General features: G+C 41.5%; 1 protein-coding gene across 3 annotated transcripts; it reads right to left on the reverse strand.

Moving 5' to 3' along the window:
* Window positions 1–52,887: 52,887 nt before the first annotated feature.
* LOC121867246 (putative zinc metalloproteinase YIL108W) lies at window positions 52,888–107,746 on the reverse strand. Of its 3 annotated transcripts, none has more exons than XM_042367101.1 (7): window positions 107,647–107,746; window positions 100,945–101,778; window positions 89,064–89,243; window positions 71,722–72,123; window positions 71,388–71,432; window positions 66,755–66,796; window positions 52,888–54,180 (listed from the first exon to the last, which is right to left on the reverse strand). In XM_042367101.1, the coding sequence occupies exons 2-7, from the start codon at window positions 101,769–101,771 to the stop codon at window positions 53,958–53,960; spliced, it is 1,719 nt and encodes a 572-aa protein (XP_042223035.1). In that variant the 5' UTR covers window positions 101,772–101,778; window positions 107,647–107,746; the 3' UTR covers window positions 52,888–53,957. The 3 variants fall into 3 exon arrangements, with proteins under 3 accessions (XP_042223035.1, XP_042223036.1, XP_042223037.1); XM_042367102.1 differs by lacking the exon at window positions 107,647–107,746 and adding an exon at window positions 101,998–102,086; XM_042367103.1 differs by lacking the exons at window positions 66,755–66,796; window positions 107,647–107,746.
* Between the last annotated feature and the right edge of the window lie 36,433 nt (window positions 107,747–144,179).

The raw sequence follows: 144,179 nt of genomic DNA on the forward strand, positions 1-144,179 counted from the left end.
ATAGCTTGTTTTCAGTGGATAAAAGACCAGTTTATCGCCAATAACCCACTCTGATACTTTTTCCTACCTGGATAATATCACTGTCTGCGGTAAGAGTAAAGAGGAGCATGACTCCTATCTCAGGAGATTTATTGAGGTTGCTGAAGAATTCAATTTAATATTCAACCCTGACAAATGTTCCTTCTCTGTGACCTCTGTGAACCTTCTCGGTTACACTATCTCAGAGGGCAAAATCAAGCCAGATTCAGAAAGACTTAAGCCACTGCGAGAACCTCCTCTTCCCCAGGATATAAATTCGCTATGCTGTGCTGCTGGTATGCTCTTGTACTACTCACAGTGGATTGAAAATTACTCATACAAGATTGCTCCTCTCACCCAAGCTAAGACATTTCCACTTCCAGGGACAGCTACTAAGGCTTTTGAATGCTTGAAAAGTGAAATAAAAATTGCAGTAGCATATTCCATTTGTTGTAGAGACTGATGCCTCAGATATTGCAATTGCTGCCACCTTAAATCAAACAGGTAGACCCGTGGCCTTCTTTTCTAGGACAATGACTGCAAGTGAATGCAAACACTGCTGTAGAAAAGAAGGTATATGCCATTGTTGAAGCACTGCACAAATGGCGACACTATCTAACTGGACGTCACTTCACCCTTATTACTGACCAAAAATCAGTGTCATTCATGCTTAACGCTAAACAGTCTGGCAAGATCAAGAATGATAAAATTCAGAGGTGGAGGATCGAACTTGCCTGTTACAATTTTGACATCCAGTACTGCCCTGGCAAAGATAATGTTCCAGCAGATACTTTTTCCAGGGCATACTGTTCTGCCATCAGTTCTGATACATTGGTCAAGTTACATAACTCTCTTTGCCACCCTGAAATCACACGAATCACACTTTGTTAGAACATGAAACCTCCCTTTCTTGGAAGACAATGTGAGGAAGGTTACTTCTTCAAGCTCCATTTGTGCTGAGTGCAAGCCAAGGTTCTATCAGCCAGAAACGTCTCATCTGGTCAAAGCTACACATCCGTTTGAGAGGCTCAGTATTGGCTTCAAAGGACTACTGCCATCATCGTCTTCTAATCGATACTTGCTGATAGTGATACATGAGATTTCTCACTTCCCTTTCGCCTTTCCTTGTACTGATATGATGGCCCAGACTGTAATCAAATGCCTCTACCAGCTGTTCACTATTTTTGGCATGCCTGCTTTATGCAGTTTCAAAATATTTGTACAGAGGTTCTGAAGATTCCATCAACCCCTCAGGATGTGAGGAGGCTGGGACAAAAGCAGGGGGATAAGCCTCGCCCCCTCAGGACCACACTAGCGAGCAGAGAAGAGAAATGGCAGGTTATTCGGCAGGCAAAAAACTTAGCAAGGAGCGAGGCATTTCGGGATGTATTCATTCACCCAGACCGCACGATAATGCAGAGGGAACAGCACAAGAAGCTCCTGCAGGACTTGAAGAAGAAGAGGGAGGAGTCAAGGAAGAACGGGGACGGGTGTAGATGGTTTATATTCAGGGGGAGGGTAGTGGAAGCAAGTGTGCCGACACAGGGCCAGGGGGCAGCAGCGCACCCTCCACCTGCTCTAACCCCGAGCCGGGAGGCGGTACCAGCTCCGCCTACCAGACAGGAGGAGGCGAGCGCCGTGTAAACAATGACATTTCTAACCACACCCTGCAAAATACAGTGTACTTCGCAAATGCTGCAACTTCTGAGAATGGGCAGGGAGCTGGGTTACTACTAAGAGCAGAGACGTTACCAGGAACAAATTCTGGCTTGAGTGTCATGTACACTAATAGTGACACGTTTCTTGATAAGAGAGAGGAGTTTGAAACACTACTGAGAGTACACCAACCAGATATTGTAGGAGTTGTAGAACTGTTGTCCTATCGTGCACAAAAATCGTGTCCACTACCCAGCCACAGTGAGGTTTCGAATAGCCTTGAGTCTGAAGTTTCGAAACAGCTGGGGTAAATGCTATGGTCGGCCACCAGATGTCGCCCACTGTAGTGTGTGTGTGTGGGGGGGGGAGGATAGAGGAGATGGGGGTTAGTCTAGTAACAGGCTGTGTGTAGGTGAAGCATAACATCGTGAATTCCACAATCACTGATAACAATAAGGATGTCATGAAGATAGTTAATATTATTAATCATGGTGAGACATGTGTAACTGGTAAATAGAAGCACTACAACGACCATATCTCTGCCGTTCATGGCTACGACAGTGAGACTGATGGGCACACCAGTAAGTAATTCTCCGTGAATACCATTACTGGTAGTCACGTAGAGAATACACAAGTTGTTACCAAGGTTGGCGCCACCCACACCAGGGAAGAGGGATCTCAAAAGTCTGGCCCACCATCGTCACCAACAGGTAAGTCACATTAATTTGCTTCAGCATAGGCCATGTCGTCCTTGTTACTATTGCAGGATGTCCCATGAGTGACAGCAGATAATTGTAGAGGTGAAAGAATATGTGATATTGAGTTGAAAATCTTCTATACACATAAGCATTTTTTCGGTTGGCAAAAGTCCTGGGAAAATGAACCAACAAGTCATAAGCTAAAAATGATCAAATCATCAGTTTATCCTTGGTCACCATCAAAACAATCCTCTCGACATCACGAAACTCTTCTGAATCGTCTAAGAATTAGGCATACGTGATTGACGAATGGCCGACTCATGTCTTCCCCGAATGGAGCCCCACCTATATGCTCCAACTGCCAAACACAAATAACAGTCCAACATATTCTCATTGAATGCCCTATTTATAATCGGTATCGAACAATGTGCTTCACTAACCCTACACTGTAAGATATTTTAGCAGACCCCAAAATTTTCCATAAGTTCAGTTTTGACCCTTTTGAAATACTGTAATCTCCTCCAAACAATATGACACTAAATTATAGAAACACAAATATATGTTAACTAATCCCTCTGGCCAGCCCTAGGAGAGACTCAAATGGGTGTCATTGGTCTGGTTAAACTAAATCTTGATGATTATGATGATGATGATTATCGGCGAATGTTCACTCAACAGTCACAGGGGTGGTGGTGGAGGTTTGGGGGGGGGGATCCACTTGCAGTTCACTATGAATACATGAAATAGGAAGGGTTTCTTGGGCAGTTGATCCTAAAAAGATTTACCAAAACGTTATGTCAGAGTAATAATACTTAAATTAGGTGTTACTAATACCATTAATTTACTTTAGTATATAAAAGCCTACATCAGTTACCACAACATAATATCACTCTGCCATTTCAGATATGCCTGTAGGACGAGCAAATTCGTCTGCAGTGATTGCTGAGCGAGGCCAAATCATCAGAATGTGGAGAGCCGGGGCAACTGTGCCGAACATTGCTCTCGAAGTGGGGAGGAGCACCAAGACGATTAGGAGGTGGATCCGCCGGTGGGAGGAAGAGGGCTCAGTGGAGACAAAACCTCGAAGCGGGAGGCAACGAATAACGTCGGCAAGGATGGACGCCATGATCGTGGCAGCTGCAACGGCATATCCAATGCGAACATCACTGGAGCATACAAGAAATCTGGGCCTCAACTGCCATCACATGACGACGAGACGCCGACTTCATGAAGCCGGGATCGACTGCCATATTCCAGCTCACAAAGGGTGGCTAACACCTACTCACAAGGAGTGTCGACTCGGCTTTGCATTGGAACACCTTCCACATAGAGAAGAATACTGGAGAACCATCATATTTACCGATGAAGCGGTGTTCAGGCCAGTGGGAACCGAAGCAAGGCAGTGCTGGCGGCCCCCCAACACACGCTACCATGAGAAACACATTCAACATCGCGCAGTGAGTGGTAGGGTATCAGTGTCTTTCTGGGGGTGGATGTGGGCACATGGGCCAGGTGAACTGCTCAAGATCAATGGCCGTTTCACTGGTGAGCAGTATGTAGACATCCTGGAGCAAGTGCTAATTCCTACAGTCCTGGCTATGGCAGTTCAAGCCCCCCACACTATCAGGCTGGTTCATGACAACAGTCCCATTCATACCAGCAACATAGTGAAGGACTACCTCCAGGATCACCCTGAAATTGAGTGTCATCGACTGGCCAACACTAGAATGTGATATTAATCCGATTGAACATATTTGGGCCATGATGAAACGTGATTGGGATATTGGGGAGCAGCGAACCTGTGTAGCAATAGAGGCCAAAGCTTACGACGTGTGGGAGAGTATACGTCGACGACCAGGGGTGTGCCTGAAGCTGGTCGACTCCATCCCTAATCGCCTTGATGAAGTCCTGAATGCAATGGGTGATTGGACTAAATACTAAGATGTGTGTATTGGTGCAGTGTTTGAATTTTAGTATTGTTTGTAAATACAATTGATATATATTAACTCACCTACAGTGTTATCTTAAATCCACGTCCTTAATGATGTCTTAAACTATATCGCATGAAAATTCATAACAAAGTAAATTTACCAGCCACAAATTATGTATCGTGTGGTATACAATGGTCTGTATGACACGTCGTGGAATGTGTTGTCTTATAACACAATATAATTATATAGTTACAATTGCTACCATCATTGAAATGCTCATGATGTTCAGCACACAATATTAAGTGTAAGCACACTCCAAAATATATGGAGCTTGCATATTGTGGTGGGGTGTTTAAACACTGGAACTTGGAAGAATTGGGACAGTCACCTAGATTAAGTCTGAATACTATTTTACAATACTGATAACTTTTTTACTCCACTCTTTTTAACATAAGTATATAATTATATAATATTGCATATTATCACAAATATTTATTAAGCAAAGGATGGATGGAATATAAATAAATATTACCATAATCTCTTTGGCGGAATAACAACAAAATTGTGACGTGGTCGCTCAGTAAAACTAGCTGACCAAGGCCCTTCACCCTGACCCTTGCATATTCACTTTTATCCTTAGTATATTCCATTCTTTTAAGTATCATTGTGACCTGAGCGGCAATAAGCACCCAGGGCACTGCACCTGTTCCATGAATTTGTAACCCTAAAGAAACAACTGTAAGACAAAATGTAGTTAAAAAGGGAGCTTGAAATTATGGTGGTATAAATAATAAATAAACCTGCCTCTCATCCAGCCCCCACCTCCTCTATCCCCCACACACACACAACAGTGGGCGACATCTGTTGGCTGGGTAGTGGACACGATTTTTGTGCACAATAGTACAAGAACAGGAGAATTGACCCAGAGGAATGTGAGTTCAGTATTGCTGGATATGACTCATTTACGAACCTTTCTCAAGAAACTTGCAACAGGGGTGTGGTTATCTATGCTAGGCAAGACCTTAGAGCCAGGCAGGCGAGCATACAGGGAGAGGATGTTTTTGAAGAGTCCAAGTGGTGTAAAAGTAAATTAAAGGGAGGGGACTTACTTATCATCGGGTGTATCTACAGATCCCCAAACTGTGGCTCACTAAATCAAAGGAACTTAAAGGCCTTAATAGACAATGCGGCGATGCTCAACCCTAGCCACCTCCTTATCATGGGGGACTTTAACTATGGCGACATCGACTGGAGAAACGAGTCCACCCCAAATGACTTGAATAACCCTGCTACTCTTTTTGTAGAAACTCTGAGAGATAATTTTCTGTTCCAACATGTTAGAGGCCCGACACATTACAGAGGGGAGCAAACACCCAAGCCACTTGACCTCATCATAACAAACGAGGAGGGTATGGTGGCCAAACTGGAACACCTTGCCCAGTTGGCACCAGTCACCATATAGTGTTGTCATTCAGATTTAACTGTTACCTAGTTCAGGATAAGGCCACGCCAAGGTGCAAATATTACAAGGGAAATTACAAAGGGGTGAGGGAAGAGATGAGAGGTAACAACTGGCCTGACTCATTAAGGTACAAGAACGCAGACACTACGCTGAATATCATTACTAGTAAAGTGACCCAATTGATCCATAAATATATCCCCATGTGACAGCGGCTTTTTCTCTCTGCTCATACTCTGCCTTATCTTTTACTCTTACTTCTCTTGTCTTAGTTCTTTAATTCAATGGTTTTTTCTAGTTACTTCAATGGTTACTGCATAACCTTAGTTCTTTTTGGTAGCATGTTGAAGGTCTAAGGCACATGGGTATTGTAATTCTGATATCAGGGTCACTTGGACTGAAATAACGGTGAACTACTGTGGGGAAAATGAATACAGTAGTACCCCGATTTACGCGGTCAATTGAGCCCACAGGGTACGGCGGAAAGTGAAAACCGCGTAAAGTGAACAACAGACCATATGGGATTAATTCCAATAGAGACTGGCCCGACCCCCAAACTCCCCATTTTCCGACACAATACCTATGTTGTAGTAAAAATAACATCTAAATTTTACGATGATATGCTCACACAATTAATATTTAAGAGAAATACAGTCGCCAGGTTAATGTCCATTCAAATAATGGACTCAAATCCCCTCCCCCCCTCTTCCCAGCTCACTGGGAAATGATTGGGTGAAAAAACTAGATTTTAACTTTTAGTAATAAATAATACCTCAGACTAAAGTTAGGATAATATAATTGACATTTCTGGATTCCTTGCAGGTCAGGGAATATTTTGAATGTAAACGTCATATATTTTGCACAAAAGATAAAATATTTGCTTTGTGTAAACCAAATTATTACATTAGATCTAAAATTTGTATGTCTAATGCAAAATCCATGATGTTTATATTCAAAATGATCATCATATTGTAAGAATTCCAGCAATGTAAATTATATTCTGGCCGGGTAATTTGTATGAATTTTATGAGCTAAAACATATATCTTCATTAAATAAACAAAGAAATATTCTTCAAGGACACTATCTGTCAATCAAAATACTCGGCCCTAGTTTATTAATATGAAATCAAAGGGAAAAAAGAGATATTATTAACATATAACTTCAAGGTGCAACTCCTCGCTTACTCAACTGCAAACTCAGTATATTCTTATTGCACACAACCTTACTGGTGTTACATTACATTACATAGCAGGACCAGTTACTTGGCCCTACTCACATTACATAGTTGCATGACAACTCCTTGCAGATTACTTTACTTCTCACACCTACTGGTGGTACGTGGTATTACAGTATAGTTACAAGACAAACTTACTTAATATACTTCACAGAGTGTTGGTAGTGCTTAGGAGATGCACTCACACACAACACATTAATACTGATACCAACAAATACATGGGTCCACTACCCAACGTGAGGTAATTATTTCCAGTTAATTATCCCCAAGCCTTTACAACAGACACTCTGGACCATATAACTCCAAAGCATGTCCCAGGGTATAACACTGGCGCCTCTAACAACTGATGACTGCTGTTGTGGTCGGTTACACTAAAACACGAGGCAGGTCTGGGGCCCTCGGCCCACGAGGTGGACCTGCCGTTTCAATCATGTCGAATCAATGACATCGTCGATATATTGCTCCCTGCTGGGAATCTACTGCCTCCGGGGCTATCGGTGAATGTCAAATAAGCCTAGCCTGGATCTGGAGACAAACGGGAGAGCATCACGGGAGTGGGAGGCATGATGACAACACAATCACAACAAATCCTTCGTCTCGCAACGTCAGACGACATTTACTTTATATTACTTCTCACCCTGGGTGAATGACAATTCCACTGTTACAACATGAACACCGATGAACACTGATAATTCATTACAATTACTGAATCAAACTGAATGGTTAGGGAACACATCTACAGTACATACCTGGGAACAAACAGGAGAGGATGTGACGGAGGACTTCTCTCTTCCCCTTACCCGTGGTATATATACCTCTGAGTTGCCAGCGATCGCTACTCACGCAATGACAGAAATTACATACAACCCAACTGTTACTCATTCAAGGATGACCCTCAGTTGACAAAGGTCTGGCGAATTACTTTAGTTGATTCACATAAACTAATCCAAGATTGAGCTTGCTAGGAGAAGTGGAATAAACGCACTGACAACTGTGTTCGAAGGCGGGACTTACTGGGAGGGATCATGAGTCTAAGCGTCGACGGGGAAAAACATGTCTTCTCAGGGATGGCTAACCCACTCATGTTTTGCGTTCGTGGAGTATAATAAAAATCATTATTGTTAAAACAGGCTAGCAGTCAACGTGACCATGACAAAGCTCCCCCTTTCCCCAAGATTCTTATTATGCGGTAACATTCGCTAAACATGTACAGTAGTTACACAGATTCTTTAAATAACTGTTACCTTCCATCACGATTTCGCACTACATTCACTCATACAACACATAAGAACTATTACAGGCATCTGGCACAAAAGATATACAAAACAAGAACACAATGGTTACATACATGGGATAAACGGTAGTTAAAAAACACAATCTATTATCATTGGCAACATTGCATAGGGAAACAAAATACAGGTAACTAAACATAAATAGGAGTAAGGTAATGTAGGTTATGTATCTATGCTACTGTGCCGAGTAGCAACCTTGTAAATAAGCTACTGTGTCGAGTAGCATTTATATATGTAATTACGTGGCAACACTGTACGTGTTATGTGGCACCGTTGCCCCAAGGCTGCCATATGGCAAGGCAGTCTCAGTCTGACTCTGTGGGTCGTGCATGGCACACGCTAGTCACCACTTGTATTTCTCCTATCCATTAATAAATGGACTTCAGTGTTACCGGTGTTTCCCTACCCATCACTGCCATCTTCAGGGAACACTTGGAACCTTCAGGTAATGATAAAGAAAAACATAAAATGGGGTTCATACATAACATAAAAAATTTTTTTACACAATACACACTCTGGAGATACAGCTTCTCATATCAAAAGTTTCACTAAGAGATTAATCAAATGCTTACTCGACACCACAGAGATTTAACTTAGACTTCTCAAGCTAGGACGTAGATGAACAGACCCCATTCAGTCGAAGGAATGAATTGAATGACTTTAAACAAAAGAGTCATTGTCCTACTCGCGAGAGGCAGCAACCTTCGAGGGATCCCAAACGAGCGGCGATAATCCCCAGAATACGATGCAAAATGAAACGGTCCTTATGGGAGCACAACCAAACCAAAAAACTATCTGTATTTATGTCATTTGCCATTAAGCGAAATCAGTGCCATACATACCATGCCCGACCCCACCTAAAAGTCACGAACACTACTCCTATACACAACAACAAGTCTGATCAGGACTTAACTCACAAAACTTGAGAACTCACAACTGGTATCTTTACTTAACTGGTAACAGATACCCATCCGATGGTTGCATAACAGCCAATCCATCTTCCAATCTCTGTGTCTGTACTGCCAATTGACAATGCCTCTCTGGAAAAAAAAATCAACAAAAAAAATTCACAAACACCTACATACTCACAAACATTCCCATTTCACCACATTCCACACTCACATGGGCAAACAACATACTCACTTTCTACAACTTACTGATATAAGGCAACAACACACTCTCTCACTTACCAATTGTACTTCTCAATTGCAACACAAATATGCAAAACATCACCCTTCACCATGCACATCAACAACCAATGCATTCGAGTCAAAGGTCTACAACCCTTTAAAGAAATCTCGGCAACACTGATGCCAGTCTCTCACATAACTAGCAGGAGAGGCATTCCTCACTCTTCTTCCCTTCTACACTTCCCTGTCCATCAGGCCACGCACCTGATGAAGCAACTGGTGGCGAGACCAGGGTGTCATTCCTGTGAATGAACTTGTCTCCACCCACATACTTCTCAACTCTACACATCAACTTACTGGACATAGGTTCTGAGCTGGCTGCCCTGAACTGTCCTCTTGTGACGGCCATCATACTTGGAGGTCACAACAACTCACTGTGCTACACAACACGGGCACAGTGCACACCTTCAAAAACAACGGATTACTTCCTAACTGACCTTCTAATACACAAAAAACTCTTGAAATACTGTTCAAAATTACTGCTCCAATACTACTCAACATATTATTCACTCCCCTAGTGATAATACTGGAATGTGAACTTTTACTTTACTGCTTCACTGATGAACACACAAGAAGAACATCACTGTACTTTTTTGTCACTTTTCAAGACTTACTTACTGTGCAAACTCAAAGGCAATTGTACTTACTGTACAATTGTCAATCTCTGTATGGTGCAACACTGTAGAAACTCTTCCAGAATTACACTTACTCTAGCATATCAAACAACTTAAAAAAGAACCAAAGGCATTTCCACTACTCAGAGTCTTGCTCACAAAAAAAGAAAGTGGTAATACTGTAATACTTTACGAGGCTGTCCCCTCGGTGCTCAACAAGTATTCACTGTCTTTTCAATTGCAATGATTTTAACACTGTTATCACTTCACAATGTGCTCTGTTGTACTCACAAACGGGGGTCCTTACATGTACTTTCAACAATCAATTTTCAAAGATTGCGTTCTTTCAGATGTCCATATCATCACAGAGTCCTTAAACCATCAATGCAATTGCTGAAATTATACATGTATTAGATCTCAAATAAACATAAAACACTCTTACTGACAATGCCTGTCAGTCTACACTGCTAGAACTAATGCCCTTGGCATTAAAATCATACTCTAATAGAAACAACCCAAAATTATCATACACTCGGAGATGTATAACACAACTCGTGTTATACAAATAAATTCACTTGTCAGAACTGATGTCAACTGAGAACTAAAACACTTCCAATTGAAATCAAAACAAATACATCCAAAATGTGTCACAATTTCAAATAACACTCAGTTACATAACCTTAGTACAATTATGGCTTTGCGGTGCCACTCTTAACACAGCAGATGTTCACTGTTCGCTCATTGTCTGTAAATATCAAAGTATTAACTCGAGTGATCACAACAATTGCTATGTTACCAGTGCAGAAAGACACCCAAAAAAAATATTACCTTGGCATACAACCAACCTCTGTTTTTCAGACACTTTTCAATACTCTGAACATTACAAGTTTCCACACTTTACTGTACAACTTACTTTAAAACAGATTTCTAATTTCCTTGAAGCAATTGTTCTAACCTAACTTCAAGTAAAGTATTTGCATTGAACTGTTTTCAACTTCTCCGTAAAACCACAAAAAAAAAAAATTTTGCACAGAATTACAAACTACACTGTACACTGGAAAAATTATGGAACAAAATTATTATTAATCTGGAATATTCACTAGTTACAGTGAAATAATTAGGTACCTGTACAGAGAAATGGTTATTACAAATCACACATAAACAAAAATTACCCACAGTATCACATTTATTCCTCCTGACCTGATACCATGTGAATTACATCCCACCGCTGCCACCAATGTAACGGCGGCTTTTTCTCTCTACTCATACTCTGCCTTATCTTTTACTCTTACCTCTCTTGTCTTAGTTCTTTAATTCAATGGTTCTTTCTACTTACTTCAATGGTTACTCCATAACCTTAGTTCTTTTTGGAAGCATGTTGAGGGTATAAGGCATATGGGTATTGTAATTCTGATATCAGGGTCACTTGGACGGAAATAACGGTGAGCTACTGTGGGGAAAATGAATACTCCAAAAATACTCTAAGAACAAGTTTATTAATATGAAATCAAAGGGAAAAAAGAGATATTATTAACATATAACTTCAAGGTGCAACTCCTCGCTTACTCAACTGCAAACTCAGTATTTTCTTATTGCACACAACCTTACTGGTGTTAGATTACATTACATAGCAGGACCAGTTCCTTGGCCCTACTCACATTACATAGTTACATAACAACTCCTTGCAGATTACTTTACTTCTCACACCTACTGGTGGTACGTGGTATTACAGTACAGTTACAAGACAAACTTACTGAAGATATTTCACAGAGTGTTGGTAGTGCATAGGAGATGCACTCACACACAACACGTTAATACTGATACCAACAAATACATGGATCCACTACGCAATATGGGGTAATTATTTCCAGTTAATTATCCCCAAGCCTTTACAACAGACACTCTGGACCATATAACTCCAAGGCATGTCCCAGGGTATTACACTGGCGCCTCTAACAACTGATGACTGCTGTTGTGGTCGGTTACACTCCGACACGAGGCGGGTCTGGGACCCTTGGCCCACAAGGTGAACCTGCCGTTTCAATCATGTCGAATCAACGACGTCGTCGATATAGTGCTCCCTGCTGGAAATCTACTGGCTCCGGGGCTATTGGTGAATATCAAATAAGCTCAGCCTGGATCTGGAGACAAATGGGAGAGCGTCACGGGAGTGGGAAGCATGATGACAACACAATCACAACAAATCCTTCGTCTCGCAACGTCAGACGACATTTACTTTATATTACGTCTCACCCTGGGTGAATGACAATTCCACTGTTGCAACATGAACACTGATGAACACTGATAATTCATTACAATGACTGAATCAAACTGAATGGTAAGGGAACACACCTGCAGTACATACCTGGGGACAAACAGGAGAGGACGTGATGGAGGACGTCTCTCTTCCCCTTACCCGTGGTATATATACCCCTGAGTTGCCAACGATCGCTACTAACACAATGACAGAAATTACATACAACCCAACTGTTACTCATTCAAGGATGACCCTCAGTTGACAAAGGTCTGGCGAATTACTTGAGTTGATTCACATAAACTAATACAAGATTGAGCTTGCTAGGAGAAGTGGAATAAACGCAATGGCAACTGTGTTTGAAGGCGGGACTTACTGGGAGGGCTCATGAGTCGAAGCGTAGACGGGGAAAAACACATCTTCTCAGGGATGGCTAACCCACTCATGTTTTGCGTTCGTGGAGTATAATAAGAATCATTATTGTTAAAACAGACTAGCAGTCAATGTGACCATGACACCCAAGACCAAACCCAGTGCTTCTCGGAATACGAGGGGATCCCTTCACATGAACCATGCGGCAGTCGACAGAATTAAGAAGAAACCCCAGAAATTCAAGACGTGGGTTGGGTCAAACGATGAGCAAGACAGGAGAATGTATGCAAAAGCCAGAAACCAAGCAAAGATAGAGTGTAGAAGGGCTGAAAAGGAGTTCCAGAGGCTGGTTGCAAGCGAGGTCAAGTTAAACCCAAAGGCGTTTTACCGTTATGCAAAGTCGAAATTGAAAACGCGAATAGGAGTATCAGACCTGAGGCTTGAAGATGGTAGTTACGCAGATTCTGACCAGGATAAAGCTGAGGCATTGAACAGCTTCTTTTCATTGGTGTTCACAAGAGATGATGCAATTAACCTTCCTGCGTTTGAGGACAGACGGTTCGACACAGCACTGACCCACATTGTGTTCACAGAAGAGGGTATTAGAAATAAACTGTCCAGGCTAAAGGTTCATAAGAGTCCCGGTCCTGACATGGTGCATCCTAGTGTCATGATCGTTGTGACGGCTAGCCTGTTAAAACCTAATGATTCATATTACGCTATACGTCCACAAAACCTTCTGAGTCTCCCAGTGGAAATGTCCTCCGTTTTCTCTGTATCTTTGACAACGTCATTCAGATGTTGCATTTTTGTTGACGAGATTCGTAAACTCTTTTGCATCTCCCGAGACCGGTAAACCCTTTTTCACCTTTGAATATCAGAGACCCTGATAATCATAGTGAAATTGTTGTAAGGATGTTAACTATGGAATTAGTTAATTTACTCGAAAGAAACCATTAGACCTGCTTCTTGGTGTTTGTAGTATAATGCTGTCATGGTGACAATGACGGCTGGTCTGTTTAAACCTGATGATTCATATTATACTTCACGTCCACAAAACATGTGGATAACTGGTGAGTTATCCAGAGGAAGAAACGCGTTTTCCCTCTCCGTATGTCCCGCCCATTTTGTACTTCAGTTGTCAACGTATATATTCCACTTTTCCTGGCAAGTTCAATCTCGAATTAGTTTATATAACTCAACTTAAGAAATTCGCCAGACCCGTTTCAACTGAGGGTCATCTTTAATTGTGTAGCAGTTGATTTGAATGTAATTTCTGGCATTGCGTGAGTAGCCACCTCTGGCAACTCACGGCGTATATTAACCCGTGCGGGAAGGAGGATCAGCCCTCCCTTTGACGCTCTGCAATTTATCTCAGGTATGTACAGTAAGCCAGTGTTCCCCGCCGATATAGTCATTCAGTCTAACTTAGTCAATTTTGTGAGTATCAGTGTTCATGTTGTAACAGTGAAATTGTCATTTACCCAGTGTAAGAATTACTATAACGTAAATGTCATCTGTTGTTGCTAGATGAGAGATTGTTTGTGACTGAGTCATCATAAGGCCTCCTTTGACGTCTCCACATTTATCTCAGATCCAGTGTGTGAGTTATTTGAACACCCCACCGGCTGCCCGGGGTCGGTGGCTACCTAACAGTTAGCTGTAGTGGACGATGTCGCTGATTCGGCAGGATTGACTGCCCCAGTCTGCCTCGTGGGGCTGGACCCCAGACTCGCCACGTGTCAGACTACAACTGACCATAACAACGGTCTTCATTTGTTGAGACGCCAGTGTTCTACCCTGGGACACTCCTTGAAGTTATTTGGTCCACAGTGTTTGTTGTATATGGTTGGGGATAATTATCTGGAAATAATTATCCCATGTTGGGTAGTGAACCCATGTAAATTGTTAATATCAGTAATAACGTGTTGTGTTGTGAGTGCATCCTCCATATGTACAGTACTGTACTAACAACAGTTCTATGAAGGTACCAGATGTACGTAAGTTTGTCTTGTGGTGTAGTCTATGTAATGTACCACCAGTAATGTTGTAAAAAGCCAGAATATCCAAGTGGAATTGTAGATGAGTAAAGCCAAGGGGACCTTGTAGTTGTATGTTAATGACATCTTTTACCTAATTTAATTTCATATTAATAAAACAGTTTTTAGAGTATCAGGGATATCATTTTCTCTCAGTATTCACCTTTATTTTTGTCCATTGCTTGATACCAAAATTACAATACCCATGTGCCTACCCTCGCCATGCTACCAAAGGTCTGAGGTGATGAAGTAACTATGAAATTAAATATTCAGACAGAATAACTGAAGGAACTATGAATATAAGAGAGAAGTATGAAATAAAATTATAAGGGAGAGAAGAAAATTCCCTCCCTTAATGGTGGCAGTGTGATCCCCGCCCTTATAACGCTACTCGCCTAGGCTCCGCCCACTGGGATTGCCATCCAGAACCTTTTGTAATCAATGAAATTCTTGCCTTTGATAGCTCCGTCAGAGCATATGTTTGTAAAGAGAATATTAGGGAATGAAACTGAGTTCGTAGTCTCAGTTTCAAACGTCAGAGTGTACAGTAACTTAATACAGTGAAATGGTTGAGTAAGTGGAATTTGTGACTTAGCGTGGGTGGAGTGTGGCGGGTGCTTTTCAAACCGTTAGTACGCTCACTGAACCTCACCCCACAGGTATGTCATTCCACTCCTCGCGTTGTAACTTGCCATTTTAAGTGATTTGACCTAATTAATAGTTTGATTGTGCAAGTGTTACAGTAACGTGGCTGATGTGCTTTGAGTGAAGTATTTTTACGTCATTAACGTCCTTTTGAAACGTTGATGTTCGTTTTCAACCGTGAGTTCGCTCACAGATCCTCACCCCACAGGTCCCTGTCAGAGGCTAGGCCGTGTTTGTAGCTTGGATGACGCATCCATTAGTCTGGGGAGATGTCTGAAGACCATTAGACTCGGTTAACTACGTGAATCCCGAGCGTCAAGAATCCACTACCACCTATAGGCCCCATAGCTGGCCAGCCTTCCCCAAACGCTCACTGCCCACGTGTTGACACACGATCATCAGGCCCCACAAACAACTGCCAGCCCCCATCTTGGTGGATGAGTCCATGACTCAGTAGGGTTATTTGGTGACTGTGTGATTCCACCGGAATTATCGGAGTTTGTTGGAAGGTGCCACGTGGTGAGGAGACTACCATGGCTGCCGCTTGACTATTACTGCTGGTGCTGTTGAGTATTATGTCTGGTACTGCTTGAGCAGGCAGGTGTGGTAACTGGCGTCATTGCCATGGGTTTTAATGGTGCTAAGATTGTAACAGCAGCGGCTTCCTCTCTACTCATACTCGGCCTTATCTTTTACTCTTAATTCTCTTGTCTTAGTTCTTTAATTCAATTTTTCTTTCTACTTACTTCAATGGTTACTGCATAACCTTAGTTCTTTTTGGTAGCATGTCGAGGGTCTAAGGCACATGGGTATTGTAATTCTAATATCCGGGTCACTTGGACGGAAATAACGGTGAATTACTGTGGGGAAAATGAATACTCCTAAAATACTCTAAGAACAGGTTTATTAATACGAAATCAAAGGGAAAAAGAGATAACATAAACATATAACCTCAAGGTGTAACTCCTCGCTTACTCAACTGCAAACTCAGATATTATACTCTTACTGCGCACAACCTTACTGGTGTTACATTACATTACATATAGTTACATGACAACTCTTGGAAGATTACTTAACTTCTCACACCTACTGGTGGTCCGTGGCATAACAGTATAGTTAAAAAGAATCAACTCCTTGAATTTACTCAGGTAGTTCCAAGGGGACAACTTCACTTCTCACACATTACTCGGTACTTCTCATTACATCCAGTTGTAAGACAAACTTCCGCTGATAATTCACAAACTGTTGATAGTGCATAGGAGATGCACTCACACATAACACGTTAATACTGAAACCAGCAAATACATGGGGCCGCTTCCCAACATGGGGTAATTATTAACAAACTCATACAGCCACACTGTGGACCATAACTCCAAGGCATGTCCCAGGGTATAACACTGGCGCCTTTAACAACTGATGACTGCTGTTGTGGTCGGTTACACTCTGACACGAGGCGGGTCTGGGGCCCTCGACCCACGAGGTGGACCTGCCGTTTCAATCATGTCGAATCAACGACATCGTCGATATATTGCTCCCTGCTGGGAATCTACTGGCTCCGGGGCTATCGATGAATGTCAAATAAGCCCAGCTTGGATCTGTAGATAAACAAAGTTGACGTGAGGAGAGAGGAAGGCAAGGGACTGGGAAGCATGATGACAACACCATGACAACAAATCTCTCGTCTGGCAACGTCAGACGACATATACTTTAGATTACTTCTTACACAGGGTGAATGACAATTCCACTGTTAAAGCATGAACACTGATAATACACTACAATGACTGAATCAAACTGAATGGCTAGGGAACACTGCTACACACCTGTAGACAAACGAAGTTGACGTGAGGAGAGAGGGAGGCTCTCTGTCCTCCTCTCACTGGTTTATATACCCCTGAGTTGCTAGCGATCGCTACTCACGCAATGACAGAAATTACAAACTACCCAACTGTTACTCATTCAAAGATGACCCTCAGTTGACAAAGGTCTGGCGAATTACTTGAGTTGATTTACACAGACTAATTCAAGATTGAGCTTGTCAGGAGAGAATGGAAAAAACGCATTGACAACTGTGTTCGAATGCGGGACTTACTGGGAGGGATCATGAGTCTAAGCGTCGAATGGGGGGGAAAACACGTCTTCTCAGGGATGGCTAACCCACTGATGTTATGCGTTCGTGGAGTATAATAAGAATCATTAGTGTTAAAACAAACTAGCAGTCAACGTGACCATGACAAGGTGCTGTGAGAGAGTGTATGTGTGTTATTGTGTATGTACACCCAGTCGTGGTGTAAGTAAATTGGGCCTGAGGGCCCTAGTACAAAGTGAGTTCCTATTTGTGCATTAATAACGTCATTTTTATAACCATTTTGTGTTTTTAATAATCCATTGTATTTGTATGTTGGGGCTATTATTCACCTGCAGTTGTTCACCGTTATTCCTTCCTATTACTTGATACCAAAATTACATGTATCCATGGGCTTAACCCTCGTGTCACGCTACCACAGGTCAGAGGTTGAAGTTAAAGTAATGTTACAAGAGTCCAAGCTCTTATACTAGATTGCTAAGAGAGTTGTGTAACAAGCTTGCCGAGCCCCTGAAGACCCTGTTTTGTAAATGCCTGGATGAACAAATGGTCCCCAGTGAATGGAAAGTGGCTTATGTGAGTCCTATCTTCAAGAAGGGCGATCGTCACTCCAAGAACAACTACAGACTGGTGAGCCTGACCAGCATAATATGTAAAGTACTTGAGAGTATTATCAGAGATGCCGCAATGGAACATCTAATATGAAACAACCTTGTAAAGGATCGCCAACACGGTTTTATGCCGGGGCGCTCCTGCTTAACACAATTGCTCAAGGTATTGGATATTTGGACCCATATTCTGGAACGGGGTGGTAATATCGACAATATTTACCTAGATTTTGCCAAGGCTTTCGACAATGTACCCCATGAAGGGCTGAAAATCAAACTGGAAGGGTACGGAATTCGGGGAAATGTCCTAGCGTGGATAGAAGACTTTCTACATGACCGCAAGCAGTGTGTGGTGATTAATGGCACGAAATCGTCATCCGTACTTGTCACAAGTAGGGTACCACAGGGCAGTGTATTGGGCCCGCTGTTGTTTGTTTGTTTCATAAATGACATGCCTGACATTGTACACTTCTCCATACAATTGTTTGCCGATGACACCAAGTTATTTCGGGAAATCAAGAACCAAGCGGACTGTGAAGAGCTGCAGAAGGACCTCTGTGGGCTCCAGGAATGGTCGAAGAAATGGCTGCTGAGATTCAATGTCACACAGTGTAAGAGGATGCACCTGGGGCGTACCAACGGTAAGGAGGCGTATCATATGTCCCAATGGGATGAAGAAACTGAACTAGTTGAGACAATGTGAGAAGGACCTAGGTGTGTATGTTGACAATGAGCTGAAGTTCTCGGGCCATTGCGAGGAGAAGGTAAACCAGGCAAATAAATTATTAGGTCTTATAAGAAGGTCGTTCAGATATCTAGACGGTCCGTCCCTCGTAACGATCTTCAAGAGTGAAGTGCTTCCCCATCTGGAGTACTGTCACCCCGTCTGGTCCCCGAGATATGCTAGGGACTGTCAGTTAGTTGAAAATGTTCAAAGGAGGGCCACCAGACTGGTGCCTGCACTTCGGCACCTCAGCTACCCTGAGAGATTGGAGCGCCTGAACTTGCTTCGCTTATACTACAGACGGGCAAGGGGTGACCTAGTTGAGGTGTATAAGCATCTCAGGGGGCACTAATCAGTCGAGTGTCCTTACTTGGAGCTGGCGGACGCTCACCCCACAAGGGGTCACAGCTCAAGACTGAAGAAGCCGCAAGTCCAGAAAACTGTGAGGGCAAACTTTTTCGGAGTGAGGGTTGTAAACTCTTGGAACAATCTACCAGAAAGTGTCGTGACGGCACCGAGTGTGAGCTCTTTCAAGACCAGACTTGACCAACACTGGAGCGGGTTCAGGTACATTCAGGAGCTGGTGCATGCCCAGTACTTGCCAACAGTGCGTGACAGAGACGTGACCGCTCGCCCAAGCGGCTAACGAGCCGATCAGTGGTGAAGAGGATATAAGTAAAAATTATAAGTATACACTCAGATAAAGGCACTTCCTTTATGTCCTCAGAAGTTCGTGACTTTTAACATAGCCGCGGGATTTCTACTCGCCGAACCACTCCCTATAATCCTCAAGGAAATGGCCAGTGGGAATGCTACAATAAGGTAATTTGGAAGGCTGTGACTCTTGCACTCAAAACTCATTGCTTACCCATCACCCACTGGGAACACGTCCTACAAGATGCATGCACTGCATTCGGTATGTACATTACTGTCAACCGCGATAAATATCACACCCCACGAATGTTATTCAACTTCCAGCATCGTTCAACTAGTGGATGCTTCATTCCGACTTGGATTTCTTCACCGGGACCTGATCTTGTACTGCAAGGCGTCGTGTCAAACAGAGTAAGTTCGATCCTGCTGTCGATGAGGCAGAGCTTCTTGAAGCAAACCCTCAGTATGCTCACGTGTGCTTTGCTGATGGCAAGGAAACAACTGTATCAGTTCAAGATTTAGCTCCGAGAGACTTGTCAGGTGTGTCTGCGGAAACTAAAGATCATGCTCTGCAGGTTCCTAACAGCTCTGAGGCACCACTTAGCCCCATGACAAGGAGGTGGCTAGGGTTCTGCACTGCTACATTGTCAGTTAAGCTCTTAAGTTTCTCTGGTTTAATACGTTACAGTTTGGGGATCTGTAGATACATCCAACAATGAGTAAATCTCTCTCCTTCAGATTAGTTTTACACCACCTTGATTCTTCTAAAACATACTCTCCCCGCACCCTCACCTGGCTGGCTCTAAGGTCTTGCCTAGCATAGATAACCACACCCCTCTTGCAAGTTTCTTGTGAAAGGTTCATAAATGAGTCATATCCATCGATATTGAACTCACATTCCTCCGGTTTGATTTTCCTGTTTTTGTATATTAGGATGTGTTCCTCAAAATAAAAATCTACTTTCCTAAAACTCAAAGATATTTATTCTCAATTGATATGAAATTATTTGATGAATATTAATCTACCACCATGTCTACTAATAATTTTAAAAATCAATGTTAAAATAGTAGAAATTTGTAAATTAATAGCTTAATTGCTTCTGTAGTAATTTATAACAAAAAACTAAACCAGTTATTTTTTATGTATACTGGAAGTGCAATAATTTGTTGACTATACAGTACTACGCTGAATATCAAAGCCAGTAAAGTGAACCATTTGATCGATAAATATATAACCAAGACCAAACCCAGTGCCTCCAGGAATACAAGGAAACCCTACACATGAACCGTGTGGCGGTCGACAAAGTAAAGAAGAAAACACAGAAATTCAAGACATGGGTTAGGACAAACGATGAGCAGGACAGGAGGATGTATGCCAGATCCAGGAACCAAGCAAAGTCAGAGTGTAGAAGGGTTAAAAATGAGTTCCAGAGGCCGATTGCAGGCAAGGTCAAGTAAAACCCAAAGGCATTTTACCGTTCCGCAAAGTCGAAATTAAAAACACGAGTAGGGGTATTGGACGTGAGGCTTGAAGATGGCAGTTAAGCAGATTTTGATCAAAACAGAGAAAAGAGGCATTTAACTGTTTCTTTTCTTTAGTGTTCCTAAGGGAGGATGCGACAATCTTCCTGCATTTGAGGACAGATGGTTCGATGCAGCGCTGACCTACATTGTGTTCTCAGAAGAGGTTATAAGAAATAAATTGTCAAAGCTAAAGGTTCATAAGAGTCCTGGCCCTGACATGGTGCATCCCAGAGTGTTAAGAGAGTTGTGCAACGAGCTTGCTGAACTCTTGAAGATCCTGTTCGGTAAATGCCTGGGTGAGCAAAAGGTCACCAGTGATTTGGAAAAGGGCTATGTGAGTCCTATTTTCAAGAAGGGCGATCGACACTCCACGAATAACTATAAACCAGTGAGCCTGCCCAGCATAGCACGTAAAGTACTTGAGAGCATTATAAGAAATGCCATGATGGAACATCTACTACGAAACAACCTTGTAAAGGATTGCCAACACGGTTTTATGCCGAGACGCTCTTGCTTAACACAATTACTCAAGGTACTGGATGTTTCGACCCGAATTCAGGGACTGGGTCTCAATATCGACAACATATACCTAGATTTTGCCAAGGCTTTCGAAAGCGTACACCATGAAAGGCTAAAAATTAAACTGAAAGAGTACGGGATTCGGGGGAGTGCCTAGCATGGATCGGAGACTTTCTCTACAGTCACAAGCAGTGTGTAGTGATTAATGGCACAAAATCATCATGTGCATCTGTGACAAGCAGGGTACAACAGTGTTGTTTGTTTGCTTCATTAATGACATGCCAGTATAAGGGCCGTGCCTCTTATAACATTTTTCTTTACTCTAATACTTATAACCATTGGTATCGTGACGAGAGGAGGCTCGTGGGTATATGTAATGATAGTATCAAGTAATAGGGAAGAAATAACGGTAGATACTGTAGGTAAATAATAGACACAATATACAAATACAAAATTTATTTAAACATTAATATGGAGGTAGGAGAAAGAATATATGTACCAACCGACGAAATCTGGTAACTATGCCCTCAGGCTCAACACACTCACACCACTACTGGGTGGACATACTCAATAACACTCACAGCACTACTGGGTGGACATACTCAATAACACAAACTCGTACAGTAACTTAACACCATTAAGACCAGGGGCAACTGCCACTACAACACTCAGTCGTCAGGAGTGATACTCAAGCACCCGCCATGGGGGCCTGCCACCATGGGGTACTTTCCAACGAACTCTGAAGATCCCATTGGAATAACCCCACCACACAAATAGCCCTATTGAGTTAGACACTCTATCTTGGTTTGCTACGTTCCGGAATTCACTAGACATTCGTTCAGAAGTTTCTTTAATTACTCTGTGAGCTTCTGTCAACCCTTCAGTACTCTCGTTTTCTATTAGTGGTAACTCAATGCCCACTTGTCTCTGCGCACGCCGGGAGAAGAACGCGAAGTGTGGCTGCACTCCAGTCGTTGTGTGAACGGAAGTGTTCAACGCATATTGGGTCGGACCCAAGAATAGTGGCCAGCGACGCGGGTTATCTTCGCACATGATTGACAAAATGTTCTTAAAAGTTCGGTGCATTCTCTCCGTGATACTGTTACCTCGGGGGTGGTAAGGCAAGGTAAAATACACCTTAATGTTAATTAATCGACAGAGCTCCCTGAACTGTGCGGCAGTAAATTCTCCTCCATTATCCGCAATCGCTACTTTAGGACTACCGAAGACATTAACAAATTTCTCAAATTCACGGGTAACTTCTTGAGTGGTCTTGGTGCACAATGGATAGAAGTTAAAAAACCTTGAATAATGATCTATAATTGTTAACACATCGGTAATCACTGATACCTGAATGCATGTCAGTCAAATCTACCGAAACTCGTTCTAGTGGTTTGGTTACTACTGGTAATTCTTGCCAACGTTGCGTAAGTCCCTTAGTTCCCTTGAACCTTTGACACATGTCGCATGATGCTACATAATCAATACAATCTTTATGGTAGTTAGGCCAATAAAACAAATTTGCTACTCGGGTGATGGTCTTCCACCGTCCTAAATGACCTGCTGTGGCATTGTCATGCGCCAACTTTAATGCGGCTTTGCGTAAATGTTGAGGGATTACTAGACAATACTGCAATGCTTTATCAAGTTGTTCTTTTACTAGATACAATACTCCATTTATTACTTCAAAACTATCAACGGTGGCCTTTGGGTACTTATGTTGCGGAAGCTTACCTCCTGCTAAATACTGTTTTAACTCTTGCCATCTTGGTTCCTTTTGTTGTTCTACACCAAATAATGAGCCGTTAGCACCTGATTAAAATACACTTTACAATTATAGCATATACATAGAAATATTAATATAAGGAACTGTAAAACACCCCAAGATATTAAGTAAATGGAATATATATCCTACCTAACACATAAACTAAAGAATATTACAAGTACAGAATTAGCATCCACTTAGCCTTTGCATATAGTGCAATGCTTCTGTTAATAACTCAGAATTAAAACACTGGGCACTCCCATGATGAAACATTTCACAACTAGTGCCACGGCCCGAACATGTACTCACTGTCTGTAAGTAATACTGAGTTAACAACGGAAAAAAAAAATTGGGCAGATTGCTACACATCAAAATTCTTCAAATATAAATGAACCTTATTCACACTCTACACTCAAGTTATCGTTGCAGGTATCATTTGCTTTAAACTAGACTTTTTTTTTCTAACCTAACTCCAAGGTATTTCTTGGAACTTATTTCACTTTCTCTGCAAACCACCACAAAAATCTGTACCTTGGAAAAATATGGAACAAAATTATTAGCAATCTGAAATACTCATTAGTTACAGTGGAATGGTTATTAAAAACCCGTACAGAGAAATGGTTATAACTCAGTTAAAAAAGTACAGTATCACAGTCATTCCTCCCAACTCGATACTATGTTCATTACATCCCACCGCTGCCACCATTTTATAAGGGCCGTGCCTCCTATAACATTTTTCTTTACTCTAATACTTATAACCATTGGTAGCGTGACGAGAGGAGGCTTGTGGGTATATGTAATGATAGTATCAAGTAATAGGGAAGAAATAACAGTAGATACTGTAGGTAAATAATAGACACAATATACAAATACAAAATTTATTTAAACATTAATATGGAGGTAGGAGAAAGAATATATGTACCAACTGACGAAATCTGGTAACTATGCCCTCAGGCTCAACATACTCACACCACTACTGGGTGGACATACTCAATAACACTCACAGCACTACTGGGTGGACATACTCAATAACACAAACTCTTACAGTAACTTAGCACCATTAAGACCAGGGGCAACTGCCACTACAACACTCAGTCGTCAGGAGTGATACTCAAGCACCTGCCATGGGGTCCTGCCACCATGGGGTACTTTCCAACGAACTCTGAAGATCCCAGTGGAATAACCCCACCACACAAATAGCCCTATTGAGTGAGACACTCATCCACCAATGATGGGGGCTGGTAGTGGTGTGTGGCTTGGTGATCCGGGGTCACCTTGCGGGCCGAGCGTTAGGGCCAGACGAGCCAGCTATGGGGCCCATAGGTAGTCTGAAGTGTCTGACGTTCGGGTCTCACGAAGGTAACTGATCCTACTGGACCTCGGACATCTCCCCAGACATAGTGGATACAACATCCACGCTACAGACACGGCCTAGGCTGCGTTAGGGACCTGTATGGGTGAAGGGGCGAGCACTTACTAACCGTGACAACGACATCATGTTTCAGGAGACGTTAAAGACGTAAACATTACTTCACTCAGAGCATATCAACTACGTTACTGTAACACTTGCACAATCAACTATTAATTGGGTCAAATCACGTAAAGAAGGGCGAATTACAACAGAGTGGAATGACCTACCTGTATGGGTGAAGGGGCGAGCACTTACTAACGGTTGAAATGCCCGTGGCACCCTCACTCAAAATAGGTCAGGGAGTCCACCTACTTCTATTTCGATGAATTAATTTACTGTACACTCTGACGTTGAAACTGAGACTATGAACTCAGTTTCATTCCCTACTATTATCTTCACTAACAATGCTCTGCCTGAGCTATCAAAAGCAAAATTAAATTGATTACAAAGGGTTGGATGGCAACAGGTCCCAACATACAGCGTCTTGCTACGAAATCCGCAGATTATATTCAAAGTTCCCCTTAGACAAAGACGGCCTATCGATGACGTCATCAAGGAAACAGAGAAAACGGGGGACGTTTCCACTGGGGGACTCAGAAGGTTTTGTGGACGTTTGAGCATAATATGAATCTTTAAGGTTTTCAGGTTAGCCGTCATCACGATCATGACACCAGAAGCTGTACATTCCTCCGTAAAATGTTTGCAGATGATGCGAAGTTATTTTGGGAAATTAAGAACCAAGCAGACTGTGAAGAGCTGCAGAAGGATCTCTGTGAGCTTCAAGAATGTTCAAAGAAATGGCTGCTAAGTTTCAATGTCACGAAGTGTAAGAGGATGCACCTGGGGCATACCAACGGTAAGGAGGCGTATCATATGTCCTAATGGGATGAAGATACTGCATTAATTGAGACTGAATGCTAAAAGGACCTGGGTGTGTATGTTGACACTGAACTGAAGTTCTTGGGGCATTGTGAGAAGAAGCTGAACCAAGTCACTAAATTATTAGTCTTATAAGAAGCTCATTGAGGTATCTTCAAAAGTGAGGTGCTTCCTCCCCTGGAGTACTGTCACCCTGTCTGGTCCCCGAGATATGCTAGGCACTGTCAATCGATTGAAAATTTCCAAAGGAGGGCCACCAGACTGGTGCCAGCACTTTGGCATCTCAGCTACCCAGAGATTAGAGCGTCTGCAATTGCCTAGCTTATACTACAGATGGGCTAGGGGAGACCTAATTGAATTGTATAAACATCGCAAAGGGCACTACTCAGTCAAGTGTTCTTACCTGGAGTCGGTGGATGCCCACCCCACAAGGAGTCACAGGTCAAGGTTGAAGAAGTATCAAGTCCAGAAAACTGTGAGGGCAAGCTTTCTAATCTCTCTGGGTAACTGAAGTTCTGTAGTGCAGACACCAGATGTCAATAACTGCCTTGTTCATTCATATACCTGTACAGTATTTAGCTTAATAATAAAATACTGTAGATGTGTTAAATCCCCCAAATAATTTAAAAACACTGTTAGACGACAAACCTTGGCACAGCCATCCAGCAGATTTTCAACAAAACTTCACTATTTGTCACCAAACCTTATGACCACCCACTAGAGGTGGCCATGCCAAGGGAAGGAGGCCAGTAGCCTCTTCTTGATAAATTTGTCAAGGGCTGCTTTAAAGCCACTGTTCATGATTCCACAGTTTGGGCTGGTAAACCTTTCCACACATCTGTCTGTGGCCAGGAAGTAAGTGTTGTTCAGTGGTTATCCCTTCCTTCTGTGTGCTAATTTTGTTGCTCTCCCTTGTACTTGGGGAAGTTAATTAGTGTTTGTTGGGGTGCACTGTGGATGCTGTCATTAGCATTTTGTTGTTGTTTCACCTGGTGCGGTTTCTTTACCCTGAGGTGATTCAGCTGGGCTGGGTGCGGAACGAGGTTCCCTCCAGTCGGATCAAATCATTTATTGGTCTCATTGAGCCACTAGGTGAGTTACATTTGGCTATTTGTGGGGTAAGTTGTGTATTTTCTTTTTTGCTGTTGGCCTTTCGGATCATTATGTATAAATTTGAGGAGTTGAAAGGTCAAGCTGTGGCCCTGGGTCTGACAGGTACTGAGGTTGGTCAGTACGTGGTCAACCAACAGAATGCCGAGAGAGAGGAACGTCAGAAAGTGAGAGAGGAACTTCAGAAAAAGAGAGAGTTGGAGGAACGTCAGAGAGAAAGAGAGTTCGAATTAGCTAAGTTGCAGATAGAAAGGGACCTAGAACTAGCTGGGATTAATGCTTCAAGTAAACCAGAATCCTCTGGCCATATACAAGACAATGTGGTAAAACCCAGCTTGCCTGTGTACTGTGAAGGAGAAGACATCGCCTCCTACCTTGTTAGGTTTGAACGGGTAGCCGAGCTGCTTGGTGTAGACCCAGACAGCTATGCTGTAAGGTTGGGTAGCCTACCGAGTGGTAAGCCGGTAGAGATTTACACGTCCCTGTCTGCCGACATCACCAGAGATTACTTCTTGTTGAAGCAAGCTCTGTTGCGAGGATTTAACAAGACTTCTGACGGTTATCGTGTTGATTTCCGCAGAACGAAGATTAGAGCAGGAGAAACGTACCAGCAGTTTTCGATTCACCTGGGTCGTTTGTTTCAACAATGGCTGGAGACATCAGGGGTTGAAGAAACCTTTGAGTCTCTCTCTAACTTCATATTATTAGATCAGTTTTTGTCTTCTCTACCTCCAGACTTGAGAATTCTCATCAAAGAACACCAGCCAGCGACGCTTGGAGAAGTTGTTCGTCTTGCCGACAACTGGGCGTCTGCTCGTAACGCCTACCCTAAGTCTTCCCCGCCTGTAGTGAAGATTGCGAAGCCTCCGTCCTCCGAGGAACTATCCCCAGGAGTACACAGGAGTAGTCCACCAGCCGCGTGGTGTCACAGCTGCGGAGAAGAAGGGCACATTCGTTCTCGCTGTCCCAGGAATCCCCTCGCCTTCAAAACTGCTGACGCTCATCAGCCCAGCAACAAGGTCGGATTCTGTTTGGAAGACAGGAGCTGCCCCCGTTATTGTGTCAGTGGAACAATAAATGGGTCTAGGGCATCTACTTTCATCAGGGACACTGGTTGCTCGTGCATTATTGTCTCTGAGGAAGCCCTGCCTGACGCTGACATCCCCAGCTGCCCGAAGGTTAGTGTCGCCGATTATTTAGGTCGTGTTGACCAGTTCCCTGTTGTTTGGTGCTACCTGCGTTGCCCCTATTTCACTGGTTGGTCTAATGTGGTAAGAGCTCCCATTAAATTTGCTAGTGTCCTCATTGGTAATGTGCCCGGTGTTCGTGACCCTAATGACCCGGATCCTTTAAAACTCTCCTCGCCACCAGCACCAGTCCCCTCACCACCAGCACCAAGCCCCACACCACCTGGTGACGACGACGACGACTCGCCTCCTGCCGACGTTGTCTCGCCACCCTCACACGCCGCCACGCCTCCAGCCAAGGTCCAAGCTGTAGAGACACGGACGGCAAAGGTGAAACGACCGCATCCCCTGATTCTTCCGAATTTGTTGCCACTGACTGTGATGCCCAAGGAGTGCGCCAAGCTTCAAGACTCGTGTGCCACTCTGAAGCTGGTAAGGGAGAAGGTGACTTCCGGGGAGGAGGATCAGGTGAGAGATGGGTCGGTTTATAAGTTTGTTTCTATTAATGGGGTGTTACACAGGTCTTGTGTGTCATCCAAGCGACCAGCCAAAGTAGGTCGGTTTTTACTTGTTGTCCCTGTTGTTTGTCGTAGTAACATTCTCTCTGTAGCTCACAAGAGCCCTCTAGTAAGTCACTGTTCTCTTAGGATAACTTATAGGAAGGTTGCTGATCAGTTTTACTGGCCAGGTATGTGGGCGGATATTAGAGCTTTTTGTAGTTGTGATCAGTGCCCACGTATGTCTGCCAAGGGTAGAGTCCGTCCTATTCCACTTGAACCCTTACCCGTCATTGCAGAACCACCTTCTCGGGTAGCCATAGATTTTGTTGGACCGTTCTCACCCCCTTCCTTTAAGACGTCTAAATTACACCAAGCTAATTTGTTAAGGCAAGATAATTGCAGGACCCACATTGCTAGTGTCCTTGACGACGTTCCCAAGCTGGAGTTCGTCGAGGCACTACCCTGCGAAAGTTCCTGTGAAGTTCGGGTGCCAGAATCTGATGATCTCTGTTGCCAGTTGCTGCTAACACCTGACAAGATAGAAGAATCCTCTATGACTGGAAATAGGCCCAAACTTAAACCTGGACTGAAGTGGACCCCACGTGCAGTTCCTTGATACGGCCTTACGTTTTGGACATCAAGTTTCCACCTATTCATTTATGTGACCCTTCTTTATTTTGATATGTGTATTTAAGCAATTGTTGTAAGATGATTATGCTTTGTGTACTCATCTTAAGTTTTGATCTACCTTACAGTAGATTTTTGTTGGGGTAGCTGTGTAAGGGCGGAAACGATCTTCCTGCTCGTTACCGCTCCTAACTCTCTAGTTTGCTGGTGCAACCAAGACTTGGGGGAGGTTGGACAGAGGTGAGAAAGGCAGCGGCTACCTGTGTCACCGGCAGATTCACCCCAGCTGCCATACAGTCACTATCTAGCTACCCAGCTGTTCGCCAAATTCTGGCTGTGATCTCATCATAGGTCCTGGACTCGTGGGCTGTTTTCCCAGACCTTCACCTATCGACTCTCAATTCTCTGGTCATCTACCACTACCGCATACCACGACCGTCAGTTCATCTCCTCTGTCTGTGCCCCGGTGTTCTCCTGCCATTTCAAGACATCTGTCGCTCGAGTGTGGAGTTGAATGGACGCTTCCCTACCCTGAGTGTGGATCACCGTGTTCCAGAACCTTCCCCCAGGGCCACTGCCGTAGGAAATATCTGTTCATTGTTTGATTCTATGGTTGTTTGATTCCATTAATTGCTGACTCCCCTTTACTGTTCGATTCTATCAATTGTTGACTCCCATTAATTGTTTGATTCCATTAATTGCTGACTCCCATTAATTGTTTGACTCCTTTAATTGTTTGCTTCCCTTAATTGTTTAACTCCATTAACTATTGACTGCATTAATTGTTTGACTCTCGTAATTATTTGATGTTTGTTGAGTGGTGTCAGAGTTTTGTGTTATATTTTTTATAGTAAAGAGATGTCAATCTCAAACGGTTGTTTGCTATTCCTCAGAAAACCATGGTCCCTGACTTTCCTTTATTAAGAACCTGATTAGTCTGGTAAGGGATTTCTATCCCTAATTCCCAGGCCTTTACAATCTTCAAATGAAACAAGCTGGGGGGCATTGTTTATGTGGTCTTTTTTCTTCTCTATTATCTGTAAGGTTTCATGGATAAAGTCAGTTCTGTTCATCAACTAAAACACACATGAGAGAATTGTTCATCTGTTGCATATAACAAATCACATCACCTAAAAATCTGTAGATAAAAATGTGTTAAGTGAAACAGCAAATTCCTGGATATCATATTAATTTTACTCATGCCATTTTCAACAATATGCATATGACAGTCAATCTGGTTATCTATACACTTGCAGCTCAATAAACCAGAATTACAAATGTAAAATACTTGCACATCACATTACCTGTCAGTCAACAGATCAGAATACATCTTGCAATACTATCGAGGCTCTGGATTCTTCATTCAGCAATACACTCATTTTTCTTACACAGAACTGAGAGACTAAAATGAAGAATGAAATATTGTCGATGTTTACATTTAGCTTACCCGGTACTTTAATATAAGTTTATGAATCCTTACTCTAAGAATTACCATTTTTAACTCCTCATCAGCACTTCTTGTCAACTAACCAGTAAATGGTAAAAAAGACAAGAAAAAAAGTCACAGTTCTGACTAAAGTATGTTAGGTTTGGTGACTTTTTCCCCTAGATTCAACCAACTAGTGCTATAAAATGGTCAAGTATGGTTTGTATTTTTGAAAAACTGACTCATTCAAAATACAGTACTAATCATAAATAAAAAATAAAAAAAATTCTTCAAAATATTGTACAATATACTATTAATGCATTTTAAGTTCTCAGAAGAGCTGCTATTCAAAGCTAATAATAACACTTTACCATAATATCAGCTAATAATACAATTAAAAAAAATAAGAATATCTGTATTTTACAGTATTTATGTATGTCGTTCTACCCAAGGCACCATGCATCTAAAAGAATTTAAAGCAAATAACAGTGTGATTACTGTGGTTACAACTATGGAGTTACCAATCATTACCAATCATTACAAATTATGGAACATCAACTTCTCATCTTCTATACAGGTATATCATTTTCTATCAATATTAATGAGATATTGATCAATAAAAAATAAAAGAAGCTTCTGAGTACTTGTGACAATCACTCTGCGTAGACTGTGAATATGTTTTGGAATATACGGTACTGTACTCATTTACAGCCAATACACACAATATCCTAACCTCTAATACTGTATGTTGCTCTTTGGTGAATTAATGAATTGATCCAATTACCCAAAGTACAGTACAGTATAACAGAAATGAAAAACATAGTGCAGTAATTTCTAACAGCTCTGATTTTATGTCACTGCACAAGCTGTAATTGGTGTTATGGATTGTAGTAATACAGTACAGTACCTAGGTTGTAATACATTACTGTAACATGAAATCAAACCTCCACATTTTATTTTACTTTCAAACATTATATCACATCATCTTTATAAAATATTAATTCAATCTGAGTCTTCAGACTGTACTGTACTGTACTTTTTGCCAGTTTAGATAATCCAAATCTTAGTTACCATAACTTGTTTAAAACAGTACAGTAATGTTAATAAAGTACTGTACTTGCTACTAATATTGTTCTTCAAAAGTTTAATGAATAATTTCTGTTTTGTATTTTTTTGTGAACATGTGTCAACAAATAATATTCACTTGAATAAAGAATAAGGATTTGCTTCATATTATTTTGGTTGTATAGAAAAACTCAGGAGCCATTTGCTCTATTTTCTAACAAATTAACATGCATATCCCTCTTAGCCTTTTAATGAATAAGACTTCTAACATCACCTTCCAGATAACATCCTATACAACACAGCATACATTGCACCAATAAAGAGTGCTTCACAAATACTGTATACTGGTACAGTACAGTACTTATTTGCAGCTCACAGTGATAAAAAACTATCTTTCTTGACACAGCTATAACACAGATGAATGCCTTACAAACTAAGCTCAAACTTTGTTTTACATCATGCAAATCTGCATCTTGCCCATTTCATAAGCAAAATGGCCCCCTAAGCTGTAAGCTTTGATGCACAGAGCATGCTTTTTAATTATATTAAGTCTTTCACATGGTGTTTAAATAATAACTTTCACAAGATGCTACATTAGTAGCCAAACAATTTCCTTATAGTATTTGTAACATATTTTGAAATTGTGAACACTGTTGTTGTTTTTTCTAAGTTTAATAAGTATCCTTCACTAAGACTTTGTTCCTGTAAGAGACAACTTTTGCCCACAATTTGGTGACTTGTGATGTGCTCACTCAGTCTATGGGGTCAAGACCTGAGGTACCCCTGATAATAATAGCGGGGCCAAATTTAGGAGTACACCCGTACTATACAGGTATATTACCTAGAAATCTTAACTCTTGGATCACCTTTAATAGTAACTAGCTTCAATACTCAAGTAACTGTCTGCCAACCATCTCTGTACAACTGGTTAAAATTCAAATCAGGCATTGGGTCAGAGTCCAAACCCCAGAACAATCAATCACCAACCTAGTGCTAGGTCAAGGTTAGAGTACAATGGTTCTCCTTCAAACTGGTGTAAGACATTCTCTGAAACCCTGTCCTAAATTCATATCTTTGACAGGCTGTTACTATGGTCATGAGAAATCATGAAGAAAGGGTACAGTACTTCTGTTCCCTCAAGACATCAACTAGTAAATTCATAATATCCTACATCCATATGCTTATATGCTTAGGAAGATGACTTACTAGCAACATAAAGAAAAAAGAGGTCTATGATCAAGTATCAAACACTTGGCTTCACTATTGTCAAAGTACTGTACTGTAGTTCACCAATAGACCACAAACATTACTAAGCATCCGAACAATCACATTCTACTTGAGCACGGTCAAAATTATGTTCAATATTATTGCAAAAACATGTGAATGAATTGAATATGCAATTCACTTACCATACTGTACAGTACAGTGTAATTTCACATTGCAGGAGAAAACTTGGAAGCGACTCATTATGGCCCACTTAAGGAAAAATGTGGCAAACATCCCCTCAGGAAGCTAAGGTGGGGTATCAGGCCTTGGAACAACTCCACAGTATGTGTCCCTCATAAGGGTGACACTAATTGGAAGGTGTATGTCAGAATGGCAGAAATTGAGTCAAGACCCAATTGCTCTTACAATACAACCTAATTCAGCATTAAACTACTTTTCAGACTCCTGAAGAGCTAGTTCTATTATGTCCCAACACGGAGAACATAAAAGTAAAAACAATACTGTATTTCAAAAAGAAATATTTTGTGCAGATCTGACCATTCTGTAGGAGAGAACCTTGTGTACCATCCACAGTAAAAAATCCTGTACAGTATTCTATTCTGGAGATCAGCAGCCTGTATCCTTACTTTAGGATGGACACCCATACCCAATAAGAAAAAACTGTCATTCAACAAGTTATACAATGCACCATGAAATTAGGTTTCTCCCGTTGACTCAGTGCTGGGTTGTTGGGTTTCACACATCAAAGAGGGCCTCTTTGATGTGTAAAGTGTGACAATATAAAACAACAAAGATAAAGAGTCTTTTTATCTGTACAAACACTTAGGAATGTGTGGTTCCAGCCATAATAGTCCAAAGCACTAATAAAGTCTAGTGAAATGGCTGTAACTTTGGGTTGATACCTGAAATTCAAGGTGGCTGACCTGTACAAGCTGAAGGCTAAGTACATAATAGTTTGTCTTACAACTTGTCAAACTCTTACTATTAATGATGACCTTTACTTTCAAATCACCATTCTCGTGTGTGATGGCTGCAACAGTTAAACTGATTGTAGGATTCAGTCCTAGACACAGGTCGTGACCCTGTAGGTTACTGAGCACATTACACACATCACCATATGAAAAGCATCAAGTCATACATTCAGAATAATCTTTATATAATTATTGGTCTGAAACATATGAATCAGAATATGTCATGGTGACTTCATGCAGACTTATACTGACAACATGATACAATACTACAGTATATATATATATATATATTAATCTAACTGTATTTTAGTATACCTGTCACATTTAAACTTATGACTTGGCATTTATCCATTACTAAGAAGTACTGTATTGTATAGTAAAAAATATATACTGTATACAATATATGGTAATTTCAGAAAACAATTTTATTGTCATTATAATGTTTGTCATGCCCCTTCTTGGCAACCCTTGGTCAAAAAAAGCCAGGAACTTTTCTACACTATACTAAATCATAATGATCTAACAAATAAAATTTTAAATACATAAATACTGTGAAGACAAATATACAAACAAATTATTGTCTGGGGCACCATATTAATATTTCAAGAAAACATCATACAGTACCTGTACTTGTATATGTACTGATGTACTGTACAGTATTTTAAATTTGGTTCTAAATATCGCACTTGTATAGATAAGTTTATAATTCACTCAAAATAAATTGATCGGAATACAGTACTAATTTTAGAATCTCTATGTTGACATGCTTTTAATGACCTTCATGAGTAAAATTTGAAGCAAGGTGTTGCCAAGTAAAGGTGAGCAGAACTTAGAGAGGAAAAACACACCATGGAAACTTGTTAAACTGGATATTCATTTATTTCATTTTGTAGATCAGGTAAAAGTGAAAGCACATCTCAGTATTTCAAGATCAGGCACTACTTGTCAAGCGTACAACTGATGACATGTCCTAAGACTTAAAAAGAAAACAGCTAAGCATATTACTTGACTGTTTTCTAGGTAATGTTTGTGGTTAATAGAGAAACATAAATTCCAACCCAATCTATATGGCCCTCAGATGGAAATGCTGAAAAATTATAGCTTTAATTTCAGAATTTTCACCTTAATGTACAGTTGAAATTAACTAGTTTTTGCTTTTTTCACTAAAAAGTTGATTACATTGTGCAAAAGATATTAAAAGTACTGTAGATTATATAAGTGAGAAGTGCAGTTTGCTTATACAATAACAGAAAGTTATACTGTAATAAAATTTAAGAAACTTTAAATTGACCACAAGAAAAATACTACGTGTAAGACAGATTTACAGCCAAAATTCGTAACATTTATATATGTACTGGGAAAATGCAATAATACTACATGTAACTTATTCAAAGGGGAAAGGAACTTGAAAGGAAGAGTGTATAATAACAGTACTGTACAATAAAGCTCATATGCAGGTGATACAATGACAATGAAATGCAGTACGACTAAGAGATACACTATGTGGTGCCGAGCATACTAGCAGGGCTTATGAGCGACTCTTCATACTGTTGATAGATAAAGACTTTCCTAAATAATGCTCAAAAGTCTAACTCTCACTAGTTATATTCATTCCCTGTATCATTATTATTTTTTTCATAGATGACAAAATGCTGCACAGAAGAAAATTAAAACATGCATAATGACTACCATGACAATTACAGTCAAAACATTGTATCAGGGAACTGGCCCTTTGTAACCGATCTAATGCAAAATATTTTCATCACAGTGAGCTAGGGATGTTTATTACACTAAACTAATTACTGTACATACTGTAATTATTGTATGGCTAGATTAACCTAAAAACCAAATTACTGCACTTTTAATTAGGACTATTGATGTATCCTTTCTTTAAGGGACAATGTTTTTCTTAAGAGGTGGATCTATGGTTTGTCCATGAGAGACCTAACATGCTTCAAACACGCATACATCTCAAGATGATTCCAAAACCCAAAATTCAATAAGTTAATTCAAGATTCATTTTTTTTTTTAAATAACAACAGTAAATATCAAAGCACACAAGTGGATGGGACTTTTACCAATTGGGTTAAGGGACTGTGGCCAGATAGGTGCTCACCCCTCTAAATTCACCAATACAGTACTGTAACCTGAAAGTACAGAATTCTCAAGTACAGTATACAAGAGATATGCATGCAGTACATAGCTTTATATGAACAATAAATTATTACTCAGACAAATCTTTATAACTGGTCTGTTAAATTTTTCCCCAAGCTAGGTTTTTGCACATATTATACTGTACTGTAACCGGAATATTGATTAAAGGATAATCAGGGAAAAATTTTAATACGTAACTCGTTTGATTATTTGTGCGATGGGTGCTCAACCAATCAACTATGCATTAACTAATTCATCCATTACTTACTGAACTCTGACAGTTCTTGGAAAGATCTCAAGTGCATATAATAATCTATAATAGCATTCATTGGTTACCGACACATCGACAGCAACTTCTACATGTAGCTCCTTATAAATAGTCGGATCATTTCAAATTGCTGTACACTGATCAGGTTAGATATTATTAGGTCTTTTCAGATTAATACTATTATTATATGTCACTTATTATACTTTACAATGTACATTAAGGAATTTGGGTATCATAATCATCCTCCTTCTTACAGGTAGTCAACAAAAGAACACCTCAATGGAAATGGCAACAAAAACTCATCCTTCATTATAATCGTTTGGCAATACAAATGGACCTCTGAAATTCAGAATTCCAAGGTTTTGGAAAGTCCTAAAGTTTGGATGACCTCCAATTCTGAGGACCTTAATACCCCAAAACTCAGAAAATCCTCCAAAATTCAAAAGCATCATTGGCCAGAAGCTTCAAAACAACCTGGTACAGTATATATCAACTCTACACTTATTTTTCATTTTGCCTATTTTATTTTTAGAAGTTTTCATTGTTTCTGCCAGTTATAGTACTGTTCTGTATAGTGTCTTTATATACTGTACTGCATTCATTATTATCTGTGTTTATTTGAAGGTAGTATATTTTCCTCTTATACTCTACTTATACATACTATACACATCATTTGTCTTAGATTATTCCTAAATTTGGGAAAAAAATCTGAAATGCAGTCCTAAAAGATCTGAATTTTAGGGTTTCCACTGTATTTACTCCTTAAATGTGAGACAAATACACAGTACAGAGAACATAACTATGTAAATATGATCCTATTTGCACTAAAATCCTGACTGTGAGTGAGGTAGCAAATTTCAACAAAGCACTTTTTTTATTATTTTTGTTTTTCATTCTAAATAATAGCTCTTATAAGGAATGTACAGTATTCATTTTGGAATGCAAATCAAGTATATAAAATCTACATTTCACTGCAAAAAAATATAGTGTGTGCAAAGTCCATACATAAATATATATTGTACTAAATAAACTATTTATTAATTTTAAAGATAATTCGGCTTAAAAGCATTTGTGTAAATGTAGAACTACTGTACTGTACTCAGAGGGCAGAGCCTCCATACAGACAGTTCCACACAATGCTGTACTAAATAACATCACAAACATGGCATCAAAATAAAGCTCTTGCAACTTGGGTTAGGTACCAGCTCTTTTCAGACAATATTCAATAGGAAAAAGTGACTATTCATAGTGCAAACACAGGTAACGGATTATTAATGCACTAAGCAGACAAAAAAAGCCTTAAAATATCACAAGTGCAGTACAGTACTCAAATATTGTAAAAGGTATAAATGGCAAGCAAAGACCAACAAGAGGACTGGTGGTTTTAAATCTTACTCTTCACCCATTATGGTAGCCAGGGGTACACACCTCAAATTTATTGAAGGGTGAGGGAGGCCACAATATGTCCATGTTTGCTTTAGATATTACGAGTTGATCAAGGAGATGGCTGGCCTCAAGATTAGGGGAACATGGAGATTATAGCAATGTTTTAAGATCAATCCCCCTTCACAAAATACTCACTCTATTTTAAGGTCACCCCTTTTTAAATTCCATTTAATCATCATTCATCCATGTACAACTCTAGCTAGTGAGTTTTACCTGTGGTCTGACCACAAAAATTCTGGTTTTTACAGTGGCAACTACTGGATGAGATTCTTTATGGAGACTAAAGTAATGAACGAAAGTATGGTACCTAAATATCTTATTTCATGTTTTTGCACATGACATTTACCACTTTATAAAGCTATATGCAAGCTACCTCACTACAATGAATGAGTTAGGTGTTGACCTTATACACTTGGAATCACAACTAAACCAATCAGTGCCTACCATTCCCTATCTCCATTCCACACATCTAAAACACAGCAGTGTATGATAATTAATATAAGTATCTCTACATCTTAATCGTCCATAATAAAAATAAATCTGCAATAGCCTAAGAATAATGGCCAAAACATGCATCAACACAGGGCTGGACCGAGTCAACATATTTAAGGAAACATTCCATATTAAGTTTTCATCACAACCCTGAACTTTTACACCACAGTATTAAGATAATATATGACACCTTTTATTCAAATTCAATGTTTTCTTTTCTATGTACGTACAGTAATTCTGTATCATTAGCATAACACTGATTTCTTCAGGTTATTATTTTCATGTGACAAAATGCATGAACTCATAGGCAGCTGAGGAAAATCCAATTACAGAATTCTGACATTGATAAATGGAATCCTGTGTAGCTTTAAGTCCCACCTCAATGATCTGCGAGAGCTACCTAGTGAGACTCAGTGTGCTATTTACCAATAGCCTATCTACTCAGTGGTACTCCATTTAAACTTTAGAGATAAGTGCCTAGCTTTAATTCAATGCAGTAAAAGAGAAAACTGCATAAGAAAAAAGCTCAAAGAACCACAAGAGGCCATAATCAGGATAATTATTTTTAAGTTCATTAAACCCCTCAGTGGATGAAACAATTAACAGGTAAATTACCGTACTGTACCTGAAGTTAAGTGTTTAATCCATCTTATATCTTCTAAAAGCTTACTAACATAATGAATAAATTAAACATGAAAAACATACAAATTAAACTTTTATCTTCAAAATAATATCTCTGTGTTGGTGGCATCATTTTACAGTACTGTACTGACTATTCTTCACTATCAATATGTTGAAATGACACTTTCTAATAATTTAATAATAGCCAAGATTTATACAGATGAAGATTTACAGTGAAGTAGATCCATAAAATCATCCATCATATTAAATAAAAAACTAAAGCCTGGATTGCCTAATATAATAGGCAGGAAGTTAGGAACATATGGTGATTATGATAATGCCAAATCATTGTACTAAAGCATTATACAGTACAAGCACAGTATTCAGATTTACCGGGTCATCTGAATACATTACACAAGCAACTCTATCAACATCTGCTATGCCAAAACTTGACACAAATCTCTTCGTATTTCCATCTTTAAATACCTAGGATTAGTTACGAATTTCACTGTCTATAAATAACAAGACAGCTTTCTTTCCCTGTTCATGTAGAATAAAAACAAAAAAATATATACTGTACTGTACTGTACTGTATGGGTATCATCAGAGATGCTACTAATTTTCAGTCACAAATCTGGTAAGTCTGTTAAATTAATCTTTATCATGTGTGAGAACATGACTTGACAACATTACCACCCCTTCCTCAACAGCTGTGAGGTGTCTTCAGCCTAACTATTTGGTTATTGGGCAAGCATGCAAATAATTACAGATCATTCAGTCGGAACTGCAAACTGTAACACAGGCACTCAATACTATGCATAAACCTCAAACATTAGGTAATATTGTACATTAATTTTGTGATGCACTGTCTTTATTCAGTGAAACCACCATATAATGGACTTCTCTCTCCATATAATCCAATAGATGGAGGGTTTCACATCTTATGGACCCTCAATATAATGGACATTCATCCCTATATACTGTAGTCCGTTAGACAGAGGTTTCCACATCTAACGGACTCTCGATATAACGGAATTTACTCTCCATATAGTCCGTTAAATAGAGGTTTCACTGTAGTTCTCTACTAATGAGATATATTCAAGCAAATATTCATGACTGAAAAACAGCGACTAGGTACAAATCACATTCAGATTACACAAAGGACCTACACGTCCCTTAACACAGGCAACTTACACATACAATTTCACACAAACAGAGTATCTTGTCAGATTGGAAAATCATTAGTACAGTAGTATAAACTGTATACATGAAGAGATAACTAAAGAACGTAAAACAAAGATCACACAAAAATGTACAATGGATGGGAAGAGTCGTGGGATGGAATCTGTCCGTTTGGCTCAGATTAAATTTTACCATTTTAAATTTTCTATGCTTTGTCATCTAAAACAGACATCTTAATGTAAATAATAGTACAAAAAAATTAAATAAATAAATAAACATGGAGATTTGGAACTGCCTTACTTATGTCTAATTTACATTTCTATATCTAATATTTATATATTTGATCCATTTTACTGTACATAACCGGGTAATTTATGGAACTTTTGTCACAGTATACTATATACTGAATAGGATGGAAGTAGTATGTGGTATTCCACTCAAGAAACTCCAACATTTTAAACATGATTTTAATAAGACAAAAATAAGATACTTTTTCAAAACTGAATACTGTACTTTATATTTTATGAAATGATAAGTCAAGGAACTTTAACCAACCTCTAATATTATGTGAAGGGAATCAAGTTGCTTTAGCTCTGACACAACACTGTGTTAAGCTGGAGCAACTTTGTCAGTGCTGTAATGCTTTTGCTAAACTTAGCAAAATTTCAGATTTATGCATTTTAAAAATAGCATCAGTCATTCTCCTTATGTTATTAAAATACTCAATGTTTATCATAAAAACACTTAGTGCAGTCATGATAATGGTTCATGATATACTGTACTGTAGATAGAGAGAGAATGGGACTTGTAGTGATCTGTTCTTGTTGTCGGTAAACCCAATCATCAACTAAACACTCACAACAGTGTATTACTACTCTGTGTGCAGTAAAAATGCCATGTAAACTAATGAAAATAGTACAGATCTGAACATTCTCCATAACTATTGAAATAATATATTGTATCAGGCACTTGGTTGAAATTGAAGAGACACATTAACATGAACAGTGTAAGGTTGAGCGCTTACAGCTGTGTGTGCGTGTGTGTGTGTGTAGGCCAGAATACTTGGAGACGTATTGTAAAGGACATCTTCCATACTACAAGCAATGAGTAACAATGAGGTAAATATATCACTGCGTAGTTCTGAGCACATCAACTACTTTTCCGTGGAACAATGATGGGCTTAAACAGCAGCTTTTAAACGCGATAAAGAAAAGATATTACTAAAAAAAATTCTTGTAAAATCAATTGAAAACTTTAAAAAAGAACATTTAATACATAATATGCTTTATAGAGATATGACTATGTAGGTTTGTTCAGAAGTTTCTGAACATATTTCCTGTAAACAACTAAAGCATTTTCATGAAACATTAAATAAGTTCAGTACTACAGTATTACAGCAGAGGGAAAAGGATGTGAACTGGTTATATTTAACTTAATGTTTCATGGTTAAAATATATGTATAGTAATTGGTTGCAATGAAAATTAAATATTGTTGTATATTATCCTTCCATTTCATCACAAAAATAATTACCAGCAATAAGAATAGTATTTCCTTGGAAATATTGTTCAAGGTAATGATTAACTTCTCTGGACTCGAGATTATTGTGGTCCTCCATGAAAGCATTCTTTGTGTCTTTTTACTTTACTTTATCTTCTGTCTCACATATCAGCATTATTTATTGCAGCTTACTCTTACTTCATAAAAAAAATTATCATGAAGGTACAGCCATAGTCATTTCTCCTCATGAGCTGTAGTATGCTTTATCTAGTAGTTCCTTGTTATGAGCTGTAGTATGCTTATCCAGTATGTTCCATCATGAACTGTAGTAAGCTGTATCTAGTATGTTCCTTGTCATGTTCCGTAGTACGCTTTATCTAGTGTGTACCCTGTCATGTTCCGTAGTGCGCTTTATCTAGTGTGTACCGTCATGTTTTGTAGTACGCTTTACCTAGTGTGTACCCTGTCATGAGCTGTGGTAAGCTTTATCAAGTGTGTACCGTCATGTTCTGTAGTATGCTTTATCTAGTGTGTACCCTGTCATGTTCTGTAGTATGCTTTATCTAGTGTGTACCCTGTCATGAGCTGCGGTAAGCTTTATCTAGTGTGTACCCTGTCATGTTCCGTAGTAAGCTTTATCTAGTGTGTACCCTGTCATGTTCTGTAGTATGCTTTGTCTAGTGTGTACCCTGTCATGAGCTGTGGTAAGCTTTATCTAGTGTGTACCCTGTCATGAGCTGTGGTAAGCTTTATCAAGTGTGTACCGTCATGTTCTGTAGTATGCTTTATCTAGTGTGTACCCTGTCATGTTCTGTAGTATGCTTTATCTAGTGTGTACCCTGTCATGAGCTGTGGTAAGCTTTATCTAGTGTGTACCCTGTCATGAGCTTTGGTAAGCTTTATCAAGTGTGTACCGTCATGTTCTGTAGTATGCTTTATCTAGTGTGTACCCTGTCATGTTCTGTAGTATGCTTTATCTAGTGTGTACCCTGTCATGAGCTGTAGTAAGCTTTATCTAGTGTGTACCCTGTCATGAGCTGTGGTAAGCTTTATCAAGTGTGTACCGTCATGTTCTGTAGTACGCTTTATCTAGTGTGTACCCTGTCATGTTCTGTAGTATGCTTTATCTAGTGTGTACCTTGTCATGAGCTGTAGTAAGCTTTATCTAGTGTGTGCCCTGTCATGAGCTGTGGTAAGCTTTATATAGTGTGTACCCTGTCATGAGCTGTAGTACGCTTTATCTAGTGTGTACCCTGTCATGAGCTGTAGTACGCTTTATCTAGTGTGTACCCTGTCATGAGCTGTAGTACGCTTTATCGAGTGTGTACCCTGTCATGAGCTGTAGTACGCTTTATCGAGTGTGTACCCTGTCATGAGCTGTAGTACGCTTTATCGAGTGTTTACCCTGTCACGAGCTGTAGTACGCTTTATCGAGTGTGTACCCTGTCACGAGCTGTAGTACGCTTTATCTAGTGTGTACCCTGTCATGAGCTGTAGTAAGCTTTATCTAGTGTGTACCCTGTCACGAGCTGTAGTACGCTTTATCTAGTGTGTACCCTGTCATGAGCTGTAGTAAGCTTTATCTAGTGTGTACCCTGTCATGAGCTGTAGTAAGCTTTATCTAGTGTGTACCCTGTCATGAGCTGTAGTAAGCTTTATCAAGTGTGTACCCTGTCATGAGCTATAGTACGTTTTATCGAGTGTGTACTGTCATCAGCTAAAGTACACTTTATCGAGTGTGTTTATTCATCATAAGCTATAGTACGCTTTATCGAATGTGTACTCTGTCATGAGCTGTGGTAAGCTTTATACTGTATAGTGTGTTCTGCCATTAGCCAAGTCAACCACAAGAAAATTACCTTTATTACTGTTTCTTGTCAGAAAATACTCTTCTTTATGCAGTACAGTATTCAATACCTAGTAATTTCCTGACTTTCTTTAATGCATAATTCCTACTTCCTTCTATGTATTTTCTGTGTTAGCATTTGGTGGGTAGCTAATGGAGTTTGAAATTTTTAGGTGCAAATCTCACTTCTATACAATAGTTCTTCTTAACTTATATGCTTTGAGCGTTGTATGAAGCCTCATGTATTTGGCATCCTCCAATTCACTGTTAAAAGAGATAGTGATACCATAATACTACAATTATTCTTCCTTCTTTCAAAGTGAAATAGTCTCTCTCAACATAATCAGAGAAAAAATTCCTTAATGCTGTCATCTCATCACTTTATATTTATAGAACATAGGATGTAAATATTGATGCAATGTAAGTGTCAGAAAGAATGTTCATTTTTTATCAACTATTGCAAAAGTTATGTTATGATCTAAAATACAGAATGATGCAAATGGAATAAGACTGATAAATAGATGAGACAGACAAACAGATAGATAAATAAAAGATGGTCAAACAGATAAACTTGTTCAACCACAGAAGCACTACCAAAGGATTGTCCGAAAGACAAATTTCAGTTTTATTTCCCTTACTGGCTTATCTTTTTCTCTGCCCACATTCACACAAGTGAGAATCTATCATATCTCTTAACCATCCATTCAAGCTACACTAAGATAAAAATGCATTTCTCATATTTGTAACTTTTCTTCAGTTTCTTCTTGCTATGATACCTATTATGTACCTGTAAACACCTGGTTCAGTATCAAATGACTATTCATATATTTCAGAAAATACGTCACAATGCTGCACATGTAAATATCTGTACATGAGTCTTCAGGATATTTTTTGAATATTGTTGAATTTAGAGATGAATCCTAACACAACATTTAAATTCAGAGTCATCATACATAAAACAGATGAATACAGCAATATTCTCCTAATTGATAAGATACTGTATACAGTACAGTATTCATATTTATTTCCATCAATGTCTAGTCTTTGGTATAGATTTTAATTTGACACCACCAGTTTAAATGTCAATACTGCATTACCTGTTTACTGTAATGCCCAATGATTTCTCTATTTAAAGTAACCTACAAGAACTCTCGTGTAGACACATTTATCATATCAGTAATAATTATTCCACGGTAAAAACAGTATTGTTCATAACTCTTACTAAATTGCAGAGTCAAATGAAGCAATTACCTTTCTGACACACTGTATTGATATTGTTTTGAAAACATCATGACAATATCTGCATAATCATAAAACATTATCCCTCTTATTTCAATCTATACCAAGAGGGAAGGCATGTGATGAGAAAACACCAAGTTCAACCAATTCCCTATGTTGACCACACATGACTTTGGCACTTCAACTAAATTTCATGCACAACAATATGCTAAAGTAACATTTGTGTATATTTTAAGGAATGAAAAGTCAACATTCTATCAGCTTCTTGTTAATTTTTCAACAAAAAAATGTACGTCATTAGAATTAACTTATAAACCCGAGGGTTTATGTCTTCAATCTAGGGTCTGATATTTACAAACAAACTTTCCAAACTTACATGTATACTTAACATCATATCTTTATTGTTCAGTGATTTTTTAAAGGGAAGAACTCCTAGTTGTAATAGCTTAACCTCATCTGGAACACCATAACCTGGACTATGTAAGGAAACCCCAACAATGGTTCTCCAAACACAAAAACTCAAATATGTTTTTTATATTTGATCTGGCTGAACACAATTGTAAAAAATAATATATAAGTATCATTTCAACAGACTCCCTCAGAGCTCATGGTGAGCTCTTTAGTCACTCAGTATTTAGTCACAAAACTAGAAACCAAATTTCTTTAAAATGACCGACAATGATACAGTACTGTATTAACAATAATGTACACATCATTTTTAACGTAACTTGCCTAATTAAGTTTCATACAAAAGCTAATCAATACATTATATAAGTGACACAAAGCTGTCCTACACAACTTCTGCTTCATTTAAATGACATCTTGGCAGGATTATTGACATATATACTAATGCCAATATTAGCAACAATATGTTGTATGTTCAAAGCCAACCTGCAATGCACTTATGGAAGACTGTTTAGCTTACCCAATAATAAAGTTACTATAAAAGTAACACATGACAAGAATCCTAAATAAAAAAAAATTGCAGAAAGTTGTTAAGCGAGTCATATGTAACGGCACAAATATAATTAATTCACTCAAGACATCAAACAATAAAAAATATATATACTGTATATATATTATACCAGTTTCCAATTTTAACTAATTCATTCTTAACTTTTTGTTAAATTTGATATTATAAAGTGGATATACTTCCCCAAGCTTATCACAGACTACCAAAGCAGCCCTAAGAGCAGAGTTGGCTAAATCAGGAAGATACAGTTACCAAGTTTGGGAAAAGCATAGACTAGTCCATCAACTATCTTTGCCAGGTAAAGGCTTCATTTCTCACTTCATGTTCAACCTTGTACAGTAAATGAATACTGGTTAGTTTTTACAGATTTTTCATGTCATCTCCATTCATATTTTAGATGGCTGAATATTTAAAAAAAATATTATAATAAATAAAATCTTGTATTGATTTTTTTTTACTTTAACAAGTCTTTGGATCTCACTTTTGGTCTCCTCGATTCATATCTGTTGTAAAGAAATACCAGAAGGCAGAGATGTGGAGTCCTCTCCCAGTGGGCTACACCAGGGACACATATATCAATTGAAAGTCACAACTGTGAATACTTTTCAGTATTAGCTACAAAAAATCTAAGTGTACTTTTCAATAATAGAGTAGCTACGAACAATGTAAGTGTACTTTTCAATAATAGAGTAGCTACGAACAATGTAAGTGTACTTTTCAATAATAGAGTAGCTACGAACAATGTAAGTGTACTTTTCAATAATAGAGTAGCTACGAACAATGTAAGTGTACTTTTCAATAATAGAGTAGCTACGAACAATGTAAGTGTACTTTTCAATAATAGAGTAGCTACGAACAATGTAAGTGTACTTTTCAATAATAGGGTAGCTACAAAAAATGTAAGTGTACTTTTCAATAACAGCAACGAGCAATGTAAAAAATCAAAACACTTGATCATATATAACTGGAAACATAGATGGCCTAGCTTGACAAGTAGACAATGACTTACTGTAGGTAGCCACTGGTCATGAGAACATGAGAGGCTGGATAAGGGTGATAAGTTCTGTAAGACTGAGAGTTGAGAGTTTATGACACGTGCACACCATCGAGGCTTTCAACGTTACAGAGTCCTATGTACCGAGTTGGCTTATTTACTTTGAGAAATGTAACTCATAATGTAATAAATGACACTTTGGTTACAGTACACTGATTTATGAAGCAAGTAAAAAAGTATTTAAGTATAAAGTCATTTGTAAATTCACAGAAAGAAACAGGTTAAGAGGAAGAGTTAAAATAAATGTGTACCATACTGTTGATAAGTCTTATAAAAATATTGCAATATTGTTCAAACATTACAGTTAAAGATCTAGTAATGTTAACACTGATTTTCCATGTTTAAAACTTAGTCATAAAACAAAACAAAAAACAATTGGTAGCCAGACAATCAAGAAAACATTTTGTTTTGTTTTTTTGTTTTTTTGTTTTTTGTTTTTTGAGGATCAAATGAAGAAAGATCCCTAGTGCACAGTTAACATGTTTGCTGGGGTTCTGGAATATTGCCAGGCATTAGACAAGTCAGATTTGAGAATTGGAAATATAAATTAATGGTGAAGATGGATCACAATTTCATTATGTACAAAATATCCAACAAAATATGTTAACCTTACGCAAAACAAAACAAAATATATATAATACCTGTATTATGTAATTTGATATTATCGCATCAAAGATCTAGATATGTAAACTTATTGATAATAAATTTCTATTTGAGCAAATGTCTACCTTACATATATATACAAATAAATTTATACAATGCTATTAACACACAATGATAGTTATCTTACAGAATTACTACCATAAGTTGCAATCTGAATAAATCGTATGACTCGCAGCCATAGAATATACTGTAATCACACAGTTTTATTTTCTAAATAAATAAATAAATTAATGTTGCATACAGCATATATGCAGTTATGAGATCAATTTTCAATAAAAATAAATATACAAAGTTAATTTTTATATAACTAAAATATAAAGCTTTGAATATCAATTGTTTTACACATAAATAGTCTGGTCATATTTCAATCAAAATGCCCACCAGCATAGAGAACTCTTGTCAAGATTCCCATCTGAAGTACCAGTATCTAATCTACAAAACTCCAATTTAACAGAGTCAAGTACTATCGTGCACAAAAGTCATGTCCACTACCCAGCCACAGTGAGAGTTCGAATAGCCTTGAGTCTGAAGTATCGAAACAGCTGGGGGAAATGCTATGGTCGGCCAACAGATGTCGCCCTGTGTTGTGTGGATGGGGATGTGGGGCATGGAGAGGGGAGGGAGCAGGAGGTAGGGGTTAGTCTAGCAACAGGCTGTGTGTCGGTGGAGCATAACATAGTGAATTCCGTAATCACTGATAACAATAAGAATGTCATGAAGATAGTTAATATTATTAAGCATGGTGAGAGATGTGTAACGGGTAAATAAAAGCACTACAACGACCATATCTCTGCTGTTCATGGTTACGACAGTGCGACTGATGGGCACACCAGTAATTAAACCAGCTATGGTAGTCACGGAGAATACACAAGTTGTTACCAAGGTTGGCGCCACCCACACCAGGGGAAGGAGGTGATGTCGAACACTGAAACATACCGAGGTCTCATTCCTACCATCGCCATCACCAACAGGTAAGTCAGATAAATTTGTCAGCATAGCCCATGTCGTCCTTATACTATTGCAGGGTGTTCCATGAGTGACAGCAGATATTTGTAGAGGTGAAAGAATATGTGATATTGAGTTGAAAATCTTCTATACACATAAGCATTTTTCGGTTTACTTCAGGCGTGAGGTGGGTTGTAAAAACTACGCAGGGCAAAAATTTTGTCATGGTATATTTTATTTTTCTTACCAATTGCAGCCATACTGTGTGCTGTTGTAATCCATATTGGTGGATTACATAAGGCCTATTAATAGCGTGAAAACCCGTTGAAGATACTGTATTGTTCCATAACTTGCATTAAACAACATCATACGTTCACAAGTTCCAACTGCACGCCTAGCCTCCCTCCCCCCCCCCATACCCCCCCGCCTCTACCCACCCAACTATTAAACCTCATAATTTGAGCATCGTGGGTTACCACACCTAAACACTAATCAACTACTTATTCTCTCCCCACACTCCCCCTCCACCATCCCCCCATTCCACTTCTCCCTTCCCCACCTCTTCCCTTCATCCCTCCCCCAAGACTAAAATCAATCGAACATTCCATCCCATCACATTACCTTCCCCTGCATTCCCCAACACACCCCCCCTCCCCCTATTCTACCCATGGCGACGAATTGGACTACTGTAATGAACACTCACAGAACCGACGACATGGCTCCCCCCCTCGTATTTAGAGTTAAAACCTTTACAACAAAGGTCAATCCCACGTAACTTGAGTCGGATTAAGATATGTGGAAAAAACAAGCAACACCCATGCCCACCCCCCTACCCCAACCAAAAATTATAGCCACCACGTCTCTATCTCCATCCGTTTCCCTCTATCTATAATAAAAAGTGTAACCCTACTCAGAAAAAATAATGAATGGGCCCTCCAAACAAATAAAAGATGAGGTGCACCCCACCCAAATAGGGATGGGCCCTCCATTTACTTTCGCCTTCTTTTCTCCACATCCTTTCCTCCCTCCCATCGCCCCAGTCACCCCAACCTACCAATACCATGCAGTGGGCAGAAGGCCACACACTTTCTCTCCTCCTGAAAGTCTGTTCCGTTTAACCCACATTCTTTCACTACTAAACCTTCTTCCCCCTTTGCTATATTTCGCTATCGCTATCGGTATCTCCCGCCTCGACTCCACCGTTTGTAATGGTTGCCTTGCGTAATTTGTAAAATCCACCTCACGGCTAAATGTAAACCGAAAAATCCATATATGTATTGAAGTTTTATACTCAGAATCACATATTCTTTCACCTCTACAAATATCTGCTGTAATTAGTGGGACACCCTATTATAATTATATGACAGTTGTTATATGAGCTCCTTAGTTAACTTCACCATAAAAATATGGTGTTTGATGTGCTATGCGTTTGGTGGTCATATTTGCCGCACGTTAACTTACTCGGTTATGTTACACCCCCAGTTGCAACCTGGCAGTTTGGGTTGGGTAATGTAGTATTTTGAGCAGAAATGGAATTCAGAACGACTCGATGAACATGAAGAAAAACGTTTTTATATAACGAACCCTAACGTAATGTAACCTATTACAGTTATATGTAATCTGGGACGAATATGTCATTGCTGAAATTTGTCAATGAAATATGTAAAGCAGTAAAAAAACCACATATTTTGATTATCAGCGAGGCTGACTACCTATAAACAATTAATATTTGACGATTGGCAAAAGTCCTGGGAAAATGAACCAACAAGTCATAAGCTAAAAATGATCAAATCATCAGTTTATCCTTGGTCACCATCAAAACAATCATCTCGACATCACGAAACTATTCTGAAACGTCTAAGAATTGGGCATACGCGATTGACGCATGGCCAACTCATGTCTTCCTCTAATGGAGCCCCACCTATATGCTCCAACTGCCGAACACAAATAACAGTCCAACATATTCTCATTGAATGCCCTATTTATAATAGGTATCGAACAATGTGCTTCACTAACCCGACAATGTAAGATATTTTAGCAGAGACCCCAAAATTTTCCCTAAGTTCAGGTTTGACCTTTTTGAAATACTGTAATCTCCTCCAAACAATATAACACTAAATTATAGAAACAGAAATATATGTTAACTAATCCCTCTGGCCAGCCCTAGGAGAGACTCAAATGGGTGTCAGTGGTCTGGTTAAACTAAATCTTGATGATGATTATCGGCGAATGTTCACCCTACAGTCGCAGGGGTGGTGGTGGAGGTTGGGGGGGTGGGGGGGGGGGGGGGGAAGGATCCACTTGCAGTTCACTATGAATACATGAAATAGGAAGGGTTTTTTGGGCAGTTGATCCTAAAAGATTTACCAAAACGTTATGTCAGAGTAATAATACTTAACCTGCCTGTAGGTGTTACTAATACCATTAATTTACTCTAGTATATAAAAGCCTGCATCAGTTACCAAAACATAATATTACTCTGCCATTTCAGATATGCCTGCAGGACGAGCAAATTCGTCGGCAGTGATTGCTGAGCGAGGCCAAATCATCGGGATGTGGAGAGCCGGGGCAACTGTGCCGGACATTGCTCTCGAAGTGGGGAGGAGCACCAAGACGATTAGGAGGTGGATCCGCCGGTGGGAGGAAGAGGGCTCAGTGGAGACGAAACCTCGAAACGGAAGGTCACGAATAACGTCGGCAAGGATGGACGCCATGATCGTGGCAGCTGCAACAGCATATCCAATGCGAACATCAGTGGAGCATACAAGAAATCTGGGCCTCAACTGCCATCACATGACGACGAGACGCTGACTTCATGAAGCCGGGATCGACTGACATATTCCAGCTCACAAAGGGTGGCTAACACCTACTCACAAGGAGTGCCGACTCGGCTTTGCATTGGAACACCTTCCACATAGAGAAGAATACTGGAGAACCATTATATTTACAGATGAAACGGTGTGCAGGTCAGTGGGAGCCGAAGCAATGCAGTGTTGGCGGCCTCCCAACACACGCTACCATGAGAAACACATTCAACATCGCACAGTGAGTGGTAGGGTGTCAAGAGTCATTCTGGGGGTGGATGTGGGCACATGGGCCAGGTGAACTGGTCAAGATCAATGGCCGTTTCACTGGTGAGCAGTATGTAAACATCCTGGAGCAAGTGCTAATTCCTACAGTCCGGGCTATGGCAGTTCCAGCCCCCCACACTATCAGGCTGGTTCATGACAACAGTCCCATTCATACCAGCAACATAGTGAAGGACTACCTCCAGGATCACCCTGAAATTGAGGTCATCGACTGGCCAACACTAGGATGTGATATTAATCCGATTGAACATATTTGGGCCATGATGAAACGTGATTGGGATATTGGGAAGCAGCGAACCTGTGCAGCAATAGAGGCCAAACCTTACGATGTGTGGGAGAGTATACGGGGTGTGCCTGAAGCTGGTCGACTCCATCCCTAATCGCCTTGATGAAGTCCTGAATGCAATGGGTGGCTGGACCAAATACTAAGATGTGTGTATTGGTGTATTGTTTGGATTTTAGTACTGTTTGTAAATACAATTAATATATATTTACTCGCCTACAGTGTTATCTTAAATCCATGTCCTCAATGATGTCTTAAACTATATCGCATGAAAATTCATAACAAAGTAACTTAACAGACACAAATTATGTATTGCGTTGTATACAATGATCTGTATGACACGTCGTGGAATGTGTTGTCTTATAACACAATATAATTATATAGTTACAATTGCTACCATCATTGAAATGCTCATGATGTTCAGCACACAATATTAACGGTAACTGAGCACACTCCAAAATATATGAAGCTTGCATATTGTGGTGGGGTGTTTAAACACTGGAGACCTAATGACGAGTTGTCTAACTCCTGGGTCTTCACTGTGGGTGTTCCAGTTATGGGTTTAGGAGAACTCATACAAGACCATGAATAATGCTGCCACGGCCACCTCACGTTCCCTTATGAGAGGAGAGGTTGGCCAAAGCCTTATTCTTCTCTATCAGCAAGAGCTGAGAATGGGATGTATAGAATGCGTGGAGGTGACGGTAACCCGAAACAAAGTTCACATGGATTCGATGTGGGTCACTGAGCGTTGCTGTAGTGGGGGTGGTGTAGTTGTGTGTGTGTTGTGAAGGGCGGCCAGTCCCCGCACCTGCCCCCCACCCACCCCCCATACACACACACAGACTTTCAAGGTCATGAGGGGCAGTGGTTGGAACTTGGAAGAATTGGAACAGTCACCTAGATTAAGTCTGAATACTATTTTACAATACTGATAACTTTTTCACTCCACTCTTTTTAACATAAGTGTATAATTATATAATATTGCATATTATCACAAATATTTATTAAGCAAAGGATGGGTGGAATATAAATAAATATTACCATAATCTCTGTCGGAATAACAACAAAATTGTGACGTGGTCGCTGAGTAAAACTAGCTGACCAAGGCCCTACACCCTGATCCTTGCATCACCCTGGTCCTTGAATATTTCACTTTTATCCTAACTATATTCCATTCTATAAAGTATCATTGTGACCTGAGCGGCAATAAGCACTCAGGGCACTGCACCTGTTCCATGAATTCGTAACCATAAAGAAACAACTGTAAGACAAAACGTAGTTAAAAAGGCAGCTTGAAATTATGGTGGTACAAATAATAAATAAACCTGCCTCTCATCAAGCCCTCACCTCCTCTATCCCCCCCCCCCTCTCCCACACACTACAGTGGGCGACATCTGTTGGCCGACCATAGCATTTCCCCCAGCTGTTTCGAAACTTCAGACTCAAGGCTATTCGAACCCTCACTGGGGCTGGGTAGTGGACACGTCTTTTGTGCACGATAGTACACGTACAGTATGTATAGTGTAGTGTACAAATACTGGAATTTAAAAGCAGTACAGCTGTTTATCTCTTTACAATTTCAAACTTTTTTGCAACTTAAAAATGTTTTTGAACAAAATTTGATGATGTTCAAGACTAAGTCAGAGCAAACTTATCTCCAAAACTTCATTGATAATGTTAGACTGTGTTCGTCATTCACAGTGTACATTCAAGAATACATGTAATGTATATGTTTATAAATAAGGTTTATAACACAGCAGGTAATGGGAATGCTGTAGCACAGGAAACACAAGTGGATGTTGGCAATTTTACTCATGACAAAATGCTTCAACCTCAGTGTTCCTCAAAAGACTACACGGTCAAAAAAAGAGCCAAGAGTAAAATTGCCAATGTCCACTTGCATTTCCTTTGCTGCCACACTCCTATCTGCTCAAATGACCTGTAAAAAATTGGCCAGAAAATAACAAGCCGGGAGTTGCAAAAGAAGTGGCTGCATCATCAATATTTGGTTTTGCTTTTCCTTCACATAAATAAATCGAAGCCTTAATTTGTGAGCTGAGAAAGTTGAGAGCATCTAGGAGTAACTGGAGATATTGCTCATGAGGAAATTTTGATTACGAGATACAGTAATTAAAGCACGAGCCAAAATAGAGAGCACATATGTCATGGCACTTCCCTTAGAAGCTGCAATACTTATTTCCATCATTAAGGTTTTACTAAGACTTATGGAATATGGAATTGTTCATTAATAACAGATGCATAATAAAAAATTCTATAGCAACTGCATTTATGGTATTTGCAGCTCAATGTAAATCTATTAATATGATACTGTATACTGTATAGCGCTCATAATGTCTATACGTCTGCACTTCAGAAGGCTTGTGTAGATAAAGTATTATAATGAATTTTACTGTTTTCAGTAATTCATTAAATTGAGAAAATAATAAGCAGGCTCTTATCCACACATACTAGCTACTCGTAAGAGGCTACAGTATATACCTGACCATCGGCTACGTATCTTAGAGTGGCCGCGGCATGAAGCAGCCCTTGAGCAGGTTGCCCTGACTATCCTCTGCCACTACTTCAATGTGTGTGTCTGATGGCCAATGAGGCACTTGGGCCCAGGGGAGGTGGAGGACTGGTGGTGGTGGCCGAGTGACAAACTCCCAGTGGTGGAAAGCCATGGTGTGAAGATCTCGTAGCTCCACAATACGGATCCCAGCGGTGCTGCACACTACTGACCTGTGGAAAACCACAAGCAGCGAGATAATAATAAGGATACAATGTATTGAAAATATTTCATTGCAAATTGATATATATATATATATATATATATATATATATATATATATATATATATATATATATATATATATATATATATATATATATATATATATATATATATATATATATATATATATATATATACATTGATCCCTCGGTTAACAAATTACCTTCCATAAGATTCTTAACTTCGGTTAACAAGCATTCCCTCGATTAACGAATTCCTTACGAGCGCCCCTCAACATGTTTTCGCTTGCACACTAGCTGTCATATTAGTCCGCCAATACAGTAATCGGTTCTAGGGCTTAAATTCCTTACTATTTTAGTAAATATCAAGAAGTTTGTACTATTCAATAATTTTAAAAGTCTTATATTAAATTTTTTTTTAGTCATTTTAACAATTAATTAACATAATTTAAGTACAGGAAACTAGTTTTTTGCATGCCAAACAGCCTGTCAACATACCATACAGGCGTCAGTCTCTGTGTCTTTTCAGTGGAGGTAACATCTTGCTTCAGACTCTCATCAACATAAATGTTTTTTTTGTTCAATGCTCTGAATGCGACGCTCAGCAATGCTACCTAGGTATGTTAATTCCTAGCCAATTCGCCAGGCCAACATACAGGCAATTAAAACATCTAATAATTACTTAAGTAATATTAGGACGACACGTCGCTACCTGGCATTTAATTGCTATTTTGAAAGTCCCTCCCTCAAACCAGCCTCCGTGTGCACTGAGAAGCTCATCTATTGCCTGGCGATTCAGCTATAAAACACACAAAGGGAAGCTCCGCGAATTTGTGTTCTAATTGCTGAAATACTCACCTCTGCAAGGATATTATATACGGTATTTGTACTTAATAGCACAGTGATGAAGTAGAGTGACTTTTATCTTATGTTTCTCAATTATTGTATTTGGGACATTTTCTTATACGACTTTGGGTCAGCATGGCGACCAAACCACATTTTCTTTGTGAGTCGTTTAGATCGTTGTGACTATTCCTTGCCTTTAAGTCACTCAGTGAATGTCGCTGCGCCCTCCCGGGCTCATCTTCACTAAAAGAGAATATGTGAATATATCTATTTATATATACTGTATACATATACATATATGTATATTGGTTACGATCTCTTTGTCCCAATTATTCACGTGCTAATATGAATACAATGACTGTCTCTCTCCCTACTCTTATGTACGTTCACAAAACCTTTGGGCTTCCGCCCTTGGGTGTCTATTTGTTCTCAGCAAAGAGGCCAGAGTTGAGTTAGTCTCTTCATAACTTTGATGTCCTCAGTAGAGGGTTCAAGCGAACTTTAGCAAGGCTGCTAGACTTAGCGTTCCTTCCGGAATGTTGACCTTCTGGTCTTACTAGCAATCTAGAGTTATGTTGAAATAAACTTTACACCTTCTATGGGTTATGAGACCAATTCAGGGTGGATTTCTCAACCCAATAAATATTGCTAGAGTAACAGAGAACTTTGCTGCCAATAGAGCGCTATGTTAGCGTCCCAGCAGTGTCAACCCTGCCGGGTGATAGTGCGCACGTAGGAATTTTCCCTTAAGTGTTTACTTGGGGGATAATGTCTGTGCCCCTGATTGGCAACAACTACAGATCTTGATGATCCCTCTCAATAAATGTTCTGAATGAAATTATTTTATAAAAACAAATTTAAATAAATAAGTTTCATTGAGCTAAGGGATACTTGATATAAGAGTCGGGAGACAGATACGAAAAAGTGAGTTATTGTTTATATTGGTCATAGGAGTGACTTGTATAACACTAACTTACGAATAATATAACATTGATGAGTCATGGGAGAAAATGCTTTCCCCCTTATTACTTATTATTATTACTTTGTGTTATAATGATATAATGTGACTCATGGTATCCTCCTAGTTCATATGAGTGATGTTCCACTGGAGGATGAAGGTCAGGACTCCGGGCCTATGGATAATGAAGGAGACTATGGAACTGTCCCTGAGGAGATACTATTGAGTGCTGAGCCACAAGGACTAGAAAGTTCAGCTCAGGCACTACATTCAAGGAATTGTCTGTCAGTAGAGAATGTGAATTCAGTAGTAGTAGTTTCACCCACGACCCAAGGGGGCCATACTACATGTAATTATAAAAAATGTACAGCCACTTGGATTACTAAGATAGGTCCTCATGTGGCTTGCATACTTTATGGCAGCTGTGTCTCAAATAACTTATTTTTAACCAATGGAGTGTGCAGTTTGTTATAATCAAATTTTTCAATTTCATCAAACTACAGGTGATAAAGATTTATTGCAATTACAAATTAAAAATAGGTGGAATAAGGCCTTGAAGAGTAAATTTTTGAATTTACAACAATGGAAAGATCCCACATTGGCAGAAAGCTTAGGTTTATTGGTGTTAGGTAAAAGACTTAATCCCCACTTAGACAAGACTGCTCCTGCTAAGAAAAATAAGTTATTGGACCCTCCAGACTGTGAGGCAGTAGGAAGTCCACAGAAACCTCTATCTACTCAATCTGACTTCAGTGGGTTCCAGGATCAGGACGATGAGCCTGGTTCTAATCATAGTATTCAGTCTCTTGAGCAGGAAGAACCTGTTGAGACTGATTTCATCCTATCCACATCTTGGCAACCACTCCCACCTGGGGCAAAAGTGTTGGTTGCTGCGAGTGGAAACAGGCTGCTGTCGACTGACACGCAGTTGCTGGATAATATTGAGTGTAAGGTTGATTCTAACAGGCCATGGATAACATTGGTAAGAGCTAAGTCTTCTTTGTTCACTAATCCATCAAGATATTTTATGAAAATGTCTCTAAGCTTCCTGATATCTAAGCAACTACAAAGAGAGAGGAAGGACATGCAACTTTGGGTCATCATTCTTTGTTTTTGGAGGGTGATACTACACTTTCTTGGCCTGATATTTGCCCAAAGATGATCTCTGAAATAGACAAAGTCTGGGCTAATTTATTGAAAGACTTAACATTCATTCCCACTGACAGGAATGCTCACAAGTTTAGTTTTTTGAAGTTCCAATTTAATGACGAAAAGAGTTCCTTATATGATCTTTCCCAATATTTGTCGGCTTCAAAATATGTTGATATAAGTAATGAAAAAAATTTGAAACCAGTTGCCCCTGCACTGCTGCTTGAAGAATTTAAAATTAGGAAATTGGCAGCAGATGTTTGGTCTGCAATTATGATGTGTCAGTTATTAACTAAGTTTGTGCTGGACTATGAAGAAAATTCAGAAGTGGGCAAATGTTTTGCTGTTGCTCTACAAGGAATCTCATATTCTCTATACAACTCATTTTTAGATCATTTGTTGAAAGCCCTAAGACTGAAAGTCCAGCTAAGGAAACAAGCAACAAATAATGCTTCAAGTGGTAGCGCTTATTTGTTGATACGTTCTTCTCCTCTTTCTCCTGCTTTGTTTGGTGAGCAATCATTGATTAATTATAGATCATCTTTGGAGAATACTATTAATATTAATGTCCCCAGGAGTCCTCAGACCTTTCGGAAACCTAGGAGAGGAAGGTTTTACAGGGGAACAGGACCAGCTGCCCAGGGCAGTTATCAACCAAGGGGAAATTTTAGAGGAGAAAATAATCAAAGAAGTAATAGAGGTGGCCGTTTATTCAGAAACGGAAAGCGACCTTATTCCACCACCTCAGCAACTTCCCCCTTCCAATGAAGCCAGACAACTGGGTCGTCTAGGGGGTTGGGAGAACAGATGGACTTCTTCCATATGGGCTTACAAAACAATCAAAGGGGGTCTCACATGGACTTGGTTGAGGCACCCTCCCCTAGCATCCCCAAAGAAGGGTAAAAAACCAACCCCATTACTTACAAAATTTTTAAGTCAACTACTGAACAGAGGTGTCATAGAACTGCTGTAGTCAGAGAAATGTTTCTTGTCTCGCCTATTCCCAGTCCCCAAGAAAGGCAGCGACAAATTAAGATGGATTTTGGATCTTTCAATCCTAAACAAATTTATTCCCAAAAGAAGTTTCAAGATGCTCACTTACGACCATCTGAGGCATCTACTTCCGCCCAATGCTTGGATCTCAAAAGTGGATCTCGAAGATGCCTATTATCACGTTCCTGTTGCTCCCAGGTACAGAAAATTTCTGGTGTTCAAAGTAGGGGAATTAAGTTATCAATTCACAGTGATGCCATTCGGTCTGACAATTGCACCAAAAGTCTTTACAAAACTGGCAAATATTCCCAGAAAGATCCTTGCAAGGGAGGGCATAAGAACCTTTGCTTATCTAGACGATTGGCTGATAATGGAAAACTCTTTCGAAGATTGTCAAAGGGCGACCCAACGTACACTAGTACTATTTCAAAACCTTGGTCTAAAGATAAACCAGGTCAAATCAAACTTAATACCATATCAAAAGTTGGATTGGTTAGGCCTCCACTGGGATACAAATCAGCAGTCAGTCAGTTTACCAGGAACAAAAGTAACAGATTTGATAAACAAAGTAGAAGCCTTTTGTGTAAAGCACAAGGTTTCTTGGCACGATTGGGAAAAACTTCTAGGTCTGTTGAATTTTGCCACAATAGTGGTTCCATTGGGAAAGTTAAGGAAAAAGCAACTATCTCATCTGGGCTCGAAGTTGCTTTGCAGAAACAGAAAAGTTGCTTCTTCTCTCCCTATTCAGATAAAGAATCATTTGTTATGGTGGAAAAACTGGGACAATCTAATCGGTCCCTCTCCCTGGGTTCCACCTCAAACAGGTTTGGTCGTTTGTACGGATGCGTCCAAAATAGGATGGGGATTCCATTCTTCAAAAGGGGAATTCAATCAAGGAAGGTGGAGCAACTTCCTTTGGGACAAACACATAAATATAAATGAATTAGCAGTGGTCCTATTCTTTTTGTCGGCAAACCCAAATTTACAAAATATGATGATCCTGTTTGCCATGGACAACAAAACGGTAGTCTTTTGTCTCAATCATCAAGGGTCAACAAGGTCTTGGCCCCTTCTACAGCTATCAGAAAAATTTTTCAGTATTTGTACAACACAAACACTTTACCTCAAAGCAACTTATATACCGGGAGTGCAAAACAATTGGGCAGATGCGCTATCCCGTCTCCGGCCAATATCGACAGAAACAGAATGGTCCCTAAAGGTATCGGAGTTCAAGAATCTAGTGAAGAAGTTTGTTAACTCCACAGATAGATCTGTTTGCCTCCCTAACAAATTACAAGATGCCAATTTATGCATCTCTGGAAAGGTCAAATCTTTTAGGAAATGCCCTCCTCTTAGATTGGAACCTTTGGAATTCAATCTATCTATTCCCACCTGTGAAAATATTGACCAAAGTGGTTCACAAGCTCAGATCCTTCCGAGGCAAAGTCCTCTTAATTGCACCATATTGGATCCTACAACCTTGGTGCCTGGATCTACTGGACTGGTGCCCAAATCCTCTACAATTGCAACAAGGATGTCTAGACAAGGTACTAAATTCTCAGTTCGAGATATCCTTGGCACTTCACGCTTGAAGTTTCTCCAAAAAAGTTGAAATAGGTTGTTGGGTAATTCCAATATAGCTAACCAAGTATTAGCAGGTCATAGACCCCAAACTTCTATTCAATATGAGAAAGCTTGGAATCTTTTTCAACAATTTATCAAGTTAACAACTCCGGATTCATTTTCGGAAACAGTTCTATAAGAATTTTTAGAATTTCTGTTCAGAGTTAAAGGCCTTCAAGGATCGACAATTGCATCTTATAAATCAGCGTTGGTTGACCCTCTGGCTTGGGGTTTTAATATTACCTTGAACCCAAGGCTTTATCAAATGCTAAAATCGTCCTTTTTCATTCAGAGACCTCCTCGACCCAAGAGAATCCCGCCTTGGTCTCTGGAAAAAGTTACTAATCTTCATATGGGGCCTAATTACAATATAAATCTGAACAGGGATAAATTACTCCTGAAGGCAGCTTTCCTTCTAGCAATAGCAACGGGTATGAGAATCAGTGAACTGATTTCAATTTCCAATAATCCATCATTATTGGTATTTTCTGACGAGGATGTTATCCTTTTTCCTACGGAGATCCTAAGAAAAAATGAAAGGGAAGGTTTCCAAGCTCAACCTATTAGGATAAAACGTCTAACGGATGAAACTAGGGTTCCTCACATATTGTGTCCAGTTAAAATCTTCAGGAATGGTTAGCCAGATTCCCTAATAGAGGCCCTTATGTTTTCTCATCAAGGGATGGTAAGAAATTATCTCCTTGTCAATTGACAAAATCCTTATCTCAATTAGTGAATTAAGCAGACCCTGGCAAGAAATTTTTGGCACATGACACTAGGAAATATGCAGGGTCTGTGGCCTTTCTGCGGCACATGAGTCTCAGTCAGATCAAGGAAATGGGCTTTTGGAGATCTTCAAAAACTTTCAAAGACAGCTATCTTCATCTATCTCTGAGAGATGCTTCAAATGTGGTGGTGCTGGGTTCCCCTCCCACATCTATTCAATCTCCACTACCAGGACCTTCTTCCTCATTAGAATAAAGTGAGTATCCTTTTTGAGTAAATTAACATTTTACCTTCCGGTAAATGTTCTTAATTTTGGAAATTTTCAAAATAATTTACAATATAATCAGGACCTAAGTCAGCGGAGCCTTGTATGCAAAGTCACCTCCCTCTCCACCTCCTACTCGGGTATTCTTGCTGAGCGTCGCATTCAGAGCATTGAACAAAAAGCCGTTTTTTTTCTAAAAACCAGTTTTTGTGATAAAGCTCGAATGCGACGTCCATAACCCACCCATCTCCACCCCTCGAGAGTTGACTTTTAATCACTGCTCTCTCTGAGGCAAGAGATGAGCTTCGCAGTGTGCATGGAGGCTGGGAGGGAGGGACTTTCAAAATAGCAATTAAATGCCAGGTAGCGACGTGTCCTCCTAATATTACTTATTAAGTAATTATTAGATGTTTTAATTACCTATATGTTGGCCTGGCGAATTGGCTAGGAATTAACATACCTAGGTAGCATTGCTGAGCATCGCATTCGAGCTATATCACAAAAACTGGTTTTTAGAAAAAACGGCTTTTTCTGTGTTTCCAGTCAAATTATTGGTCATTTTGAAATATATTTTACATATTTATAATATATAGCGCAGTGCAGTGTTGATTTAAAGAAAATAATCTTGAATTACACCAAATGAACTAAAATTTTATGGGTGAAATGGCGGCATGGGGTGACTTCTCTTCCACCCCAATGCCTTCTCCTCCACCCCCATTCTAATTCCCATCATCATCATCATCATCATCAACCAGGAGCCTTCTACATACACACCTCAAAGTAAGTGTATTTTACTGCATTTATATTTAGTTTGTATGTAATTTTCGGTGAGCTAGAACCAATTACCCAAAAACTCATTGAAACAATGGTTTCGGTTAACGAATTTTTTGGTTAACGAGCAACCATCTGGAATGAATTGTGCTCGTTAACCGAGGGACCACGGTGTATATATATACACCTAGACCCCGACTTACGACGGGGTTAGGGACCCAAATCCAGGTCGTAAGTCCGACATGGTCGTAAGTCCGACATAGATATAAAAAAAAAAAAAAAATAATGGATACAGTACAGTGAAAGTAATAAATAATAAGGAATGGATACAGTGTGACTGAGCACTTAACCTTTAATGTAGTCAGCTGAATGCACATGGGGCCCCCATAATTTTCTAATTATACATGGAGACTACATTAACTGGAAACGTTTCGGTATAGAAAATGCGTGTGTCATTTAAAAATTTATTTATTTTTTTTTTTATCTATATCTGAGGCGGTCGTAAGTCCCGACGGTCGTAAGTCCACGTAGTCCTAAGTCGGGGTCTAGGTGTATATATATACAGTAGTACCCCGCTTAACGCGGTCAATAAAACCCACAGGGTACCGTGTTAAGTGAAAACCGCGCTAAGTGAACAACAGAACATATGGGATTAATTCCAATAAAAACTGGCCCGATCCCCAAACTCCACTTTTTCACAATACCTATGTTCTAGTAAAAATAACATCTTAATTTTATGATGGTACATGCACACAATTAATACTTAAGAGAAATACAGTCGCCAAGTTAATGTCCATTCAAATAACGGACTCGACTCCCTCCCCCTCTTCTCACACTACACTGCTGGCTCTTCCCTCTCTGAGAAATTTTTGGGGGAAAACCACTAAATTTTAATAAATAATACCTCAAACTAAAGTTAGGATAATACAATTGACATTGCTGGATTCCTTGTAAGACCAGGAATATTTTGAATATAAATGTCATATATTTTTCACAAAAGATAACATATTTACTCAGATTAAACATTACATCTATAATTTGTATGTCTAATGCAAAATCTATGATGTTTATATTCAAAATGATCATCAAATTATAAGAATTCCAGCAATGTAAATTATATTCTGACCGGGTAATTTGTATGAATTTTATGAGCTAAAACAAAATATCTTCAGTTAATAAAAAAAAAAAAAAATTCTTCACACGGTAACAGATGGTCGGTCGGTCCCTCCCTCTCCCCCCACCCCCCACCAACCGTCCCTACCAGATGTGTGGGAAAATCAGAATATTTACCTTTTTAGTAATAAATAATACCTCAAACTAAAGTTAGGATAATATAATTGACATTGCTGGATTCCTTGTAAGCCCAGGAATATTTTGAATACAAATGTCATATATTTTGCACAAAAAATAACATATTTACTCAGAGTAAACATTATATCTAAAATTTGCATGTCTAATGCAAAATCTATGATGTTTATATTCAAAATGATCATCATATTGTAAGAATTCCAGCAATGTAAATTATATTCTGGCCGGGTAATTTGTATGAATTTTATGAGCTAAAACAGGCAGTCAGGCAGGGTGGCGGGTGGGGCGAATCTAAAAATAGCTCTCGAGCCGGACACTCACAGCGTATACGTGGAAAAAACCCGCGTTAAGTGAAAGTTCGGCTGTGGCGAGGCACCGCGTATACGGTAAAACGCGCTAAGCGAAACCGCGTTAAGCGGGGTAATACTATATATGTGTGTACAGTCAACCCTCAATTTACGCGGTCCCACATTCTGCGTTTCCACGTTTACGCGGTGCCCTGCCAGAACCCAGGATGCTCACATTCCGCGGTGGGTGTACCCCTTTACACGGTGAAGTATAATTTTTTTATTTAGCTCATAAAATTCATACAAATTATCCGGCCAGAATATAATTTACATTGCTGGAATTCTTACAATTTGATGATCATTTTGAATATAAACATCATAGATTTTGCATTAGACATACAAATTTTAGATATAATGTTTACTCTTGAGTAAATATGTTATCTTTTGTGCAAAATGTATGATATTTATATTCAAAATATTCCTGGTCTTACAAGGAATCCAGCAATGTCAATTATATTATCCTAACTTTAGTCTGATTTATTATTTATTACTAAAAAGGTAAACAGTCTGGTATTCCCACACATTTATCTAGTAGGGACGTTGGTGGGGGGTGGGGGGGAGGGAGGGAGGGACCGGCGACCGACCATCTGTTACCGTGTGAAGAATATTTTTTTTTTATTAACTGAAGATTTTTATTTTAGCTCATAAAATTCATACAAATTACCCGGCCAGAATATAATTTACATTGCTGGAATTCTTACAATTTGATGATCATTTTGAATATAAACATCATATAATTTGCATTAGACATAAAATTTTTAGATATAATGTTCACTCTGAGTATGTTATCTTTTGTGCAAAATATATGACGTTTATATTCAAAATATTCCTGGTCTTACAAGGAATCCAGCAATGTCAATTATATTATCCTAACTTTAATCTGAGGTATTATTTAATACAAAATGTTAAAATTTATTTTTTTCACCCACTCTTTCTCTTGAAGGGAGGATTGGTGGGGGGTGGGGGGGAGGGTTGGGACTGACCGCGCGGTTGGAAGAGGGGGGGAGGCAAGGTGGGGTACTTTGATTGACAGATAGTGTCGTAAAGAATATTTTTTTTTTATTAACTGAAGATATTTGTTTTAGCTCATAAAATTCATACAAATTACCCGGCCAGAATATAATCTACATTGCTGGAATTCTTACAATTTGATGATCATTTTGAGTATAAACATCATAGATTTTGCATTAGACATACAAATTATAGATGTAATGTTTAATCTGAGTAAATATGTTATCTTTTGTGAAAAATATATGACATTTATATTCAAAATATTCCTGGTCTTACAAGGAATCCAGCAATGTCAATTATATTATCCTAACTTTAGTTTGAGGTATTATTTATTACTATACCTGGTTTTCCCCCCAAAATTTCTCAGAGGGAAGAGCCAGCAGTGTAGTGTGAGAAGAGGGGGAGGGAGTCGTGTCCATTATTTGAATGGACATTAACTTGGCGACTGTATTTCTCTATTTCTCTTAAGTATTAATTGTGTGCATGTACCATCATAAAATTAAGATGTTATTTTTACTGCAACATAGTTATGTGTCGTCAAAAAGTGGAGTTTGGGGATCGGCCTGGACTCCATTTCAATTAATCCCATATGTTATGTTATTCACTTTACGCGTTTCTCGCTTTCCACGGTACCCTGTGGGTTACATTAACCGCGTAAAGTGAGGGTTAACTGTATATATATATATATATATATATATATATATATATATATATATGTATGTGTATGTATGTATGTATGTATGTATGTATGTGTATGTATGTATGTATGTGTATATATATATATATATATATATATATATATATATATATATATATATATATATATATATATATATATATATATATATATATATATACAGTATATACATACATACACAGTGACCCCTCCGTTAACGAACTCAATCCGTTCCAGAAGGTCGTTCGTTAACCGAAAAGTTCGTTAACCGAAACCATTGTTTCAATGGGTTTTTGGGTAATTGGTTCAAGCTCACCGAAAATTTCCTAAATTCAACAAAAATGGTAGAAAAGTTCACTTACTTTGAGGTGTGTATGTAGAAGACTCCTGGATGATGATGATGATGATGGGATTTAGAATGGGGGTGGAGGAGAAGGAAGAAGATAAGGCATTGGGGTGGAAGAGAAGTCACCCCATGGCGCCATTTCACCCATAAAATTTTAGCTCTCTTGGTGTAATTCAGGATTATTTTCTTTAAATCAACACTGCACTGCATTATATATTGTCAATGTGTAAAATATATTTCAAAATGACCAATAATTTGCTTGGAAACACCGAAAAAAAGCGTTTAGTTGAAGAGAGTCTCAAGCAAGATGTTACCTCCAGTGAAAACAGAGAGAGACTAACTCCTGTTTGCTGTGTTAAGAGGCTGGATGCCGTGCATTAAACTAGTCACTTTACCTTCAATTATGTTAAAAAATTGTTAAAATGACTAAAAAATTTAATATTAAACTTTTAAAATTATTGAATAGTATAAACTTCTTGATATTTACTAAAATAGTAAGGAATTTAAGCCCTAGAACCGGTTAATGTATTGGCGGACTGATACTAAAGCTGGTTGCCCGGTCAGTGCAAGCGAAAACATGTTGAATCGGTTCGTAAGAACTTCGTTAACGAATTTTTTTAGATTAACCGAATTGAAGATCCTTATAGGCAGTTAGTTAATCGAAATTTAAGTTAACAGGTGTTAGATTAAGAGTTCACTGTGTAAATATATATATATATATATATATATATATATATATATATATATATATATATATATATATATATATATATATATATATATATATATATATATATATATATATATATATATATATATATATATATATATATATATATATATATATATATATATATATATATATATATATATATATATATATATATATATATATATATATATATATATATATCTACAAAAAAAATTACTTTTACTTATAAAATGCTCAAAAGGTCATGAGAAATGTTTAGTATAAGTGAAAAGATTGAAAACTGCTAAAATCTTTAGCGAGAGCTTCAGAGTTTAGAGAAAGCTATGAAATTTCATGAGAAGCGCAAGCATCACTTTGTGTAAAGGCATGATCCAAGGAATAAGTCAGAGAGCATCAATACATATGACCTTCAGCAGCAGCTTCTGCAACAGAGGAGACATAGGTGGAGAATTTCATGGTTATGGATGTACACAAGTACTGCAATATGTACTGTAGTTCTATTTTGTAAACATCAATGGTGCCTTTTTTGGATAATGTTACAATTACATACACAAAAACAAAGATTTCCTTAAAAAATAAACCAACTATTTCTTCCTTAGAATTAGTAAGAAGACAAAAATAAAGTAACAGTGAAATAGGACATTAGTTTTACTTTAGGCTTTTTATGGCATTTTAAAACTTGTAATTACTGTAATTCAATTTGGGGTCTTACAAATGACAAAAGAATGAAAATGAGCCACAATTTGCTCAACATAAAAACAACACCACAAGAATCATGCATGTGTACACAACCATGAAACTGCCACAAGGAAGGTCAGCTAAGCTACTCACATAGCTGAACAACAGCCAACCTTTATGGCATGGCCAGTTACGCTAGTACAGGAGAGGAAAAATGATTACAAAGATTAGATTTGAATAGTAAAACAAATTACACATAAAATAAAATGACTATCAATGACATGGAAAAATAAAAAGAAAATTTTAGAAGTTAATAATGTTCTGAGTTAAGGGGGAATAATGTTGTGAGTTAAGGGGGAGGGAGCTCAGTGGTTTTCAAAATATTGTATCCCATTGTTTATATAAATTTATATATTAAGCCAACTTTAACTAGTTTTGGGTACTACAGTTTTGGTATAATTAATTATAAATATACATCTTTAACAACTGAGGTATTACAGACCCACAAGCAACAACACAATGGCCAGTATGCACTGTGGAAAAATGAATCAAAGACCAAGTTTTCTGATGAACTGGATATAAGGTTTTTTAGAGAACTTAAATTGGCATCTGAGGCTCCAACACCTTATGTGTACAGTATATACTGTACCAAAATATTGTACAGTCGACCCTCGTTAATTCGGACCCCTTTAATCCGGATTTCGGATAATACGGACAAAATCTGAACGAACTTTTTTTTTTTTTTTTTAAGATTTGTAGGAATATTACCTACGCGGACCTTAAGCTAAAATGCTGGTCCACCCATTGCTGGGATAAAACACCAGCGTCTTTTTGGTCAAATGTAACATCTCCACCACTAGTGTGGGGGGGGGATGCAACTTTTAGCTTCAGACATGAAAAATATTTACCATTTACTGCCAGTAAACAATGGAAATGTAAAATTTGTACCAATTAGTAATGAAAAGTTGTGCAGTTCCTTCAGCAAATGAAGCTCACCAACTTACAATAGGCTAAATTACCTTACAACGTGTTTTCAGTAGTCTATGTTGAAGTTCTTAGCACAGGCTAACTTATCATATCATATACGGTATCACAGTTCTCATTGATCTACAAAAAATACCGGTAATAAAAACCTTTTTGATATTTCACACTTAATATAATACCCGGTAATCTACTTCAACCTCCTATTGTTTACAACGACACATGACGCACCACCAGCTGTTGAGTATCAGCTACACGGTACACGTGTTTTTCGAATCATTTTCAGTTAAAAAACTGTTACATCACATGTATATTTTACCTTAACTGTGCCTGAATGAATATATTCTCGGAAATAAATAGTTGTTTTGCTGAAACGTGATGTATTTTAATGTAAAATAGGATAAAATACATGACGAAAACAAAAGACTTTACCTAACCTTCCGATGTTCTAGAGAAGTTACTCGTTTTTTTAATAGTTTTTGGTTAAAATACTGTCATATTACAATGGTATTCTATTCATACTGTGCTTGATATAATGCATTCACGGAAATGTAATATTTTTGCTGAAATGACGTAGGTATTAGTGGAAAGTGGGATAAAATCGTGACGAAAACAATGACTTTCGCTTTTTTCGTTCAAAAGATGTTACCGTAATCGCTTTTCGATTGGTTTTCAGTTAAAAAACTGTTGTATTACAATAATATTCTATCCTAATTGACTTGAATAAATACTACGATACCATATTTCTGAATAATTTCATTAAAATTCGTCCAAATCATTTTCCTTGTCAGCGTCTGCAGCACCAAACAGCTTCTCCCAGTCCTCTCCTTGAACAGGGCTAGAGGCTACGTGTTTTTCGAATCGTTTTCAGTTAAAAAACTGTTACATCACACGTATATTTTACCTAAACTGCGCCTGAATGAATATATTCTTGGAAATAAATAGTAGTTTTGTGAAACGTGATGTATTTCAATGTAAAATAGGATAAAATACATGACGAAAACAAAAGACTTTACCTAAGCTTCCGATGTTCTTGAGATGTTATTCGTTTTTTTAGTAGTTTTCGGTTAAAATACTGTTATATTACAATGGTATTCTATTCATACTGTGCTTGATATAATACATTCACGGAACTGTAATATTTTGCTGAAATTACGTACGTATTACAGTGGAAAGTGGGATAAAATCGTGACGAAAACAATGACTTTGAAATATAATGCAATATTAACCCCTAAATCGGTTAATTCGGACAATCAGCTAAAACGGACACCCTTCCCCCCTATTAGTCCGAATTAACGAGGGTCGACTGTATAGTGAAAATAAATCCAAATACCACAAGTCTTAATATGCAACTGGCATCACTGCCAAAGATAATCTTTTATTGCTACAAAAATGGAAAATAGTTTATACTCATACATAGTCAAATGTGGTGTTTCATTGAAGATGATGTTTATTATCAAAACAAAACCAATCTATAGCAAAATTAAGGAAGATTATATTAGGTTAGGTTCAACAGTTTAATAATAATACTTTCCAGTTTGATATACCTGTAGATAATCATAAAACAAACTACCTGTATAAATGAACAACATCATTACTAACCTAATTTATTTCATGTAACTATAGATTGGTTTTGTTTTGATAAAAATACTTTAAATGAAACAGCAAATTCAACCATGTAAACAAATTTCTATTACACAGACACAAACATATATTTACAGCGTAAGTCTGTTTATCCAACATTAATCTATCTAATATTTCCTCCATACTTCCCAGTTGGATGTTTTTGGTGGTATCCCACCTTGGACATTGGTTAGTGAGAGCACCAGAGGCACTTCACTTCCACCTGCATCTTACACTGTTATTGTTTTGACAGTAGCATCCCTCACTCCTCTTGGCTGGTTCTTATATTGTTTTCTACTGTAATTTTGACAACAGTATCCATCCCTCCAATGTGTCATCTAATAAATCAATTATTGCATTCACAAGAAAACTGGCAAGTAACCCCAGAAACAGGAAGGGAGTAGTGTTTTAGCATTGAGCAGGTAATAAGCATTAAAAACACACTGAGAATGGCATAAGATTAGAATCAGTTAGTCTGTGTTAAATAAAATTCAGGTAACATGATACAATAACAGTGCAGGATTGTTCTGTATGCCTAAACGCAATTTTACATCTTTTTTTGGAACGAATACACACAACATTTATAGTACAGTACACAACATTTTGATTAAATATTGGTATACAGTATATAAACATTACCAATAGAATATATCATACAATATGTCTATCATCTAGGTATCAAAATGCAATGTAAGCTGATGTCAAGTTTCTCTTTGCTTATAAGTAGGATAAGTGATCCAAAAGTCTATGTACTAATTGTTAATAGGAAGAACAATTTGTTCATGAAACTAATTGGTGTTCACATATGGATAAATGAATGCAACATTGGAATTATATTGTTCAAACAAAATTAGTGAATGAAAAGATTAGACAGTTCTTGTTTCAATAAAGTACAATAAAAGCATCAAAGCGAGGTATTTCCTATTCACGTATTGTGGAGTGTGATAGCAGACAAAGATATTGTGCTTATTATCTATAAAAATGGTGAAAGCAAACATGAATGTACTGATTGCTTAGAAGAAATGTAAATGCAGGCCTCAAGGCATTTACTGATTCCCAGGCCAGGATCTGCAAATACTGTACAGGGGGTCCTCATTATCTGCGGTTAATTGGGACCAGAAAAATGCCTCTCATAACGAATCCACTTAAAAAGGGGAATTAATCCCATAAGAAATAATGGAAATAGGTCAAATTGAGACCATGACATTGTACACGACAATCAAAAAATATTTATATCTCTTAATAATCATTTACCTTAGAAACATGTGTTAAACATTTGATAACACATTATTTTAAGAAATTATTTAACTTTATAAATTATCTAGCATCCTTAAAGCTCATTGGGGTCGGTGTGTTGACCTTGCAGAAGGGAGAGTAAAATGTTGCCCTGTGGAGGTAGAAGGTCATGTAGCAGCAAGCTACCTTGTCAGTACCTCATGAAAACTGTATGGACTCCATCTTTAATGTCAAGACAAATCTGCCATCTTGCTTCAGTTACCAGTTGACCAACCATGTATCAGAGCTAGGTGGAGGGTATCTCACCCACCTGTCTATGGTCTCAGCTAGAATATATGGCTTCAGGATCGACCTTATATTTATAGCTTGATGCCATTCCTCAGGCAGCCCATTTATTGATAGCCAGCTACAACAATGGAAAGATAAATTCACTATCAATGTGCCTGTACTCATGCATAAATCTGGACTTCCTGATGAGGAATCTGAATGTACAGTATCTAACTAAGTGACCTAGGCCTAATCTCCCTTTGGCTAGTCCATTCTTAGTCCATTCTCCTACACACACTTAGCCATGCCCTGTAAGTTTACTTTTGCGCTCTCCTTCCTTCTTCTTTATTATATACACACTTTTATGCATGACTGAACCCTTTAAACATTCCTTCCCTTTTTGTTCTTCGACCATCTTCTTAAACAATCAAGCCAAGAGACAGAATACATATATTTTTACAGTTTTAAGTGCTGTTGCTGCATCTGTCTTAGAAACATTTAACAACCAAGGTGCTTACAGATGAGCATGTACATAGACACCATCTTCTAACCTAACTACAGTACTCAAAACAGCTTACTGTATACAATGATGGAAATAACCTGATGGTTTACACAAAGAAACAGTCTATTCTGTACACCATATAAATTTTGCAACAAGCAGAGATATGTGTAGTCTTACCCTTTCAATTCAGGAGCTTCTCCATCTGTCACTACATTAAGCCATCTGCAAGGAGGGAATTGAGTTTAAGAAGAAGCAAAATGGAGACAGAATTAATATAGTAACATAAAAAAGATTCACAGGACAATAAACCAAAAGCCTTATTTTGATTTACATGCATCCTGGGACTGAAGTGACTGTAGTACAGTAGTATATCACTAGATTCACTATGAAGATAAAATACACCATCATTAATCAAACAAACTTTAATTTGCACACATAAAATGAGAACTAAATCAAGAATAGTGGACAGTGTGTTGCATTATGTGTTTTCATACACAAGCATCTAACTTACTTATGGAATGCCAGCAAAACAGCACTTGACCTTGCCCAAAATGCTCGACACTTGCTACCATCATTCTCCTGGAGTTTGTTGTTGTTGAGGATGCTGCTCGTTATATTTGGTGAAGGTGCATTGAGCAAAGTGCGGCTGCAGGCATTCTTCTGGGTTTGTGAGGATGACAACGAATCTTCTAAGGTCAAGGGTGAATTAGAATCAGAGTTAGAATTGTTAAACTTTGTCGGGTATCTTCTGGTGAGAATTGGAGGACTGTAAACGCCACTTGATGCTAAAGGTTCCTTGGGTGGCTCCACCGTCATGTTGATGTTGTCTAGTGGGATTCTTCGCACAAAATCAGTTGTGAAGGTAACTGACTCCTTAATTAATGAACTTGACATAGACTGTCTCATGACAGAGCTGGAATATAAAAAACAAAACAAACTATCATCATCTATGTTCTTTCAATTCACCCAAACTCCTGAAATAATTCTGATTTATTATAGATAAACCTTAAAAAAAATTTACTACTACTCCCTGTCAACTATTTTTTCTACAACATCCTTCTAATCTTTACTTTATGTCAATACTGTATAAAGTCCTCATATATAAGTAAACCTCGATAAATAATGTCTCGTTCAGCAATATTCTGCTTTAATGATGGTTTTGAATTAAGACCACCTTACCATATAAAGTACAATAAAAAAATTCACTTTAATGATATCCATCGAATATCCATCAATATTCCCCTCATCGAGTAGCTCCACGATTATCGTTCAGCATTGTTGACTGTACGTACATTATATATACTCTGTATCATCGGTGTTTTGTTTTCTCTTCTAGTGAGAGGACAGCACAGCACTAAGATTAGATTGAACTGTGTTATGGTGACTGTGAAGTGATATTTTCTGCTTCCTTTTTTTCTTTTTCTGACTGTAAAGTGCTTCGCCTCTGTTGTTGTGAAAATGATGTGAGTGGTGTCGGTCGCTATCATTGTTTTTATGTTATCATTGTTCGCTCTGTTTTTGTGACAAGTGCTTTTGCTCTGTTTTTGTGACTGTGAAATGAGCAGTGTAACTTTGAAAATGTCTGGGAAGGCCAGGGCATCCAAGACAACTGTGTCTCTGAGGTGAAGCTTGACACTGTGAAGTGGCGTGAGACTCCTCAGAGGCTTTGTGGGGGTCAGGGTGCTGTCTCCACTCCACCTACAAAAGTCCCCTTAGCCTCGAAGGGGATATGTGATGATGACCAGGCTTATTCTTCATGATGTGGTGAGTGTTGTTTAATTGTTTTCTATTGATTTTTATAAATGTAAGCATTCTTTTTGTCGGTGATACATGTGTGTTTGGGGGACTGCTGAGAACGTATCCCATTGAACCCCTTGTCATAATGATCCCTATCTACAATACAGTGGTCCCTCGGTTAACGAGCACCTCAGTTAACGAGATTTCGGTTAACGAGTTACCTTCCATAAGATTCTTAACTTCGGTTAAAGAGCAATCCCTCAATTAACGAGTTTCTTACGAGCCGACCTCAACATGTTTTAGCTTGCATTTGGCGGTCCACCAGCTGTAGTATTAGTCCGCCAATACAGTAATCGGTTCTAGGGCTTAAATTCCTTACCCTTTTAGTAAATATCAAGAAGTTTATACTATTCAATAATTTTAAAAGTTTAATATTAAATTTTTTTAGTCATTTTAACAATTATTGAACATAATTGAAGGTAAGGTCACTAGTTTGTGGCACGCCATCCAGCCTGCCAACACAGCATACAGGCGTCAGTCTTTGTGTCTTTTCAATGGAGGTAACATCTTGCTTGAGACTCTCTTCAACTAAATGCTTTTTTTCTGTGTTTACAAGCAAATTATTGGTCATTTTGAAATTTATTTTACATATTGACAACATATAATGCAGTGCAGTGTTGATTTAAAGAAAATAATCTTGAATTACACCAAGAGAACTAAAATTTTATGGGTGAAATGGCCCCATGGGGTGACTTCTCTTCTCTACTCCCTTCTCCTCCACCCTCATTCTAATTCTCATCATCATCATCCAGAAGCCTTCTACATACACGCCTCAAAGTAAGTGTACTTTTCTACCTTTTCTGTTGAATTTAGGCAATTTTCAGTGAGCTGGAACCAATTACCCAAAACCCATTGAAACAATGGTTTCGGTTAACGAGTTTTTCGGTTAACGAGCAACCTTCTAGAACGGATTGTGCTCGTTAACCGAGGGACCACTGTATATCACTTAGTAATAGGTTTATCAGGAACCTAACCCCATTGTTTATTAAGGTTTACCTGTACACTTTTCAAAGACAGACAACAATCCTACATCAAAAGACATTCAAGTGTTGAAACCCCAAAACACAACTAAAAAAATTGACCAATCTTTCAAAGGTTAAAAACATTTACAATACTGTACACCCGCCAATACGAAAGATGTCCCATAAGGCCAATTATTTTATGAATCCAACATAGGTACAACTGGTTCGTAGTATTAATGTACGAGAACTAGTTTGCGTGGCGTAGCGGCGAGGCGGAGCAGTGGATGGGGAGTAATGCGTCACCCAGCCACGCGCCTTGAGGGAGTGTCAGTACCGTATATCTCGGCCTATAAGGCGTCGGGGTGCATAAGACGGCCCCCCCAAATTTCCATTTAAAAAGTAGCTTTTGAGCTCTATTCGCTGTATAAGACCAGTACCCCAAATGTGACACTTACCCACTGACTCAGTAGTCCTCTACCAACCATCCTTGGTTTTTTAAAATAAGGCCAATTCACTTCAAGTAATGTCATCAAATGTTACCCGCTGGTGTAGTGTAAACACTAGTGACGTCACTGAAGCGTCTGCTATTTACCGGTAACTGGAACTAATGTCGGTGTCGAGTAAAATTTTTCCATTTACTTGAAATGGATTTACCGATTTATTTGTTTATTTATTTATTTATAATATACTGTAACATATTAAACACACTGCAAGTATTTTCTTTAATTTATATGCTTGCTTCACACGAGACGATCGGTGGTGGGAGTGTTACCTCGTCTCGGTGGTGGGACTGTGTTCCCACTGTTTACCGTACTTTTTTTTAGTAAGTTCATTTTTGTTAGATTTTTTACTAATAGTGTTATTTTATGTGGATAAAAATGTTACAATGGACTTAAAACTATAAAAAATCATCTAAGCATGCTTGAAAACATACATATCGACACCAAGATCACCCAGATTGACCAACTACATCAATTTCTATAAGAAAAATCAACTTTTGAAGGTCAATATGGCGGTCACCTTGAAAAATGGTCGCCATCTTGAATTTTTAAATGGCCAATCAGGCAGACTTGACTAGTAACCATTAGAGAATTACCATGCCAAATTTGGTGCTTGTACCACCATTTTCATGATTCTCTTGAAAAATTGCATTTAGCTGCCCCACTAATGTCACCACTCCCATCTCAACATGACACTCGTATACTGAAATATTGTATTTCATACTACATATGACTTTACAAAAAGAAATGTCCACGTCTGGTTAAATAACTCTTGTAGATATAATACCAGTTGAATAAACGAAACTAAAAAACTGGAGATTGTAATTACAGTGAAGCCTTGACAACTCCATTATGAAGTTAGGGATTAGATGACGCCAAATACAATCACCTTAATGCACTTTAAGAGAGAGGAGTCACCGTGCCAGGGCTTAATATTATCCTGGACCCTAGAGGTTGATGACGTATTCAGTGTCGGGCAGAAATACATCGATGTACACAGCACATGATCCCAATCAACTCCAGTATAGGTGTTAATAATGTAGAGGTGACCAGGTGTGTTGCACGTTGGTAGTGTTGGATGGTGATGCAGGAAAGAGGTAGTGTGTTGAGGGTGGTGTGTGGTTATGACTCACTCCCACAACCCCCCCCACACCACTCACACATCCTCACAACTGTACCACAAAGCCCCCACACTACTCATACAGCATCCTCACAACACTACCACAACCCCCCCACACCACTCACACATCCTCACAACTGTACCACAAAGCCCCCACACTACTCATACAGCAGCCTCACAACACTACCACAACCCCCCCACACCACTCACACATCCTCACAACTGTACCACAAAGCCCCCACACTACTCATACAGCATCCTCACAACACTACCACAACCCCCCCACACCACTCACACATCCTCACAACACTACCACAACCCCCCCACACCACTCACACATCCTCACAACTGTACCACAAAGCCCCCACACTACTCATACCATCACACATCCTCACAACTGCCACAAAGCCCCCACACTACTCATACCGCATCCTCCTAACACTACCACTGCACAACCCCCCCACACCACTCACACATCCTCACAACTGAACCACAAAGCCCCCACACTACTCATACCGCATCCTCCTAACACTACCACTGCACAACCCCCCCACACCACTCACACATCCTCACAACTGAACCACAAAGTCCCCACACTACTCATACCGCATCCTCCTAACACTACCACTGCACAACCCCCCCACACCACTCACACATCCTCACTACCACAACCCCCACACCACTCACACATCCTCACAACTGAACCACAAAGCCCCCACACTACTCATACAGCATCCTCATAACACTACCACAACCCCCCCTACACCACTCACACATCCTCACACTACCACAACCTCCCACACCACTTACACATCCTCACAACTGTACCACAAAGCCCCCACACTACTCTTACAGCATCCTCACAACACTACCACAACCCCCCCCACCACATACACATCCTCACAACACTACCACAACCCCCCACACCACTCACACATCCTCACAACTGTACCACAAAGCCCCCACACTACTCATACCGCATCCTCCTAACACTACCACTGCACAACCCCCCCACACCACTCACACATCCTCACAACTGAACCACAAAGCCCCCACACTACTCATACCGCATCCTCCTAACACTACCACTGCCCCCCCACACCACCCACAAATCCTCACCTACCACAACCCCCACACCACTCACATCCTCTGCTGAACCACAAAGCCCCACACTACTCATACAGCATCCTCATAACACTACCACAACCCCCCCTACACCACTCACACATCCTCACACTACCACAACCTCCCACACCACTTACACATCCTCACAACTGTACCACAAAGCCCCCACACTACTCTTACAGCATCCTCACAACACTACCACAACCCCCCACACCACATACACATCCTCACAACACTACCACAACCCCCCACACCACTCACACATCCTCACAACACTACCATAATAAAATTAATTATTTCTAGTGTGGTCGACTTCCTACACAAAGACAGGCTATAAATAGCCATCTTATCTCAACCTCCTTCCTTCCCCCTACATCCCTCTGTTCTCAGAGAGGTCTTGGTAAATAACTTTTGTTTGTTTATTTTCATTGTTTGTCTAATTTATCATGTTGTATCAAAGTAATATTACTAAAAGTTTTAGGCAGCTACCAAATGGGGAGATTCTACTGCCTGGGAAGATATTGGAAGCACAATGTACAGTATTGTCTAATGGTAGACCCTACTTCCATATGGCATCACGAAAATTGTGACCAAGTCTTAGGTTGCTGATTTATCTTTCTGTCTCATTTACACACAATTGCAGAGTTTCAATTGTTTCTCTTCCTTTGACAACACAACATACATACAATATAATGTTTCTCACCTTTGATCTTTTTTCCATTTATTTATTGTTGGTTATTTAAAATAATGCCAATTCACTTCAAGTATTGGCATCAAATTATACCGGCTGGTGTACACTAGTGACTCACTTAAGCGGCAGTTATTTAATTGGAACTAATGTTGGTGTGAGTAAAATATTTCCATTTACTTAAAATAGATTTGCCGATTTATTTGTTTATTTATTTATTTATAATATACTGTAATACATTAAACACACTGCAAGTATTTTCTTTAATTTATATACTTGTTTCGCGAAAAAGGGAGGCTAGCATTATAACTGGTAGGTGATCATTAAGGACCAAACTCCGAATCCATGACTCCATGAAGTGACTTCTGTTCATCATTTATATCCTAAATTTACCACTGTCGGTAGTTTCAAGAATTAACGCAGTCATTTACTGAATATTCTTTGTAAAAAAATTAATTTTAAATTAATTATTTATAGGAGATAAGTATTATGATCAGTAAATATACAGATATGCATTACTGACCACCTCCGAACACAAGGACGGCTAAAAATAGCCACAGGCGGTCACAGTCAAGGTCACTTTCCCTGGTAGGACTTTGTGAGTGGTTTACCATGTTTCCATCACCACTCTTGACACGCAATATTTAAGAGGTAAGAATTTTATACTTGGTGATTAAGACGACCCCCTAACTTTGGGCAGATTTTTTTAATGTTCAAATTCCGTCTTATAAGCCGAGATATCGGATGCGCCTTACCCTCACCTCAGTAACATGTGTGATCAAGTGCAAACTGTTGTTTTTCGCTTATTAACTCTATTTTCTGTCCTCATCATGGCTCCCAAATGCAAACCTGATGGAAGTGATAATAGTGCATCCAAGAAAAGGAAAAAATTGCAATGGAAGTGAAAGTTGATGTAATTATACATTCTGAAAAAGGTGAAACACCCTCAGTCATTGGTGAAGCATTGGGCTTCAGTCGGTTAACGATCACAACAATTTTGAAAGACATACACAAAATTCTTGAACATGTAAAAGGATCTACACCAATGCACTCAATTGTGATAACAAAAAAATGGATTGTTTATCGAAATGGAGAGATTGTTAGTGATATGGGTGGCAGATCAGCCAGCCCCCAGGTTTCAATGTAAGTGTTAAACTTTAATTTTGACTTTCCTTTACTATATTTTGCCATTAAATTTCTTCTTTTCTCGTAAATTAAGTGATTCAAGATGTATAAAAGGACTTAGGCTATGATATAGTGCATATAGGGTATGTGTTCCTACTTAAGAATGTCCTCAGGAATGGAACTCGTTTGCAACCCGGGGACACCCTGTACTAATATTAAACAGTACCACAATTTTGAAGAATGAATCACATATAAGTGTAATTTAATATTGACTTCCAAGTAGAGGAATTTTCTGTAATGATGAGTGTCTCACTCCCTTGAGAATTTACATACCGTACTGGTTTTGATATACCGTCCAGTATCTTAGTAGATGAGTCACCATCATATACACAGTAAAGCCTCAAATAACAACGGTAATGTGTCCTCCAATATTGCAGTGAAGGGTGAATCATCTTATCGCAAATCATTAATTACCATTCAAATAAAGCAATAATAATGAGATGCGTTCCCAAGTGTGACCTTTTCATATCTTTTGTGTGGCTTTTTACCCTCTTACCCCCCAAAACAATACAATTAATGAAAATTGCAAACTACTGGTTGAACCTTCCTAATCCAGTACTCTATTGTCCAGCACCTCCCGTCGTCCAGCAAAATTTTAGTTTGTCTTACGGCAGCTAGTGCCCACCGGCGCTAGTATCCATGGTTCGGCATACCCTTTGTTTACATCTGGACCTCGTGGAGTTTGGTATGTTCCTAGGTATTTCAAGTGTTTCTGTAATATTTCACTTGTTATTTACCCTTAATATGCCTCCTAAGCATATTAATTTTATTATTTCATTTACTGTACAGATATTTTTTTTCTTCTTTACAGGTGAACATCACCAATTTATGACAGGTACAGGTACCCTAACTATTTTGTCATATAAAGTGCAGAATGAGAATTATTGTTTATCTATTTTCGTTTCTTACAATTATAGTACACTGCACAGTAGAACGTGGATATGTTCCAAGAGAGGTTGCTTTAAATCTGTCCTTAAGAGTGACTTTAAGTTTTTCTCTTATAAAATGTCACTGAACTGACACGAGAGAATATAATTAACATTGCTGGAATTCTTATAAGATAGTGATTAATTTTAATATAAACATGCTATAGCTCACATGAGACATACAAAGAGCAAAATTTTCTATCTCTTGTGCAAAATATATGACGTTTATATTCAAATTATTCGCTGTCTTGCAAGGATTCTAGAAATGCAAATTATATTCTCCTAACTTTAGTCTGTTATATTATATAAGATAAAAACTTAAAGCCTACTGTAAAACCACCAATCCCTGGCTGGGAGGGAGGGAGGGAGGGAGGGAGGGAGGGAGGGAGGGGAGGTGACAGTGACATGTTTGACAGATGGGGCCAAAGGTCTAGTGAAGTATTTATTTGTTTATTTATGTCCTTTAGCTTGAGTTTATATTTTTTGCTTATAAAATGTCACAGAAGTGACCGGGGAGAATATAATTTACATTGCAGGAATTCTTATAAGATAATGATTAATTTGAATATAATCATGCTATAGTTTGCACTAGACAAAAATTTTAGTAATCATTTAGTACATTATTTTGAGTACATGTACAGTACAGCTTTGCCCTTAGGACAGTGTAACGTGCCCAGAGAAACATTAGGCGCCAAATTTTAAATATGATGTGCCAGATTGGCATATTCTAGAACGGGGTGGTAATATCGACAATATTTACCTAAATTTTGCCAAGGCTTTCGACAGTGTACCCCACGAAAGGCTGAAAATCAAACTGGAAGGGTACGGAATTCGGGGAAATGTCCTAGCGTGGATAGAAGACTTTCTACATGACCGCAAGCAATGTGTGGTGATTAATGGCACGAAATCGTCATCTGTACCTGTAACAAGTGGGGTACCGCAGGGTAGTGTATTGGGCCCGCTGTTGTTTGTTTGTTTCATAAATGATATGCCTGATGTTGTACACTCCTCCATACAAATGTTTGCCGATGACGCCAAGTTATTTCGGGAAATTAAGAACCAAGCGGACTGTGAAGAGCTGCAGAAGGACCTCTGTGGGCTCCAGGAATGGTCGAAGGAATGGCTGCTGAGATTCAATGTCACGAAGTGTAAGAGGATGCACCTGGGGCGTACCAACGGTAAGGAGGCGTACCATATGTCCCAACGGGATGAAGAAAATGTACTAGTTGAGACTGTGTGTGAGAAGGACCTAGGTGTGTATGTTGACAATGAGCTGAAGTTCTCGGGCCATTGTGAGAAGAAGGTAAATCAGGCAAATAAATTATTGGGTCTTATAAGAAGGTCGTTCAGATATCTAGACGGTCCGTCCCTCGTGACGATCTTCAGGAGTGAAGTGCTTCCCCATCTGGAGTACTGTCACCCCATCTGGTCCCCGAGATATGCTAGGGACTGTCAGTTGGTTGAAAATGTTCAAAGGAGGGCCACCAAACTGGTGCCTGCACTTCGGCACCTCAGCTACCCTGAGAGATTGGAGCGCCTGAACTTGCCTAGCTTATACTACAGACGGGCAAGGGGGGGACCTAGTTGAGGTTTATAAGCATCTCAGGGGGCACTACTCAGTTGAGTGTCCTTACTTGGAGCTGGCGGACGCTCGCCCCACAAGGGGTCACAGCTCAAGATTGAAGAAGCCGCAAGTCCAGAAAACCGTGAGGGCAAACTTTTTCGGAGTGAGGTTGTAAACTCTTGGAACAATCTACCAGAGAGTGTTGTGACGGCACCGAGTGTGAGCTCTTTCAAGAGAAGACTTGACCAACACTGGAGCGGGTTCAGGTACATTCAGGAGCCGGTGCATGCCCAATATTTGCCAACAGTGCGTGACAGAGACGTGACCGATCGCCCGGGCGGCTAGCGAGCCGACCTTTTGGTGAAGAATATAAAGGAAAAGAGACGTGACCGATCGCCCAAGCGGCTAACAAGCCGATCAGTGGCGAAGAGGATAAAAGTTACAAAGACCACCTGTGGTTTAGAAAATTCTATAGTCCGGCATCGCTCAGGTCCAAAGGGTGCCAGATTAGGGGGGTTCAACCTGTATATTCTTTAAATAAAGTTTCTGAATGCACCTTATACAATATAAATGAATAATAATATGGTCACACAAGAGGAGATGTGAATTGGGAAGGCATTGTTTTCATTAATGTTTACAGCCGGGAGTCTGGGACGGTAGTTTTACACGAGAAAATGAAGAAAATAAGACCCTGGTTGTAGCTGTAGTAAAATTAATGTAAAAAAATTAATATATATGTTTTAAGTAATGTTATTTAATGTTACTAAATGAAACAATAGAAGTAGCTAGCCACTAATAGTAAAGACAAAAAAGTGAGATGGATTGGGAACACCAACATATACGTGTGCATTTAAGGATACCGCGTCATTTATCTTTTTAAGAATATGTACAAAAGATTCATTATTGTTTATTACTGAATATGTATCTGATTGAATTAATCTTTATATATCGTATATACTCGTCTATAACCCCCCTCGTTTATAGGTCGACCTTGATTTTTTGACCAAGAAATCGTGAATTTACGATATTCCTCGTTTATACTTCGACCCACGTTTTTGAGGGTAATGGAACAACAAAACCTTCACTAAAAACGCTCTACGTCCTATAAACTGAGGCTCGCCGTGCATGAAACACGAGTGCCGAAGGCAAATTGTTTACCATTTATTATTACAACACTTTACACTGTAATACGTACGTAATTTCAGCAAAAATATTACATTTCCGTGAATGTATTATATCAAGCACAGTATGAATAGAATATCATTGTAATATAACAGAATTTTAACCGAAAACTATTAAAAAAACGAATAACATCTCAAGAACAGAAGCTTAGGTAAAGTCTTTTGTTTTCGTCATGTATTTTATCCTATTTTACATTGAAATACATCACGTTTCAGCAAAACTACTATTTATTTCCGAGAATGTATTCATTTAGGCGCAGTTTAGGTAAAATATACGTGTGATGTAATAGTTTTTTAACTGAAAACGATTCGAAAAACACGTTCCCTCTAGCCCTGTTCAAGGAGAGGACTGGGAGAAGCTGTTTGGTGCTGCAGACGATGACAAGGAAAATGATTTTGATGGATTTTAATGAAAATATTCAGAAATATGGTATCATAGTATTTATTCAAGTCAATTAGGATAGAATATTATTGTAATACAACAGTTTTTCAACTGAAAACCATTCGAAAAGCGATTACGGTAACATCTTTTGAACGAAAGAAAGCGAGTCATTGTTTTCGTCACGATTTTATCGCACTTTCCACTGTAATACGTACTAGGGTGTGTCATAGGAGGGAAGATCAGCTAAAACTAATGGCCCATCACTTTTTTGGTAGATTTTAGTGTATATAAACAGAAAATAATTTCAGTTTCAATATTTTGCAACCTTTTGCTAGGTAAATTTTAGCGTGAAATTTATCGAAAATCTAGCGTACAGCTGCATTAGTGCATTACAATTAAATAGTGAACATTGCTTTCTGACTTCATTCTTTAACAACCCAACTAACAATATTTTTTTCTGTTTCAGATTCTGATGCATTTATAAGTTGATAATATTTGCGATGGCTGCTTGTGTCAGGACGAGGAACCAAAAATCCAGCCATCTCAGTCACTATCTTGGGTCAGGAAGGCTCCTGAAGTCGGAGTTGCCTACATTGAGAGATGCTTTGGAATACGGTGTTTTAATCAGGCAAATCAGTGAAAAGAACCAAGAACTTACACAAACAAAGACATTGCCAGTGATATGATAAAGCTGTCTTGGCACAATGCTCTGGCTACGCTCAGTTCAAGCCTCCAGTCATAACAAGTCAGAAGAAGATTAGTGAGACTGCTAGCCAGTTGGGAAAAGGCAAGAATATCTCTCTTGGGAGAGAAAACTTGCAGTTAAGGACAGCTTTGCCAAGCAACTGGACCAGTTATTTGACATAATTACTTGCAAGTGCCCAATTGTTCTCTGTCCTGAGTTTGGATGCGATCGTGACTGTAAATCCGAGGCCCACATCTCCTGTATTTGCAAGCGTGAACTGAAGATTCCTGTGATCGAACTGGCATTTGTCAAAGCACAGAGAGAGAAGACTGGCAGTATAGGGGCTCTCATGATTTCTAGCCAAGATATTCCGGAGTCCAAGAGACAGGAGGCTGCCACAGAGAGACAGAAGAGGAGAAGAGTTGCCGAGGAAAAGAGACTTGAGAAGGCCCAGGGTGAGGTAAAAAAGGCCGATGATTGGAGTCAAGCTGATTCAGAGTTTAATGACTTCCCCATGGCTGATCCGAGTGCTGACCAGGAGAATGGTGACTTTGTCCCTAACCCAGAAAATAATGATCCCAAACCTTCCAGGCATAAGATTCGAAATAGGAAAGATATCCCGAGCATAGCTCTGGCCAGCATCGACACCACACTGGTCTCAGAGAAACTGCAGAGGTAGCAACAGCTGCCTGGATTGACGGTGGTTTGATAACACCTGATGATGTTCACCTGGTGATAGATCATAACAAAGTAAGGAGAGCTCAGGAGAAACTTGTCAGTAACCTAGAAGAGGAGTTTGATAAGGGGATAAGATAAAATGGAATCAATTGTTTGTTCTTTGATGGGAGAAGGGATAACACTAAAGTGTTCCTGAAAGTTGGAGATTCTGACAAGTTGTTCCCTGCCATGGTGAAGGAGGAACACTACTCCTGCTGCAGTGAACCAGGAGGGAAGTATTTGTGGCATTTCACTCCAGAGAAAGATGACATCAGGAAACCAGCTGAGATAGTGGCAGATAACATTGTGAACTGGCTGAGAGAGAGGAACGTAGACCAGACCCTGCAGGCCATTGGAGAGGACAGCACCAACACGAACACAGGGTGGCAAGGGGGGTTCATACAGTGGATAGAGCGGAAGATTGGGAGAAAGCTGGTCTGGATTGTTTGTGACCTCCACACCAACGAGTTGCCACTCAGACATCTGATCCAGGAGCTGGATGGCAAGACTCTTTCAAACAACAGATGGTCTGGTCCTCTTGGCAAGATGCTGGACTCTGCCACTGAGTTAGAAATAAATCCGAGCTTTGAAAAAATCACAGTTGGCCCTCCACTCGTTGAGCTTGCACATACTGTCATTGACGACCTGAGTACTGACCAGTACTATGGTTACATGATTTGCAGTGCCATCAAAACTGGGGTCATGCCTGATAGACTTGCTTACCTGCAGATAGGTCCAGTCTCACATTCTAGGTGGCTCACAACGGCTCTCAGGTTCTGCAGAATTTGGGTCAATCATCATAAACTGAAAGGGAACCAGCTTCACAACCTGAGACTTATTGTCAAATTCATCGTGAGTGTCTACTTGCCAAATTGGTTCAACACCAAGGTCAGGTCATCGTTCTCCGAAGGTCCGAGGCATGTTCTCTTCCAGCTTGAGCTCCTGAGGAGTCAGCCAAGGAAGGTTGTTCAGATTGTGGAGCAGACTGTGAGGAGATGATCTTGGTATGCTCATCCCGAGGCAGTTCTGCAGACAATGCTCTGCAGTAAGGATGAGGAGGAGAGAAGAGTGGCAGTCAAAAAGATCTTGGATATGAGACTTATGAGAGGATCTGGGCATGACGAATCAGTTGGTGCGATTCCTTCAGGGTCAGGAAGACTCCTGAAGTCAATCTAGGTGCCAAGACCCTCACTGATCTCATAGATCTGGATAACATCCAGGCTGGCAGTGAGCCCCCTCTTACCTGCAGCCTCACCAATGTTCAAGTCAGAGCTTTCCTGGACAACCCCATGCATGTCCCTGCCTGGCCCTCGCACACCCAGAGTATAGAGCGTTGTGTACAGCAAGTGAGCGAGGCCAGCAGTCACGTGTACAGCCAGGAGAGGAGGGAAGGCTACATCCGAGCTCAGGTGGTCAGCAGGGAGGTGATGAGTAGAAACAGAAGCAAGAAAGACATGTTCTCTATGGTGTGCAGCAACACCGGGTCGTAGTAGTAAAACCGGTTTTTGTATTTGATGATTTTGTTTTCTAAAGGAATATTAAATTTAATATATGTGTCAAGATCATTCGTTTCACTATTCTGGATCATTTTCATCCTAATAAATTAACCTGATACATTTACTTTACTTTAAATAAGCTATTTAGTGGTGTTGGTAAAAGGGTGGGAATACTGAATTTTCATAAGATTTCAAGTTAAATTTTACCTAGCAAAAAATGAAAACTTTTCAAATCTGAAGATATCACATGATTCTGCACATAGAACTACATCATTAATACCATGGGCCGATTTTTCAAACTCAAAAAAAAAAAATTCGCCTCCGTATGACACACCCTAATACGTACGTCATTTCAGCAAAAATATTACATTTCCGTGAATGCATTATATCAAGCACAGTATGAATAGAATACCATTGTAATGTAACAATATTTTAACCAAAAACTATTAAAAAAACGAGTAACTTCTCTTGAACATCGGAAGGTTAGGTAAAATCTTTTGTTTTCGTCATGTATTTTATCCTATTTTACATTAAAATACATCACGTTTCAGCAAAACTACTATTTATTTCCGAGAATATATTCATTCAGGCACAGTCAAGGTAAAATATACTGGTGATGTAACAGTTTTTTAACTGAAAACGATTCGAAAAACATGTGTACCGTCTAGCTGGTACAGCTGGTGGTGCGTGATGCATCATGTGTCGTTGTAAACAATAGGAGGTTGAAGTAGATTACCGGGTATTATATTAAGTGTGAAATATCGAAAAGGTTTTTAATACCGGTATTTTTTGTAGATCAATGAGAACTGTGATACCGTATATGATATGACAAGTTAGCCTGTGCAAAGAACTTCAACATAGACTACTGAAAGCACGTTGTAAGGTAATTTAGCCAATTGTAAGTCGGTGAGCTTCATTTACTGAAGGCACTGCACAACTTTTCATTACTAATTGGTACATATTTTACGTTTCCATTGTTTACTGGCAGTAAATGGTAAATATTTTTCAGGTCTGAAGCTAAAAGTTGCTCCTCGCCCTTCCCATCATGCACGGGTTCAACCTGACAAAACTATTACGCATGTATCGGACGACCCCCAATTTTTTGCCTAAAAATTTGGTCTTAAAAACTCGAACTATACACGAGTATATATGGTATATGCAAAATGAACAATACAATTCATTAATAATACGTAGAATATTAAAACACACAAGAAGATAAGAGATGGGATTGTTGTCAGTGTTTACACCCATAATGTCAGTTATCCACCTGAAACTGAAGAAAATAAGACCCTGGTTGTTGTTGTTGTAGTAAAATTAATGCAAAAAAATATGTATGTTTTAATTAATATTATTTAATGTACAGTAAAGTAACCACTGATATTAAAGAAAAAAAGTGAGACAGATAGTGGAACGCCAATGTATACGTTCACAATCAAGGAAACATAGTCATTTATCTTAAGAAAATGTACAAAAGATTCATTATTGTTTATTATTGAATATATACAGTGATCCCTCGGTTAACGAGATTTCGGTTAACGAATTACCTTCCATAAGATTCTTAACTTCAGCTAACGAGCAATCTCTCGATTAACGAGTTTTTAACGAGCGCCCCTCATGTTTTCGCTTGCATTTGGCGGTCCACTAGCTGTAGTATTAGTCCTCCAATACAGTAATCGGTTCTAGGGCTTAAATTCCTTACTACTTTAGTAAATATCAAGAAGTTTGTACTATTCAATAATTTTATAAGTTTTATATTAATTTTTTTTGTCATTTTAACAATTATTGAACATAATTGAAGTATAGGAAGCTAGTTTTTTGCGCGCCAAACAGCCTGTCAACACATCATACAGGCGTCAGTCTCTGTGTCATTTCAGTGGAGGTAACATCTTGCTTGAGACTCTCTTCAACATAAACGCTTTTTTTCTGTGTTTCCAAGCAAATTATTGGTCAATTTGAAATTGATTTTACATATTGACAATATATAATGCAGTGCAGTGTTGATGTAAAGAAAATAATCTTGAATTACACCAAGAGAACTAATATTTTATGGGTGAAATGGCGCCATGGGGTTGACTTCTCTTCCACCCCAATGCCCTTTCTTCTCCCTTCTCCTCCACCCCCATTCGAATTCCCATTATCATCATCATCCAGGAGCCTTCTACATACACACCTCAAAGTAAGTGTACTTTACTACCTTTTTTGTTGATTTTAGGCAATTTTCGGTGAGCTGGAACCAATTACCCAAAAACCCATTGAAACAATGGTTTCGGTTAATGAGTTTTTCGGTTAACAAGCAACCTTCTGGAACGAATTGCGCTCGTTAACCGAGGGACCACTGTATTTGATTGAATTAATGTTTATATATGTGAAATGAACAATGCAATTCATTAATAATATGTAGAATATTAAAACACACACAAGGAGACAAAACGGCATTGTTTTCATGAGTGACGATGGTTCTACATAAGAAACTGAAGAAAATATGACCCTGGCTGGTAAAGAAATAAAGCGAGACGATTGGGAACGCCAACGTATGTACAGTAAATGCGTAAATATGAAAATATATCGTCAATTCTCTACATATGAATATGAAACCAACACTTATTTACTGTTCATATAATACTTACGAATGTTAAACAAAAATTCTACTCACCAATACTGCAGTGGTAAAATCTAAAACATAAGGACAGCCAATGATGTTGTGCGAGTTTTTACTCAGTCATCAGGTTCAACTCTGGCTGAATCTGTAGCTTTCCACAAAGCTGTTGCTGAAACTGTTACTGAACCTGAAGTTGTTGTTGAAACTGCATATGATACTGAATTTGATGGTGTAGCTGAAGTTGATGGTTTAGGCTTTCGAATAATAAAGCTGTCGAAAGAACCTTGCACAGCTGCTTTCTTTTCTCATTATACATCTTTATGTAGAGGTCATTTGTGTTTATTTAAATTTTAATGATTTGTTCTGCTAATGGATCCACTTCAGAAAATACGTTCATTGCTTGCTCTATATAATACCCACAGGCCTCTCACCTTTTTCATATCGTTTTAATGCATCCAGTTTCTCGGCTAAGCTTATACACTTTCTCTTAGCTTTTGAAACAACACCACTTGCTCATGTTGAATAGAGATGCAAAATACTGTAAGAAACCTGATAAAGTTTTTCTCCCTTTCCTGTTCAGATGTGTGAAAACAAAGGGCCCACCAGCTGCGATTGTTTATACGAGTGATGCTGGAGTCACCACTAACAAGCCTGGCAGCCTCCGTGCGCAAGGAGTTTGTTTATATATAATATCGGGATTTAGTTATTATTTATACAAAAATGTAATATATTTTCTTAATTTTGTCGTAAATACGATGAAAATAATGACGTAATTGAATTGGGTCTTAAATTAACCAGGGTATTAGATATGAATCTTCGTTAGTTGAACCGTCGTTATCGGAGGCTTTACTGTACTTGAGAACAACAAAATACTGTACAAGGTAACCATGGAACCTGCACATGAGTGGCTGGAAACACACACACACCTGTGATGGGGAGACTGGGGTAGGTAATCCGAGGTGAGCTTGGTGGTCGTGAAGAATACATGCAGATCCTCAAAGCCTCTGGCCATGATGCCATGTGGGGTGTGGCCCAAGTCAAGGGTGTGGGCCAGCTCATGCAAAACAGAACCTAGATGTGTACCATAACTTGCTCCCCAAGTGCCTCTGAGGATGAAGAAACTTATGAAGTACAGAAACACACACTAATTAAAATCGGGAAGAAAAATACCAGGTTTATGTATATACAGTATAGTACAATGATGTAAAAATATAATCATATTTCTTTAGATATAAATAGTGTAAAAATTAGAAATAAAAGCTGTAGTACAAATAAGCTCATATAATATCACACCAGTACTATAGGCAAAAATGTTCTGCATCAATGGGCGATTCAAGTAAGTCTTGTCTGAGACCTGACTGATGAAGATTGGCAATACAGGTACAGTGTACAGTAATACAGGTATCTCCGTTAGCAGGACTCCCTCAAACCCGGAACTCTCCGATAGCTGGAATTGAAATTTTCTCGGAAAATCGTTACCAAAGCCGGAATTTTCTGGAAAATTCTGGCTTTGGGAATGATTTTCTGAGGGGCACATTTTCCGGAAATTCCCCCCAAAATTTCCCGATATCCATAAGATTCCAGGGATGGGGGAGTTTTTTCCAGGTTTGAGAGATAAAAATTAGGTGCATTTTCTGGAAATTCAGAGAAAATTTTTCCGTTACCCGGAAAATTCCGGGGATGAGGGATATTTTTCCAGGTTCGAGAGAAGATGTAGTGGGCAATCACTGGAACTTCCGAGAACATTTTGCCGTTACCCAGAAAATTTCGGGGATGAGATCAATAATATGGAAGTACAGTATAGGCAGTGGCGTATATGGGGGGGGGGGGGCACTCGGTCATGGCCCCCCCTATTCTCACCACTTCTACTACTCCAGTGTGAAATTTTTCACTCGGTCATGGCCCCCCCTATTCTCACCACTTCTACTACTCCAGTGTGAAATTTTTCACTCTGTCATGCTCAGTGCAGGAAAGATTACTGTGCTTTTCTTTAGTTCCACATATGACAGGTAATGGCTTAGCTACTACAGTTAAGCATTCTTCACAAATCACACATCAACACAGAGCTCATGGTAGAGCAAGGGTATGATGTGCTGCTGTAGTGGATTTCTCCCCTACAAAAGCTGTTTGTCGCTGAGTAGCTCCTGCCGGCGAGCATGGCGACCCACAAGCTGTCCTCCTCTGAGCACCCTCACCAACCAGCTCTCTCTCCATCACGCTTGTAACCACGCTGCCACTTCCCAGCACCAAGCTGCATTGTACATCCAATACATGTATACAGAGAGCACATTGTGAGTTTCCTTTCTCCATCCCATCCTGAGTCCGAACAAACCACCCATACCCCACACTGCTGCCATGTCAAGTGAATTCAGTGGTGTACAAAAGCATATAATGGATAGGTGTCCCAAGGCTTCATACGTACATTGTATGACTCATTGCCTTAACATTTGCTTAGAGAAAGCAGCAAATGTAAGAGAAATTTAGTTTGCACTAATTATCATGAGAGAGAGAATCACATTCTTCAGGGAACCAAACAAGCGTTCAGCTCATTTGCAAAGTAAGATAACCAAGAGTTGTCCTTCTGGTTCTCATAGTAGACTGAAAAAGCACTGCCCCACAAGATGGGTTGAGGCACAAGAGTCCACTCAAATCTTCAAAGCATTGTATCCAGCAGTTGTAAAAGCATGAGAAGACTTCTCTGCATCAAAAGGACTCAACTTTGGTGGGAAAATGTCTATCTTTCTTAAAGAGGATGACATCAGATACTTTCCTTGGAAGTATGGAGGTTCTATCAGCTACTTTAAATGTTACAAGACCTCTATCTCAGAAATTGCAAGGTGTTGAGATGGCTCTGGTACAAGCTTTTGATAGTGTGAAGAACTGCATGGATGTGTTGCAAATGTACAGAAATGATGATACATTCCAAAGATTATTTGAGAATGCAGAACATAAATGCCGGAGAAAAATTAAAGCCCCTAGCAGTGAAAGACGACAACAGACCTGGTCTTATACCCCAGCTGATGATGCATACTCCTATTACAGTGATCCCTCGGTTAATGAGCGCCTCGGTTAACGAGATTTCGGTTAACGATTTACCTTCCATAAGATTCTTAACTTCGGTTAACGAGCAATCCCTCGATTAACGAGTTTTTTACGAGTCGATTTCAACATGTTTTCGCTTGCATTTGGCGATCCACCAGCTGTAGTATTAGTCCGCCAATACAGTACGTGTAATCGGTTTTAGGGCTTAAATTCCTTACTATTTTAGTAAATATCAAGAAGTTTATACTACATGTATTCAATAATTTTAAAAGTTTAATATTAACTTTTTTAGTCATTTTAACAATTATTGAACATAATTGAAGGTAAAGAAACTAGTTTCTGGCGTGCCATCCAGCCTGTTAACACACCAGACAGGCGTTAGTCTCTCTCTGTTTTCAGTGGAGGTAACATCTTGCTTGAGACTCTCTTCAACTAAATGCTTTTTTCCTGTGTTTCCAAGCAAATTATTGGTAATTTTGAAATTTATTTTGCATATTGACAATATATAATGCAATGCAGTGTTGACTCAAAGAAAATAATCTTGAATTACACCAAGAGAACTAAAATTTTACGGGTGAAATGGTGCCATGGGGTGACTTCTCTTCCACCCCAGTGCCTTCTCTTCTCCCTTCTCCTCCACCCCCATCTAATTCCCATCATCATCATCATCATCATCATCATCCAGGAGCCTTCTACATACACACCTCAAAGTAAGTGTACTTTTTTACCTTTTTTGTTGAATTTAGGCAATTTTTGGTGAGCTGGAACCAATTACCCAAAAACCCATTGAAACAATGGTTTCGGTTAACGAGCAACCTGCTGGAACGGATTGTGCTCGTTAACCGAGGGACCACTGTATAGGCACGCTGTTTTTTGCCTTTCATTGACACAGTTATTCTGCAATTGAAAGAGCGTTTCACTTCTAAGCAAAGTTCATAGTAGAAGCTCTGCTACCTGATACCTTGATGGCAGTATGGAGGAGGTACAAGCAGAATTTGCAAGATGGCAAAAAACTTGGAAAAGACATGGAGAAAGACAGACCCAAAAAGGCTGTTGCCTTACTAAAAGTTTGAAGAGAATTTGGCACATACCAAAACATCCAAACTCTGATATATATTCTTGCAACACTTCCTATGACAACTGCTACAAGTGAATGCTCATTCAGCTGCCCATAGTCTCTCTCTCTCTCTCTCTCTCTCTCTCTCTCTCTCCATAGCCAAGTACTTAATTTTGCAACAATCCTAGAAGAGAAAAATGTGCTTTCTTTTAACATGTTTATTGTATATTTTTTGCAAGAAACTTTTATGTTCTATGAATACAATTTTCTGTACACTGTTTAATTTGTTTTATAACAGTTTACAAATATGCAACTGCAAATTAAACCTACTGTATATCTGTTTATTTTACTGTTATGCAAATAAAATATGCTTGCTAAAAAAAGTGAATGAAAAATAAAAAGGGTATCCTTTTACATAGCCTTATCTTGACTCATGAAACTTGCTCCCCCCCCCCCTTTCCGTGAACATATATACGCTACTGAGTACAGAAGAACATGTGTGGCTACCATACACTTCTGTACCCTGTGATTGAAACAAATATTCTATAAATGAGGTTACTTTCATGTTAGATATGACACATCTACTGCCCAACACTCCCTCTACACTACTCAACGGTGACATCTCTTTTTCCAATTAAGTAATGCACCTTGTTATTAATCATATGTTTATATTTTTTCTAATTCCTGAATATCTACCTATCTACTGGTGGCATACATCTGCACATTTCAAAATTCATTCCACACGATGATGTAAAAAAATTTTAAAAGGGAAACACTTGGTACTGACGGACATTCTTTGGTCACTTTAAAATCTGTGACAGCAATCTAACAGCTCATATTTTCTACAAAGCATAAAATTCCTAAAATATAAGAATCACGTGAAGATAAGGAAACCCAGACAATTTCATCTGATGATTAAACTCCAAAATGCTAACCAAACCTAACTTTGCACAACCAAAGCTTACACAACCTTGTCATAGTCACAATAGCATAGCTAGTCTATTTAACACTTAATAATTCATATTATGCCCCTCACCCACAAAACCTGCAAACCTTTTGAGTCCTCCAGTTGAAGTATTCGTTCTCTAACCGCTTCATGAGACCTGGGTTCTCCATATTCCATTACGTATTACCGCAGAGACTCGGGTATTACTCAATACTTCATAGGGTGTTCGTGAAATTTGAATTTGAGAGAGAACACTATTGTTTTGCATCAAATTAGAGATGGCTGATTACAGATTAAGTGTTTAACATCCTTTGTGAGTGACGTTGAAAGCTTCTATTGTATTTACCGTTTGTGAAATTATCAATATAAATCAGGGTAGAGTCTACTACAAGAATAAGGTATCATTAACGTCGTCCCTAGAGATGCTAGGATTTGCTAACTAATGCTGAAGTTACCTCTTTTTCACCCATGAACATCAGAGAATCTGATGTTCATGGTGAAATTGTTGTAAGGATGTTAATTAAGAAGGTAATTAATTATCCTGAAGGGAACAATCAGACCACGTATCTCTGAGAATCTAACGGGTGAAACCTAATGCTCCTTGTCTTACGCTCCGCCCACCAGGGACTGCCATCTTGAACCTTGAAATCAATTAAATTATTGTCTTCAACAGCTCAGTCATGTCTTAATTTAAAAAGTTGATCTAAGGAAATTGAAATAAGTTTGTAGCCTGCTTTTCACACATCAAAATGTAGAGTAACAACGTTTGTAGATATTATTTGTGTGAATGGAACTCAGGGGTGAGCGTGAGAGGCAAGAGGCAAGACGCTGACTCTTTCGGCCTCAGTCTAACGTCTGAAACCACTCTGCCCACAGGTACTGTCCAGTTCCGTGTTTTATCTAGCCACATTAAGTGATTTTGACTTAGTTGCTTGAATATGCAAGTGATCCAGTAACGCAACTTAGATGTGTTTTAAGTGAAGTGTTCTTACACCGTCAGTGTTTTAAAACATTGACATTAATGTCAACAGCCTGTCTATCCTCTGAAGCCACTTCACCCACAGGTTCCTCTCGGACAAGGGCCTTGTAGATTGGGACGACCTCCACACTAGTTTGGGAGGTGGATGAAAGCCAGTAAACTCGGGTAACTTCGTGAACACGAGCGTGGGAGCTAACCACCTACCCTGTGGCCCAGTCAACTGCTCAGAAGTTCCCCAGACGCATTCACTGTCCAGTCGGCTGATCTCACCGGCCACCACTCAGTAGGGCTATAGTTGGCTGTGTAACTCCTCCAAGTGTATATGTATACCACCTTCCTAGTTACATGAGTGTTGGGAATCAGCAAGAGTATGTTGACCACCAATTTGCTTTTGACAAATGTATCACACTATCATACAGAAGCTACTAATCCTATATTGTAATGTAGTTAGTTTTGGTGCTGTTGCCGAGTCCTGTACTAATGAGAACTACGGTGCTAAGGTAACTGGTAATAATGGTGCTCAAGGGTGCTATATTAGAGTATAATGCTGTGTGTTCTGGTAAATGTACACCCAGGAATGGTGTAAGCGGAGAATGTACCTAAGTTTACTGTACTGTACAAGATGAGTAAAGCCAGGGAGTTAATCTTGTAGTTGAGTGTTACTGAAAATATTCTTAAAATATAACTTCATTTTAATAAACCATTTTATTTGTATGTTAGGAGTATCATTAACTGCAGTATTTACCTTCATTCTTTTCCATAGCTTGATACCAGAATTAAAGTATACCCATGTGTCCTTACCCTCGAGCCAACGCTACCAAAGGTCAGAGGTTAAGAAATAACTATATGAGGTAACTTAACTAAGCTATAACTAATACTTATATGTAATGAAGTAAGAAAAAGAGAGAAGTAAAAAGGTTGAAGAGTTTAAAAATTAACAGCAGAGGGATAAATTAATAAGAAAATACAGTGACCCCTCGTTTAACGAACACCTCGGTTAACGTAATTTCAATTAACGAACTGCCTTCCATAAGGATCTTCAATTCGGTTAACGAAGTTCTTACGAACCGACCTCAACATGTTTTCGCTTGCACTGACCGGGCAACCAGCTTTAGTATCAGTCCGCCAATACATTAATCGGTTCTAGGGCTTAAATTCCTTACTATTTTAGTAAATATCAAGAAGTTTATACTATTCAATAATTTTAAAAGTTTAATATTCAATTTTTTAGTCATTTTAACAATTATTGAACATAATTGAAGGTAAAGTGACTAGTTTAATGCGCGGCATCCAGCCTCTTAACACAGCAAACAGGAGTTAGTCTCTCTCTGTTTTCACTGGAGGTAACATCTTGCTTGAGACTCTCTTCAACTAAATGCTTTTTTCTGTGTTTCCAAGCAAATTATTGGTCATTTTGAAATATATTTTACATATTGACAATATATAATGCAGTGCAGTGTTGATTTAAAGAAAATAATCTTGAATTACACCAGAGAGCTAAAATTTTATGGGTGAAATGGCGCCATGGGGTGACTTCTCTTCCACCCCAATGCCTTCTCTTCTTCCTTCTCCTCCACCCCCATTCTAAATCCCATCATCATCATCATCATCCAGGAGCCTTCTACATACACACCTCAAAGTAAGTGAACTTTTCTACCATTTTTGTTGAATTTAGGAAATTTTCGGTGAGCTGGAACCAATTACCCAAAAACCCATTGAAACAATGGTTTCGGTTAACGAACTTTTCGGTTAACGAACGACCTTCTGGAACGGATTGAGTTCGTTAACGGAGGGGTCACTGTACATCTAAGAAATCTCTCTCTTATAACTTAATCTTTCATAACCAAACCTAACCTAGCCTACCTTAACCTAACCTAACCCATCTACTGTATTTAGCATTGAGACATTTAATCCCCAGGCTTCAGATCCCGTCACACGACATACAGTAAAGCACTGTATTATACCTTTGCGGTACCGTTTGAATCGCCAAGTGGACCTGGTTAGATTACATTGCCAAGTAGGTATTTATCTTTCGCTCTGTCACACACATGCACTTCCCAGCCTCCCTCAGTGTTTGTGATGGAAGGATCTCAACACGTGTTTCTACTCCCAAGTGTGAGTGTAGTAGGAACCTTGTCCATCAGCACATTAGTGATCAATTACTGGAGGCAGTAATAATAACTGTAAATAGTAATAACACATTACAAGTGTCTTGTGCCTCATAATGCCTACAAATCAGTGCTCTCTCTCTCTCTACTACGCCCGCAGGGTCGTGGACATTCATTGCACATGTGGAGGGCTGCATCTAGTGCGGGAGGGGCGGTGGCATTGTCTTTCCGGCATTGGCGCTTGTCTGCCTCGGTTTGCTGTCAGGCTGAATCGAAAGTATTGACACCTTCTCGTGTGGTGTTCCTCCAAGCGTTACGAGAAGGAGTAATCGTCTCCCAGGTGAGGGGGTCGATTTGGCACTTTTTCAGGTTTGTCTTAAGACTATCCTTATACCTTTTCAATTGTCCGCCGGTGTTATGTTTACTGTTAGTTAGGTGACTGTAAAGTAGCTGCTTTGGCAGTCTACTGTCATCCATGCGGGTAACATGGCCAGTCCAGTGTAGCTGTTCATGGATAATGGTAGCCTCGATGCTCCTACAATTGGTGTTGGCAAGAATACTGGCATTTGTTCTCTTGTCTTCCCAGCAAACTCGGATGATGGAACGTAGACTACGTTGGTGAAAGTTTTCAAGTGCCTTGAGGTGCTTCCTGTATGTGACCCATGTCTCACTGCCATATAGCAGGGTGTGGAGGACCATTGCTCGATATACATGCAGCTTTCTAGATAATTTCAGCTCCCTACAGCCGAGATACCGAAAGTGGGTAACATTAGAGAGGGTATTACCGTTAAGCTACATGGATGGTGGAGGTGTGTCTGAGCCAGGGGCAGGTTGAAAGAGAATCTGAATATTACTTACATTCACCTCAAGGCCGAAGTGCGCATACGCATCTGCGTAGGTGTTACTGAAGCTCAGTAATGAAAGCTGCCAACACCTTTGTCCTTGCCTTGAGTAGTCTCATGTTGAAATGACCCCCCTTCACCCGGTACTCGATGTCCAACCCGCTGCCTATATTGCCACTGGCACGAGTAAGGAAGGCAGCCAAGAAAATGGAAAAGAGAGTTGGATGCCAGTACTCACCCTTGTTTAACCCCCGTTTGGATGAGGAAGAACTCAGACTGGGTGCCGTTGTGCAGGACACTGCCGTTCATGCCATCGTGGAGTTGCCTCACAATGGCAATAAATTTTGGTGGGCTGCCAAAACAGCTGAGGGTCCACCAAAGGGCTTCCTTGTTGACCGAGTCGAAGGTCTTCGTTAGGTCGATGAAAGCCACGTACAGGTCACGACGCTGTTGTCAGCACTTTTCCTGTATCTGGCGGGCAGCGAAGATCATGTCAGTGGTGCCACGTGATGGTCTAAAACCACAATGAGATTCTGGGATAGTTTTCCGCCTGAGGAAGGAGTCTGTTTAGGAGGACTCTGGCGATAATCTTGCCAGCTACAGACAGCAGCGAGATCCCACAGTAGTTGCTACAGTCTGACCAGTCTCCCTTGTTCTTATAAATATCGACAGTGGAAGCGTCTTTAAGAGCTCGGGGGATTTCCTCCTTTTCCCCGGGAGAGAGTGGAGACGGCTGGTAAGCAGAGGTCCTCCTGCTCTATACAACTGGGCTGGGATTCGATCAGGGCCTGATGTTTTTTTAGTTTTCATCTGTTTGATGGCAGAAACTACCTCTTCCAGGGAAGGAGAATAGCTAAGGTGGGTCAGCTCTGGATGCTGAGGGACCTACTGGGTAGTGAGGACATCCACATCGGTGTTTAGGGTTGAGCAATGAATGGTAGTGCTCTTTCCAGCGCTGAAGGCCTTCACCGTCTTTAATGAAGTAACCGCCAGATGAGCGAAGGGCTGCGCCACGAGTGGTTGGGCCATAAAATGTTTTATTGGAATTGAAAAATTTGTGCATCTCGTGCTGATCTGCATGCTTTATTTGTAAGCCAGTCATTCTTTAGAATGCGAAGTTTCCACTGGGCTGCCTCTTTTTTCTTGCGGAAGGTATCAGCTTTGGCCCGAGACTGAGGGTTGTCATTTTCATCAAACCAGTCCTGGTGTATTCTTTTGATCTGGCCGAGGGTCTCTCTACAGGTTTTTGTCATAACAGGGTTGAGAGTATTCCATTCGACACTGGGATTCGCATTGTTTGCTGTTGGGTTGTTTATAAGCCCATGTTCAAGCTGCTCTCTGAAAGCATGTGCTACTGTTAGATCCTCCAGACACTTAGTATTAAAAACTCTTCTGGAGGCTTGCTGCCTTCGTCGTTTTGGGGCAACGTGAAGTGAGAGCTTGGCTCTTACAATTCGAAGATCAGTGTCACAGTGGTCTGAGCCACGCATGGCACGGGTGATGAGGACATCTTGGCGATGTATTTTTCTGACAATAATGTAGTCAATGAGATGCCAGTGTTTGGATCGTGGGTGTTGCCACAAACCCTTGAACTTGTCGGCTTGCCGAAACAAGCTATTGGTGACAGTGAGCCTGTGTGCAGCACATTTGCTGAGGAGGAGCAGGCCTTTGGCATTACACTTGCCTAGTCCATTTCTCTCTATGGTTTCCTGCTAAATGTTAGCATCTCTACCAACTCTAGCATTGAAGTCACCAAGGAGCAGAACCTTGTCTTCTCTGGGGATAGAGGTTAGCACTCTGTCAAGGTCGGCATAAAAGGCCTCTTTGGTGTTATCCTCTGCATCCAGTGTTGGAGCCTATGCACTGATGAAAAAGGCATGACGAGAGTGATTCAGTGGGACTCGAAGCATCATGAGGCGCTCATTAATTCCAATAGGCATTTCAGTTAGCCTGTGTAGGATGGGTTGGCGGATGGCAAAGCCAACTCCATAAATGCGGTTTCTCTCCTCAACAGGCTTACATTTCCAGGTGTAGCCAGACCCCCATTCTGTGAGCCGGCCCTCATCTGGGAGCTGGAACTCACTAATGGAAGCTATGTCGATGTTATACCTAGCCAGCTCTTTTGCCGTAAGGGCAGTTCTTCTTTCAAGACGCTCATTTGTGCCAGTATCCAGAAGGATCCTGACATTCCATGCAGCAACCATAAGAGGTTGTATGGTTTGTTTTAGTTTGGATCTGTGATTTTGATTGTGTTTTCGACCGCATAAGGATGACCTTACTGGGTGCGGTTGCCCAGTCAGGTTAGGTTTTTAGGCAGGCTACGTTTACGAAACCTTTTCTAGCCCTCTCCCCATGTGGGGTGAGCAGAGTGGCTCCTCGGAAGGGCTGCTCAGTCGCACACAGAACCGGATTGCACTGTTAACCAGTGCATTAACGACCATCTTATCTGTGCCTCCCAGGTGCAGAGTTGTGACTAGAGACTCCCGGCAGTCATCTCTGCCTGTCTCTGTCGCCATAGGACTTTCCGGGTATGGGGGTTTTGATGATGATGAGAGGTATGATGAACTGGATGATGGCTGCCTGTGAGTTGATTCATGTGGTGAGGCAGGAGCGCAGGCTGCAATCACACATCTTGGCTCTCCCTTTTCTTGATCCAGTGGCGTAAGTGTTGCAACGACTGGGGAGAGGGAGAGTTGCAATGGGCTGCCGATAGCCCAGTTTGTTGGGTTTTACCTTAGTAACCTGTCCATCAGGCATTGCCTTCGTCTGCCGGTGTAATCGTTGGGTTTCCACAGTGGTCACATTCTTCCGCCTATACTGCCGTTGGGGTCTAGCTGGAGCTTTGTATGCATGTCTGCCTGATGCGAGGCTCCACCGCAGATTTTTCGTTCGGGGTTTACTCCCGTAGCCTTATACCTGCTGAGGTTAATCCGCAAGGCAGCAGGGCGATGGATGGTAGGCGCCAGAACATGTCCACATGCCAGTGGGCCTATGCGCCGTCCCTCTGGGGCCCACTGCTACTCCGAGATCCCGTGCTGATCTAGCCTGGGCCCAAGAGGCACCCAGTTACCGTGTGTTGCCACGAGGAGGCACAACAAGAGTCTTGATGGTGAAGAGGCTGTGTAGTTGCAGGGGAAGACTTATGCAAGTTGCTTCCCTGTTCGCCAAGAGCGCTAGCAAGCGGCGGCAGCTGAAAGCGAGAGGAAGCAAGCAGTGCTTATACCTTAACATTAACATAATGCTGCCACACTAGATGCATTTCACCACCCTGTGTGCGAGACACATACAAACTTACACAGACAGACAGACAGACAGACACACACACTCTTCCTAGCTCTATGATGCCAACCTATGGTAAGTACAGTAGTTTCCACATGAACGTACCATGGCCTGGATGTATGTGAGGGCTCGGGTACGAGATGTGGCAACGCAGCGCAGTAGTAATGGGCGTGAGACCGTTTGCCGGCTACAAAATAATGCTGTATAACACATATTACATGGTTCATTTATTTTTTTCCCTCCTTTATTGTTTGTATCTTATCACAAACAGGGTAATTACACTGTTTGGGTACTCGTACCTGAGCTGTGGTACGTTCATCTGGAGGCAACTGTACATGTATCTCTCTACTGTTTATATCATGTATGACCAGTTTGTAAGATCAGATTTTTTTTTTTCCTGAACATACCCATGTAAGAGAGAGGGAGGGGGTTTTTCTACCATAGACCAGTGCCTGGGGGTTAATCATCAGGATAAGTTGGGGTATCTAATCTTTGGGTGACAATTTAATCAAGAAAAAGCACAGGATCAAAATAAAACAAACAAAATAACATACCTTCCACCGCTAAAATCCATAAGCGACGTCGTGTCAACAGGTTTCGGATCGCGCATAGCCTCCATGACGTCATCTACTTCTGTCGCCCAGGAATACAGCGCTCCCGTACCAACCAGAGCCAACCCTCCTCCTCCAAGTGACACCTGACCTTTTGTGAGAGCCATGATTTCTGTCTCATGCTTAAGAATGGTTTTGTCAGGGTTCATGAATCTGGTGCCGCCAAAGAATGCCACATATTTGCAATTCTTGTCTGCCAGATGAGACGAGAGAATATGCAGAGCTGAAGTTTCCCATAAGCGTTCTTCAGTAAATTTGTGTGCTTCCCTTATTGTTAAAGGTAACTGTATAACATGAACTATTGGGTTACCTTCTGTGTCTACTTCATAGCGAAATGTACGTCGACCCAATCCTTCAGCCGCTAGAGTCTCTGCTACAAATGTCTGTAACACCAGGGCTCCGGTCTGAATCTTCCGAACTGCAGTATTTGGGGAGCGTTCCATATCCTTGGGCCCCTGGAACTTATCTTCATTTGCACATGTGATATAAACTAGACGAATAAACCGTGGGATATCCAATGGCTTGTACACCACCTGAATTGTAGTTTCTTCAGTTCCACATATAATTCTTAAATCATTTTTCCCCTTAACAAGTGGAACCAAGGCATTAAACCCTCCTTGATGTATTTTCCATAAGGCTCCATTTCTTCTGTTGTCACTCTGGTTGTGGATGGCAGCACAGGTAGCCTCTGGTTGGGTTCCCACTACACGTAAGAGGCACAGCCGATGGGGAAGGACCTCACCATTTTGTAAGTTTGTTACTTCAAGCATTATGAGTCTGAAATGTACAGTATACACTTACTGTAATATACATCAAGGCATAAAACATCTTTTAAATAATAAAAGTGATGCATATTAATAGAAATTCTTGACATAAAAATAACTTCATAAGGATATTAATACAAATAATAATGAATCAGACCAGGACAAAGTGGAGGAATTAAATTAATTATTTTCCTCCATGTTTACCAGACAGGATACGGTACAAATAACTTACACTTGGGTTATATGGAGTTTTCACATGTGTTTTTTTTTTTTTACGGGCATTAGCCCACCCGGGCACAGGTCACTGACCCACATCGGGGCCTGGGGGCGAAAATGTAATAATAATAATAATAATAATAATAATAATAATAATAATAATAATAATAATAATAATAATAATAATAATTCATAATAAATAAAATTGATAATAAATACAGTCATGCACCAGTTAACGTCCTAGATACCTTCTTGGAAACGTGATGTTAACCGAAATGGACGTTGTCCAAAATTACATCAACCTATCGGATTTATTCTAATGGGGGCTCCAGGCACCCAACCCCAAGTTTCCCATTTTACAACCATTTAGACCCACTAAATATACTGTATAATGTTATGGTAATTATCAGAAACACACATAGGCATGACTAGGTTTATTACAAAGTGATGAAAAATATACCATCAATACTGTACAGTGGGTAGTCCAGAAAACATGTAGCCATGTCTCTTTATTTGAGTGCCCCATCATAGGAGTCCGTTTTCTCTCACTTCAGGACTCCTGAGTCGTCCGTTTTCTCTTAATCTTAGAGTGCAGTACACCAGACACTTATTTATTCCTTAGTAATGACACAGAATTTGAAATTGCAACCCCATGGGGTTGCAACTAGATATGTCTGATTACAGCAAATGAGTTATTGTCAATTTGTGGGTGAAAGATTTTATCCTCAATAGATGTAGGTTAACATTACACTTGGAGGCAAATGTTTAAAAAAAGCCTAATCAAGGAAGCATATTCCTTTAACACATAATATCTGACCAGTATGGGGAGGATCATCGTGTCTCCGTCAGGAGGTCGTGGAGTGTTGGTCCAGCAGGCGTCACGGATTTTTTTTTGGGGGGGGGGGGGCCACGGACGTATATGCGATCAGACGTTGTTCAGTCAGACGTTAACTGGCACATGACTATACAAAATTGAAAAAAAAATGTAAAATAATATTGATAATAATAACAACACTATAATAATAATAATAATAATAATAATAATAATAATAATAATAAAGAACCATAAAGAAATACAAAAATGAAAAAATATCCAGTGAGAAATTATATACTGTATGTACTGTATGTTGCATTGTCAATAGTAAGAGAAACAATTGAGACCCTGTAATTGTGTGTAAATGAGGCAGAAAGTCAGATCAGCAACCTGGGACTTGGTCACAATTTTTGTGATGCCATATGGCAGCAGAGTCTACCATTAGACAATACATTATGCTTCCAATTTCTTCCCAGGCGGTAGTACCTCCCTGTTTGGTAGCTGACTACTACCTACCTACTACCTGTGTACAGTATTAGAGCTAAATTATCAAAGTTTTTTAAGGTTCATAAAAGCTCTGACACTGATAGTGTTCATCCCAGAATGCTAAGAGTTGTGCAATGAGCTCTCACAAAACTCTTAAAATCCTTTTCTGCAGAAATATCAATAAAAAAAATTGTTAACCAGCATTAGTTAGTCATATACAGTACTCAAAAAGGACAATCAACACTGCACGAATAATTACAGGCCGGTGAAATTGACCCGGATAGTGTGTAATGTACTAAAGAGTTTCATAGATGTGATGACATGATGGATCATCTACAATGAAACAGCCTCATGAAGAAATGCCACCACTGGTTGATGAGCAGACACTCCTGCCTGACGCAGCTCCTGGATGTACGGACACAGATCCTTGTGCGTGGTGGTAAAGTTTACCAAGGTATTTCTCAAAGCACCTCACAAAAGGCTGAAGATTTATCTGGAAGCATACCATAGTATGTGGTGATCAATGGCAATAAATCTCATGTACAGTCCACCAGTGAAAATATGCGTGCCACAAAAGAGCAAACTTCGACTGATCATTTTTTTTTCATAAATCAAATGGTATATCAGACGCTAATGATTCTTCTGTAAAAATATCTGCAGATGATGTTAAGCTATTCGGGGAAAGGCAAATATGGAGGACTTCACAGGCGCTTCCTGGTCTCAGTAACAGTAAGTTCGTCCACGGCAGGTGTTAAGTTATGCTAGGTTAGGTTAGGGTAATGTTAGGTTAGGTTAGTTTAAGGTGAGGTTAGGTTATGTTAAGGTTAGGTTAGGTTACCTTAACATGAACTTTTAAATAAAGCTTTTTAACACATTTGCGATAACTACAAGTGTCCACTATAAAAGAATGAAATTGCAGCATTTTTAAATTAATTTTCTATAACAAATCTGCAGCTTTGAAGTCATAAATAATTACCAAGGGAAATTAAAAATCTAAGACTTTTGAAGTACTGTATTATAAGAAAATCTCTATCAACTTCAGTAGTACTCAAAGAAATGGCGGCTGAAATTCAACATTGTGAAATGCAAGAGGATGTGCACTCGGAAACCATATTCTATAGCCCACCTGGGTCGGTGCTGGAGGTTAGTATAGTGTCCTTTCTGGACGGGGGCCCACTCTAACTATCACTAGGCAACACACGCACGAACACACACAGTCATAGTACGGATGTATAGAAGACATTATGTATAAATATTGTACAGTATATGGCATTTTATACTCTGCATTATCTTCATTATATATGAACACGAAGAAAAATTACCATAGGTTGTAGTTACAAAAGTATGAATGAAAATAAACACTTCCAAACCACCCAGTGAATCCACACAACGTTTACAGCTCTTGTGTGTGTGTGCCAGACCACGATGCTTCCACCACACCCCATCATTCGCGTAACTATATGAAAAATCGTGTTGAATTTAACTACATAATTCAAAAACCTTGAATTACATGTGAATCAGTCACTCCTCATTTGACACACTTATAGTGTAATACTTTGACCATCCCACCTGGGCACATGGAGGCCCACGGTAACTCTCACGGGGCAACATACGCACGAACACACAAGTTATGATATGAACCCTTCCAGGCTTCACTATCATTATCATGTTATGTTCATCGTGCTTTGTATCTTGGTAACTAGTCACAGTATCAATACATTATAGTGTTATTAGTATAATATTGCAACTTTTTACCTACAGTTATTGTTGTAAATCATGGAAAGGGAGGATAAATAAATTGTAATATCAAGTGTATGGTTCGCTCAAAGCCACCCCAAGTCAGACAACGAGTCACACAAAGTTGCACTGTGTGTGTGTGTGTGTGTGTGTGTGTGTGTTCCGTAACATTAAGCTTCATCCTTAGTAGGTAAGATGTTTCATAAAGAGGTTTCTCCCATTCGTCATTGTGAGCATCGGACCAGAGCACATTGTTTCCATCAAAACCATGGTTCATCCTTATTTCCCTTCTTCCGTGTAAATATATCCATATGGCTTAGTGCTTGCTTTTCATTTCTTTATTTACCAAAATAATGTGGATCAGTTACTCGTTATTTAACACATACATGCACTTAGAGCATCAAGATTGTTTTGTAGGCATGACTACAGTATTGGTTAATTGAAACCCCAAAAATGTGGTTTTACGTCACTTCACATAAATATGCATAACTCTTGGGAATCTGTCCAGACATTAAATATATGATATATACTACAATAATCACATAGATATGTTTACAATGTTTATGCATAATAAATGTGAAAAATATTTTTGGGGTTTCAATTAACCAATAGTTATGCCTACAAAACAGTCTTGATGCTCTAAGTGCATGTATGTGTTAAATAACGAGTAACTGATCCACATTATTTTGGTAAATAAAGAAATGAAAAGCAAGCACTTAGCCAATGGATATAGTAACACGCAAGAAGAGAAATAAGGATGAACCAATGGTGTTCTTGCATGACGACTTTTAATCTTACATGTAACTTTGTGTGACATATATATATGAAGATAATGCAAGTATAAAATGCCATATACATAACATGATAATGATAGTGACCTATGACTGTGACTGATCCACATGTGTGCGAATGATGGAAGCATCTCGTGGTAATTTTTCGTGCTGTACTATGACTGATAGTTGAGATTATGGTTTCCGAGTGTACCTTGGTGGTACCAATAGTGGGGGAGCATCTCACATAACACCCAGTGTAACGAAGACATTCACCTAACAAAGACGAGATGAACACAAGACCTAAGTATTTATATTGACAACAAACTTAATTTCTTAAATCATTGAGGAGGAGGATCTTGCTAATAAGATGTTAGGACTTATACAAAGTTCCTACACATACTTAGATGGTCTGTCCCTCATAAGGCCTTTCAAAAGTGTAGTGCAGAAGTAATGTAATCCTGTTTGGTCTCCCAAGATACACCAAAGACTGGTAAATGATCGAGAACGTCCAGAGAAGGGCTACCAAACTGGTGCCGGCACTCAGACACCTCGCTTACAGTGATTGGAAAGTCTTCCATTATTCTGTTTATAGGTACTGTACAAGAGCAAGGATAGAACAGAAATATATAAGCACCAGTCAAGTGATAAGAGTATTTTTAAATTCATTTAATTGTTATACATTATTTAACAAGCATGCACACCTAAACATGAACCGTACCAACACCGTTTTAAATTTGGTAAACGTTTACTTAAGTGCAGGAAAAAAAAATTTCCTGCATGAAATTTGCTGCTTTTTGTATTGAAGGGTGTTTTTTCAGGGGAAAAAACAAAAAACTAAGGTTTTCCAATCATGGTCAAACATTAGCTTTTTCAGCGTTTCTGGAGAAATCAACATCATCCAGTACATAAAACAGTAAAATTTATGCAGGATTTTTTTTCTGCTTTTATGTACAATGAAAGACAAGAGTCGTGTCGCAGGACTGTCCAAAGATTAAATATAACTCGTGAAACATTATGAGAGCCGTACCACAAGGCAGAGCGCACCAAACATTTTAGCCCTTTGGCATATGTTTTCACCAAATTCAAAACACAACTTTTGTCTTTCATTGTACACAAAAGAAGCACTAACCTACCCCCCCCCCCCCAGTAGATATGCAATGTAAAGTCAGTATTTAACTTATCCTTATTTAACCTAACTTAACCTGACCTAACTCCCTAGCGAGGAAGGGGGGGGGGGCTTCGCCCACCTTGGATCCCCCGGAGTTGTTATATAATGTTGTCAGTATTTTATTTAACTTATCCTTATTTAACCTAACCTCACCTAACCTAACCCCCTAGCAGGTGGGCTCGGCCCTCCCTCGATCCTCCTGAGTAGTTATATAATATTGTCAGTATTTAACTAATCCTTATTTAACCTAACCTAACATAACCTGACCTAAACCCCTAGCAGGATGGCCGTTGATTCTGTGACGAACATAAGAACAAATATCTCATGACACGTAAGTCACTGCGACCACGCCCACGGCTCATGCGGTTTTATATTATAAATTATATAAAAGAAACACTTCCCCAAAAGAGAAGTCACTAGCAATTAACAACAATTATGGTGGAAAAGCAGTGTGTTCTTGCTAGAATCGTTGGCAGCATTAATCTACAAATTAACCTTAAATTTATATAACCTTAAAGCGTTATTATATTAAAGATGTTGAATAGTGAAGCTAAAGGCATGAGACGACCCGGCACAACAACTGTTCAAACTAACCACGCCCACCCCCATATATTAATCCTTGCACTCTTATTAAACGAATTAAAAATGTATGAAGTACATTAAACACAACATAGGTGTCTTACATACCTCCTCGAAATACGCTGACGAAACCGTGTATTCAACTAATGAATTTTGCAGCCATGGACTCAGGCACTACTGCATTGCGGTGACGGGTGTCGTCTGCTACCTCTTGTAAACACTATATATACATCTTTTTATATTATTTATAATCCAAAATACTCACAAAAACATAAACCTAAGATATTATTTAAAACTTATTTAACTTTCCCACCCTCAAATATTAAATTTTAAATATAATATGAAAATATGATTAAATATTAAGATATATTACCTCTGTACCTTTTAACTGGTACGTACGGTAGTCAGAATTATACTTTATAATAACTGTCCCACAATATCTTATTGAACATATATTTCGTAATTGATGAAAAGAAAGAGAATACTAGTAAGGAACATAACTTGTCACTCACTCTTACCTCTAGTATGGATTTCCCTAGCATGTTTCAAGCTGTTCCAGTCCTTACATGCTGTGTGTGTGTGTATTGTTTGTTCGTTTTATTTACATGAGTGAGTGTGAGAGGCATATGTGCTCACGAAATTGCTTGGGAGTGTGTGTACAGAATCTTGTAGATAAATTTTATAGCTTTACGCCACTTGCTTTGATTACTTATTTTAATATTATTATTATTATTAGTAGTAGTAGTAGTAGTGTTGCATCACCTGGAGATTCGCCCCCTCGCTTAACCAACCTGAAGTTCAGAAAACTGTCAAGGCAAACGTTTTCTGAATGAGAATTGTAAACTCTTGGAACAATCTGCCAGTGTTGTGACGGTACCGAGTGTGAGCTCATTTAGTACTAGACTAAGGACACCAACACTGGCATATGTTCAAGTACATGAAGAACCCGTACATTGGTCAGTACTTGCCAACAGTGTGCAACAGAGTCCGTACATGCCCAGTATTTGCCAACATAAGAACATAAGAAGATAAGAAGATAAGGAGTCTGCAATAGGCCGGTTGGCCTGTGCATGGCAGCTCCTGTCGAGAGTTACTACCACTCTCTATCATCCATGAATCTATCTAGCCTCCTTTTGAAACTTTCCAGAATTCCCGCACTTGCTACAAAGTTGCTAAGCTTGTTCCACTCGTCCACCACCCTATTTGTGAACCAGTTTCTTCCTATCTCCCTCCTAAACCTAAACTTATCCAACTTGAATCCGTTGCTCCGAGTCCTATCCTGCTCGGATATTATAAGAACTTTATCTATATCCCTTTATTGATTCCTTTCACCCACTTAAATACTTCTATCATATCTCCCCGCACTCTTCGTTTTTTCTAGGGAATGCAAGTTAAGTTTCTTTAACCTATCCTGATATGGAAGGTTTCTAAGTCCCGGAATCATTTTTGTCATTCTTCGCTGCACCGACTCTAGTGAATTTATATCCATTCTATAATAGGGGCACCAGAACTGAACCGCATAATCGAGGTGCGGCCTAACTAGCGCAAGATATAGTTGCAATAAGACCTCTGCACTCTTGTTACTTACACTTCTAGATATAAAACCCAATACTCTGTTTGCCTTATTTCGAACATTAACGCACTGTTTTCTAGGCCGTAGGTCCGGGCTTACAAGTACCCCTAGGTCTCTTTCACAAGTCGACTTCTCTAGGTTGATGTTGTTAAGGCTGTATACATTATAAGTATTTGTTCTTCCAATATTAAGTACGCTGCACTTGCTGGTGTTGAATTTCATTTGCCATTTTTCAGACCACCCCTGCAGTTTATTTAGATCCTCCTGTAATGCATTTGCATCCTGCCCTGAATTAATCTGCCGCCCTATTTTGGTGTCATCCGCAAACTTGCTTATGTCACTGCTGATCCCAGTATCTAGATCGTTTATGTAGATTATGAACAAGAGTGGGCCTAGTACTGACCCTTGGGGAACCCCACTGGTTACACGGCCCCACTCAGATTTAACACCATCTACGCTGACCCTCTGCGTTCTATCGGTGAGCCATGATTTTATCCAATTTAAAACTTTCCCCTCGATACCATGAGCCTTAATTTTTCTCAGAAGCCTCTGATGCGGTACTCTGTCAAATGCTTTGCTAAAGTCTAAGTAAATAACATCGTAATTTTCTTCATTATCTACTACCTCGAAGACTTTCCTAAAAAACGTTAGCAGATTTGTTAGACAAGATTTTCCCTTTGTAAATCCATGTTGAGAGTCGTAGATTAATTTGCTTTTCTTTAGATGCGATCGGATGCTATCTGCTATAATTTATTCAAGAAATTTCCCCACTACTGACGTCAAACTGATCGGCCGGTAATTTGACGCTGATGCTCTGTCTCCCTTTTTGAATATGGGTACTACATTTGCCTGTTTCCACAACTCTGGCACAACTCCAGTGTCTAATGATTTTGTAAATAAGTTTACGAGGGGTCCGCTAATCTGTTCCCTACACTCTTTTAAGACTCGAGGAAATATTTCATCCAACAGTGCAACAAGAGCCCTTACATGTCCAATACTTGCCAACAGTGTGCATCAGAGAGCCCGTACATGCCCAGTACTTACCAAGTGTGCAACAGAGAGCCTGTGGGGTTCATGATGTTTGGTTCACACTCAGGATGGGATGGAGAAAGGAAACTCACAATGTGCTCTCATGTATACATGTTGTATTGGATGTACAATGCAGCTTGGTGCTGGGAAGGCAGCATGGTTACAAGCGTGATGTAGAGAGAGCTGGTTGGTGAGGATGCTCAGAGGAGGACCAGCTTGTGGGTCGCCATGCTCGCCGGCGGGAGCGAGGACCACCAGGCAGGCGGAGGAGGAGGAGGTGTTGCTGGCTGGTTGGTGTCGGTAGAAAGAGGCAGGTCACCACGAGGTCAGGTCTTAAATAGCGGGGGGTAGGCGTGGCTTAGTAGTTGACCCCTGCTCCGTGATGTATGGCGGCGCTGGTTGACCTAGACCACGAGGCATACACTCACTAGCGTAGCTAGGGGGGGGGGCGGCGGTCCGCCCCGGGCGGCACTTTTGGGGGGCGGCACTTTTGGGTCTGCTCATCACCCATATCTGCAGCTACTGGAGACGTTAATCCATCCCTTTGTATCGGCGGCAAGTTAATCCTTGTCGTGTCTGACCTAACACCTGACCCACATCATCACGGCCACGTCATGAGCTACTTGCCCCCCGCCACACACACAACCTGTAACCTGTTGAGGATTAAGGAAACAACTTCAAACAAGTACGCCAGTGAGCTCATGTGGTGTGGGTCAGGTGTTAGGTCAGACACGACGAGGATTAACTTGCCGCCGATACAAAGGGAAGGATTAACGTCTCCAGTAGCTGCAGATATGGGTGATGAGCAGACCCAAAAATGCCGCCCCCCAAAAGTGAAGGATCACGAGATGCTGAATTGCCATACGACATTGAATTGAGGAGAGAAATGTTTTCTTCGCTGGACAGAGTGATCCAAGAAATAACTTTGAGATTTCAACAGCTTCATGAACTTGCTGAGAAATATGCCTTCCTTACCCCATTGAATCTTTTGGATGATAAATATGAGTGTCAAATAGATCACGATCACGACGACATTGATAAAGAGGAGTTCCTCGTTGAGAGAAAAAGACTTCAGCATTTTGTTGCTGTTGCTGCTATAACTATTAAAGACAGAATACAGACGTGGAAAGAAGGCCCCCTTGAACTTTTGCAGTTTATTCAAAAGTATAACCTTGGGAACTCGGTTCCAAATATAGTAATAATGCTGAGGATTTTCCTCACAATTGCTGTTAGTGTTGCTACCTGTGAGAGGAGTTTTTCGAAACTAAAACTGATCAAGAATTACTTAAGATCTACTATGAGCACCTTGCGGTTGAGAAATCTTGCCATACTGTCTATAGAGCGACAATTGACAGATGAAATAGTTTTTGACAATGTCATTGAAGAATTTGCCAACAAAAAAACAAGAAAAGTTACTTTGTAGAAAGTTGTAGTTTTCATTTCAGAAATATAGATGGTCCTAATTTTTTACACTTTTTTACTTTTTTCCCTATCCTATATGTCGTTTTTGCTTTTTGTTTAACTGTTACTTATAAAGTTTAAGTATGTTTGGTGTGTATTTAAAGCATACTATATTTGAGTATGTGAAAGTACAGTAATATTATAATGGTACACAAACTATTTAATATATTACATATACATAAGAGTGAGTCACTGTGCAATATGTATTTTTCGTGGGGGCACTGGGGGGGCAAACTCAAGGAGCCCGCAGCACTCTGCTACGCCACTCTAGCCAGCCCACCAATTACCCAGTGTATGATACACTGGGGAATTGGTGGAGTCGGCTACTCAGCGACAAACAGCGTTTGTAGGGGAGAAATCCACTACAAGCCTGTAGCATTGTGTATGTGGCGCAGTAGTCAAAGTTCTCTTTCTTATGTGTCAATCTTCTCTTTCTTAGGACCACATACACACGTACATAAAGGTGATCTCGTACTCAGGATGGAGGTGAGAAAGGAAACTCACAAAAGCGTTTTCTTTGCGTATATTGTATGCAAAGTGGAGTAAGATGCTGGGGAGTTGCTGTGTTGTTGAGGAGCTTATCGAGAGGAGGTCTTGTCGGTTTGAGAGCTTGGAGTAGAATGCCTTTCTTGAGCTTGATGTCTTTAGTTAAGAACTTAAAATCGGAAGGAAGAAAGAAGACATGGATTTGGGGGAGTATAAATGTAGAGTTTAAAAGAACCTGGACTCAACTCTTTTTCTTTTCTTTTTTTTTTGGGGATATTACCTACGCGGACCTAAATCTAAGATGCTGGTCCACCCACTGCTGGGATAAAACACCAGCATCTTTTTAGTTAACTGTACATCTCCACCACGAGCGTGGGGGTGGATGCTCGGTAAGAAACTGTAGGGTTTCTTGAGAGTGGTTGGTGGTTAGCATTTTGGCAACCTTTTCTGCTGTGATAGGGGGTTGTATGTTTCTCCTAGCTAATTGTGTTCCAGGGCACTCTATGAGGTAGAGTGCTGCAGTTTGTTTTCGGCTCCGCTGTCGCAGGTCTTGCACATGCGCTGCTCAGTGCCGAATTTAGACCTGTGGTGGTCCATGGGCAGCCTCTTTGTGGAGGCCCCCCTCATTATAACTACCCAAGAGGGTGGGGTGGCGAGTGAAGCGAGCCTAAACATCTGGGAGTTCCAGGGGGCGCTGTAAGCCCCTCAGGAAAATTTTGAAATTTGAACACTTCTTTGGAGAATTTTGAAGCCATATGCAGTTATATTGAGGAAATTAGAACATTGAGAAATTTTTAATTAACTGTATATTTATTGATAGTGTACAAATTCCCAACACACACACACACACACACACACACAAGTGAGACATGATTGGAATCATTCATGTGGTTTCAAGTCGACCAGCCCTGATATAGCTACTACCGCACATGTGGAGGCCCCCCAGATTGTGGAGGCCCCTGGGCAGCTGCCCACTTTGCCCACTCCTGAATCCGGCCCTGCCGCTGCTCTGCTGGTACTTGTGCAAGGATTTCCCATATGTATGGGTATCTCGGTCTCAGTCGGTGGAAGTTGACTTCTTGCCTTCTTGTTATATCCTTCATGAGTGGTGGTCTCTCATAATTCGTGACCAGATAGTACCACCTGGCCGATCGTGATACTGGTGTTAATCTTTTATGTTTGTCTATTTTCCACTGGGCAGTTCGTGTTATTGTGGTCTTCTTTATTTGCTCCTGACTGGGCGGGGTGTTCATCTCAATGTTTCGCTGTCCTAACGCAGCCTTGGCAGCAGCATCAGCTCGATCATTCCCTGAGATTGCGATATGACTGGGCACCCAGTTAATGATAACTTGCCGATCTTGTAGTTTTAACCCTTGCAGTGGACCAACAACAGATGTTATGAGATGAATTTTGTCTCTAGGCTCTCTGCATTGTAGTGCTTCAGTAGCACATCGTGAGTCAGTGTGTATTACAACGCCTTGTTGACTGTTTATGGAAGCGTGTCTTAGGGCTCCAAGTATGGCAGCTCGCTCAACTTGCAAAGTAGAGCATCCAACTGAGGTTCTCCAAAGGGACGTGTTACCTCCTTCTATAGTGAAGGCTGCTCCTGCCTTCGTACTGTGGTCTCTACAGAACCGCCTGTGTAATACACTGTACTATTGTGTGGTGTTAGAGCCTTCGTGTTTCTTTCTGCTACCTGTCGTAGCTCGTGTGGGCTACAGTCAGCTGTTCTTGTCCCAGTTTGTAGAATGTTGAAGACTGCTGGCGGGGACTCCCACGGTGCTGGGGTGCTGTAGTCTGGACTCATTGTATCAGGTCCTTTGCTGAGGATTATGTCTTTCAATTTCAGTCGATTTACAGGGTCAGCTGCTCACAATAGCTATGTTTTCTTGTTAAAGATATCTCTGTTAAGGTTCAGTGCTCGTAAGAGTCCATTCTTGATGTCACTTTCCCGAGCCCTGGTAATCAGTTTTGTTGCAAAGCACGCTGTAAATCGTTTCGCCCTGGTTTGGAGAGATGTGAGACCTGTCTCCGTGTGTAAGTTTTCAATTTTGTCCACATAGGTGCCTTGACAATGACTCTCATAGCGTTATTCTGGGCAACCTCCAATTTCGCCCACTGCCCCTCAAACAGTGTGTTAAGAGCCGGTGTCGCATAGTCTGTTAATGATGGAATGGCGTGTATATATAGCGTTCTTAGGACTACATGTCCCGCACCCACCTTGGGTCCTGTCATGGCTCTCATCATGTTGACTCTCTTGCCTATTCGGTCTCTTAGATAGTTTATATCATTGTCAAATTTGAGGCCTTTGTCAATCCAGATACCCAGGTATTTGTATACATTGACCCATTGTAGGGCAATACCTTGTATTTGCAGTTGTGTCACCGGCTCATTGTGTCTAATCCTCATGGCTTTCGATTTTGGGATTGATATCTTGAGCCCGAGACTCATACATTCTTCACTGACGAGGTTTAGTGCTCCTTGGACTTTTCTGATTTGGTTTCTGCCTTTTACTATCAGTGCTAGGTCGTCAGCATAGCATTACAGTTTGGTACCCTCTTGAAGGGGAGTCGACACAAGTTTTCCATGAGGATGTTGAAGGGAGTTGGACTCTACCCCTCCTACCCCTGCACCTCCTACTAAACCTATGCACTTTCCTATAATCTCCACTCGCAATGGGTGCCGGTGTGTTATCCAGGTTGGATGTGAGTAAGGCGCATGGACCGGACGGAATACCCCCTCGTGTTCTGAGGGAGTGTGCTGAAGCCCTGGCCCCTGTGCTTGCTCGCCTCTTTCGCCTTTGCCTCAAAACGAAAACTTTTCCTTCTTCTTGGAAGCATGCCTTGGTTCAGCCCATCCCGAAGAAGGGTGACCATTCTAATCCCTCTAACTATCGCCCCATTGCCCTAACTTCATCCCTCTCTAAGATTTTCGAAACTATCTTGAACTCCCATTTTCTCCGTCACCTTGAACGCCTTTCTCTTTTGTCGGATCACCAGTATGGCTTTCGCCAGGCAAGATCTACTGGTGATCTGCTCTCCTATTGCACCCATCTTTGGTCATCCTCTCTTAGGGATTATGGGGAAACTTTTGTCATGGCCCTCGACATCTCCAAAGCATTTGAAAGGGTATGGCACAAGTCTTTGCTATCTAAACTTCCCTCTTTTGGTTTCTCTCCCCCACTTTGTTCTCTCATCTCTAGCTTCCTTGAGAATCGATCCATGGCAGTTGTTGTCGAGGGATCGATTTCTCGCTCTTTCTCTACCAATAGTGGCGTCCCACAGGGTTCTGTTCTTTCACCAACTCTCTTTCTTTTTTTTATCAATGATTTACTTCACACTACAACTAATTCTATCCATTCTTACGCCGATGATTCTACTCTTCACTCTTCCTCACATTTTCCCCTTCCTCCTAACTCTCAAACTAGATCTGTTTCTAGAACTGATATCATTACTTCTATCAACGCGGATCTGTGCAGCATCTCTGAATGGGGAGATACAAACTTGGTTAAGTTCAATAGTAACAAAACTCAATATTTACTAATTACACTTTGTAAAGTAGACGATCTCCCACATTTGAGGACGCTATCATCCCCCCAAATTCTGAAATAAATATGTTAGGCCTCACCATTTCCTCCAATATGTCCTGGAAATCACACATCCTTAGTATAACTAAAGCTGCCTCCCGAAAGTTGGGAATGCTTTACAGATGCCGCAGCTACTTCACTCCTGAGCAGTTGCTCCAAGTATATAAGGGATTCATTCGTCCTAACTTGGAGTACTGCTCTCATATCTGGGGTGGCTCTTCTTCTGTCCAACTATTAGATAGGGTGGAATCAAAGGCATTTCGTCTTATTAACTCTCCTCCTTTAGTCGACAATCTCTCTCCCCTTTCTCTTCGCCGCAATGTTGCTTCACTCTCTCTCTTTTACAGGTACTTTAACGGGCAATGTTCAGGGGATTTGGCATCCTGTGTACCGCCGGTAAGGCCGTGGGTTCGTAACACACGTCTTGCCCGCGGTGCCCACCATTTCTCTGTGGATATCGGTCACACGAGAATAGCCCGTTATAGTACCTCCTTCTTTCCTCACACAGCCAAACTGTGGAATGCTTTGCCTTCTTCTGTGTTTCCATGCTCTTACAATCTGTCTCACTTTAAAAAGCTGGTTTTCCGGCATCTTCGTGGTGTAGATTAATACAGTATAACCTTTTTTTCTATATTTTCAATTTCTTTCCGTTCTTTTTTTTCGCCCCCCAGGCTCCGTTGTGGGTCGTTTGACCTGTGCCCGGGTTGGCTAATTCCCGGAAAAAAAAAAGAAAAAAAAAAGAACTCCTTCTTGTGGTGTGCCATTTTCCAGTCTTTGGTGATCTGAGACTTGTCCTTGACAAGTAACTCTTGCTGTTCTATTTTGGAGATAGTCAACAATCCAAACCAGTAGGCATCCCTTGAAGCCTTTCCGGGCCAGAGTGGTTACAATGGCCTGTGCATTTGCCAGCTCAAATGCATTCTCTAGATCAAGGAATACTACGATTGCCTTATTTTGACCAATTTATCCCAAGAGAGTGGCCAAACTGTGTGCAGTGCTGAGACCTTTGGTGAATCCAAAAATATTGTGCTGAAGTTGTCCAGTTTTCCAGAGGAATCGTGTAAGGACCATCCTTTCGGCGGTTTTGCCGATGCATGCTGTTTGTGATATTGGTCTGAAATTCTGAGGATCATTAGGTTTGGGAATAGGAACAATGTTTGCTCTTTTCTAAGGTGACGGGAGTTTGCCTGCTGACCATAATGCGTTGATAACTGTTAGGAGAGCAAGTTCACCAGCAGGTCCTGCATTGCAGAGCAATGAATAGGTTATACCATCACTGCCAGGAGCGGTGTCTTTGCTTGTTTTCCTGGCCCTTCTGATTTCTTCTTTAGTAAACAGACAGTCTGTAGTGTCAGTTTGTTCAATTGCATGTCTGACTAATACTACTCTCTCTCCAGTTATACTTGCTGTAGATGAAGTCTTATTTCAGGAGGTAGTTGAGCTGATGACGAGCGTTCTGCAAAGTGCTCTGCCAAGCGATTTGCTTCGTATAGTGGCTGGGGGTGGGCTGGAGCTCTGGGCAGTTTTCCTGTAGCTATCCTGAGTTTTCTCCAGAGTTCACTCAGGCTGGTCTGTGCATTAAAGGTTGCACACCACTCGAGCCATTTGTCTTCCCTAATTTTCTGAGTAATTTGACGAGCATGTTGGACAGCAGCTCTCAAGAGTTTCACTCCCTCAGGTAGAGGGAACTGTCGGAGATGTCTTCTGAATGTGTTGCTTCTCTGATTCTGTTCTCTGACTTCGTCATTGTAGAGCCAGTAGTCTTTGTGGTGTCTATTTGTAGGGATTGTTTTTGGTATTGCTTCCTCTGCTGTGTGTTGTATGGCATCAGTAAGGTCCTGGTTTAGTTGGTCAATATCTTCTGCTGGTTCATCGTTCGAATGCCATTTTTGGAGTTCATCTTGATATAATTTCCAATTTGCTTTCTTGGTATTCCATCTGGGTGGCAGACGTGGGGGAGGAGGGAGTAGCTCCACCCTCAAAGTAGGTGTCGTTGCAAAATGATCACTGGTCAGTTCATCATCTACCCCCCACTGAGCTACTGGAACGAGCTCAATGGAGATGAATGTGAGGTCCAATGTTCCTCCCAGTATGTGTGTTGGTTCCCCATTATTAATGAGCATTATTTTTGGAACATCTGTCAGCAGTTCCACTAGGTGATGACCATCCTGGTTCATTGTTGTGGTCGGATTGATCGTTGGATGGTGGGCATTGAAGTCCCCAGCAATTAGCACAAGTTCCTGTGTTGCTTGTGTCAGTAGTTCACCGGCTTCTAGTCGTTTGGGTGGCGGTTTATGGATGTTGTATAATACAAGACTGTTGTTTGCCAGATGTATTCGAACAGCTTGTGCCTCTACTCCATCTCCACAGTGAACTGGTTCTACTTCTGAACTGGGGATGGTCGCCCTGACGAGAATCATGCTACCATGGGAGTTGGGCCCCTGTAAGGGGGGGTTTTAATTTCTCTCTCCGGAAGCTGCTCCCCTTGTCTTACTCATACTTCTCTTGTCTAGTTCCTTTCAATTGTTCTTTACTTACTTCAGTTCAATGGTTACTACATAACCTCAGTTCTTTTGGTAGCATGGCGAGGGTCAGGGCACATGGGTATTGTAATTCTGCTATCAGGGTCACTTGGACGGAAATAAAGGTGAACTACTGCGGGAAAATGAATACCCCTAATGTACTCTAAGAAAAGGTTTATTAATATTAAATCAAAGTATTGAAAAATATATCATTAACATACAACTCCAAGGTGCAACTCCTCGGCTTAACTCAACTGCAATTACTCAGATCCTGTACTCTTACTACACACAACCTTACTGGTGTTACATTACATTACAGTTACAAGGACCAATTCCTTGGCTTCTCTCACATTACATATAGACACCTGACAACTCCTTGGCTTTACTTAACTGCCAATCCAAGTGGGTACTTTTACTTTTCCCACATTACTAGGTACATTTCATTACAGTTACCAGGATCAACTCCGTGGCTTTACTCATATTACAACTCCAATCCGATACTTTACTTCTCACATCTTACTGGTGGTACATGGCATTGCATACATGACACACTTACATATAATAATTTATTAACTGTTGGTAGTGCATATGAGATGCACTCACAACACACAACACGTTAATACGGATACCCACAAATTACAGCATGGGTTCACTACCCAACATGGGATAATTATTTCCAGTATGATCCCCAATCACATAGAACACACTCTGTGGACCATATAACTCCAAGGCATGTCCCAGGGTATAACACTGGCGCCTCTAACAACTGACGACTGCTGTTGTGGTCGGTTGTAGTCCGACACATGGCGAGAGTCTGGGGTCTAAGGCCCACGAGGCGGACCTGCAGTTATTCATGTCGAATCACAGACATCCCCCATATATCGCTCACTGCTAGTTATCCACAGGCTCCGGACAACCTGTGGGTGTTGTTACGACCGTGTCGTATTTTTTCTATTATTATTTATAACATACTTCCATGTTGTTCCATATTATTCCTGTAATGATGTGTTATATTTACTATTATATAATGTAGTCACCTTACCTTGTGCTGTTAAGGTTTTAACTGTTATTATTTGTTCAAGCCCATCTTATTTCTTCATTTAGTATTGTAACAAGCATTCTTTGTTTCTCTAACTACCATCTGCATTCGTTAAACGACCCATGTTTCACCAGAGGGTCGCATTGGCCGGAGCTGACCCTATATATAGTACTCCACCAGCAGACGGAGTTCAGTCCAGTCCTCTTGTCATTCAGTTCACGTTCTTTTGAGTGACACCCGTTCACCTGTTACTTATACTTTATTTTATTTCTGTGTTGTTCCTGTCGCCACCAATGTGGTATATGTATGTGAGTACCTATTCATGTCTCTTATGTGTCCATCAGTGCTTGCTTAGTTACATTTAAGTAATTCAGTGTTGTTTCACGATAGTTAATTTCAGTGTTAGTTTTTATATGTTTATGCAGTGTTAATGTAATCCAATGCTATATTTTTATTCTTTTGATGTTTCGATGTTTTAGTATCATTTGTGTCTTAAAGGTTTCGATAGTGAATCAATTTGTTGTGACAGCCTACGAGGCTATTTATTGTGTTAGTATTTTATTTAATTAAATTCTTAAAGGTTTACTTTATTTATTTCTATTTCCTTTTGATTAACTTCACTCTTCTTTTTGTTTGGTTACGCCTAGAACCTGGATATTAAAGTAAATTAAAAGACGGCGTAACAGTGTTCAAAAGCCCACACTGGAATCTGGGAAGCAAATGTTGACGTCAGGAGAGAGGGAGGCGTCACGAGGAGGAAGCATGGACAAACAGAAAAAAATCTTTCGTCTCGCAACGTCAGACGACATTTACTTTATATTACTTCTCACCCTGGGTGAATGACAAAACCTCTGTTACAACATGAACACTGATAATTCACTACATTGACTAAATCAAATTGAATGGCTGTATCGGCGGAGAACACTGCTACATAGCTGGGAAGCAAATGTTGACATCAGGAGAGAGGGAGGCTGATCTCCCGTCTGGACCGGGTATTTATACCCTGAATTGCCAGCGATCGCTACTCAAGCAATGACAGAAATCACAAACAAACCAACTGTACACATTCAAAGATGACCCTCAGTTGACAAAGGTCTGGCCAATTATTAAAGTTGATTTACATAAACTAATCAAAGATTGAGCTTGCCAGGAGAAAGTGGAATGCAAACGTATTGACAACTGTCTTCACAAGGCTGGGCTTACAGAGGGATCATGAGTGTAAACATGAGGGGGAAAAACGCGTTTCTTCTTAAGGGTAGCTAACCAGCTACCCACTCATGTTTTGCGGGCGTGGAGTATAATAAGAATCAACAGAGTTAAAACAGACTAGCAGTCAACGTGACCATGACACCCCTTTGGTAAAGAGTACTGTTGGTATCCAGGCAAGCAGAATTGTTTATCTTTGGACATCAGGATTTCTTGCGGAATGAAGACATCAATATTTTTCAACTCGGTGAAGCAGGCGGGTATTTATGCGATTCTGGCTACTCAAGATCTAGAGGTGCAAGATGAAAGGCGCCCCTGGTTGGCTGAGGCGAGGGCGGCAGCTGGTCAATCAGCTGGCGACTCAGGAGCAGAAGCTGTGGTCTGGAACGCACTGCTGATTGGCTGAGGCGAAAACGGCAGGTGGCCAACCAGCGTGCGGTTCAGGAGCGCAGGCTGTGGTATGGAACTCGCTTCTGATTGGCTGACGCAAGGACGGTGGAGCTGTTGTAGTGAGAGTAAACCACTACAATACTCAACAATACAAACCCAAGTTAGCCTGGTAGACAATCGGACATGTCGTCAGGGAATGCACCTAGTGCCAGGAGCCAGCGGCCAACCCACTGGAACACTATCTCCTCGACTGCGAAGTCACACAAAGTCGTTGTTGTTGTGTTGTTGAGATTGTCGGACCGTAGTCCGACACGGGCCTTTGCCTGTAGGCGGCCCGTTTGGTGGTTCCGGCTGGAGCACTTGGAGCAGCCAGACCAGATTTGGGATGGAGATTGTCCTACCTGCAGATGTGAAAGGATACTGCAGGTTTCCAAGTGTGAGCAGACCCTTGGTCAGTGAAGGCTTACCACCAACCCCCACTCTTGGACGTGGTCAGTTTCGGAGTGGCACGCCCCCCGAACTGGGGTCCGCACTTGCTGGGGAAGGATACTTTCTAAGCTATCTGGGTGGTGGGTATCGTGTGATGACCAAGGGGAGAAGGTGGTGAATGTGGTTTGTTTGGGCCTTTCGGGTTAGAGTGACCCTCTGGTGTTGTGTGTTCTTCTTGGAAGTTTCGAATTCTGTTTTGGAGACTTTGTGTGACTTCGCAGTCGAGGAGATAGTATTCCAGTGGGTTGGCCGCTGGCTCCTGACAGTAGGTGCATTCCCTGACGACAATTCCGATCGTCTGCCAGGTGCACTTGTACCCTAATCGTAGTCGATGAAGGCTAACTTGGGTTTGTCTTGGTGTTTTCTTGTCCGCGAATGGTGGTTCCCCTTTTGTAGCCACCAGGTACCATTTGGCTGATTGGGAAACAGCGTTGAATGCGTCAAGGAAGCTCTTTTGGATGTGGAGCTTGGTGGGCTTTCTGAGGTGGTTCTTCATCTGTTGCATGCTTGCTGGAACTTGAATGTGTACGCTTCTAGAACGTGTGGCTGCCTTGGCTGCTTCGTCTGCCATGTCATTTTCCCCGATCCCTACATGACTGGGAATCCAGTGTAAGACGACTGGGCGATTTTGTCTTTGGAAGTCCTGTAGCTGTGCAAGGATCGAGGTTATGATGTGGACTGTGTTGCAGCGCCTGCATGGCCGTTTTTGAGTCCGTGTGAATTATGATGGACTTGTTGTGTTGTGTTGCAGCGTGTTGTAGGGCCTTTGAGATTGCTATCATCTCTGTTTGTAGGGTAGAGCAGTCATTAGAAAGTCTCCATAGGAGGGTCTGACCTTGGGTGTAGAAGGCCGCTTCGGATCTATGATGTTTTGGGTCCACCGAGCCGTCTGTAAAGTATGATGCTGCATCAGCCGGTGTCTTGTTGGCTATGACTTCCTGAGTTATTCTTTTAAGGTTCTCCTTCTGGAGGTTGGCTTTGATATCACCTAGTTCGGTAATTTTGAATGTGGCTGGTGGAGGGCTCCATGGTGGTGGAACTACATAATCCCTGTCTCGTGTGTCTTGGTTGTTCTTGACGAGTGTTTCTGCTTGCAGGTGCACGATGACCTCGCTTGCCTCGTGCGACAAGGTGGCCCCTTGCACTCTGTGGTCGAGGTGGAAGGAGGCACTGATTCGCGTTTTCGCAGCTGTGGGATTATCTGATCTACAAATTTTGGCGAGGAAACCGGCTGTCACCTGCTTAACTCGTACTGCCAGGGGTGGTAGTTCAGTTTCCATTTGCAAATTGCAAATTCTGGTCCACATGGGTGCTCCAAGCATGGTCCTGAGAGCATTATTTTGGATAACTTCTAGCTTAACTATCTGGAGCACTGTAATCTACCAGCAATCTGATGGCGGCCGTGTAGTAGGCTTTGAGCACGTGTATGTTCGCTTCTGCTGTTGTGCTGGTGAGCGACCTCATTATGTTGTGTCTGCTCTTCATCCTGTGCCTGAGATACTCGAGTTGCGGCTTGAAAGTGAGTCTCTGGTCGACCCAGATTCCGAGATACTGGTGGGAGTTGGTCCAGACTAACGGCGTGTTTTGTATGGAGAGTATCATGTCTCGTGTGTCTGTGCAGATGGCCATCGCTTTCGACTTGGCTGGATTTATCTTGAGTCCAAGTCGGTTGCACTCCTCTTCTATAAGTTGGAGTGCGTGTTGCGTATTGACTAGTCTGTTTGCTCCTCTTACTATGAACTGTAAATCGTCTGCATAATAGGGAGCTTGGCTGTTTGTCTGAAAGGAAGTCTGACTAGAATTGCCACCAGGACATTGAACAGCGTTGGACTGAGGATGCCTCCTTGTGGGGTTTCGTTTTCGTGGACCCTATAGCTTGACGTTGCACCCTGAAAGCGTACTCTTGCTTCTCTCTGTGTAAGGTAGTTCTGGATCCACCCCAACAACGTTCCTTTGAAACCTTTTATGGCGAGCGTCGTTATAATGGCCAGTGGATTTGCTAGTTCGAATGCCTTCTCCAAGTCGAGGAAGACCACCAAAGCTGGTTTATTGTCCACTGTGCTGAGTATCCCGGCAATGTTGTTGCTTGTGCCGGTGTTCTCGGTGTAAGCAAAAATGTGAGGGTGTGGGCAGCCTACTTTCCACTTGAGTGTGTTGAGAGCCTTTCTTTCTCTCGTCTTCGCTTTGCAGCTGAGGAAGGAGATGGATCTTGGTTTGTCTGGTTCTCTGGGCTTCGGAATGGGCTGTATATCTACCTTCTTCCATTCCGGTGGAAGTCTCTGTGCTGTTCACGAAGCATTGATGACTTGTAGCAAAGCCTAGTGCCCGGCTTCTCCGTCATTGGAAAGCATGGAGTAGGTTATCCTGTCGGCCCCTGATGCTGTGTCCTTGCTTCGTTTTATCGACTTCTGGAGTTCTTGCTGGTTGAAGGGTCTGTCGGTGTCATCTTCACCATTGCAGGCCTCATCAATCATCTGGAGTCTGGTCTGTCGCAGACGGCGTTGTGTCTCCTCCGCATGTCTCGGGAGGTTTTTCGTTGCTGCCGGGTCAGAGAACAGTTTTGCTTCCTCTTCTGGGTTTGGATAGGTTGGTGGTGGTGGTGGTGTTGCCTTCCCAGATGCCCTTCACATCTGGGCCCACATTTAGCCGAGGGAGGTGTGCTCGTTCAGTTCGGAGCACCACTTTTAGCCAGCTTACGCTTTTGATTTCTTCCTTCTCTTCCCTGGTATTCTTGACTATGACTTGCAGGAGATGTCTGTTTGTTTCCGTGGGATGTCTTCTGTAATTTCTTCGGGCCATGTTCACTCTGTGGTTGAGTTCTTTCACCCAAGGACAGTAGTACCAGTAATCCTTGTTCTGTCTTGATGTAGGTTTTGTTTTTGGAATAGCCTCTTCTGCCTCTTGGTGAAACACCTCGACCAATTGTTGGTGGAGGGTTGCCTCATCCACAGGTGCTGCACCAGCCGGCTGTGATTTGGCGCACCACTTAGTCAGGTGTTTCCTATAGAGTTCCCAGTCTGCCTTTTGGGTATTGTATCTCCATCTCGGCGGGGGTGGAGTGGGGAGTTTGTTCACCTTCAGTGTTGTTAGGGTGGCAAAGTGGTCGCTGGTCAGCGTGGGGTGTAGGTGTCAGGAGGCCAAAGGCTGTAGTGCACTGGAGACGAAGGTTAGATCTAGCTTTCCTCCCCTAATGTGGGTGGGCTCTCCGGTGTTTAGAAGGCCGATCTCGGGTGTGTCTTGAAAGGTGGTGTATAGGTGTAGGCCGTCTTCATTTGTGGGGCTTACCGAGCTTGGGAAGGGATGATGTGCGTTGAAATCCCCTCCTATGAGTGTAGCGTGGTCAGCAGCCGAAGCAAATAATTGAGTCACCTCCAGTGAGCCCCTTGGGTTCTTGTAGTTGTTGTGGATAGTTATTTCCCGTTCTTGGAGGGTTTCTTTGACGGCCTGTGTCTCAATGTTTTCCTCACATGGCAAATGCTGCATGACCTCGGAGGAGGGTATGCTCGACTTGACCAAGATCATACATCCTTTTGTCGACGCCTGCATGAAATGCCTTCTGTATGTCTTGTAGCCACTGAATTTGAAACAGTGGTGTTCTTGTAGGAGTGTTTCTTGTAGCAGTATAATGTCAAGCTTGTCCTTGGCTGCTGCTTCTTGCAGGAGGTGTTTCTTGTTTTTGATGCCCTGAGCATTCCATGAATGGTGCTGGTGTTTTCCACCACTATTTCATCGGGGACTTCTGGTGATCCTCGATGGATATGTTCAGGTCTGATTCCGACTGGATCAGGTTCATATCTTCTTGTTCTGTGGTGGTTTTTGCCTCCTGGGCCGTGGTTCGGTTTAGGGGAGCTGAAACGTCCAATTTCCTTCTGGGAGCTAACGGTATCTTTGGTTCCCTGGTGGCTTTTTTCGGTGTAGAGTGTACCTCGGCTGTCACTTGTGTGGGGGCCGGCATGGCATCCTCCGCTTAGGTGGCTGGAGCTGTGGTGACTTGCCCGAGGACGCTCCCCATGAGTATTTGGAGCTGTGTAGGCTGGATCTTGTGGCCCAGTAGTCTGGCTAGGCCCTCCGGGAAGGTTATCATTACCTTGACTAGGTCTGATACGTGCATCATTCCTTCTGGTGCCTTAGTGTGTGCTTTTTTTGCCTTTTTCGTAGTTGTTGTCGTTGTCTGCTGCTCGGAGGGCTGAGGTGTGGCCATAGGGAGGCCAGGAAGCTGGGCTGCACTTTGGGTGTTGACCGGTTGAGAGGGTTGGCTTTGTTGTTTTTGCCTTTGGGTTCCCCACACAAAGGTACTTGGTGGGGCTGGTGTGCAAGCGGTGGGGGCCTGTCTTGCTGCTGGTCGGTTTGCCTGGACCCTATTTGTCCTCTCGGTGCATCCAGAGTTCCAGGCGTAGTGTTTGCCCCCGCAGTTGGTACACTTGGGGGCAATTTTCTCCCCATTCTTTAACTTGGTGCGGCAGGAGTGTGTGCCGTGCTTCTGCGCGCAGACGGCTCAGATTTCCTTGTATGTGCACCTCGTCTGATGGTCCCAGTATTTCTGGCATCTGAAGCACCTCAGGGGCTCCGGAATGAAGGGCATCACTTCATAGATCCCCCAGGTTTTCAGGTCTATGGTCCTGCGGGGGTGCACCGTAGTGTGTTATGAGCACTTGTTTTGTGGTGGCCGTCTTGTCGGTCGGGGGAGAGCATCTCTCGGTTTTTACGATCTTCGGGTGGTTCTCCAGGGGTTCGAGGGGTAGCTCCTTTGGGTACCGGAGAACTACCGACTTCATCAGTTTCTGGGCGGGGTCCAGCTTGGTTGATGCATCGGTGGTGGTGTTTTTCAGGTAAGTGTCGAGGGTGGTGGCGGAGTCCTCTTCTTTGGGGAGAATAATCATCTCCCCCTTTAGGTTGGGCCGCACTGAGAACTTGGCCAGTGGATTTTGTTTCTCTATATCTGTGATGGCGGCATATGTCGTTTTCGTGTCCATTTTCGAGAACCGGAATTTTGGCAGTGACGTTGGGGGAGAGCTGGTGGTGGTGATGGGTGCCTTTTGGGCTGTTTGACTGATTTCGTTTCCTGAAAAAGCACGTCGGCGTTTTTTGTTTTCAACCTTCGTCCAGTTGTCATCCTCAGTGGCGGGGGCAGTGGTGGTGGAGTTGTTGGGGGCGGTGGCAGTGGTGTGCATGACGCTGTTCTTGGTTTTCAGGGCTTCATGGAAGGCCCGCAACTGGTCCGTTTTCTCTGTGCAGAGCCTGTCGTGGTTCGGGTCGTCGGGATGGCGGTTCAGGCGGGGGTCGTGGTTAGGAGGGCGTACGCGCTCCATAACCGGTGGTTAAGTGTTGTTTTCTTTTTCTTTGGAGGTTTTTCTGTTGTTCAGAGCCTACCTATTCCGGTTGAGAAAGTAGCAGAGGAATTTCAACACTCCCCACAGGCACTTGATGGCCGGGTGGTCGTAGAGTGGTTCCTGAGCTTCTCTCCCGGAGCCCCGTTGGGGAAACCTACTTCCTAGTGTATGTGACTGCTCTCTTATAGACGTGAGCTAAGTGTGCCTATTGGGTAAGGATGAGGATCGCTGCCTTCTTTCCAGGTGGACCTGCACGATCCCGGTTTTCCTGGAAAGACTCGGCAGAGGGATGGGTTCTTGCTCCAACCCCCTTTCGTGTTCACAATATCCAGGGAGGGAGGTGAACAGTTACAGGGAGGACCGCAGGACGAATACTTTTTTGAGGGTGCAGGTCCCTAGGCCAGAGCGAAAAAAGGAAAAATAGTAGAAGGAAAAGAGCTCAATCCACGTCGGGAATATCACGCTATAGCTGCTCTCCAGCTGGAGTGTGGGTCACTTACACCACCAGTGAGGAGGGCAAACTAATGCTCGATAAACCAAAAACGTTCGTGAGATGTTATCGACGATGTCAGTGGCGGGTGGTCCGGTCAGGAAAGTTGGCCAACAATGGCAGCAGAGAGAGGGCGGTCTTCACAGCTCCCGGTCCAAGAAGAACACACAACACCAGCGGCCACTCTGATCTGAAAGGCCCAAATAAAGCACATTCACAACAGGCCTGAGTTGCCAGATGCCTGTATATAAACGAATGCACGAGGAAGACTCACACGCTCGTGACTCTTCCTCAACCATCTCCAGGTATGTGAACGATATTTTCCCGTCGCCATGTTAAGTTAGGTTAACTCAGTTGAATTTTGTGAATATCAGTGTTTCATGTTTTAACATAGTGAAATGATCATGTGCCAAGTATAATTAAAGTAAAGTAAGTATTGTCTGTAATGTTGCCAGACGTATAGTTATGTGTAGTTAAGTTAGACATCTTGATACTCTCATGAATCTTCCTCAACGCATCTCCAGGCACTGTCTGTGTTGTCACCACTACCGGGGTTCGGTAGCCGCCTATGGGCAAGATGGTCATTGATGGATGTTTTTAATATGGCTAGATTAGAATCTGAGGACAGGAGCACCCAGGGAACACCGTGATAAGGCACTGCATCAAGTTTACCCCAGGCGCTACTAGCGAACGAGCTTCGGCTGTTTGTGTAGTAAACAGCCCCCGCGCCCCGTGTACTAAGTCTTGTCCGGTTCACTAATCTTGGTTATATGTACCGAGCAGTGTTAATATCCATGATTGGAGATAATTAGCAGAAAAATGATTATCCCATGTTGAGTATTGAACCCATAAATATTGGTATTACCAGTAATAACGTTTGTTATATGGGTTGTGAGTACATCATTCATATGTACTACCAACTGAGTTCTAGTTAAAGTGCCATGTTGTTCATTCCGAAATAACATGATGTGTTAAATATTATCTTAATTTGGGATATTGTTAAGTGTGTCATATAACCATCTGCATTGACAATGAAATAATATAATGATTGTTTAATGTTGTAACCAAGATTTTGAAGATCTATTTTGCTACTTGTAAAGTAAGACCTAAGTGGTCCAGTCTTCTCAAGGTGTACTTAATTAACATCTTGTTCACTCCTTATGTTAATAAAAATATTGAATTAGTAAACTACGAGTATCACCGCTCTATTCCTTCTAACATATGCTCCTCAGAAAATACTATTGTAACTCAAGTGCCTAGAAGCTCGCTAGCACGCTACCTAACAGTTCAATGAGATGTGTTATATTCTAATAAATGTCTGGGTGGTGGCAGGCTACTGTTGTAAGTATTATAAGTGTTATAGTAGAAATAACTGTTATATTATTTCGTTTACAATGAAGATGGTAATTTCACACACTTGCTAATAGCATAGATATTAATACATTAATTATAACATCCTTTTAGTTCTGAATGAACAACAAGAAACATGTACCAGATCTCAGTTGGGAGTACACATTGATGGTTTACTCACCAATATAATATGAGCAGTCAAGTTTATAACACACTTGAGATATTATAAAAGCATTCATAATATATTTAATATATTATGTTGAGTCAGATATCAGACAGGAAGAACTTGCCATCCGAGAAGATCACTCAAAACCGTGAAACCTCAAGCCTCTTGCAACAGATCACGAGGAACAGAACAACAAGCACACACCGTCAGCAAACACACGATCACAGGCAAGAGCGACAGCACCCTGAGGAGAGCAGAAAAAATATCCCGAGATACCTCCAAAAACAAGGGAAATTCCACCTTCTGCTCCTCCCTTGGAGCAGGTGCCCAAGAAACAGCCACCAATGAGCACACCATTCCTAACAGACGAGGAGGAGAGCGACTCAACCATGAACGCCAAGAGTAACTACAGCACCAGCGACGAGGAGATAATGATGGAATAGCCCCACCTCCTTGTAATCTCAAGATAACACAGTGGAATGGACAAGGCCTGGCCGACGAACGGCATACTGTACAAGCAGCAGCCATAGCTAAAAATATTGATGTCTTCATTCTGCAAGAAATGCCTGATGTCCAAAGATAAACAATTCCGCTTGCCTGGATACCAACAGTACTCTGTACCAAAAGGGCCCAACTCCCATGGCAGCATGATTCTCGTCAGGGCGACCATCCCAGTTCAGAAGTAGAACCAGTTCACTGTGGAGATGGAGTAGAGGCACAAGCTGTTCGGATACATCTGGCAAACGACAGTCAATTCAATTTCAATTTCAATTGTTTATTCCTTGATAGAGGAAGCGGGATCCTAGTGCTGTCACTAGGTACCCCTGTACAATGACACCAGAAGCATCTGGCAAGTGTGACAAGTATATACAGTATAAATATTATAAAGGGGCTTACTAAAGCCTAAGGAAGGAAGGATATTCCTTTAACACATAATCAATGTTATTTACAAAATATCTGGCCAGTATGGGGAGGATCATCGTGTCTCCGTCAGGGGGTCGTGGAGTGGTGGTCCAGCAGGCGTCACAGAAGCGTTGTGTGTGGAGACATCTTAGGAGGTAGTGGATAAGGGTGCGGCTGTCGGATTTTCTGCATAATGCACAAGAGCGTTGCTCAGGGGATGCGGGGACACCAATCTCCCAAGCAAAGTCATACCCAATGATGATACGGGCAGCAATCACGTCCCTTTTCCGCGACCCTTTCCCATAGACATACGAGAGGTGGCTAAACGACAGTCTTGTATTATACAACATCTATAAACCGCCACCCAAACGACTAGTAGCCGGTGAACTACTGACACAAGCAACACAGGAACTTGTGCTCATTGCTGGGGACTTCAATGCCCACTATCCAACGATCAATCCGACCACAACAATGAACCAGGATGGTCATCACCTAGTGGAACTGCTGACAGATGTTCCAGAAATAACGCTCATTAACACTGGGGAGCCAACACACATACTGGGAGGAACATTGGACCTCACATTCATCTCCGCTGAGCTCGTTCCAGTAGCTCAGTGGGAGGTAGATGATGAACTGACCAGTAATCATTTTGCAACGACAACTACTTTCAGAATGGAGCTACTCCCTCCTCCCCCACGTCTGCCACCCAGATGGAATACCAAGAAAGCAAATTGGAAATTATATCAAGATGCATTCCAAAAATGGTATTCGAACTATGAACCAGCAGAAGATATTGACCAACTAAACCAGGACCTTACTGATGCCATACAACACACAGCAGAGAAAGCAATACCAAAAACAATCCCTACAAATAGACACCACAAAGACTACTGGTTCTACAATGACGAAGTCAGAGAACAGAATCAGAGAAGCAACACATTCAGAAGACATCTCCGACAGTTCCCTCTACCTGAGGGAGTGAAACTCTTGAGAGCTGCTGTCCAACATGCTCGTCAAATTACTCAGAAAATTAGGGAAGACAAGTGGCTCGAGTGGTGTGCAACCTTTAATGCACACACCAACCTGAATTAATTCTGGAGAAAACTCAGGATAGCAACAGAAAAACTGCCCAGAGCTTCAGCCCACCCCCAGCCACTAGAGGAAGCAAATCGCTTGGCAAAGCACTTTACAGGACTCTCGTCGTCAGCTCAACTACCTCCTGAAATAAGACTTCATCTACAGCAAGTACAACTGGAGAGAGAAGTAGTAGTCAGACATGCAATTGCACAAACTGACACTACAGACTGTCTGTTTACTATAGAAAAAATCAGAAGGGCCAGGAAAACAAGCAAAGACACCGCTCCTGGCAGTGATGGCATAACCTAGTCATTGCTCAGCAATGCAGGTCTTGCTGGTGAACTTGCTCTCCTAACAGTTATCAACGCAACATGGTCAGCAGGCAAACTCCCGTCAGCTTGGAAAAGGGCAAAAATTGGTCCCATTCCCAAACCCAATGAACCCAAGAATTTCAGACCAATATCACAAACAGCATGCATCGGCAAAACCGCCGAAAGGATGGTCCTTACATGACTCCTCTGGAAAACTGGACCACTTCAGCACAATATCTTTGGATTCACCAAAGGTGTCAGCCTGCACACAGCTTGGCCACTCTCCTGGGATAAATTGGTCAAAATAAGGCAATCGTAGTATTCCTTGATCTAGAGAAAGCATTTGAACTGGCAAATGCACAGGCCATTGTAACCACTCTGGCCCGGAAAGGCGTCAAGGGAGACCTACTGGCTTGGATTGCCGACTATCTCCAAAACAGAACAGCAAGAGATACCTGTCAAGTCTCAGATCACCAATGACTGGAAAATGGCACACCACAACGAGGAGTTTTTAGTCCAACTCTCCTCAACATCCTCATGGAAAACTTGTGTCGGCTCACCTTTCAAGGGGGTACCAAAGTGCTATGCTATCCTGATGAGTTAGCACTGATAGTAAAAGGCAGAAACCAAATCAGAAAAGTCCAAGGAGCACTAAACCTCGTCAGTGAAGAATGTATGAGTCTCGGGCTCAAGATATCAATCCCAAAATCGAAAGCCATGAGGATTGGACACAATGAGCCGGTGACACAACTGCAAATACAAGGTATTGCCCTACAATGGGTCAATGTATACAAATACCTGGGTATCTGCATTGACAAAGGCCTCAAATTTGACAATGAGATAAAGTATCTAAGAGACCGAATGGGCAAGAGAGTCAACATGATGTGAGCCATGACAGGACCCAAGGTGGGTGCGGGACATGTAGTCCTAAGAACGCTATATATACACGCCATTCCATCATTAACATACTATGCGACACCGGCACTTAACACACTGTCTGGGTGACAGTAGGAGAAACTGGAGGTTGCCCAGAATAACGCTATGAGCTATGAGAGTCATTGTCAAGGCACCTATGTGGACAAAATTGAAAACTTACACATGGAGACAGGTCTCACATCTCTCCAAACCAGGGCGAAACGATTTACAGCGTGCTTTGCAACAAAACTGATTAACAGGGCTCGGGAAAGTGACATCAAGAATGGACTCTTACGAGCACTGAACCTTAACAGAGATATCTTTAACAAGAAAACATGGCTATTGTGTGCAGCTGACTCTGTAAATCGACTGGAATTGAAAGACACAATCCTCAGCAAAGGACCTGATACAATGAGTCCAGACTACAGCACCCCAGCACCGTGGGAGTCCCCGCCAATAGTCTTCAACATTCTACAAACTGGGACAAGAAAGGCTGACTGTAACCCACATGAGCTCCGACAGGTAGCAGAGAGAAACACGAAGGCTCTAACACCACACAATAGTACAGTGTATTACGCAGACGGTTCCGGAGAGCCCACCAGTACAATGGCAGGAGCAGCCTTCACTATAGAAGGAGGTAACACGTCCCATTAGAGAACTTCAGATGGATGCTCTACTTTGCATGTTGAGCTAGCTGCCATACTTGGAGCCCTAAGACACACACGAGAGACACATCACAGACATTTCCATTACATACAACACGCACATATGCAAAGTAAAAGTGACACCTATCAACAAAATACAAACAAAAAGACACAGGCTACGTTCCCCCACTTGTAGGGGTTCTGGGTACTCAGTTCTAACTACAGGAGAGAAGACAAACACCTGTAGAGTTCTGTAGGTTCTATTTGATGGAAGTACAGAGGTGTGCAATCCCAGCGCCAGTAGTCCCTACACTTTATATGGGTCAACTGACCTCTCTCTGGCCTCTCAGGCGACATGTGGCAAGTGATACATTAGCAGCTTCCAGATGTCTCCAGGCACATTATCTAAGCGTGTGGTGACATGAAAAAGGGACATTGCCACACGCTACTGACTAGATAAGTAATGTATATAAATGGGGTACATACATGGTATACATACAACATACATAATATACATACACCTCCCCCCCCCCCCTATATGCTCATAGCAAAGTCTTGAGCGGACTTCTTCTTTTGGATCTGTTCTGAGCGTCGAGGGGCTTGATCACTGGCGAGGGGGGGGGGGATATGGGACTCAGCACTGGTGGCGGGGTCAGCGGGAGGCGTTGTTACGGGGCGGAGAAAGCGGCGGTTCCTCCACCACGCACGACCACTGGGTAACCGCACCTGATAGTCCCGTGACCTACAGAGACCCTTCACTACGGCCACTTTGTCACAATGTAGGGAGGTCGGGTCCTGAACACGGACTTGGGTGCCGACACTCAACCTGGGGAGAGGATGAGCGTGGTCATTGTAGCGGGCGACGACGTCTTGAACACGTTCGGCGGCTCGGCGATCACAATCCACTGTCTTGGCCTGCCACTCCTTGGAGAAGGACTGAGGGTGAGCAGGGACACAAGAATGGAGGGGGCATCCATACAAGACCTGGGCAGGGGAGCGTCCAGTGTAATCTGGTGTGTTGAGGAGTTCAAGGAGACCCCGGTCGAAGGCCTCGCAGTCAATATTCCCAGAAGGGGCCACTTTGAGGATAAGGTGCTTCAGGGATTTGACAGCAGCCTGTGAACTGGGGCCCTCCGTCGGTTCGCAGGCGCACAGGAACGCCCACATAACGGAAGTAGTGGCGGAACTTGCTGATGGTGGTGGCAGACATCGTATCATTACCACACTTGATGACAACCGGCCAACCAGAGAGACTGTCGACAATAACCAGAAAAGACTTTCCTGACACACAGAAAAAGTCGGCCGACACAGGCTCAAAGGGGCGGGTAGGGTTGTTGTCACTCATGAAGGGTTCCTGCTGCTGGCTGGGCTGGAGTACTTGGCAGGGCTTACACGCATGGACAGCATTGGAGATGTCGGAGTCAATTCCAGGCCAGAACACAGTCTGTCTTGCACGCCGTTTGGTGGCCTCGGGTCCACGGTGACTGTCGTAGAGGCGAGCCAAGACGTGGGGACGTGAAGCAGCAGGGATAACTACCGAAGGAGAGGTGTCACTGGCCAGAGGTACGGGTAGGGCGACAGCAGGGTAGTTGCTGCTCCCTTCGTGTACCCTGTTGGCGTATTTTACCTCGAGAATCGGTTTTGGGAAGTCCTGGGAGATGATGGCCAACTCTTGGCAATGTCTGTAGGACAGCAAAAGAGTCGGGACACCATTATGCACATCAATCCAGGCTTGACACGACCTGTTGCCAAAGGTGACATGTGCATAGAGTGAACCTAGGGCTGGGGCCATCTGTGAACCATCTGCCGTGAAGCGGAGATCCTTGGGAGGCGGGCCTAGATCACTTGGAGAGAGCCCCAAACATTGCAAATGCTGGGGACCGATGACCGTAGCATTAGAGCCGGTGTCTGGCAGCATCTCGAGACAGGATGACACACTGCTGTAGGTCACGATGACGCTGATGTGCTGGGGAACTTTGGTCCTGGGACGCGAGGAGGAGTACACCTTCCTAATATGGCTTGGGCGTTGTCCAAGGTCGTCATGCCTCTGATTTGACGACTGTGGGCGGCCCTCACTGGTGGAAGGGCACTGCTACTTCCGCCGACGCTGTCCCTTAGGTTTGATGGTAGGGCAACACTTGTCGTAGTGGCCCAGACGACCACACACATTGCACTGGACACGTTTGGCTGGGCACCGTACTGTAAGTGACCAGTGGCCCTTGCGGTCACAACTGTTGCAGGTAGACTCAGCAGCTGGACACACCTGTGTTCCGTGCTGCCTACCACAGCTGTTGCAAAGGGAGCCGGGTGTGGGCGTGGTGGGCGTAGGCGTTGGGGTAGACTTCTTGTCCTTCTTGTATTGGGACATAGCCCATACAGCTGTAGGGGGAGCTCGGATGACAGAGGTGGCACACCTGGCAGCCTCATAGGAGCGACATATTGTCAACACATCCTTAAGAGAAGAGGAAGAGTCGAGGGAGGTGAGGCGTTGGGCAAGCTCCTCGTCCTTAACGCCCATCAGGATCACCTGCTTCAACTGGGTCCTCGCACTGCTGGTGATTACCGGGACATATGTCTACCTCTTCCTAGGCTCTCTTGAGTCGTACGTACAAGGCGTCAAAGGTCTCGCCCTCCATCTGTCTGCAGCTAAACAATTCCCTCCTGCATAGAGCTTCATTCTGCTGACCTTTGATGTGCCGTTGTAGAACATTCAGTACCTCCTCTACAGACAACAAAGAAGTTGGGGGCACCTACAATGTATGTTCCAACACACGCTGCATTTCCAAAGACAGGCACATACGTAGCTGAATGAGTTTTTTATGCTGTGGAAAGCTCTGGAGATCCACCATTGTAGCATAATCAGTCCACCGTCGCCGCCACTCACGAAAAGTCTGGAAAGTCACATCAGGCTTCAAGATGGGTGGGGGTGGGGCTAGGGGACGTACAGAAGGCGTTGACGAGGTATCTGAGCCAGTCGATACCGAAGCGCTGGGAGAGCCAGGGGCTTGGTTAGCAGTGAGGCTAGATATCAAAGCTGCAAACCGTTCACTATCTTCCAATCTACTTTGGTGGTCTCCTTTCTTCATTCTCAACACATCTTCTCACTTCGTCCTCATGCCTTTCCTCCCTCATAAGCTTCATTAATGCAATTACCTCTGGAGACGAGGCTGAATATCGAGGTGAAGGACTTCGAGATGTGGTGGGAGAGGGTGGAGCGTCACACTCTGACTGGTCATCCATCTCTGTAGAGCTGTCATCCGTCTGAGGCGTCATTCGGGTGTCAACTGCACCACTACATAAGGAACAAGGCATAATCACTTAATCTGTATATTGTATCTCAAATCAATGTTGACCGGTCAGCCCGTTGTATCAACAAGATCTGAGAAAACAAAATTAATTGAATACACAGATAAGTAAATTATATATATAAAATATATATAAAGAAATGACTGCAGTCTGTACGTTTGTACGTGTGTGTATGTGTGAGCAGTGGTGTTAGTGGCTGGGTGTGGGACGGGGGGGGTGGCGGGGGGTGCAGAGGCGGGCAGCGAGACTCTGCGAGCTAATCAGTTACCCTCGGGACACAGCTGGGGAAGGATGCGCTGATGCACTGTGCCTCACAAATGCCCTGAACCAGCCTTCCACCTTGGGGAATCCTTTAAAACGAAGACACACTTAAGCACTACACACACGAGGCACTTATATCACTTCACAAGAACTTGCGGTCACTGCACACTGCTCAAAACTCGTTGGTAATTTGAAACGAGTTTTTATGGGAGACAATGAGATTAGGAGAGCGACTGTTGACGGAGCGGGGGGGGGGGGGCTACCTGTCTTGATTTTACATAAACGCACTTATATTTCCGATCAATCAAATCACTGCGCCATGTAGGGGTTCTGGGTACTCAGTTCTAACTGCAGGAGAGAACACAAACACCTGTAGAGTTCTGTAGGTTCTATTTGATGGAAGTACAGAGGTGCGCAATCCCAGCGCCGGTAGTCCCTACACTCTATATGGGTCAACTGACCTCTCTCTGGCCTCTCAGGCGACATGTGGCAAGTGATACATTAGCAGCTTCCAGATGTCTCCAGGCACATTATCTAAGCGTGTGGTGACATGAAAAAGGGGCATTGCCACAAGCTACTGACTAGATAAGTAATGTATATTAATGGGGTACATACATGGTATACATACAACATACATAATATACATACACCACTATTATAATTTTCATAGATCTTCCTTTTTCACACCTCAGTGACCCTGAGTTTTTACTGTTCCTAAATCAGTATCAATGTTCCCACAATGATGATGCTAGTGTCATTCCCTTAGATGTGCTAGATCGTATGTGTTCCACCCCATTTACCCATGGTGTCGACACAATACTCCCTCATATCGATCCTGATGCCTTTCTACAAGACTCACTCGATTACACCAACACAAACTGTGACTATTACTTTCCTCACTCTTCTGAGTTTAGTTCTAGTCTCCTACTACCTCATTCCTTCTCCTTGATTAGCCATAACATCAGCAGTGTTCCCCTTCATCTAGATACATTTTTAGTTCAGTGTTTATCTTCTATTGCCCACAAATTTGATGTACTTGTGTTCTGTGAGACCAAACTCACTAACGATATTGACCATTTGTATAACATTCCTAATTATAATAGACACTGCGTCAACACATCACGACGCAGTGATGGTGTCGCACTATATGTTGATATCAAGTATAACACTTCTGTAAGAGATGATTTAAAGGTTCAGGAGGAGTACATGGAGAGTGTTTTCATTGAATTACGTAACGACACACGAAATATCCTAGTAGGAGTAATCTACAGAAGACCCCACACTAATGTAAGGAATTTTCTTGATAAATTTTCGAAGCTTATCACTATCATAAGCTCAGAGAGGAAACATTGCTACATTACAGGAGATTTCAACCTTGACTATTAAAATCAGAAACCGACTCCTCAGTATTAGACCTTCTTGCTACCTGTCATTCTAAACTCTTCTTCAACACTATAACCAAACCCACTAGAGTAACTGCCACCTCTGCCACTGTGATAGATCATATCTGGACTAACAACACTCCTAACAATCTTGCAAGTGGAATTATTTATTACAATATTGTATAGATATGTGAACACGCCCGACGCCAAGACTCTGTTACCATTCATTGTACCATTTATCCACATGTCTGTATTACTACATATCATTATACCATGTCTGATATCTATGCCTATGTTCACTCACTAGGCCCCGATATACTATGTCTGTACCGCGCTAGTCGAGTAACTAGAGGACCTCAGTTATTGTCCTAGTGATGTCTAGCAACTCTCCTTGCCCAGCTAGACAACATCCCTCAGATCAGCCTCGGCCTACCTACGGTCCGGGGTCCCTTGTGCCCGCTTCTGTATCGGTCGGCTATCACGCCAAGTCTTGTACACTTATTGAATATACCTACTGCTCGTGCTCTGGAGTTTCAAGAACCTTGTCTAGGATTGCATCCACTACATGGCGCAGTTGAGTAGCTCCAACACGACAGTTCACAAGTCGCAAAAGCCGGCCTAGTCCGTCTCCCGGCCCTCTCCGTTTCCCGCCCAGTAGATATACTCCACAGTGCCCCTGGATTTAAAGTGCTTTGTGACCTTGTGAAGTGCCCTAAGTGAAGTGCAGTGCCTTTCATGTCTGTTTGCTATGTCTCTGCGGCCCTACAGGTAGCAGAAACGCCCCCAGCCCAGTCTCCAAGACAGCACCTCCGGCATACACCCCCCGCCCGCACAGGCCCGCAAGCCACTGACTGCCTCCCCCACACTGAGTCACCACCAGCCCGGCCCGGGCGCCCGGAGGGATACACCGCTGCCAGCCGTCTCCCCTCACTTCACAAATATTACAGTCAGTACTCTTTTACTTGCCCGCCAGTTCCTACACTTAGGCAAGTACATTGACGAAAACATAGCACTTCACCTTATTCTCCTTGTCTTTCCCATCGCAACCACACCAAGCACGAGATGTCTGACCACGACGATTTGCCGGGAAATTTAGATGAGGATTATGAGGTAGACGAAGCCTCACAGACCCCCCCACCCCTCCTCACGCCTCACACGCCGGGCGCGCCAAATTCAAAGGATGGGAGCCAGGATATACGTCAGTTAATCTACTTCCTACAAGTTTCCCAAGAGAAGGAAGCCCAAAGACGTCAAGAGGAATCAGCTTACCGTCTCCAACTTCAACAACAACACCAAGCTGATAACCACAAACTCCTGGGACTAGTGGAATTGCTGGCAATGAGGACGACTTCACCAGCTGCCACAACCAATTCGCCAGCTTCAGCCTCTTCATCTATCCTTCAGACAACGCCTCCTCACACGTCACCTATCCCCCTTGGGTATGCCTCAGTGCCTTCTCAACCACCTGTTCCAGTCTCAACTTTCGTCGACCTCTCCGTGCCTCCCCCACCGCTTGCCGTCTCGAGCACACCCCTGCACAGCAAGTCTTCAGTTACCAGCCCCCCACCTCTTCAATCCGATGCAACATGTCAAGTATACCGTCAATGGCGACGTCGTTTCGAAGACTTTGCTGTCATGTCTGACCTCAACCGAATGCCCCCTCAGAAACAACTCATCCAATTAAGATCGTGCATCTCCCTCGATGTTCAACGCCTCCTAGAGCACACGCTAGCCATTCCCCCTGACTCCTCCATGTCAGTGACAGAGGTCTTAGACGCCTTGCAGAGTCATTTCCGTGGCCTCCGCAATGAAGCCTTGCGTCGTAGGGAACTGCTATCCTGCAAACAAGCCTCTGGGGAATCATTCTCAGACTTCTATGCACGACTTAAGGACCTAGCAGCCGAGGTGGACCTATGTACAGGCGATCCTGTAACCTGTGCCGAGATCCAGCTCAAGATGATCTTGCTGATGGGTGTACGTGACGAGGACCTGCTTCAGAAACTCCTCACCCTCGACGACGCCTCCCCCCTCACCGACTTCGTCACCCATTGCAGGTCGTATGAGGCCACAAGAGAGGCTGCCTCAGCTATACACTCATCGCCATCTCAAGTTCACGCCGTCTCCACCTACAAGAGGAATCAACGCCAGAGGCAGACGGCGTCCTCTCCACAGCCCCCGTCACGGTCACCAGTTTTCTCTCCAGAATCCTGCAGAAGCTGTCAGCGCCAGCACGGTCCAGGAAAGTGCCCTGCGGCTGATAGTACATGTCGAAACTGCGGGTTTCAAGGCCACTGGCCCCGCACACCTCGATGTCCCGCCAACAAGGTCTCATGCAACGCTTGCAACAAGCAAGGACACTTCGCCAAGTGTTGCGGGTCCACCAAGAAGCCTCCATCCCCAGGTCAAAATGTCTCTTCACCGTCTCCCGAGAACAATAAAGGATGCCTACGCGTGGACGATGCCTCGAGTGACAGGTCCCCCAAGCCCGTCAATGTTCGTATGTCGTACGGCACCAACTCTTCCAACCTCCTGATGATACCTGACACGGGCGCGGACATCACGGTGATTGGACCAACACACCTGGACGCCCTCAACATCCCCAGGAGTAGCCTGTCACCCACAGCCAGGAACGACGTGCTCACAGCGGACGGGTCCCCGATGTCTCCAGCTTTGGGGTGCTTCAAGGCAACATTACAGCTCGGTCCCAAGTCTTGCCTTGCCACAGTCCACGTCCACGAGGGCATCCAAACCCCTCTCTTGTCATGTGGCCATTGTCAGGACTTGGCCATCGTCTCATCCGAGTTCCCAAAGCCCATCCTCGCCGTGACACACCTCAACAGGTGTGCAGAGATACCTGTTTCAGCCATGACCACACCTGCTGCCGCCCGGGAGTTCTTTTTTCGTCAGTTCAGCGACGTCCTTGTCTCCAAGTCCGACCTCCAGAAGACGCCGCTCAAGAAGATGACAGGCCCCCCGATGAGAATCCACCTCAAGCCTGGCGCGACGCCTTTCGCCATCCACACACCCAGGCCTATCCCCTTTGCCATACGGGACAAGGTGAAGGCGGAGCTCGATTCTCTGGTGCAGCAGGGGATCATCAGACACGCCGGTGAGGAGCCCTCCGAGTGGTGCCACCCTATGGTCTTGGCACCCAAGCCTGTAGGTGTCCGCATCACAGTGGACCTCACCCATCTCAACTCGCAGGTCTCCCGTCCCGCCCATCCATCGCCTACGCCCATTCAAGCAGTCCGCAGCGTCACCCCGTCTGCAAAGTTCTTTACCACGGCGGATGCACTACATGGGTGCTGGCAAGTCGACCTGGCGGAAGAAGATCGCCACCTCACTACATTCATCATGCCCCACGGCCGCTTCCAACACTGCCGCGGACCCATGGGCTTCGCAGCAACGGGGGATGCGTACTGCCTCTGTGGGGATATGGCCCTGCAGGGTGTCACCAACTGCGTGAAGGTCGTAGATGACATCCTGCTCTTCGACGATGATCTCCCGGCCCACTTGAACCGAGTTCATCTGATGCTCACAAGATGTCGTGCCCATGGCATCACCCTGAACAAAGATAAATTTGTGGTCGCCGCCTCCCAAGTTAACTACTGCGGCTACAACATCTCGCCAGAGGGGATCTCAGCTGATGAGGAGAAGGTCAAGGCCATCAGGGACTTCCCTACTCCAGCGAACCTGACCGACCTTCGCTCATTTATGGGCCTGGTAAATCAGCTGGCCGACTTCTCCCCTAAAATCGCCACATCAGCCCAACCTCTACGCCCCCTCATGAGCCCCAAGCGCTCATTCCTCTGGACTCCTGACCACGACCTAGCGTTCAGGTATGTTAAGAAGGCGTTGCTGTCACCACCAGCCTTGGCACCCTTCGACCCGTCCTTACCAGTGGTCCTCCAGACCGACGCCTCCCGTCTATACGGCCTCGGATACGCCCTCCTTCAAGACCACGGCCAGGGTAGACTGCGCTTAGTTCAGTGTGGCTCCAGGTTTTTGACGGACACGGAGACCAGATACGCCACCATCGAACTAGAGATGCTGGCAGTCGCCTGGGCTATGGCCAAGTGCCGCCTTTACCTGTTCGGCCTTGGGCATTTCACCCTCATGACGGACCATCGCCCGCTCATACCCATCCTCAATCACTACACGTTGGACGCCATCGAAAATCCTCGCCTCCAACGCCTCAAAGAGAAGACCGCCCCTTACGTCTTTACAGCTGTGTGGCGCGCCGGGAAGCTTCTGTGCATACCAGACGCCCTCTCCCGAGCCCCTGTTAGTCGCCCCACACCTGAAGATGAAGTCGACTGTACCACGGCCGCTGCTCGCGTTCGGTCCTTAGTGACACACACAGCCACTTCTCTTGCTGACAAGACGACGACGACGCCCTCCATCGAAGACGATAGGACTCTCCAGGAGCTTCGCATCGCCGCCGCTCAAGACCCGGCATACGTCCAACTCCTCGACTACGTCTCCGCTGGATTCCCCACCAACCGCTACGACATTCACGCCTCCGCCCTCCCCTTCTGGAAGCTAAGGGATAGCCTCTATGCGGACGGAGAGCTGGTGTTGTACGGCCCCAGGATCGTCGTTCCCGCTGCCCTCCGCCGGCGCACCTTATCCCGCCTCCATGACAGCCACCGCGGCGTTGAAGCCACCAGGCGCAGAGCCCGTCAGACCGTCTTCTGGCCTGGTATTGACGCCGATATTAAGAGCACGGTTGAGGCCTGTGAGCCTTGCCAGCAACTCCAGCCCAGCCAGCAACAAGAGCCGTACCTGTGCAATGACCTCCCAAAGCGGCCCTTTGAGTCCGTGTCCGCCGACTTCTTTAATGTGGCCGGAAAGTCTTTCCTGGTGGTCGCCGACAGGCTCTCTGGATGGCCCGTGGTAGTTCCCTGCGGTCGGGACACCACCTCTTCCAGGGTCATCCGGATGTTCTGTCGCTTCTTCCGGGAAGTCGGAGTGCCTCTCCGCCTCCGAACCGACGGTGGGCCCCCGTTCAATAGCCACGAGTTCAAGAGCTTCGCCGAACGCTGGGGCGTCCACCACATCGTCACCTCCCCTCATTACCCGCAGGCGAATGGCCACGCCGAGGCAGCGGTAAAGTCCGTAAAATACCTCATCCTCAAGACAGCACCAACGGGGAACCTGGACTGCGAGGAGTTCGACAGGGGCCTGCTAGAACTCCGTAACACCCCTACCCCTGCCGGACGCTCTCCTGCCCAGGTGTTGTATGGCCGCCCCCTTCGTACTCGTGTGCCTGCCCACCCCCAGTCCTTCTTAGATGAATGGCAGATCAAGGCGGACGAGTGCGACCGCAGTGAGGCTGCCCGGATGGCCCAAGTGACAAGCCACTATGACGCCCACGCCCGCCCCCTTCCCAGGTTGACCGTCGGCCAGCAAGTACGAATCCAGGACCCGACGTCACACCGCTGGGACAAGGTCGGGGTCGTCATGGGCCGTGGCGAGTCTCGTTCGTACCAAGTCCGCCTCCCCAGTGGTCGTGTGTGGTGGCGAAACAGACGCCATCTCCGCCCAGTGCCATCCTCTAGTGACGAACCCTCCTCCCCGTCCCCTGTGTCCCCTTGCCCAGACCAGGAACGAAGGTCGTCAGTTGATCCTCCCATTGTCCCTCGCCGCTCCCCCCGACTCATGGAAAAAGAGTCCGTAGACCGCTCGAGATTGCACTACGAGCGTAAAGGGGGAGGGAGGTGTATAGATATGTGAACACGCCCGACGCCAAGACTCTGTTACCATTCATTGTACCATTTATCCACATGTCTGTATTACTACATATCATTATACCATGTCTGATATCTATGCCTATGTTCACTCACTAGGCCCCGATATACTATGTCTGTACCGCGCTAGTCGAGTAACTAGAGGACCTCAGTTATTGTCCTAGTGATGTCTAGCAACTCTCCTTGCCCAGCTAGACAACATCCCTCAGATCAGCCTCGGCCTACCTACGGTCCGGGGTCCCTTGTGCCCGCTTCTGTATCGGTCGGCTATCACGCCAAGTCTTGTACACTTATTGAATATACCTACTGCTCGTGCTCTGGAGTTTCAAGAACCTTGTCTAGGATTGCATCCACTACAAATATCTCAGATCACTTCCCAGTTTTTGCCATGTATAAAACAGCCACAAGACCTGAAAGGTCTAGTAGAGTCTCAATACAATACAGAGACTACTGCACCGACAACATGCTCCTTTTTTAAAACAACCAAATGAATGCTAACTGGGATCTTGTCTATGCCTCCGACAACCCTAACGTGAACAGCTGCAACTTCTCTTGCATCTTCAATGCTTGCTTTGATAAATTCTTCCCGCTCAAGACTAAGTCAGTGAAAACTGTATCCATTTCCAAACCCTATACCACAAGCGAAATTAATATAATGATAAAAGAAAAACATAAACTCCAAAGGAGTTAGAAATGCCAGACGTAATTATTATACAAATAAGCTCCAGTCAGCATCAGGCGACAGTAAGAAAACCTGGAATGTCATAAATTCTATTCAGAACAGGAGCACTCAGCCTTCGGCCCCCCACTCAGCTTTTACGATAAATGATTCAGTTGTAATGGAACCCTCCCCCATTGCCAACCACTTCAATGAATATTTTATTAATGTTGGCAAAAATCTTGCAAAGTGCATCCCTGATCACCATGAGGAATTTAGAGCCTACCTGCAAAACAGAAAGCAAAATGAGCTGTTTT

The sequence above is a fragment of the Homarus americanus genome, unplaced genomic scaffold (genome assembly GCF_018991925.1).
Source record: "Homarus americanus isolate GMGI-L3 unplaced genomic scaffold, GMGI_Hamer_2.0 scaffold6317, whole genome shotgun sequence".
In the NCBI taxonomy this organism is placed as follows: domain Eukaryota; kingdom Metazoa; phylum Arthropoda; class Malacostraca; order Decapoda; family Nephropidae; genus Homarus; species Homarus americanus.

Excerpts from the sequence above, each read along its gene's own strand:
- LOC121867246 (XM_042367101.1), bottom strand. The coding sequence starts at position 101,771 with ATGCTTGAAGTAACAAACTTACAAAATGGTGAGGTCCTTCCCCATCGG. Across the intron at positions 72,124-89,063 it reads CCCCAGTCTCCCCATCACAG|CTCTGTCATGAGACAGTCTA; the intron begins GTGTGTGTGTGT and ends TTTATATTCCAG. Across the intron at positions 54,181-66,754 it reads GTTGGCTGTTGTTCAGCTAT|GTCAGTAGTGTGCAGCACCG; the intron begins GTGAGTAGCTTA and ends GGTTTTCCACAG.